This window comes from Drosophila willistoni (genome assembly GCF_018902025.1).
Source record: "Drosophila willistoni isolate 14030-0811.24 chromosome XR unlocalized genomic scaffold, UCI_dwil_1.1 Seg106, whole genome shotgun sequence".
NCBI lineage: Eukaryota > Metazoa > Arthropoda > Insecta > Diptera > Drosophilidae > Drosophila > Drosophila willistoni.
In genome coordinates this window covers 1,293,333-1,417,479 of record NW_025814055.1, presented here as the reverse complement: position 1 = coordinate 1,417,479, position 124,147 = coordinate 1,293,333, and the positions used below count along the sequence as shown (strand labels likewise).

The following is a 124,147-nucleotide window of genomic DNA, read 5'->3' as shown; positions in this document are numbered from 1 at the left end:
AAAAGGTCTAATGCTTGCGAAAGAACGTCTTAGGAGATAACGAAGTTATTGATCAAAATCACTGTTCACCACCGATTGTTCCTATGGGAGCTATATGATATAGTCGCGCGATCTTAATCAAATTCGGCACAGTCATTTACAGATATATAAAATTAACAAATGTTTAATTTGAAAGCAATCGCGTCAAAAGTAACGAAGTTATTGACAAAAGTCACGTTTTCGACCGATCGTTCCTATGGGAGCTATATGATATAGTAACCCGATCTTGATCAAATTTGGCACAGACGTAATAAACTCCAAAATATTAAATTTCACGACAATAGCTCTGAAAATTACGAAGTTATTGAGAAAAGTCACTGTTTGTGACATTGCGGTTTGTATGGGAGCTATATGATATAGTGGTCCGATCCGTCTGAATCCGAGATATACAATGCCTGCAGTATATACAAGCCTACATGCAAAATTTCAACTCTGTAGCTCTTACGGTCTAGGAGGAGTTTGCGTTGATCCAGACGGACGGACGGACGGACGGACATGGCTATATGAACTCGTCTCGTCATGCTGATCAAGAATATATATACTTTATATAGACGGAGATGCTTCCTTCTATGCGTTGCACACTTTTGACCAAAATTAATATACCCTTTTTGCAAGGGTATAAACATTTGAGTTAACATTATGTACAATAAACTATCATAAATATAATGTTAACCTCACATTTGGGGGCTCGCCGGTTTTGTGTGTGTTAGTGGATGTAAAATGTGGAGAAAGTTCTTAGAAAAATGTAAATGTGGTTATGCTGGAATTTAAAAAAACAATAAAGTTGTAAAGTTGCGGTGGATTTTGTAAAATATGTACAGTTGTGAAAATTCCAGTAGTGCGCGGTAGCTTTTTTAAGAAATCGTTCTCGAACAGTCGGTCAGTCGGCGCCACGAAGTCGCGAAAAACCGAAATGTCGCCACTATTGCGCACACCAGCGAAGTCGAAAAACGAAAAGAAGATAGTTGAAAAAATGACCGTGAACGAAACGTTTGGTTTAGTGGAAGAAGAAAAATCGATAAAAAAAAAAGAAGTGAAAGAAGTTTGTGACGTAGAAAAAAGTGATCCCAGAGATCTAGATATAAAGATGCAACAGTTAATCAGAAGTAAAGAACTGTTCTCTAAAATACTTCGGTAAGATTGATTTAAAAGAAAGTTGCTTAAATCTCTGCGGCCTAGGCAGAAGCCAAACAAAAGCAAAAAACTTTTTCGAGATAGGAGTCATCGTAAATAACCTAAAGACGCAGCAAAAATTCTTGGTAGTGGAGAGCAACCCTATGGACTGTTACGTTATTTTGCGATACGACTTCGTGGAGAAGTTTAGAGTATCGATCGATGAGCGTGGATATACATTTGTGAGCCTGGTTGAAGACACCAAATCGAAAGAAGAATATGCTGACAATTGGTACAATGTTTTTGACATCTCATGTAGTTATTTGGCCCCACCGCAATATCAAAAGCAAGTCGAAGCGTTAATACAGGATAGCTATCAGCCGAATGATGCAGAGAAGGTAAATTGCCCTATTGAGTTAAAAATTGTACCAGATGGCGCAATAATCCCATTTAGGCAGTCACCCAGTCGTTTGTCAGCACCAGAAGCTAAAGCGGTTAAAAATCATGTTGATGAGTGGGAAGAAAACGGAATAGTGCGAAAATCCACTTCGAATGTTGCTAGCAAAGTTGTAGTTGTAAAGAAGAAAGACAATACTTTGCGGATTTGTGTAGACTACAGGAAGCTAAATAGCATGGCCTTGGAAGACTGCTTTCCAGTTTCTTTAATGGATGAAGTGCTTGAGAGATTGCAGGCAGCAAGCTTTTATACGATTATGGACTTAGAAAATGGATTCTTCCATGTTCCCATAGAGGAATCTAGCAAATCATATACAGCGCAATTTGGATTTCGTAATTCTTCTGCTTCATTCGTTCGTTAACCACATATTTCAGGATCTGATTAACAAGAATATAATGCAATTATATATGGATGACATTATAGTATATGCTAAGTCAGCAAACGAGTGTCTAAACAAAACCAAATTGGTATTAGAAACTGCAGCAAAGTATGATTTGAAAATAAAATGGCGAAAATGTAGTTTTTTCCAAAAACGCATAAGCTTTCTAGGTCACGAAATTGAAGATGAAAAGATTTGGTCCGGTAAAGATAAGACGATGGCGATCAGACAATACCAACAAATGTCAAATCGATTCAGGCATTTCTTGGTTTAACCTGATTCTTTAGAAAGTTTATTCCTCAGTATGGGCAGATAGCACGACCCCTTACCAAGTTGCTGAAAAAAGATGTCAAGTTTATTATGGGTCCAAGCGAGCTTCAGACGTTGCAGCAATTGAAGACGGCGATAATAAGTGAACCAGTGCTAACCCTCTATTCTCGCGAGGCACCAACCGAGTTGCACACGGATGCTTCAAAAGACGGTTTTGGAGCGGTACTACTTCAGCTATTTGACAACAATTTGCATCCGATGTATTTTTGGAGTAAGAAAGCATCTGAAGCAGATTCGAAAAGGCATAGCTACATTCTTCTTGAACGCAAGGCAGCATATATGGCGTTAAAAAATTTCGACATTATTCGCTAGGGATCCCGGTGAAATTGGTGACAGGCTGCATTGCATTTAAGCAAACTACGACAAAGCTGGACATCCCAAGGGAAGTTGCGCAATGGACATTGTATCTACAAGATTTCAATTTGAACGTGGAGCACCGATCAGCAGTTAAGATGCAGCACGTGGACTGTTTAAGCCGTTACCCGCAGTCGTGCTTAGTAGTAAAAAGTAAAGTAAAAGTAAGTAAAGCAGCAACCATATAATAACTTCAACGTGAAAGGTGGTTTGCTATTCAAAGAAGTTGAAGGTAATGGAACGCAAGATAATACAACGATCGCACGAGTTTGGAGTAAGAAAGCATCTGAAGCAGATTCGAAAAGGCATAGCTACATTCTTCTTGAACGCAAGGCAGCATATATGGCGTTAAAAAATTTCGACATTATTCGCTAGGGATCCCGGTGAAATTGGTGACAGGCTGCATTGCATTTAAGCAAACTACGACAAAGCTGGACATCCCAAGGGAAGTTGCGCAATGGACATTGTATCTACAAGATTTCAATTTGAACGTGGAGCACCGATCAGCAGTTAAGATGCAGCATGTGGACTGTTTAAGCCGTTACCCGCAGTCGTGCTTAGTAGTAAAAAGTAAAGTAAAAGTAAGTAAAGCAGCAACCATATAATAACTTCAACGTAATGGAACGCAAGATAATACAACGATCGCACGAGGTTGGACATTTTTCGACGCGTAAGACAGTGCACGCTATCCAACAACAGTACTGGATACCGCATTTGGAAAGTGAAGTATCAAGATTGATTGCAAACTGCATAAAATGTATAGTTCATAATAAACAGCTGGGTAAAAAAGAAGGAAATTTGCATTGTGTAACCAAAGGAGACACACCGCTGCATAGTTTACATTTGGATCATTTAGGACCTCCAAGCAGTACAAATTCATTTTGGCAATGGTAGATGGTTTTTCGAAATTTGTATGGTCGTTTCCAACGAAGTCCACAGGTCAAGAAGAAGTAATCAAAGAATGGACAGACATTTTTGGATTTCCCGAGAGGATCATAAGTGATAGAGGGGTGGCCTTCACATCAAACGCTTTTAAAGAATACCTTCGATCAAACGATGTAGAGCATGTACTGTCAACCACAGGAGTAGCAAGGGGCAATGGCCAAATCGAACGAGTTAACCGTTGTATCCTGTCTATTATCCGAAAAATATCAGCAGATGAACCCACGAAATGGTATAAAGGGGTTTCGCAAGTCCAGAAGGCTATTAACACAACGATGCATTCATCAACGAAAATGTCACCTTTTGAAGTCCTGTTTGGAACGAGAATGCGTAACCATACAGATGACCGTTTGCTGGATATATTACAGGAGGAACAAGTAGATCAGTTCAACGACGAGCGTCAAAAGCTACGACAAGAGGCTAAGATTAATATAGAGAAGGCGCAGGCGACTTACAAGAGGAATTATGATAAGAACAGGGAAGGCGGAGCTATCTACCAAGTTGGCGATATGGTAGCTATTAAGAGAACGCAGTTTGTAGCGGGCCGTAAATTGGCAAGTCAGTTTTTGGGACCCTATGAAGTAATCAAAGCTAACTGTAATGGCCGGTATGATGTAAAGAAAGCGACCAATGGTGAAGGGCCAATGATGACAACTACGAGCGTGGACTATATGAGACTTTGGCGATATGTGGCTGAGAACGACAAGTTGCTGTCTTCTGAGTCAGAAGACGATTATCAGGAGGGCCGAGTGTAAAGACGAGATGGGCACACTGATCTCAGATTACCCCTATTTTGATGAGGCGTGTAGCAGCTGAGAGTGAGAGGCATCTACGCGAGAGAGTAGAGAGTCGAAGGTAGACGTCGTCGAGAACGGGCAAGAAATAAATAGGTTACGAGAGCATTCGGCAGTTGTGAAATTAATTATTATTCTCAAAGAAATATACCTATGTACTACACCTCAATTTAAAATATTTCAGTTAATATTATGTACAATAAACTATTATAAATATAATGTTAACCTCACATGTATGTAAGAGGCAGAAGGAATCTACTCCGATCCCATAAAGTATATATATTCTTGATCAGGATCGCGCAGAAACTAATTGTTCAAACTTTTTGCCACGCCCCCTTCCGCCCCCGGAATTTACATAAAACTGATTTTCTTAAAAACTATGACAGCTACCGACATTAAATTTGGTATGTAAACTAACTTCATAGACGCGCAAATATTGACTATTTAAACATTTTGACACGCCCACTTCCGCCCCCGAAAATGAAATAAAACTTCTTCTCGAAAACTAACGAAGCTAAGGTCACCAAATTAAAAATGTAGATTTTTTTAGTATACGCGCAGGATTTGTATACTTTAATATTTTGCCACGCCCAATTCCGCCTTCAAAATTTAGAAAAAATCGATTGCCAGCTGCAATTTTTTGACTATCGTAACCAAATTAATCCTATAATCCTATATTTTCTAGAAACATGCAAAATATGCGTATGAACGTATTTTACTACGCGATCCATAAGGCAGAATAGGCTGTTGGCTAGTGGCGGCGCTAGAGTGCTCGTGTGTTTGTAGAGTGACCGAGATAGCATATGGTATGAGGGCATGTTAAAACAATTTAATAAACATACATTTGGTTTTCGAAATTTGAAATATTTGTTTCACCTGGTGTATGGTATACCCAAGTCGGCGAGTCGACTTACTTACTTCATTTTTTCCTGAAAACGATTGATGGGAAACATGGAAATACGAGTGATGAAACCACTTTGAGTAGATTTCCTAAAAAAAAAATTAAGAATGGCATCTTTAATTACAGGTGTTAATTAAAAGATCAATAAAAGGTTGTCTGTTATCGAAATGTTATAACTGGCAAGGAAATGATAAATGGTGAAAAGTTTTCCGAAACATTTGACTAATTGTATCGTTAAAAAAACTTACCCCGACTGTACATACAATTTTGGCTCATGGAAAAGAGTGTTCATAGAGTATCAGTGCTTATTAATTGTAGAGCTGCACAAGGAATACAAAAGGATCAGGTTCATTAATACATTCAAAATTTCTCGCGTTAGACAAAATGAACCCTTTAATATAATTGCAGCCTTTTTGGATGCATTTATGTCATCGGTGAGACTCCTGCGATCACGAAACGATTTGGAAAATAGCAGCTATAGCTCCGAAATGTTAAGTATAAAAGATATACTTTTTGTGATAAAAAGAAAACGGGTTTAAAGGTAAAACAAGCTTGAAAATATTTTTCCTCTTTGTCCTTAAATATTTAAGCACCACGTATACCGAGCACTTTTGGCAAGATTTAGTTTAAATCTCCCTTTAATGCTTTTTACATTTTTAAAATCGCTCCATTGGTTTAGAAGCTACGATTTTTGCAATAAATGTTACAATTGCATCAAAAACCTTACTAATATATAAAATGAAATTCTCTAGACATACTTTAGAAAGTCATTTCATGCATTTCTGCACTATATTATCGTTTAAGCATTTTATTTGAGTCTTGTACAGTAGAATCCGGTTATAACATCTCCGCTTATAACTTCCATCCGGTTATAGCGACTAAAGTTATATATGAAAAAGCCTCCGGCTAGTATGTCTCCGCCTATAACGACGAACAGCTTATAGCGACGATATTTTTCACAGTTCAACCGGTTATAACGACTTTTCGAAAAAAATATCGAATATTCAAAAATTAACGGCCTAGTAAAACTCGTTTTTTTTTGTGCGTGTATTAAGTATTACAGAAGTTTAAGTTCCAAATTTGGTGACTCTAGCTCTTATAGTCTCCGATATGAACGTGTTCACACGGACAGACGGACGGATATGGCTAGATCGACTCGGCTGTTGCTCCTGATCAAGAATATATATCTTTTATGGGTTGGAAATGCTTTGTTCTGCTTGTTACATACATTTTATCGACTTTAATATACCAATTCACCCTATGGGTGCATGGTATAATAGCGTATTTTTTAGTACATGTACGGGAAACTGCATTAAAGTAATCAGTTGATTTCGGTGGTGATTTTCCCAAACTCATAAAAAAAATTTGTGATCAGCATGAGAAACTGAGTCAGAAATGGCATTAAATGATTTCACAAAGCCTAACCTTCAAATCGATAAGGCCTTCCCGAGGTTGTGATGTTATTGTCACATTTCTTAAGCCTATTTTTGGGGCTAAGTGAGTAGCATGTAATAGACTCTTGGAGATTTCGAAACAAGCTGTCCCCAACACCTTTAGAGGGAAAAATATGATCGAATAGAAAGAAAACATCATAATATCGGTTAGAGTTATTCGATAGCAACATGTTGCTTCGATATTTTGAGCGTATTATTCGGGTTGTTCGCTATACGTACATTGAAATATTGAAGTGTTAAAACAAACCACAGTGTAAAAAAGCCGTTCACACCAAATTAAAGTGGATCATGGGATGCGCCGAGAGCACGGAGAGAGAAGGAAGTGCCCAAAACAATAGGCCTAAATACCGCACATGCACAGACACTTTTTGGCTAGCCATTTACATATTATTCTGGTTATTTTTGGTAAATATTTATATATTTTGTTGAAAAAAAACATACATATGTGTAGCCTGCACTAAAAATTAAAAAAAAAAAAAAAATGGAAGCGAGAAATGAAAGTAGAAGTAGGCATTTGGGCTAGCTTAGTCAATCAGAGAAGATATTGGGCGTGAATTTTGATGAAGATGCCGTCATCGCTATCATAGGGGTGGGATTGCTAATTTCACTAATGAATCTAAGAATTGATGTAAGTTTTAAGGGGTGGGGAAGTTGTCCTAAATCCATGATATTATTAACACTATATGCAAACACGTTCATACATAATTTGCATATGAGTGAAGCTTTTAGAGTACAATTATTTAAAATCCTAAATTCTTTTTATGCAGATTGTGATAGCCATATTCTCATTTGTCTATGGAAATCCATTGCGCATTATAAACGGCTATGATTCGTTTGGCAATACTTGCGGTGTGAAACATAATGAGCGTTTTCAGGGATTTCCATTGTCTGGAATGAATACGATTGACAAGCCGGAACTGTTGTACTTCGACGTTAGGGAGTTGAAGAAGTCCTTAAAAGTCTGTGTCAAGTCATGTCCAGACAAAACATTGACTAACGCCAACGAGCTTCTGAGCTACTACATACAGAGTGGAAGTCATCTATGCAAGTATGATTACTCTATGGAGCAGCTTAGAAAGCCTTCCATAGCCAATGATGGGAAGATATTTAATTCTTTGGGACCTTGTCCAAACTTTCCCATCTATGAGAGGTAAGATGATAGCAGAAACTTCTTTTACTTAATCTTTGTGATTTCTGTTTATTCATTTTAGTTCTTCTGTGCTTAATCGATGTGTACCAAAAGGTACAGGATCTCAGGTTAAGGACCTTTATAATATGCTCAATAATTGGGATGTCGCCCAGCAGTTTCTCGGCGATATATACTCTACCTGGCATATAATTGCAATGGTCTGCGGACTTGCTTTGCGTAGGAACTCTGTGCTCAATAACGCTTTCCCGTTTTTAATTAACTCTCTTTGCAGTGATATCTATTGCGCTTGTGACTATGATGCATTGGCTTTCCCGCATTGTCTCTTGGCTGATTTGTGTGTTGGTGATTGTTGTTAGCATTGCATTGACGGCCACGTTGTGGTATGCCTATTACAAGTCTGGAGAGAGTACACAAAATTCGCTCCTAGAAGAAGTTGTCCGTAATAAGCAGGCAGTTTTAACTTTAGCAGTTTTGGCTACCATCACAATGGTTGTAAATCGACAATTTCCGCATCGTGTCAATATTTTTAATTTTTGTATGATTCGCATTACAGATTATCCTTGTCATCATAATTTATTTGATTAAAAGCAAACTATCCGGCATGACGGCTCTGTTTGAGGAAGCTGGCGAGTGCATGATGAATTTGCCAGGCTTGTTGATTGCTCCGCTTCTGGCTTTCATAGTCCTTGTAGTCTTTTTGAGTTTTTGGGTTGTGGTTGTGATATGTCTGGCTACCGCCAGCTTCCCAGGGCAAAGTCCGATTGCTATATTTCACAATACAGCTTCTTTACAGGAACCACCCCAGCTTAAGCAAAATGACACTCATAACGGTGGGTATCCATCCGTACATATATACATTTGCATATTGTAATACTCGACCCTTGAATATCACATTTCCAACGTTTCATTTTAAATTTACTTTTATCTATTTTAGTCAGTGATCGCGTTGAATATGCCGATGTTGGAGCTCTACGTAGCATGTTTTGGATCTACGTAGTTGGGTTAATTTGGACGGTGGAATTTATATTTGCCTGTCAGCAATTTGCTTTGGCTGCTGCAGTGGCCTTTTGGTACTTTGGCAAACCGACTACCACACCCACAGTGTATGCCATTGGCAAGTTGATCAAATATCATCTAGGGACAGTGGCAAAGGGTTCGTTTGTTATAACGCTATTTAAGATTCCTCGATTGATTTTGACTTATTTGTATGCCAAGTAGGTTGACTTTACCCTTGTTATCAAGTTTAGCGCTGAATCTTGTTTAACTTGCAGGTTGAAAAAGGGCGAAGACAAGGGCTCAGAGTGCGCGACTTGTTGTCTTAAGTGCTGTATTTGTGGTTTCTGGTTGCTGGAAAAATTTATTCGCTTTCTCAATCATAATGCATACACCGTGGTTGCTATTGAGTCCATTAACTTCTGTCCAGCCGCTGGAATTGTGAGATAAATTGAAATGTTTTTTAACAGAACTAATTGTAACAAAATGAATTGGCTTCTTAGGCTTGGAACGCTATGGCGACGAATGCACTGCAGGTCGCCGCTATCAATAGCATTGGAGACTTTATTCTCTTTTTAGGTAAAGTTATAGTTGCTTCTCTATGTGGCCTAACAGGAATTATTATGCTCAAGGATAAGCCTGGATTAAATTTTTACATGGCTCCGGTGATACTTATTATCATATTTTCCTTCTTCATTGCCCATATAATACTATCTCTTTTTGAGGTGAGTGTTGTGGTACTTCCCAAAGAAAATAATCATGCCTTACTTTAAGATGGTTGTGGATACCCTCTTTCTGTGCGTTTGCGAGGATAAAACAATAAATGGCCGCACTGGACGTTGGGCGCAGAGCAAATTGGCTCATCTTGTAGGAGAGGAACAGCTTCAGCCAGGTGAAGAGCCACCTATCCAAGTGGTGGAGATGATGCCTATCAACAATCAGCCGTTTAGTATTACACGTCTGCCTCCCACTGATGTAGAGGTAGCTCCCATGTCTGTAGGCTAAGCGATCACTTATCCAAATACGATATTTTGGATTATTCCAGCCAGTAACCAACGCACAAATGCATCTGATTTAGCAATCAGATAAGATTACTCAATTCTGTTTTAAGGGGATATTTGTATGTACATACATATGTATACGAAAATATGACGTTTAAATTTTCGAACTTTTTTTTAGTAATTTGCTGGTTAGATTTACAAAAAGGTTGAAGTATTGCCCCAGACGATGGCCCAATGGAAAATGGGCATACATACTTGTTGTTTAACAAAACAAAAAATAGTTTTTAGTCCACAACATTCGCCTTTTTGTTCAAAATCAATGTTTTCAAAAAGTAATTTTACAAAGAGTAGGTTCTAGTTTGTTCTTTCAAATGATTTGCAGAAGTTTATAAAGTTTGACACATTTTTTTAAGACATGTCCTCTCAATAAACGAATCTCGAATAATAAAACTTAAGTAGAGTTTTCTAAATAAACTTCTTTTAATTTTGTAATGAAATATTTATACAAAAATTGATTTTATTTTTTTATATGTATGTATTTATTGAATGTAATATTTTTTAATATATATTTAAACCTTTTTTAAAATGCGCTTATTTTGCCTATCTTTCTTTTGCTTGATCATCTTTTTAATTACCTTGAACTGTTTTTCCTTAATCTTTTGAGTTATTAACGGCTTTGGGGTTTTCTTATACTCTGTCTTTTTATTAGCCTTTGCTGTCAGCAACCTAGCCGTCTCAATAGAATCTTTATCATCAAACAGTTCTTCATTTTCGGCGCCCTCATAGGCCATTATTGGCCGCGATGCTTCTTGATGAACTTTCTGCTCAACACGATTTACATATTTATCTTTTGCGGCCTTTTTCAGTGTTTGGCGCTGCTTTGATGGGCTCACATAATCTGCATTTTCCCAGATGGCTTGCCCAGTAAATGAGCCTTCAAATACCTTTACGGGATTCATGACAAAACGAGGGCCTACTTCAGACAAACCGCCATCCTCAGATAGAATTTGAAAATTTCGAAACCAAATGCGATTGTCCAAATAGGTAAAAGTATACACATGGTCTACAAACGGCTGACTTTTTGGATGTTGATTTGGTACTGAAAATATCTGTACAAAGAGCTCCTTCAATAATTGGAGATGTGGTAGCTCATCGAACTTAGAGTCAAAAGATAGTAAGGGTCGAGAGCCTCTTAAACAGTTTCCCGTCATTTTAAGCTCTGCCATGGTGTGTATATTCTCAATAAGGAATTTGGCTGATGGACCAGCAGCTCCAGTGGCATTAGATAACCACATGTACAGATCACGCTTACGGCGCCCCTCAAACAAAATTGCCTTGGTGCAGTGTTTCATTTCACACATTTCATTCACCACCGAAAGGGATTTGGTGCGTTCCATTTTTGATTCTCCTCGATGATGCGGCATCAGTGTCTTGATATCTCGCATCAAGTGCCGGTCCCTGTGGCTAATTCCACGAGCGCCGAAAACAAGTACACGCTGTTTGTTAATCCACTTTTCCTGTAGGTATGGTAAAATGTGGCATTAAAAAAATTCTGTTTGAACTTATTGCTGTACCCTCACCTTTTTCGGTAATGGATCCTCAATCCTTATCGATGGGAGTGGAGGATTTTCGTGTAGTGGGGCAATCTCTAGCCTCTGCGCTTGCTTTGTTTTTTTCTGAAGTTTGTAGCCCATTTTAGTAAATTCAGCTATACAAGAGTTAAAACAGAGAATGACCAACAACGTGCTGATGAAATCTTGATGGCACAGATGCAGCCCTACTTCAGGGTGGTTGCTAAAAACCGTTAAGTATTTTGATAATTATCGAAACAGAAGAGGTCTGGCACAGGTTCAAAAAATACAGGGGTGCGTTTATATTTACTTAAGTTACTCGGGCCCAAAACAGCCTTAAACTACATAAGTTTGGTATCAAACGAAAGAGAAAAATTCCACGAGCACGACCTCAGGTGCGCCTTGGCGATTTATTATGAAGTTTTAGTGTAATTAACAAAAGAAAAATTATGTTTTTGCGGGATTATAGCTAAAAGTAGCTATTTACGGCTAAAAGAAGCTGTTAAATTTTGAGATAGTGTTGCCAGATGCCAAATATCGGATACTCGAATTCGCGCGCTTTTTGAAACTTTTGTTCGCACTATTCTCAACAATCGAAAATATTGTTGAGTTTACAATATTTCTTGATTTTAGAGAACAAATTCTATAATAATTCCGCTGAAAACATGATTTTTCTTTTGTTATTTGTTATGGCTGGGGTGTTTTTGTTTATAGTTATCGATAAGTCGGGAAATTCTATGTAGTGTTGGATAATGGGGACAGGAAGGTAGGGAATTTTTCCCCTTAAACGGGTAATGGAGCGGGTAACAAATGAGAATATCGATATCCCGGCTTTTCAAATCTGAGAGAGAGGATTTCGGAGTTGGGACTGTTCCTGGTCGGGATAGTCGGGACAGATGAAGGTCAAAGAAGTTCTCGAGAGTGGTTGGTTAGGGCGAGAGCCTAAAAAGAAAAAGTAAAAAAAAAAGAATTAATAGCAAAGAAAAAAAACGTGATGTGAGAATCCAGAAAAATTTTATACAGTGAATTATTCCAAGAGGGAAGCCAAATCCTGGGTATATGCCCATACGGGATTGGACGAGATAGAGGGGTAAGTGAATCTTTCATATTCAGGGACGGCCCAGGGGAGTTAGTCCTAATCTTATCCTCCCCTTCGGGATTCTCCGTACAGGCCAACCAAATCGGCAGTCATCAGAGGTCAGGCCGCATATTTTCGGGGCCTGGCCAAGCTTTTTATTTCCCCCCATGATTATGAAGATTCTCCATGGCCTCGTGACCACCACATATTCCGCCTTCAGGAGAAAATTATAAATTAAAACAGAAGAGGGAGGTCCGGCCTGAACACGAGTTTAACCTGAAATTTTCAGAAGCCGGCGCGGGATAAATTCCCTAAACTATCCTTTGGAAGTCGTAAGGTGAATCTGTTCCACAAGTGGTCACCAGATACGCTCACAGCAAGACCGATTTATTTTTAAAATAGTAATCCCCTGTCTATTTTTATCGTCCTCGTTTATATATATATATACATACTCATACAGAGTTAATTTATTGCCTAAATCGTACATAACTATTTATTTATTCATATAACCTTATCCTAATTATTTATATATTTATCTATTCAATTATTTATTTACTTAATTATTTATTTATTCAATTATTTATTTATTTAATTAATTTATTTGCTTTTATTTAATCGCTCGAATGTCGTTTTTTTTTTGTTTGCCAATATCGAGTTTTAATATTATTACTATCGTTTGTTCTTTTTTTATTCTAATTAATCATATCCTTGTAAAACGTGCCGCCGCTACATCTCTTGTCGTAACGTATTAGTCCCACGAAAACTCCAATATGTGTAATCTGCACATAGTCCTTATCATAAAAGAAGAGCTCTTTTTTTAGGGTGGTCCCTATGGTCAGGTTGGCGTCTGAAAAAAAGCAAAGGAGAAATTATCAATAATTTATATTTTGTTTTGTTCTTTTTGTTGCTCGAATACAGAGGGTCATTGGAGACAGAGTGATGTCGCGGTGAGCGCGTAAAAATTTGAATTAATTAAATTACCCTATCATTTTATAAAATTATTATAAACGATTGAGAAAAGATGATGTATATTGAGTAGTTTGGTTTGTTGGAAAAGGGGGGTACGGTGAGTAATACCCGGAGAAATGGGATGAGCGATCGGTAATGAACCGATAATACCAGCGAATGTGTTTAAATGGGGCAGTAGGATACCAAAACTGCCAGGAAGGGTGGGTATGCCGGGATCAATTCAAAGCCCAAGGCATGATCCCCATGCCGGTGTGTGTGAAGCGTTTGTGTGTGCGCAGTGACCAAAGTATATGTAGTAATATTTATTCTGGTCCTCAGTAACAGTCTCCAGTGGATGTCGTCCTCAATGATGTGCCCTGGATTGTGTGTTGATACATTTTTTTTATTGTTGTGCGCGAAAGAGGCAGGCATCCCACGACCCGATAATAGCTAGCCGGCGAGCCTCTTCGAGTTATCGACGCGCATAGGACCAGGTAAGGTCATAACATATTTGCACAAAAACTACATAATAAATCGCCAAGGCGCACCTGAGGTCGTGCTCGTGGAATTTTTCTCTTTCGTTTGATACCAAATTTATGTAGTTTAAGCGCGTTTTGGACCCGAGTAACGTAAGTAAATATTTACCATAATTAAAGTTAATTTCAACAGTACTTTATTCCTTTCATATTTTGATATTATCCAATTGTTGGAGGAAAAGCAGCGAGATTTCAAAACTGTCAAACGGTATTACTGTTACACCCTACATTTGCTTTTAGGTTGATTTCAGGTTGTTATCGATTTTTGAATATGGGGATATCGTTCCTGGAACCCGTAGGATTTTTTTTCCATTCGGTTACGTCTGAACTAGTTCATATTTTTTTCTGTATACGACAGCAAAGCGGCAAGCATAGGAAACAAAGTAAAACCATCGCAAAGATTTATTACAATAAAAACTGCTAGACATGTCAGATTATCGGTCTCAATCACGGGGCGGTGGACGTGGAGGTCAAGATTATTCCAACGACGACGATCCACCTATGTCGCGACTTTTTATAATTTGCAACAAGGCGCACACAGAAGATGATTTTCGTGAGGCTTTTTCGCCGTATGGAGAAATAGAAGACATCTGGGTTGTTAAAGACAAGCACACACAGGAGAACAAAGGCATTGCGTATGTAAAGTTCTCCAAGACGTCTGATGCGGCTAAGGCTCAGGAAGAGATGAATGGTACGACTATAGGTAAAACAGATAGAACTCTAAAGGTTTTAGTTGCTGCCAAGTAAGTTAAACTCATCTTAAGTCTGTCATAATGGTTAACACTCCGGTCTGTGTTTGCATTCTTCAATTATAGCCGCAATCAAGGATCAAATAAATCGGAAAACGAACAGGAAAAATACGTGAGACTTTTCATAGTAATCCCAAAGACTGCCACAGAAGATGATATTCGCGATGAATTTGCTCAATGGGGGGAGGTTGAATCGGTGACAATTGTGCGGGAAAAAAACAACGGCAATCCTAAGGGCTTTGGCTACGTTCGCTTCACAAAGTTTGTACACAGCTACTATTACTAATTTAACTACACCATTTGAATAATTTCATAAGTTGAAGCCGAATTTTTCCTGTCAAGTTGCTTTGCGGCACTAACAATGGGACCCACTTATAATTTTCAAACTTTTCTCATATGTTCATATTGGAGCCAAAAGCTTCAATTGAAGAAAGAAATCATATTTGACCATACAAAAGTATATTTCTAAAATGGTCTTTATAAAGTTTCAGAGAACCAATCTGCAGAAATGCATTTTGGATGTTTTATTCTTTTAACTAACCATTGCCCATCAGTATTTCTGTTGCGCCTGTAGAATAATTATATTTCATTGTATATAAACAATAATTACCCCTTTTGGTGGCTCATCTCTTCATTACATGACATATGTACATACTTATTTATTGGTATATTTTTTTTTATAAATAATTTTTAAAATATAATTGTAGGTTTTATTACGCAGCAGTAGCTTTTGAAAATTGTTCTGCCAAATACAAAGCTGTGTTCGCCGAGCCGAAGGGATCGACTCGAACGCAACGAGATCAGTACGGTCGCCCATCCGAAGATAATCCAATTTATGGTGGCCATGGTCGCAATAGCTCCAGTTATAACAACGGGGGTGGTGGAGTAGCCGGGGGCGGCGGTGGATATAACAACGATTGGAATGTTTCGGTCAACAATGATATGTCTGCATTTCTACGGATGCAAAATGTTCCAGTGCCGCAGCCGTCGTGCCTGGAGGTTACAGTCAGTAATTGTGTAAATCAGGATCAACTTTGGCGGCTATTTGATATCATTCCTGGATTGGATTATTGTCAAATAATGAGAGAACGTAAGGTTTAAAACAAGATCTGGACGTATGAATTTTTATTTTATTGTGAACATTTATAGATGGTCCTCGTACAAATGAAGCTCTTGTAGTCTACGATAATCCTGAAGCAGCTATTTATGCCAAGTAGGTTGAAAAGGCGTCTGGAGTATTTAATACATCTTTCTATTTTTCAGGGACAAACTTCATGGTCTCGAATATCCAATGGGCGAGCGTATTATTGTGAAAGTCAACGGAATGAGTTCGGCGCGCATGGATACCTCTTTTATTGACAGTAATACCTTTAACTCTTTGAACCTTTAATATTATTTTGAATTACCAAAAGTCGTCCAAAGCAAATGAACATTTACCATCGCCGTTTGTTGGTTTTCATTTTTGTTATTTTTAATACAATCTTTTTTTCCTGTTTTATAGAACGGACTAAAAAGGATGCCATTTGTAATGTGCCCTTACCACCTGCGCAACCCCTAGCATCACCAGATGCCCAAGTTGCCCAGAGGCTTTTTATTGTGCTCTCAGCGGTAGGTGTAGAGGACTTAAAATAGAATTTTAATTTAATTTTATTGAATATTTCGGATGAATTGCGTTCTCCATGCAGAATTTACCGCACTCTATCTTAAAAAATATATTTTCCTGCTGGAAGGGGTTAATTGATGTCTACTTGCTGCCCAACAAAAATTGCGGCTATGTCAAGTATTCGGAGGCAGAGAGTGCTCAGAGAGCCATTCATGTTTTAAACGGCGCTGAGATATGTGGCACCAAAATAAAGGTATATCGAATAATTTGATTTTGTAATACCCTATCCTAATAATTTGTTCTCGTTCTTTCCTGTCAGGTCATGGAGGCTGAAGAACGTAGCGGCTCGGATGGCGATGATGGTGGACGGAAGCGTCTAAGACGTAACTAATTGTAAGTATGCTATTAAAATTCAGATATCTTGAATCTATGCATTAATTTAGCAATAGTTGGATTGAGTTTGTTCCATGGTCCGAGGTAAGTCAGTACTCTATATCTAAAATAAAACGTATCACATAATCCCAGACAGTTTGAACTCAGAATCAACCGCATTCAGCGACCCTACGCACATTGAGTCGATCACTGATCGCTAGCATAATAAGCCAACCCCAATTTTTATCTTTCTATTTTCACAGACTCACTGACTTAAACGTAAAATGTACGAGTACTTTACTTACTTGAGAAAAAAAACACAGTTCAATTAAACAGTTCAACTGACCCAACAAGAACGGAATGCAACCAGAATTAAGAACCACTGAAACTACAACATAGCATAGAGGTGAAAAAACCCGACTCGGAGAACGCTGAACGGAGAACAAATAACCAATTCCACTCGTACAATTGACTTGTTCAAGAGAATGACCAGACCATAAACGGAGTCAACGACACCGCAAACCGCATTGCTACTAACAGGGACTATCAAATATCAGTATCCGTCATACCGTTACAACAAGCAGCACAACGCAGAAATATTTACATAAACGAACTCTGTGTACAATTTACTAACGTATTCCGACAAAGAAAAAGAAGAATTGAAATAAAATGAAAATTATGCTTACGGCTTACAATTAGAATTATACCAACACACATATACTACTTACATATACTAACATACATGGATACGTATAACAAAATTTAATGGAATATTTAATCGTGTAAATCCATTTAAATACCTTAATACATCAAAATATACAAGAATAAAAAAAAAATGCATCTTATGGTTGCAGTTTGAGGTGATATTCTTACCTGGGAGCGTGCTTTTTTTACCCTATTAAAAAAAAAAAAATCATTTGACAACAGTTATTAGAATGAAGTAAGTAAGTCGTCTCGCCGACTTAGGTATACCATACACCAGTAAAGCAAATATTTCAACTTTATTAAACAAATGCATTTTCACATTCTTTTTACAAGCATATCTTAGTATCTCGCTCACTCAATCATACGAGCACCCTAGCGCCCCCACCAGCCAACGGCCAACTCCGGCCTTATGGAAAAACGTTTATATGCATAACTCGACTGTTTTTTGTCCGATTTTCAAATCAAATTTGGTGTTTTGCTAGATATTAGTATTAAATTTAAGTCTGCCAAATTTGGTTGCATAAGGTAAAAAAATACGGGAGATAATCAAGTTTTTGAAATTACGGGGGCGGAAAAGGGCGTGGCGAAATTTTCATACATACAAAATGTGTGCATTTACTAAGCGAATATACATACCAAATATGGTGTCTCTAGCTGGAATAGTTTTTGAGATAAACGCTTTTTTTAAATTGCGGGGGCGGAAAGGGGCGTGGCAAAAATTTGAAATAAACTTGATCACTCTACATACTACACGAGTCTACATACCAAATTTGGTGGCTCTAGCTCTTACAGTCTCCGAGATCTAGGTGTTCATACGGACAGACGGACAGACGGACGGACGGACAGACGGACATGGCTAGATCGACTCGGTTGTTGATCCTGATCAAGAATATATATACTTTGTAGGGTCGGAGATGCTTCCTTCTGCCTGTTACATACATTTTGGCGACTTTAATATACCATTTCACCCTATGGGTGTATGGTATAAAAATTATTTTTTTTGATTCGGGGGGTGTTTAGAAAGTTTTCGGCCTCCAAGGCTAACAAAAAAAATCGGCTATTCCGAAGTTGATATACCCTTGCAGCCCTTGGCAATAATATTTTAAAATGTTCAAAAATTCTTTTTCTGCAACTCAATTTATCAATACACAAACAATACATTCAATACATACTTTTTACTAAAAATTTTTCTTCTTCCCTCATTCCTTAAGAAATCGCTACACATGTCGGAAGCGCATTTTTATACCATACACACATAGGGTGAAATGGTATATTAAAGTCGCATAAAATGTATGTAACAGGCAGAAGGAAGCATCTCCGACCCCATTCTTGATCAGGATCAACAACCGAGTCAATCTAGCCATGTCCATCCGTCCGTCCGTCCGTATGAACACGCAGATCTCGGAGACTATAAGAGCTAGAGCCACCAAATTTGGTATGTAGACTCGTGTGGTATGTAAATATATAGAGTTAATTGGAATGTTGGCCACGCCCCCTTACGCCCCCAGAATTTACATAAGACTGTTTTTGTTAAAAAGTATAGCAGATAGAGACATCAAATTTGGTTTATATACTCGTTTAGTTAGCGCGCAGAAAATAATTGTTTCAACTTTTTGCCACGCCCCCTTCCGCCCTCGGAATTTACAAAAAACAGATTTTCTTAAAAACTATAACAGCTACCGACATTAAATTTGGTATGTAAGCTAGCTTAATAGACGCGCAGATATTGACTGTTTAAAAATTTTGCCACGCCCATTTCCGCCCCCGAAAATTAAACAAAACTGATTTTCTCGAAAACTAACAAAGCTAACGTCACCAAATTTAGTATGTATATTGGCTTAGTATGCGCGCAGAATTTATATATTTTATTATGTTGCCACGCCCACTTCCGCCTCCATAATTTAGAAAAAACCGATTGGCTCTTGCAATTTTTTGACCATAGCGTTCAAATCTAATAAATCTTATCTATTTTTATCAAACTACCAAATTTGATTGAAATCGGACTAGAAACATGCAAAATATGCACATGAACGTATTTTGCTACGCGATCCATAAGGGCAGAATTGGCCGTTGGCTAGTGGCGGCGCTAGAGTGCTCGTGTGTGTGTAGAGTGAGCGAGATAGCATATAGTATGAGGCATGTTAAAACAATTTAATAGACATACATTTGGTTTTCGAAATTTTAAATATTTGTTTCACCTGGTGTATGGTATACCCAAGTCGGCGAGACGACTTACATACTTCATTTTTTATATCCAATACTATAACGATACTCACTCCAACTGCTTCACCTAATTTTCATATATAACTAAGTATATGATATGTTCCGATCCTAAAGATTTTCATACTTGATCTGACCCAGGTAATAAAAAGCACAGAAAAAAACTCAACACGATAGCTTTTAAGAAGGCTAAGTAAAACGCATACGCACCGACGTACAGACGATTGGACAGACAGATATGTCTGTATCGACTCAGCAATTTTATAATACCCTCTGCAAGGGTATGAAAACGCGTATGAAGTTTGTCTGACATGAGGTGACATTGCCCCACAAAAAACGCCATATCAAAAGAAAATTTTAAAGAAATAATTCAAGTGAAAAAAAATCAAAAAATGATTTCTAACCAAGAATAACCTCTTAATTGACTTCTTGATATTTTGTAATCACAAACGAAACAAATTTCCATACATTAAATGTTGCGATTCTTGTAAAAGTCGTTAACATAAAAGTAGAATAAGGTAGTCAAAAGGCGTATTAGATAAATGTTAGATTAAGGTTAATTTATTTTTGGTTTCTAATATTTTTATTTAATCTGTGAAAAGGTAAAAAGTAACTTAATTGGAAGTGATATTCAACATTAAGTTTTCGGACTGTTGAGTACTCTACCTCCTTAAGGCTGTTTCCGGATCTATTTCGCCAAAGAGACAATATTTTTTGTTAACTTTACCGCAATCATTGAGTTTATAGAAGACTTTTCCACAACTTCGCCTAATTGCTTCTGCTGATTCTTTCCATCTCAGAAATATTGAAATCATAGGTGTATCGCCAGTCAAATTTAAGAAAACTTGATTGAACAGAACCAACTATGAAAGCTACCGACCTTAAATTTGGTATGTAAACTAGCCTAATAGACGCACAGATATTGACTATTTAAAAATTTTGCCACGCCCATTTCCGCCCCCGAAAATTAAAGAAAACTGATTTTCTTGAAAACTAACAAAGCTAAAGTAACCAAATATAGTACGTATACTGGCTTAGTATGCGCGCAGAATATTTATATTGTAATATGTTGCCACGCCCACTTCCGCCTCCATAATTTAGAAAAAACCGATTGGCTCTTGCAATTTTATGACCATCGCGATCAAATTTGGCAGACTAATAAAACTTATCCATTTCTATCAAACTACCAAATTTAATTGAAATCGGACTAGAAACATGCAAAATATACGTATGAACGTATTTTGCTACGCGATCCATTAGGGCAGAGTTGGCCATTGGCTAGTGGCGGCGCTAGGGTGCTCGTGTGCTTGTAGAGTGAGCGAGATAGCATATGGTATGAGGGCATGTTAAAACAAATTAATAGAGATCCATTTGGTTTTCGAAATTCTAAATATTCAAGTCGGCGAGTCGACTTACTTACTTCATATTTTATTGTGAACATTTACAGATGGTCTTCGTACAAAGGAAGCTCTTGTAGGCAGACTAATAAAACTTATCCATTTCTATCAAACTACCAAATTTAATTGAAATCGGACTAGAAACATGCAAAATATACGTATGAACGTATTTTGCTACGCGATCCATTAGGGCAGAGTTGGCCATTGGCTAGTGGCGGCGCTAGAGTGCTCGTGTGCTTGTAGAGTGAGCGAGATAGCATATGGTATGAGGGCATGTTAAAACAAATTAATAGAGATCCATTTGGTTTTCGAAATTCTAAATATTCAAGTCGGCGAGTCGACTTACTTACTTCATATTTTATTGTGAACATTTACAGATGGTCTTCGTACAAAGGAAGCTCTTGTAGTCTACGAAAATCCAGAAGCAGTTCTAGTATTCTTTGGCAAGCGTATTATTGCAAAGGTCAACGAAATGAGTTCAGCACGCATGGATACCCCTTTTATTGACAGTAATAGAGTTAACAACGGAAACAATTTTTAAATATTATTATTTTCTAAAGCAATGTGGTAGCTATAGAAAGGATTTGCAAAAGAGAACATTTAATTTTATTAAATAATGGTTTTCTATTTTTACAATATATTGTTTGAATTGCATTAAAAGCAGAAATCACCGCTATTTTTCCTACTGGAAGACGTTAACTGATGTCTACTTGCTGCCCAACAAAAATTGCGGCTATGTCAAGTATTCGGAGGCAGAGAGTGCTCAGAGAGCCATTCATGTTTTAAACGGCGCTGAGATATGTGGCACCAAAATAAAGGTATATCGAATAATTTGATTTTGTAATACCCTATCCTAATAATTTGTTCTCGTTCTTTCCTGTCAGGTCATGGAGGCTGAAGACCGTAGCGGCTCGGATGGCTATGATGGTGGACGGAAGCGTCTAAGACGTAACTAATTGTAAGTATGCTTTTAAAATTCAGATAAATTGAATCTATGCATTAATTTAGCAATAGTTGGATTGAGTTTGTTGCATGGTCCGAGGTTAGTCCGTACTCTATATCTAAAATAAAACGTATCACATAGTCCCAGACAGTTTGAACTCAGAATCAACCGCATTCAGCGACCCTACGCACATTGAGTCGATCACTGATCGCTAGCATAATAAGCCAAACCCAATTTTTATCTTTCTATTTTCACAGACTCACTGACTTAAACGTAAAATGTACGAGTACTTTACCTACTTGAGAAAAAAAAACAGTTCAATTAAACTGTTCAACTGACCCAACAATAACGGAATGCAACCAGAATTAAGGACCACTGAAACTACAACATAGCATAGAGGTGAAAAAACCCGACTCGGGGAACGCTGAACGGAGAACAAATAACCAATTCCACCCGTACAATTGACTTGTTCAAGAGAATGACCAGACCATAAACGGAGTCAACGACACCGCAAACCGCATTGCTACTAACAGGGACTTTCAAATCATACAATAAGCAGCACAACGCAGAAATATTTACATGAACTCTGTGTACAATTTACAAACGTATTCCGACAAAGAAAAAGAAAGAACCAAGAAAAATGGTGTGTAGTATGTACAGTTATCGAGTTTGTTCTTCCGCCCCCGGAATTTACAAAAAACAGATTTTCTTAAAAACTTAGTAAGCTACCGACATTAAGTATGGTATGTAAGCTAGCTTAATAGACGCGTAGATATTGACTATTTAAAAATTTTGCCACGCCCATTTCCGCCCCCGAAAATTAAACAAAACTGATTTTCTCGAAAACTAAAAAAGCTAAAGTCACCAAATTTAGTATGTATATTTGCTTAGTATGCGCGCATTATATATTTTAATATGTTGCCACGCCCACTTCCGCCTCCATGATTTAGAAAAAACCGATTGGCTCTTGCAATTTTTTGACCATAGCGATCAAATTTGGCAGACTAATAAATCTTATCTATTTTTATCAAACTACCAAATTTGATTGAAATCGGACTAGAAACATGCAAAATATGCACATGAACGTATTTTGCTACGCGATCCATAAGGGCAGAATTGGCCGTTGGCTAGTGGCGGCGCTAGAGTGCTCGTGTGTGTGTAGAGTGAGCGAGATAGCAAATGGTACGAGGCATGTTAAAACAATTTAATAGACATACATTTGGTTTTCGAAATTTTAAATATTTGTTTCACCTGGTGTATGGTATACCCAAGTCGGCGAGACGACTTACTTCATTTTTTTAATATAAATGACTTGTCGACTACTACTCTTAAAGCGTAATTAACTTTCATTAATTTTCACAAATAAACTTTTTCGCAATTGTTAAGTTATAAATAAAATGTTAATGTTAAAAGACCTCCACCGGGGCGATTGTTAACTGTTTTTAGCTTCAACTTATTTTTCTGTCAACTGCTCTGTAAGTTGACTTAAATAAATAAAATATAGCTCCCAATAAAACGATCGGTCGAAAAATAATTTTTGTCAGAGAAACTTTTAATTATGAGATTATCACCAAACAGCATAATCTATATTATTATATTGCTAGGCATGTAAAAAGAATTTAATAGACACACATTTGGTCTTCGAAATTTAAAATATTCTGAAGTCGGTGAGACGATTTATTTACTTCATTTAATTTGAAAAGACTAAAGATTGGAATACGCCTGGAGATCAGTAAAATGGGAGCTCCCGACGGATACCATTACAGGAACCTTATGCTATGGACCATTTGCACAGCTGTGCTGGAGGCTTGATGGTTTCAGTACATACCGCTCCGAAGGTAAAATCATTTATTTGTGACGAAAAACTTGGGATTATTAAATTGGCCACCACATTTACCAAATTTACACATTATTGAAATTGTTTGGAAATGGCTGGTGGAAATAATATCCAGTACTGGTGATCAGTGTTCAACTATAAATGAAGCAATCAAAACAGTGAGGGTTGCCGTTTCGCTAAATTATTTGGCGACTTGTACGAATTGTCGGTAGATTGAAATTTTGGAGCGGAGTGGTGGATCCAAACATTATCCCTACATATATTCACACGTTTTTTGAAATGATCAGATTTCTCTAAAATGATGTTATCTTTAGGTACTATTCAAGTGGCGAAATTTCCAGGCAGAACTCAATAGCTACAGTCGTGCTAAAAATGTAAATATTCGTTTGTTAATTACACAAAAACTTAAACAAAAAATCACGAAGGCCCACCTGCACAGTGGTTCCGCCAGAGGCCAAAAATCAAAAAGTCACAACAATGGTAACCCGGATTTTTCTGAAAATATAACAGGAATTTCTAAAAATAGAACGAAACGCATGAACACGTGTTCATTTTTAGAGTAAAGCTAAGCAAACGCAAAAACATTCAATGCGAAAGTTAATTTGATGTGGTTCGCATATTCCTGTTGTGGTCAATATTTAAAAATTTATCCATGTACATATGTATTTCGAAGTTAAAGGTGTTTATTTTATTTTTGTCAATAACTAAAAACTCTTTTGTGTTTTTGTCCTTTTAAAATTCATGTTTTATGAAACCTTAGTTTTTGTTCCTTTTTTGTGCATGACTTTTATGTGTACTTAAAGTTTTAGTTGTGTTCCCCGCGATTCCCCGGTTGAGTCTATATTCATTGTATAAATCCAAGTTTTTACTTAAGAATAGTGTTTAAGTCAGCTTCAGAAACTTGCAGATGTGTGTGAATCTAACACATCTTATTTTTTCAAGGTCCAACTTGCCCAGCGGAGCCTCTGTATTTCTTTCGTGTGTTTGTTTTTGTCATTTCTTGTGGTGCCAAATGTTGATTTATGTTGCTCCAAAAAAGGCACAAACGCTGAAAAATTACGAGAAGTAATTGCTGACGTAGAACGAAATTTTGAAAACAACGGCTTGCTAGAAGAATTCAATGCGCTTATTCAACCTATTGAGTACCTACATTTGTAAAAAAATTGTTGTTTTATGGATGCGTTATAAACGTAAGAAATCTTCCTTTTAACAATATGAGTCTGATTGGCTGAGTACAAAAAAATCAATTTGGCCGTAAAAAACTAAATTTTATGGAATCTTCCACGAGAACAACGCGTCAGCGTTTAGCTCAGCTGGTAGAAGTTGATGAGACCGCTGTTTCTGCATTACTCAATGAAAATCAAAGCCGGAATGTATTGCCAGCGGATCCGACAGAAGTAATTTCTCTTTTAATAAAGACCGGAATGACAAAGCATCAATATCTGCTGATACGGAATTTCGTGAACAGCAAAGTGTTATTGGATTTTTTTCCGAGCTTTCAATACATTTTAAGCTCCAAAAAAGCTAGATATCCTGACAACATATATGTGGACGAATCCTCCGCAGAAGTCGATCTTCAAAGTTTATTGGATAACACAGTCTCGAGCATATTAAAGCTTCAAGCTGATGTTGTTGCAACGAAATTGAAGACTCCATTAAAAATTTACTTTTAATCGGCAAATGGGGATTTGATGGAAGTACTGGGCACAGCGAATACAAGCAAAAGTTTTCAAACGCTGAGTTGAACGACAGGACCTTGTTTGTAACATCGTACGTTCCTCTGCAGCTTGTTACACAAATAGATGTTAAAATTATTTGGAAAAACCCTAGATCATCTTCAACTCGATACTGTCATCCGATCCGGTTCCAGTTCAAAAAAGAGACGACCGAACTGTCGGTTAAAGAAGAAGAATATTTTAGGGAAAAAATAACCCAATTAAGACCAACCGAAGTATCAATTTGCAATTTAATGAAGTAAGTAAGTCGTCTCGCCGACTTGGGTATACCATACACCAGGTGAAACAAATATTTAAAATTTCGAAAACCAAATGTATGTCTATTAAATTGTTTTAACATGCCTCGTACCATTTGCTATCTCGCTCACTCTACACACACACGAGCACTCTAGCGCCGCCACTAGCCAACGGCCAATTCTGCCCTTATGGATCGCGTAGCAAAATACGTTCATACGTATATTTTGTATGTTTCCGATTTCAATCAAATTTGGTAGTTTCATAGAAATAGATAAGGTTTATTAGTCTGCCAAATTTGATCGCGATGGTCAAAAAATTGCAAGAGCCAATCGGTTTTTTCTAAATTATGGAGGCGGAAGTGGGCGTGGCAACATATTAAAATATATATATTCTGCGCGCATACTAAGCCAGTATACATACTAAATTTGGTGACTTTAGCTTTGTTAGTTTTCAAGAAAATCAGTTTTGTTTAATTTGCGGGGGCGGAAATGGGCGTGGCAAAATTATTAAATAGTCAATGTCTGCGCGTTTGTTAGGCTAGCTTACATACCAAATTTAATGTCTGTAGCTGTCATAGTTTTTAAGAAAATCTGTTTTTTGTAAATTCCGAGGGCGGAAGGGGGCGTGGCAAAAAGTTGGAACAATTATTTTTTGCGCGCTAACTAAACGAGTATACAAACCAAATTTGATGTTTCTATCTGTTATACTTTTTAAGAAAATCTGTTTTTTGTAGATTCCGGGGGCGGAAGGGGGCGTGGCAAAAATTTGAAACAAACTCGATAAGCGTACATACTACACGAGACTGCATACCAAATTTGGTGGCTCTAGCTCTTATAGTCTCCGAGATCTAGGTGTTCATACGGACGGACGGACGGACGGACGGACGGACGGACAGACGGACATGGCTAGATCGACTCGGTTGTTGATCCTGATCAGGAATATATATACTTTGTGGGGTCGGAGATGCTTCCTTCTGCCTGTTACATACATTTTGGCGACTTTAATATACCATTTCACCCTATGGGTGTATGGTATAAAAATTCTGATTACACATAGCTTGCATCTTACTATGGTAGATGGGAAAGTTTGCAACGCCCTATCTGAATCATCGTCGGCAAAGTGCTATATTTGCGGAGCAAAGCCAAAGGAAATGAAGGACGTCGGAAAATGCTTAAGTAAAGAAGTTAAACCAAATTTTTATGAGTTTGGCCTGTCTCCACTACACTCTTACATACGCTTCTTCGAATACTTCTCGCATATTTCATATAAATTAGAGGTTAAAAAGTGGCAAGTGACAGAAATGAAGATCTCTGTATTAGCAAGAAAAAAATATTCAAAAGGAGTTTAGGGACAAGATGGGAATAATTGTGGACAAACCCAGAGATGGAGGCAGGGGATCATCCAACGATGGAAATATCGCTAGGAAATTCTTTGCAAATGCAGCATTGAGCTCCGAAAACACTGGTATTGATGACAAATTAATTTATAAATGTGCGACTATATTACAAGCCATCGGATCCGAATGTAAAATCAATGCAGAAAAATTTCAAAATTACGCACTGGATACTGCGAATGATTTAATAACTGCGTATCCATGGTATTATTTACCGGCGATCGTGCATAAGGTGTTAGTACATGGTTCTGCTGTAATACAGTACACATTAGTGTCGATTGGAGAGCTATCAGAGGAAGCTGCCGAGTCCAATAACAAAGAAATAAAAAAAAAATGTAGACTTCAACATAGTAGGAAACTTTCACGTACTCTATCAAATACAGATGTTATTAATAATTTAATTTTAAGATCAGATCCATTTATTACAACTACCTAAAAAACCAAATTCAACCATGTTAAAATCTGTTTTTGATTTATTAGAAGATTCTTTTTAGTTTTTTTTTTGTTATATATTGTTCTTTAATTCATGAAAATACATATTTTGTCCCAATATTTCTAAAGAGACGATCCCGTACACTTTCTAGCGCCATGTTGACTTTTTATCCGATTCCAGCTCGAAGGTCGTACTTACACCAAATGCGCGAGTTTGTTTGCCATATTTCTAAAAACTCGGACAATTTCCATACAAATCACTGTTTTCAACTGATTGGTCATATCGGAGCTATATGATCTAGTAGTCCGATCTGCCCAAATATATTTGGCCGCTTCTCCATACAAGTGGATCCACTGTGACCTGTGCTCTTGGAATTTTTCCTATTTGTTTAATACCACAAATATGTGCATACTGCTCTGGGCCTGAGTAGCTTAAGTATGTATCCTAAAATAGCTTTTTTTGGGGTCGAGAAACCATCGTAACATTTATATGTACATCTAGATAGGTAGGTCTAGCTTCAAAAGAGCTGAAATGGCAGCGCTGCTCTTCATGTGCATTGAAAATAATTGTTTACCTGTTATTGATGCGTTGGCAGTTAATCGGTTATTGATACAAACAGTCGATAAATTTTATTTGTCGACATTATTAGTGTTAATATAGCGTTGCCAGATGCCAGCTTTCATGTAAATGAAGATATTAATTTTCAACACTTCTTAATTTTGTAAACAAAATTAAGTCTACCAAAATAAATCTCAAAGGCGCATCCGAAGTTGTGCCCATGTAGTAAATAATTTCCATTTAATGTTTTTCCAGCTGTTCTTTTAGCTATCCCTTATTTCGCAGTGTTTCCGTTTGGATATAGTCAGAAACATTTATTACACAGAAAAGAACCAACGGGCAGCGCAATGTTTTGGCAATTAGTCGTTTAGCAGCACTGATTTCCAAATCTAGATTTCAACACTGCAAACTAAAGTAGTCAAAGTATACATCTACAGAATTTTCAATTTGTTTAGGGTCCAATCAAATCCTGCAAAAGTTTAATAAAAGTAAAAAGATGGATCCTGCACTGCTTCGTGAACGCGAAGCGTTCAAAAAACGGGCCATGGCCACGCCAACGTAGGTTATTTTGTCATTTCAATTTATAAATTAAGATCTTAACTAGATTTGTTTTACCAAACTGACAGCGTTGAAAAGAAAGCTAAGATTGAACGGGCTCCCCCGTCATTATCTAGCGATGATACAAAGAGGAAGATGCGACCTCCTACGGCTCCAAAGCTGGATGCATCCTCGTAAGTCTTTTTTAAATATGCCAACCTCATATATGCGAATGCGTTGACAATTTTGCTATATTCCTTCCATAGATACAAAACTATGTCTGGCAGTTCACAATATCGGTTTGGTGTCCTAGCGAAGATTGTTAAGTTTATGCGTACACGTCATCAGGATGGAGATGACCATCCGTTGAGCATTGAAGATATATTGGATGAGACAAATCAGTTAGACATTGGTCAGTCTGTTAAAAATGTAAGTGTTTTGTTGCAATTAAAAAAAAAACACGAATTAAATTTTTCTATTCGCACAGTGGCTAGCTGGCGAAGCTTTAAGTAATAATCCCAAGATCGAGGTCAGTTCCTGTGGTCAGAAATTTAGTTTTAAGCCTGTCTACAAGATAAAAGACGGAAAGACTTTAATGCGGCTGCTAAAGCAGCATGATTTAAAAGGACTGGGTGGCATACTTCTTGAAGATGTACAGGAGTCGCTGCCACATTGTGATAAAGTATTAAAAAATCGGGCAGCAGAAATTCTATTTATCATTCGACCGATAGATAAAAAGAAGATTTTGTTCTATAATGATAGAACGGCCAACTTTTTAGTGAGTGTTCCTTCAGGATCGCATTGTCTGTATGTTTATATATTTTGAACAAAATACTTTGCAGGTGGATGACGAATTCCAAAAGCTTTGGCGGTCGGCCACAGTCGATGCCATGGATGATGCTAAAATTGATGAATATCTTGAAAAACAAGGTGCTATAGAAATTTGTACGAAAAAACCTCTTACTAAATCCTTTTTTTTTTTACAGGAATTCGCTCTATGCAAGATCATGGTCTCAAAAAACCAGTGCCAAAGCGTAAAAAAGCTGCCGGCAAAAAAAGGCAGTTCAAAAAACCCCGCGACAATGAGCATTTGGCAGATGTTTTGGAGACTTACGAGGATAACACCTTAACACAAAAGGGTGTTATTCCCACATAATTAATTAAATTAATTATCTACAAATAATTATAATGATTATTAAATATATAACCCCACGCTTAGCAATGCCTCTTGGAAACACTTTGGCTCTAATTTACAACACTCCATTTGTTTTGCACTTAAAAATATAAAATCAATAACAATACAGATACGTAAAAAGCAAAGGTATGTAATCTTTGCCGTATGTTTTCCCCTCGACCTGTCTGCCTACCAATAACCATCACTATATTTGGGTTGTACGTAAGTTGGTGTGTATTGGTAAAACACTCAAAACGTGTCGATAAATTGGCAACCGAGCCAAATAACTTGTCAGTCGATACGGAAAGGTCTTCGGGTTTACTTGAAAAAAATAATTCGATTTATTGAACTGCGAACCATCCATCACCAAATTTTTATTCAAGTATGAAGTTCTTTATATGCACTTTTTGAAGCCGCAAAAATTTTTTTTGATTACGCAAAAAAAAATTTCGTATAATTCGTTTGTGCATTTAATACATTTAGCTAGACGGGTGCATAAACAGCGTCGCGCTTAAACTATATTATTCTGCCGTTCCCAAAAGAGTATATGTATTAAACGATCGAAAAATAATGTTGGTCAGAAAAACTTTATTTCTTATGCCATTATCATCAAAGTAGATTATTAACTGATCCAAATCTTAACGCTTACACAAAGGTTACGGAGGAGTAATTAAAAAACTTGCAAGGGTACACAAAGTTCGGCATGGCCAAAGTTAGCTTTGGCCATCTGGTTTATGTCTTAGTCTTGTTCAAAAGTTGGCTAAACAGTGGGGAAACATGTGTACGTGGTTTTCAATATATGTTTATATGTACACTGGTCGGCATATATATTTTGACATAGCGGTGCCTTAGTTAATTTTTTTTTTCAGCAGAAAGAACTGACAAAACATAATAGACAAAATATTTCGCCAATTTACAGTTATTAGTGTGCACTTTACTTTGGCATTCATTTTCGCTTCGTTAAATGAAAATTTTACATTTAACGACCAGTGTACATACATATGTCTACTTCTTTATTTATATCATAACGATACATAAATGTAGGTTTTTTATGGTTCTACAATTCCAGAATAAATAAACGGAAAAACTTAACATGTTATCAGGCTTCAGGTCATGACCTGACCTGACCTGAGACTTGATAACATCTTAAGATAACAACACAAAGGTCGCAAAAAATACCACAATAAACAGAAAAACAATTTTTCCTATTTTATGTTTATACCCTTGCAAAAACGGTATATTCATTTTGGTCAGAAGTGTGCAACGCATTGAAGGAAGGATATTCGACCATATAAAGTATATATATTCTTGATCGGCACGACGAGACGAGTTCAAATAGCCATGTCCGTTCGTCTGTCCGTCCGTCCGTCTGGATCAACGCAAACTCCTCCTAGACCGAAAGAGCTACAGAGCTGAATTTTGCATGTAGGCTTGTATATACTGCAGGGGTTGTATATCTCGGATTCAGCCGGATCGGATCACTATATCATATAGCTCCCATACAAACGCCAAAGTCACGAACAGTGACTTTTCTCAATAACTTCGTTATTTTCTGAGCTATTGTCGTGAAATTAATATTGGTCAGTTTATTACACATATAAACATATAACATATAAAACTGTGCCAAATTTGATCAAGATCGGGTAACTATATCATATAGCTCCCATAGGAGCTTTTTAGATAAAACGTTTTTTTTACTTTGATGGCTATAGGTAAGGAAAAAGTTACCGAAAAAGTTGCAAGGGTATACAAACTTTGACGTGGTCGACGTTAGCCCCGACCCTCTGTTTTTTTATTCTCTTTGAAAAAGATAAATACAATATAACCTATATTCAGCATTTCTTAAAATAAGATTATTGACAAATCGGTACAAGGGTATACAAAGTTCGGCATGGCCGCTGTTAGTCCAACCCTGTGGCTACGCACACTTTCTTACAGCTGTGCAGGGGCTCCCATTAAAACTTGTTTTCCGAATACATTTATTTAAGCTCTTCTTGTAGGTTATTGCGGACAAACCAGTAAACTTTATAATCATTTACTTTCAGCGTCGTCAGAATGAAGCGGAATTTGTTTGCCTTTGTCCTACCACTGTTATCGTTGTTTTGTTTGGGATTAGCTCACAAGGGAGAGTAAGTTTTATTTTACCAATGAAGAGACTAATCTATCTATTCTATTTCACTCGATTGCTTATTCTATTTCAGTGACCTTGTCTACGGCTACGAATGCCATAATGCAAAATGCCGCAAAGTGGAGTTAAGTGAGGATAATTTTGCCAAGGCAATTAGTATGCCAGTTTGCAGACTGTTTTGCGGCAGTGCCATTGGCACCTTGTGGCCCAAGCCCACGGGAGAAGTGCATGTTGAAATGATTATGCGTCAGGTAGATGTATCAGCAATTAAATTCAATGTCACAGGTAAAGGACATAAGGATAAACTATGGGGACAAGTAGAAAGTAGATGGCTAAAACTGATTGACGCCCAAATACCTAGCAGGAAAACTCTGAGAAGAGGTGGTTACAGCTTATCCATCAACATTAACATAGAGAAAACTGAAGTCAGCCCAAGACTCACCTTGGAGACTGATGAAAGCTATCAACTAAATATATTTTCGGACTCCACCGGCCTGGTTAATACCAACATAACAGCTATCAGTTTCTTTGGTGCTCGCCATGGCTTGGAAACATTGGCTCAACTGATTGTGTATGATGATATTCGCCGGGAAGTCCAGATTGTGGCCAATGCGACTATTAGCGATGCACCGGTATACAATTGGCGTGGGCTATTGTTGGACACCTCCCGTAACTACTACTCTGTGCAGGCTCTTAAGCGAACGTTAGGTACGAAAACCTAATCCAAATACCACAGCTTCATCATTAAAAATTTGCATTACAGATGGAATGGCTTTGGTGAAACTGAATACTTTTCATTTCCACATTACTGACTCTCACAGCTTCCCGCTGCAGGTGAGCAATCAACCAGAGCTTCACAAGCTTGGTGCCTACACCCCGCGAAAGGTATACACGCATGAGGATATAATTGATTTGGTAGACTATGGTCGGATGCGGGGCATTCGTGTAATGCCAGAATTTGACGCTCCTGCACATGTTGGAGAAGGATGGCAGCATAAGAATATGACGGCCTGCTTCAATGCTCAACCGTGGAAAGATTTTTGCGTAGAACCGCCATGCGGCCAACTAAATCCTACTGTTAATGGCCTTTATGATGTTCTTGAGGATATTTACAGCGACATGTTTAAACTTTTTAAGCCAGATGTCTTTCACATGGGCGGCGATGAGGTTTCCGTCAATTGTTGGAACAGCAGCGAGCAAATCCGACAATGGATGCTGGATCAGGGTTGGGGCTTAAATACATCCGACTTTATGCGATTGTGGGGACACTTTCAGACGAGGGCACTGCAAAGGGTGGATCGCGTTTCTAATGCGTCCACAACACCTATAATTTTGTGGACGAGTCACCTAACAGAGGAACCCTTCATCGATGAATATCTAGACCCCGAGCGTTACTTTATTCAGATTTGGACAACAGGCGTCGACCCACAGATTAAACAAATTTTAAAACGTGGATTCAAGATAATTGTATCTAACTACGATGCTTTGTACTTTGACTGTGGTGGAGCTGGCTGGGTGACAAATGGGAATAACTGGTGCTCACCTTACATAGGCTGGCAAAAAGTCTATGAAAACAACCTGGATACAATGGCCGGAGACTATAAGGATCATGTTCTTGGTGCTGAAGCTGCCATTTGGTCTGAGCAAATTGATGAGCACACGCTGGATAATCGGTTTTGGCCAAGAGCAAGTGCTCTGGCTGAGCGGTTGTGGTCAAATCCTTCGCAGACCTGGAAGGAAGCCGAGTCCCGTCTCCTACTCCATCGTGAGCGGCTTGTAGAGAATGGACTGGGGGCGGAGGCTATGCAACCGCAATGGTGCCTTCAGAATGAGAATGAGTGTCCTGTTGATGCGTATGATGAACAAGTGTGATTGGCAATTTGGTATCCCTTGCTTGCAGCCCTCGCCATTATAAATTTTATAAGGGCAGCAGTTAAATAACCACTTTAAACGCGTCAGTTTGGTTGTCGCGACCAATTTCAGTTTAATTAGGGTTCTTTGTTTTTTTTTTTTATAATATGTGTAAATGAGATTAAAATACATTAAAACGTGATTTTGGAAAGAGCAATGTGGCATATGCCAGCTTTTCTTTACGATGACATTCTCTTAGTTAGTTGGTGCACTTTTATGTTTGCGGGTATGTCTAAATGGTTATTGCGTTCTAGATGTACATATGTATGCATATTACTTGATGCGAATCTCTACTCATTCCATGCTTCCTCGTTACGGCCGAATTTGTATACAAGATTGCTGAGGAGTATAAAGGCGTTTTGCACCAACAAGGCGACTCCCAGACTGGAATCTTTGTTTCCTGAAAGCATTACGACATTAAAAAGTGTTTTTTTTTTTAAAACAGTTCTTACTGTCGTTAATAAAGTCGTCAATCATCACCCAAATGGCAGCAATTATGGACGCAAAGCCTATCACAAAACCAATAAGCAACCATAGCTTGGCAATCCGTGCTCCTACCTCTGATGAGTTATTTTCTGAAATCTATTAATAGAAAAATGAATCATTTGTATCCACAGAACCGCTAATGCTCCTCACTTACATGTTCTCCTTTAACGGAATTCACCATGCAAAAGCTAATAGTGCCAAAAACTCCTATGAATACGTGCCCTGTGGTTATTAGATGTTGGCTATCTCCGGACATAGCATCAATCAGTGTCCACCAGCCAGCGAAGAACTATGTATTAAAACACAAAGCAAGATATGGGTTAATTTTTGTTTTTGCTGTTAACACATATGTACTTTTATACCAGTAAACCAGCCACTAGGGAGGAGTTCTTATTTCTGGACGTCTCTGATGTAAACCAATTTCTGACATTTTCCAGCACATCCATTTTCTGTTTGGTTTTTTTCTTGTAATGTCTTCTTTTGTTTTTTTTTATAATAAAAATTGTTTTTATTTAGAGGCAACTAGAGATGAACAATATGCGTATGGCAGTCAAGTTATCGTCACTGCTAAAGTCGACCTATCGTCTTTCCTCTGTTAAGCCACTGTTAAGGTGAATATTTACTTACGTTACTCGGGCCCAAAACAGCCTTAAACTACATAAATTTGGTATCAAACAAACGAGAAAAATTTCACGAGCACGACTTCACGTGCACCTTGTCGATTTATTATGTAGTTTTTGTGTAACTAACAAAAGAAAAATTATGTTTTTAGCGGGACTATAGCTAAAAGTAGCGATTTCCGGCTAAAAGAAGCTGACAAATTTTGAGATAGTGTTGCTAGATGCCAAATTTCGGATACTCGAATACGCGGGCTTTTTGAAACTTTTGTTCGCATTATTCTCAACAAACGAAAATATTGTTGGGTTTACATTTACTTAAGCTACTTGAGATTTCAGTGTTGAAAAGTGAAAAAATCGCCTAAAGCTAGATTTCAGTATTGGCAAACGCTATTTTTTATTTGGCGCGTTGTTTGACCGCCCTGGCAGCCAAATATTTTACTCTGAATTATAAAATATATATGTATATTGATACAAAATATCAATATTTTTATTTGTTCTCTAAAATCAAGAAATATTGTAAACTCAATAATATGAAAAGTTGAAAATAATGCGAACAAAAGTTTCAAAAAACCCGAGTATTCGAGTATCCGAAATTTGGCATCTAGCAACAATATGTCAAAATTTGTCAGCTTCTTTTAGACGGAAATAGCTACTTTTAGCTATAGTCCCGCTAAAAACATAATTTTTCTTTTGTTAATTGCACAAAAACTACATAATAAATCGCCAAGGCGCATCTGAAGTCGTGCTCGTGGAATTTTTCTCGTTTGTTTGATACCAAATTTATGTAGTTTAAGGCTGTTTTGGGCCCGTGTACCGTAAGTAAATATTTACCCCCAAAATTTTATTAAAATCGGACTATAAACATGGTATAAACGAGTTTTACTAGGCGGTCCATAAGGGCGAAGTAGGCTGTGGGCTAGTGGCGGAGCTATAGTGCTCGTTTGTTTTTGTGAAAGTGAAAAAGAGTGAATGAGACATGTAAAACAAATTTAATAGAGATACGTTTGGTGTTCGAAATTTAAAATATTATTTCGCCTGGTGGATGGTATAGCGAAGTCGGCGAGACGTCTTACTTCATTTTATTCTAGTCCGGTTAAGCTAATATTGGCTATACCAATGCAAAATGGCAGGTGCTTACTTGTGCTGAAGCACTTTTGCAGACGACACTGCCTTTGTTGGTTCCGCTCCAAACCCTTCGGCGGCATCGGATAGCATCCAGGATCAACTTAACCTTCTGGAGCCACGGCGGCGCAGATCGATAAGTCGCAGCAAATGACTTTCGCCACTCGCAGGCGCAACTGCCCCCCAGTCAGCCTTAATGGGACGCTTCGCCCGAGTGTGGATAAGGTAAAGTACTTGGGCCTTACCCATGATACGCGTTTAACCTGGAAAGCTCACATCAAGGTCAAGAGAATTCAGCTAAACTTAAAACTCTCTAAAATGCAGAGTGCGTAACTAAGTCATCCCGTCAATTAAGAACGAGATCTAGAGGTATAGCATTCGGTACCTCTCTCTTTAGTATAATGCGGGAAATCTTTTTGCTTTACGGCTAGTACATGATTCACTGCTGTAGCCACTGTAAAGATTTGAACTGGACGTAGACGAGCAAATTGAATCACGTGGAGAATCTGCTGCATTGGAGGTGTATGATGAACTTTTGGAAGATCTGTTGCGTTTGTTGCTATGACCTATCGATTTCGGTGGCGGCAATAGATTTTCGGTTCGCTGCGCTATATTGTCTGCCGAGCCCCATGACTTGTGTACAAAATCATAAATATTTATATTGTTTGGAACACTCGCCCTTGATCCAAGCAGGCTGCTTTTAGATCCGTAGAGTGTGTTTGGCGCTACAGTCTGAGTCGGATGCCGATTTCGTGTCGCACCAGTGTGATGAGCATGATGAAGCTGATGAAAGTGTCGGTGAGACTGGACCACTGCCACTGCCCACCCTTAGAAAATTGCTTAAGGCTTCTGTTGTTTGCTTTACTCGAACATTCAGCAAACCAATCCGCAGGAATCCTAAATTTTTTTCGACTACAAAATACCGATTGGCTCAAATTATTACTGGTATGCTTTTTTCGTGCTTTGATTTCTAAAAAATGTAAAAAATATATTATTTTCAATTACAATGATTTGAATATAAATGACGCCAAAAACTACAGGGACAGGTGTACACAAATTTTTAAACTTAATTTATAATTTTTTATATACTTGATGAGTTCACAAAAGTTATATATAATATTATAAAGTTATATTATATAATATTCCATGCAGCAGCCAAAGAAATGAGTTTTATTTAATCGTGCCATGTTGTATTATTTTGATAATTAAAAAAAATGTATTTAAAAAATTAACAGTAAACCGCTTTAATAGAATGTTGTTTAACGAGTTTGTCCATTAACTGACCAATTTGAGTCAAAGCCATATGCTGAATCTGAATCAGAGTCAGCGGCGAATGATGCTACTATGTCCTTTGGAACTCGAATCTGATTTGGTGTGGTTGGCATACTGCTGTAGCCACTGTAAAGATTTGAACTGGACGTAGACGAGCAAATTGAATCACGTGGAGAATCTGCTGCATTGGAGGTGTATGATGAACTTTTGGAAGATCTGTTGCGTTTGTTGCTATGATCTATCGATTTCGGTGGCGGCATTAGATCTTCTGTTCGCTGCGTTATATTGTCTGCCGAGCCCCATGATTTGTGTACAAAATCATATATATGTCTATTGTTTGGAACACTCGCCCTTGAACCAAGCAGGTTGCTTTTAGCTCCGTACAGTGTGTTTGTCGCTACAGTCTGAGTCGGATGCCGATTTCGTGTCGCACCAGTGTGATGAGCATGATGAAGCTGATGAAAGTGTCGGTGAGATTTCTGGTAAGACCGACCAATTGCAGAATCTACTCCCCCAGTGCTATATGCTAACTGTACTGGACCACTGCCATTGCCCACTCCCAGAAAATTGCTGAATGCTTCTGTTGTCTTCTTTACTCGAACATTTAGCGAACCAATCCGCAGGAATCCCAAATCTTTTTCGACTAGAAAATACCGATAACAAGTGTTTGTTTTATAGTACATAAGTATTTGTGTTGGCTCAAAATTATAGACTTACTGGTATGCTTTTTTCGTGCCTTGATTTCTAAAAAATATAAAAAAATATATTATCTTCAATTACAATGCTTTAAATATAAATGACGCTAAAAACTATAGTATAAAATAGATAAAACGAACAATACACCGGAAAGCAATGCTATTCAACAGAATGATAAAAGACTTACCAATACAAATTTTGGGATAGGTTCTAAAATAAAATAGTAGTTGCTATCAAAACAGTTTTAATTAGTATTGCAATTACTAAATGTGCATACATACACATGTATATGCATAAATTGTATAAACATTAATACATATGTACATTCATTCACAGATCTTGTAAAAAATTATATACATGTATTGCAACTAAGAAAAAGGATATAATATATATTTTAAATACATTAAATAAAATTCAAATAAACAAGCTATATGAATTCAATGTATGAATTGAACAAAAACATCAATCAACGCAAATGCTTTGAAAACATTCAACATCATGGATTGCTTTCACCTGCCTCCATGTGCCGCTAAGTCCGCCGCTGAGTCGCATCGCTTGTATCTCTACATATAGTAAATACAAAAATAATAAATACATAGAAGATACAATATAGAATGTATTTTTAAGTGATCGCATGTTACTGGAAATTTTATATTTAAAACCTATATAAATGCGCAGTAAGCCATATATGTATGAATAATATATTAAAAATTAAATTTCCCATTCATGAATAGGGTCCAACGAATGTTGGGTACATTTCAGTAATATTTGCAATTATTTTTGCATGAGTGTTCGTTTCCTCAATAAATTTCAGTTGTAATGTACATATTTTCTAATTTCCCATAATTTAATATTCTGTGATATTCATTTATTTTAGTATTACATTTCAAAAAACATGCTGGTATCAGTTTTACAAATATAGTAAACGTATTCATATACGGTAAGATTAGTGCCTTTCCACAATCTACTTTTTTGTTATAGACTTTTCGCAAAGAATAATTGTTAAGTCTAAACGATTAATTACATAATGTACCCGTGCTACAAAGTGACGTATAAATAAGATGTGCAAAAATTAGCTACATTGATATTTTTGTTGCTGAAATTTGTTTATTTTTATATTGACAATGAATAAAAAGAAACAAACAAATGTCTGAATGAGCCTTTAGCTTTTGTTATGAGAAGTCAATTGTTTATAAGCCACATTGTAAATGGGAACAATTTATATTTACATGGATTACAGGATTAAATGGTATGTAGCGATTTCCCTACAGAGTGATCATGTTATTTCAGTTATAACTTTAGTGAAGGGTTAGTAACTACATCCTTTGAGGGTCGGGATGCACCGGCAGCGGACCGAAAAGTTTTGCGAAGAAAGCTCTCTTTGCGCTTTGTGGAAACACGTCGTAGATCTCCAGAATCTTCTTCGGAGCTTAAATCCGACGGATGGTTAGTAGCTTTTGACTGGGATACAATGTCACCAGGTACTAGGTTATCATCCTTTATTTGGTGCTTAAACAGTGATTGTGCCGATTGCTTTCTAAAGCGCACATTCGACTGATGAGTCATTACAGACTGTGAACGAGCCAATATACCTCCACTGTTGGCACCACTTATTGTTGCATAGCGCATTTGAGAGCGTTTCTTGCCACGTGTCAGTGCGCTGCCCAGTGTACCGCCGCTGTATTCACTAGCACCAGTTGAAAAAGGGCTTGCAGAGTTTAGGCCACCCAGGCGATAGTTATTGTTAATCTCCGTGCTTAAGAAAAACTTTTGATACTCACTACTGCAAGTAGAAGCCGATATACTCGGTCGCTGTTGGCTGTAATCCAGTGGCTTATTGCCATTCCAATCCATGATGTCCCGATTGGCTTCTACAAAATGAATAGATTTGTCAAATGGATTAATGATATGAGTTAAAAGAGGGGAAAAGCAGAGTTTAAGAAGGCTGCTCCGTAGGAACAAAAATAATGAAATGCTCTCATTTTATGTATTCATGTTATCAAAATATGTATTAATTTATGAATTCGTTCGGTGGGTTTTGATCAAACAGTTCTGCAGAGACCATTTAAGAACACACGGTGACCAGGAAGACATAAAGTTCTATATCTATCTATTCGGGAGCTTTTGGCTAAAATGTAAAAAATCTAATATTGACCCATTTTTGAACCCTTGCAAAAAGGATATATTAATTTTGGCCAGACGTGTGCAACGCATAAAAGGCAGCATATACGAAACGAAATGACCGAACGACAGTTTGTCGATTTTTTTCAAGCCTAAAAGCACTCTAGCGCCCCCACCAGCCAACGGCAAACTTCGGCCTTATGGAAAAACGTTTATATAAACGTATGCATATGCATAACTGGGCTATTTTCAGTCCGATTTTAATCAATTTGGTATTTTGGATATTAGTCTCAAATTTAAGTATGCCAAATTTGATTGCACAAGGTAAAAAAGTACGGGAGATAATCGAGTTTTTTTAAATTATGGGGGCGGAAAGGGGCGTGTCAAAATGTTTACACATACAAATGTGCGCATTTACTAAGCAAATATACATACCAAATTTGGTGTCTCTAGTTAGTATAGCGTTTGAGAAAATCGGTTTTATTTAATTTGCGGATGCGGTAGGGGGCGTGGCAAAAATTTGAAAGAAACTCGATAACTGTACATACTACACGAGACTCCATACTAAATTTGGTGGCTCTCGCTCTTATAGTCTCCGAGATCTACTGGCTTATACGAATGGAAGGACGGACGGACAGACGGACATGGCTAGATCGACTCGGTTGTTGATTCTGATCAAGAATATATATACTTTTTGGGATCGGAAAAACTTTCTTCTGCCTGTTACATACCATGCAAGTGAAAAAATATTTTAAATTTCGAAAACCAAATGTATGTCTATTAAATTGTTTTTACTTGCCTCACAGCATATGCCATCTAGCTTACTCTGCGAACACACGAGGACACTAGCCTACGGCCTAAAACACTTTTATACGTATATTTGACATGTTTCTAGTCCGATAAATTTGGTAGTTTGAAAGAAATAAATAAGATTAATTAGTCTGCCGAATTTGATTATGATAGTCAAATGAGGTAAGTCGTTTCGCCGACTTCGGTATATCATGCACCGGGTGAAAAAATTTCGAACAACAAATGTATGTCTATTAAATTCGCCTCATAGCATCTCGCTCACCCTTACAAAAACACACGAGAACTCTAACGCCGCCACTAGCCTACGGCCAGCTCCGCCGTTATGTACCGCCTAGTATAACTAGTCTCTGTCAGATTTCAATAATTAAGTTTGGTAAACAAATCTACATACCAAATTTGGTAGATATAGCTCTGTTCGTTTTTGAGAAAATGAATTTTATTTAATGTGCTGGGGCGTCAGGGGTGTGCCAAAAATTTGAAATAACATGAACAATGTAGGTATTACATGAGTCTAAGTACCAAATTTGGTGGCTCTAGCTCTTATAGTCCCTGAAATCTACGTGTTCGTACGGACAGATAGACGGACATGGACATCCGCTAGCTGTTGATGCTGATCAAGAATATATATACTTTGTGGGGCCGGAGAAGCTTCCTTCTGCCTATTATATACATTTTGGTTTTTCTCGCGAATTTGTGTTTTTCCAAATCTATATACGCGACATTTCGATATTTCCGAGGTGTTTAAATTTTGGGTTTTCTCGCGAATTTGTGTTTTTCCAAATCTATATTGCTTACGATGGAATGCACTTTGTAAATAAGTCTTCCAACTTCACGAGCTTTGCGATTTTTAAATGTAATTTTACAATACCTTAGCGCAAATCTACTGATTAATCTTTCCTTGTCCTCGTTGTACCATGAGGAACTAAAATTAAAACTAAGAAAAAACATAACCAATTCACGAAAAGAAACACTGCTGTGAAATTGCATTTTCTAAGAACAAGGAATAACACAGGCCGACATTTTTGAGGTCGTGAGAAAGTGTTTTAAGTTTATTATGTGTTCTATGGTAATTCGGTGTCCTGCTGATCCTGTACATTGTTTTTGTCCATCCCGTCAGGTTTTTGAAAAAATATACTTATGTTGAAATTATTCAAAGTCATTGCATTTGCAGTATTTCATTGAATAATATAAACATAATATTGTACAAAAAACATTACAACGTTCAGTACGAACAATTGGCCCATCTGACACCAGGCCCGGGCTTGTTACGAATGACCCTAAGTGAAGTTAGTGTTATTTATTTAAACCTATTATTAGAAGCAATATATAAAATAACAAAGAGGTACTTTTTAATGCATACACTTTTGTTCTAAAACGAGTGAAATTTGAACCCAAAAGTATGCTATATATTTAAAGCTGTTAAAAATGTGCTAAAACATTTTTTTTTTTGAATCTTTATAGCATTCTTTTGAGTGCCAAAAGGGTTTACAAAATTTGGACATCACGCCCAGGGCTAAAACTGAGTTCATATTCAGAATCAGGGTACCCGAAATAGTTAGGAGCACCTCTCAAATTAAAGTCGCCCAAAATCATGTCGACCTGTGTAAAAAATAAGTTGAAAAATTGTGACCTTTTTTAATTTTTAAAGGTTTCTTGATAAGTCTACGAAATTTTTTTGCAGTGTTGGATATTACTATGAAATTTTCGTAGTTTACCTTTGACTCTGCTCCTGCTCTCGTCAAAAACGGGAGCGGTACCAGGAGCATAGCAAAATTGTCAATGCTCTTGCTACTAAAGAGCAGTTTTTGCAAACCCTGCTTTTTGGTTTCTATACTTTAAATTAGTACCAGTCGTTACTGAGCGTTAATGATACATATCAAAGTCAACATTTTTTTTGGTAAAGTCTACTTTATTTCTATTTTTCTATCATTGCAACAATGGTATATTAATTTTGGTCAGAAGTGTGCAACTCATAGAAGGAAGCAAATCCGAGTATATATATTCTTGTTCAGTACGACTAGACGAGTTCATATAGCCATGTCCGTCACGTCCGTCTGGATCAACGCAAACTCCTCCTAGACCGTAAGAGCTACACAGCCTGATCGGACCACTATACAAACGGCAAAGTCACGAACAGTGACTTTTTTAATAACTTTGTTATTTTCTGAGGTATTGTTGAAATTTAATATATGTGAGTTTATTATGCACATATGTATAAACGACTGTGCCAAATTTAATTAAGATCGGGTGACTGTATCATAAAGCTCCCATAGGACCAAAATGAATATACTGTTTTTGCCACCTCCGTTGGGGTTTGAGGTTACAGAACAACAGTATTATAGTCAAAGTTGGTTTTACTGAGCCATCAACTAGGCCGTGTAATTCTTTTAGGTATTTAAACGTACAGATGAAAATGGTCAAGATTTTTGAAGCCGTCCTTACTGTGTTAATGGTTTGAAATATAAATTTTTTACTTACTGTATACATTCCAAAGCAGCTCAAAAATATTATCCCTTCCGAACTGGGTGGCCAGGTGAAGTGGTGTATATCCCTGGAAATAAGTCACCATAAATAAAATGATTAAAATAACTCACGTATGTACATACAACTACTGTTGCCTTAGGCTAATGGTTTGTACAGCGAAATAATATAAAAGTAATTTTTTAAAAATGATTTAAATTTTTTTGACCAAAAGAAGCTTTTTGTGAATGATTTTTATTTGAATTTTGAAAGAAAAAAAAAAATAATTAATAATGATTAGGGTTGTATATACAGCATTAAAAATTAAATTCTTATATATATCTTAGATGGTATGCATAAAATGATTAAACAACTAAATAAAATAAAATGATCAAACAATTAAACAAATGCATTAAATGAAAACCTAAGGTCCTAGTTAGTTCCGATAAATTTTATAGGGAACCTTGTTTTTATGACGGTTCTCAAGGCATTTCAGCGAATTGGTCGAAATTCTTTTGTGTTCGTAACTTGTGACACCGATAATATTCAAATTTCGAGTTGTTTAGGTGTGCCAATGTTTACCTTATACTGCACGTGAAGTGCGTATCAAATCACTTGGAATGTGATTGACAATTCACTTTGTTTCAGTTGTGAAATTGACATTTGAGGGAATTTAATTTTGTTGGAACAAAACACCACTCAATTTAAAATTTTGTAAACTCGCCTTTGGGTTGTGCCAAAGGGTTTGAGAGTTTGGGGTTGGAGTTGTTAAAACACAATTGGATATGGTCGTCACGATTTGTCACAGCCTGCTGTGCATCACGGGAGAGGTTGTGAGACAAAATCCTGACATGTGACGCACATATACACGCGACTGGGACAAGCCAATAAGCTATTTCGTAGATTATTAAAAAAAACTCTCGATATATTTTTATATTACTTACCCCATTCTTGAATAAATACAAAATGTTGGTAAATTCCGACATACAAGAAAAAAAATACATAGTTAGTTTCGATTTATAAAAACTACAAATAACTTAATCTTACCGTCTTTGAATTTACATCAGCTTTAAAGGTGCCGGCAATCAGTTTAACAACATCTTCATTACCGTGTTTGGCAGCCCAGTGTAGTGCGGTCTAAGAAAAAAGGCAGTTCTTGTTTTATTGATTCATCGAATCGTAAACTACAGGTTATCATATGTCTGCATTACATACACACACGGCTAAATTTTTAAATGGCTAAATGTAGGAACTTATTTGCGTGAGGTCGAATCGTGATAGGAATCTGCATACATTCATAAAAGTGTATGTGTTTGTTTCAAACAATTCAATTGAAACCAAGCCAATTTCAGTCATTTCTCACAAAAATATTTATTTTAATTTTGTAGGCTTGTCAAATTTCACAACTATTTATTTCGCTTCTAATTGAGGCAGTGGCGTATATGGGCAGCCAAAGACAATTTCAAAACTGATCGAGATGGACAAGATTCTGATATATAAAAAAATGGACAGCCACTGTTGAATGCCTTTTACCTCAATTATTTTCATGTTAACATAATAATTTAGTACGGCAAAACGATTCGCTCAGCTGCGATAAGCTGGGTTAAGCGAAACTGGAAGATCGCCACCATATCCAGTACATACATTTAAACAAGCAGTGCATATTGACTGCCCTGTCTAAAGAATTGTTTACCGTGGCATTGCAGCCACTACCATGTGTTGACAATGAAGACGGTCACTTTGTGAACAGCAACGATAAAATAAGAAGGGCAGACCGATTGGACCGAACAAATAGAGTCAAAACCAATTCCCATAGTCTGAGTCTTCGCTGCGATCGGTATGTAATTCTTTTCAAGGGAAATTTGTTTCATGTCTTAACCAAAGATGTGCTTGGGCTGTACAGAAAAGCAGCCGACCAGCGGTGACGCAGTTATTGCCGTCGATGCATCTTAATCTGTACCGGCTGCCATTTAATCTCTTCCATTGTATTTAGTGATCGCGAAGCAGTTAACCCTTGTAAGTTCCCTAGTAAGCCATCGATAGTATTTGGAATGTAATCTTGGTGCTACGAAGCATACAAGACACAGTTTTGTATCTTATTATTTTTCTTTAATTGCAAGCAATCTAAGTTTTTCAATTTCGGAGCAGTTACATTGACCCAATTTTAGTGGCTAATAAGCATGATTAAATAGGTATGCAATATTTGTTTTACCTCTATATACAACTTGAATTAGTATAGATGTCTGTTATTATTATTTTTCCAAGTATTGCTAACTTATTCTACTTTACTACATGAAGCGGAATACTTGTACCCATTCAAATGGTCTTCTGGTCGTGATGCACCAAATGTCTGCAAACACGGACGGATCTCGCAAAACTTGAGGTGCTCCTGGAATTCCTTGTCCATCTTATCTTGTGTATCCGTTTCCCAGGCCCATGCCCAGACCTAGCCGCCTGTAAGTACGGACTTTACGACAACCTGGAAGGTTGCTCCCAGTGCAAATCGTTAAGTTTTTTTTTTTGTGGCGTGCCAATACAATGCCACAACCAAACAACACAAGAATTTATAGCATTTTATTTTCAAAGACACAGAAATTCTGTCCCTTGCCACCAATAATGGAATGAACAATAAATTTAAACGCGCAGATGTACAACGCTCCATATGTAAAGGTACTGCGGAGACTTTTCGAAATGGGTAAAGTTGCTACATTAATTCGACGCGTGAGACGATTTGTTTATACAAACCGGTCGATCATATAGTACGGTTGTCGGTCGACAGATTCTGATAATTGATTTTAGAATTCAAAATGTCATTCCATCTAAAAAGTAGAGCTGTTTTCCGAAAGCGAATAATCTGCATGATATTTTCTTAATCAAATGTACTTTACTTTTTGTAAACTAATTGTAAGTTGATGTTATTGGTATTTTGAAAAGAAAAAGCTCTTGGAAAAAATTTTATAAATGGAAGATTGGCTACCTGGTTTCATTAGATATCAGCTATATGAAACTAAGAGATCAACAACAATATTTCAAGGCTATCCGTCAAGATATTGGGAAAAACAGGGTCAGTTAGCACATAGATTTACACCTGGCACAAAAACTGTGGTTGACTAAATAAGGAAACAAGTAAACAACTTTACGATAAAAATCGTAAAGAATTTGGAAAGAAGACATACTGTAAAGCAGCCCTTCTAGACGTGAAACAGTAGTTCGATAAATTTTGGACCATTGCACTATGGTCCAGATGTCGAAAATTTTGGCATAAAGTCGATTTTTTGATCAATTTTTTTAAAAATCGTTGTTTTTTTTTTTTTTTTATCATAAAGTAAACTCATCATACATTATAAAAATTGTAATACAAATTTTTATAAGCGCCACTTAAACCTTTTGAGAGACTAGTGAATTAGTGATCTGATGATTTCGCAATAGAAATTGGGGCCAAAATATTTAGTCGCTTTATGTTATGCCACACTCTTCAATTTGGTTCAGAAAAGTTCAATAAATTATGGAAAGCAATATTCAAGGTATGCACTATGTAATGTTATTTTATATGTAGTTCCAGTGATTTAGTGTTGAGTAATGTCCAATTTATGTATATTTTTTTTTGAAAAATTGCACACTGAACATGCGTTCTCCGTGTTTCGTGGAAACTAACTAATGTGAGTATTGTCTTTAGCCACAAACCAAAACTGTATCCCCGTTCGTCCCCCTTTTCCCACATTTTGGTAATATATAGGAACGTTCGATTAGAATTGTGCTAAAGTGCTAGAGTTTTGTCTTTTTGCCCAAATTTTAGACTTTTTTGACTATACTAAAGAATTTTAGGTACTTTGTCCTTTATCCATTTAATGCATCGTAATAATAATGCAAAATTAAAATGACTCATCGAAAAATATATATACATATATATTTATTTTGGTGTTACAAACCTGCCTGCGAAATTTCAATACATTAAAATTGTAGTTTATGCCAAAATTTTTGGCATCTGGACCATAGTGCATTGGCTGCCTTATAAGCTTAAAGCAGTAGCCTATCTATGAACTGCTTAAGTCATATTTCAAATTTATATATAGACGTAGTCGTACAACGCTCAGTACGAACAAGTGGCCCATATGACACCAGGCCCGGGCCTGTTACGAATGACCCTAAGTAAAGTTAATGTTACAACCTCTACATATAAAGCCTCTAAATTATAAAGCCACTTCAGAGCAAAACATTGGAAATCTTGTTTGAAGCAAGCCTCCTTACTTAGAATGCTAGGATGCGCGCGATAAGAAAGGAAAGGGTCGCCCACGAAGTCACCGGGCTAACGAAGATCCATATCGAACATCATGACAGGCTTACCAACTCATTGGCGATTAATCTATTGGAAAAAAGCTCATTAACCTGGCGCCTGAAAAGGCACCACAATCTTGGCATTCCTCATGGACTCAGCTTTACACACAGCCCTCAATTTAGTTCAAATAATTAAAATTTACAATTTTGCCAAAAATTAATGGTTCACTTGGCCATTAGAAACGATAAATTACAAGCTATTAAAAATTGAATGTTCAATACACCCAAAATATAAATACGCGGTTTCGGAGCGGACATTTTCAAATCGGAAAAATCAAGAAATGACTAGTTTTATTCGTTTTTGTTTTGTTTGAACAATACACTTCTCGAACTCCATTTTTAAAATTTTTTTTTAAACAGTAATTTGTAAGTGATTTGTATTGATTCACTAATCAATGTCGAGCTTGAGAATGGAGCGATATAAGGAAAAGATGCTAAATTCTCGTCCGTGTATGTATGTATAGAGATATAGAGATAGATATATTTAATATACTTACATACTGATTTTCCAGATATCCAGAGTTTCGCAGGCAATGAAAGAATGAAAAAAAGGGTTTTAAGAAATGTATATACATACATGATAATATGAACTAATTAAAACAAACACTAAACTACCCTAAAAATAATAAATTCAGACACGTTTTTGCCGTAATTAACTGCTAAATATAGAGCACATAAACCTGCTGTTTACCCATAACACGTTAATAATATATTGGTTATCCTCAACGGCAATTATGTTGTCCTCTCTTGCAAGATGAATATCAGTTGACTCTGTTGCAGCAGTTGAGTAGCCAAACAAATGTCCTTGCCGCACAGTACATATAAGTTCATGATGCGCAAAATATTTCCCTAATGGTGCCAACCATAAATACAAGTTCGAGTACGTAGCGTAGATAGGATAATGAGGGTCATGCAAGCTGGAATGTAGAGTGTCGCTGGTCATTTGGGACTATTGCGGATGCGCGCAATGTTGGTTTAGCGCCAAAAGTGAAGCGCCGGTGTTGCTTCTTCTCAGCGTGTTGATCGAAATTCGATATTGTGTTGATAAGGGAGGAACCTCTGGACAAGACCCTGCAATCGACTTTAGTTTTGGCATATACAGCGGTGCTATTCAAAAGCTGTCATTTTGATGGATAGTAGGGATACGAAAACTGTCATGTTTAACAAGTCTTTTTCGTTATAATTAAGACTGCCTGTCCAGTTTAGCTACTATAATTGCATTTGATAGGTGTCCATGTGACCTTTTGCTAACTAACATTACAGTTACGATTACTTCGAAAACTCATTTATTATTGACCGCAAACAACTTGAAAACGCAACTTTACAATGTCGCAGTAAACAACATATTTACACTTGGTACTCATAAAAATACATATGTCTACTCTGTTCGGCTTCAGGATTTTCCATTAATGAGAATTTAATTTATGTTTGTTTTTTCAACTACAGTAATTAAGACTGCGGTGAATACTTACGCCCTTTTTCAGAGAGATGCACAGATAACGCCACAAGACCGAAAATAGACAGAAAATATTTGAATTAATTGTACCATAGGTGCATTATATGTACCTTAACTTATCGTATACACGTGTACGAAATAATCACATTTACTGTAATTTTCACTTTTTAACAAAAATAAACTCAGACAAACAGCAATATTCCAAGGCTAAAATTATAAGCAAATATTTTGAATTCAATTAAGAAAACAAAGCAAACGCTAAATTTTAACGCCACCAGAAAGCCGGGGCTAACTTCAAACGCGGCAAAGTTTGTATACCCTTGCAAGTTTATTGTGCCCCGGCCCTTTGGTTATGTTTGTAGATGCTTTCCTCTATTTATACCAAAATAAGAAACCTATTTTGAAAAGTTTTAAAAATCAAGATCCATTTTATATAAACTTACTTTTTTAGAAACCTATGCTACAATCAGAAACGAATTAAATGGGAAATCATCTGATCAAATGTTAAGATAAGCAGTTCTATCAGTGACAATCTAGGATAATATAACCAAAATGTGCTTGGGTTCCCAGATCGTTGGAAACGCACATATTTTTTGTGACACGAATTAACATCAATTATTTTGTATACATGCCATGTTAAGGCATTATATATCTTAACTTATTAGAAGTCCTGCACAATGGTGAAGGCAGCCCAATTTGAAAAAAAGCTTGTCATTTGTGTTGCCACCAAGTTGGCCGACAAATGCCTCACAATGGGTTTGCTCACGTTGACAACATATAGAGGGAATAATAATAGTACTTGCTGAGTCCGATAAAATAAAACAACAATAATGACAGGCACAGTCTTCGTAGCATTGTTATCTCCGCGAACCATCTAAATGAATTATTAAGCGCAATGAAAATAACGCTCTTTTTGTCGTCACCATGTCCTTTCTCTTTCGCTCATAAGTTAAGTTCTCCAATTATGCGGATTATTAATTCAACTGGGTCGCTAGTTAGGAACGGCCCGTGTGCTGTTGTTCAAGTGCTGGTATGAGTTTACTTAAGGTTTTTGTTTTTGGCTGTCCACCAAAGTATTCTTGTGGAACCGCGGAAGGGACAGGGACGGAGTCAAACAGCCGCTGACCACTTGTCGTTTCACAAGTTGTCAAAACTTGTCATTTAACCTACAATAAGCCTTGTTTGCTTTAATCGTAGTTATTATGCGTTCAGGAGGTTTGGAATGATCACCGCTTCTGGTAACAGCTACTACTCAGAATTATTAATGATGCCAGAATAGCCGCGGAGTGACTGTAGTGTGTCGACTGGCAGGTGCTCCATGCCGGGAATGTCTCTAATTAATCGCAGTATAAATACAAACGCATACCCTAAATTTGTTTAGCTGCCGCCAAGTGGATTGGATTTGGAGTTTGATAATATTTCGACAGCGGATTGCTGTCTAAATTCAGTATCCAATATATTCTCATTAGACAATAGTCAAGATACATATATATATTCATACTGATTGCTTAATACTCTTTTAAAAGGTGGGTGTTTTATTTAGTCAGAATCGATAGATGCCTCAATCATTATTAACAGTGACAATATGTCCATAGTCGGTTTGCCCGTTGCCGTTTATATAATCGATCGCTTTATATAGGGTCAAAGTTACAGTTAGTGGGGCCAATGGTCGGTGATACTTGTGGAGACTCGCAGCTAAGATCTTTTTTGGAAAAGTTAGTCGAAAAGTTACTAAAATATAAATCTATAATATACACGCACATTGATCACCTATAACACTTCGATCTCGGAGAATTTAAAAGTAGGAATGCACGCAGATCAAGTTCATTTAGAATTCCACTTCTCTCCCCACTGGAATAAGAACAACTATTTTGGCGGCGCCAGAGGACCAATGTGATTATAAAACTGAGTTTGCTTTGCAGCATGTAAAATTAAATACTTACATATTTGGTTATTTCACTTGGTATACCTAAGTCGGCGCAGCGACTTACTTAGTATACCTTGAAACTGTTATACTATTACGTCTATTCATTTTGATCGTTTAGCCATACAACGGCAAACGCTGACAAGGCATGCAACCGGCCCACTGGTTTTTAATTGGTTTCAAAACAGCAGGGTGGCTCATTTGTCAATGTAGCAATCAATAAATTGGCGAACAGGTGAAAACTTATAACTGCGGCTGGCTTTATATCGTACGCTTCAACTGATGAGGGTTCTCCCCTATATCTCCTGACGATCGTCACCGCTATGTAGTTATTTGGTAACAGGTGATTGGAGGTGTTTTACTATTAAGTTGTTAAACTAAGAAGTATAAGCACGAATACCTTTTACACACATACATACATACATATAAATAATAACCAGAGGGCCGGGGCTAACTTCGACCGCGTCAAAGTTTGTATACCCTTGCAACTTTTTTGGTAACTTTTTCCTTACCTATAGCCATCAAAGTGGAAAACGTTTAAGCCAAAAGGGCTAATGTGTCCAAAGAACGGCCTACAATCTTAGCATAGGAAATAACGAAGATATTGATCAAAGTCACTGTTTTTCACCGATCGTTCCTATGGGAGCTATCTGATATAGGTACCCGATCTTTATCAAATTTGGCACAGTCATTAACAGATATATTAAACTAACAAATGTTTAATTTGAAAGCAATCGCGTCAAAAGTAACGAAGTTATTGACAAAAGTCACTGTTTTCGAAAGATCGTTCCTATGGGAGCTATATGATATAGTCACCCGATCTTGATCAAATTTTGCATAGTCGTTTATATGTGTAATAAACTCACCAATATTAAATTTACAATAGCTCAGAAAATAACGAAGTTATTGAGAAAAGTCACTGTTCGTGACTTTGCCATTTGTATGGGAGCTATATGATATAGTGATCCGATCCGGCTGAATCCGAGATATACAACGCCTGCAGTATATACAAGCCTACATGCAAAATTTCAGCTCTGTAGCTGTTTCGGTCTAGGAGGAGTTTGCGTTGATCCAGACGGACGGACGGACGGACATGGCGATTTGAACTCGTCTCGTCGTGCTGATCAAGAATATATATACTTTATATGGTCGGAGATGCTTCCTTCTATGCGTTGCACACTTTTGACCAAAATTAATATACCCTTTTTGCAAGGGTATAAAAAGGTATTTCAAATATATTTCAGGCCTTCGGCTACGCTAATATCATGTAGCTATCTGATTCCCCTGTAAAAAGGAATATTCTAAAAGCGAACCTATAACTGGTAACCGGTGTCTGAAAAGGGGAAGTTCAGGTATGGGAGTCACCGATTTTAAAAAAATTTAGATATGTTGTACATTACTCCTTAATTTGAGTCTGTGTGTCATATTCCGTTGTTGAAAATTATCCTAATAATAACATTCGAAACTGCATCTTTAATAATTCAAGTAGTTCGTCGGAAGGGTTGGTAACTTTGGTTTAATCGCATATGTATGTATGTATGTATGTGCATACATATGTTAATTATACCATACACCCATAGGGTGAAATGGTATATTAAAGTCGCCAAAATGTATGTAACAGGCAGAAGGAAGCTTTTCCGGCCCCATAAAGTATATATTCTTGAACAGCATCAATAGCCGAGCCGATCTAGCCATGTCCGTCTGTCCGTATGAACACCTAGATCTTGGAGTCTGTAAAAGCTAGAGCCACCAAATTTGGTATTTAGACTCGTGTAGTATGTAGAGTGATCAAGTTTATTTCAAATTTTTGAATTTTAGCTAGAGACACCATATTTGGTATGTATATTTGCTTAGTAAATTCATACATTTTGTATGTATAAAGATTTTGCCACGCCCTTTTCCGCCCCCGTAAATTAAAAAACTTGTTTATCTTCCGTCGGACAAAAAATAACCGTGTTATGCATATAAACGTTTTTCCAAAAGGCCGGAGTTGGCCGTTGGCTGGTGGGGGCACAAGTGTGGTAGCATGCTTGAGTGAGCGAGATAGTAAGATATGCTGGTAAAAAGCATGTGAAAATGCATTTGTTTAATAAATTTGAAATATTTGCTTTACTGATGTATGTATAACCTAAGTCGGCGAGACGACTTACTTACTTCATTTTAAATATTATTATACCACTACAAAAAGGGTATATTAATTTTGGTCAGAAGTGTGCAACGTATAGAAGGAAGTATCTCAGACCATATAAAGTATATATATTCTTGATCCCCACGAAGAGTTCACAAAGCCATGTCCGTCCGTCCGTCTGGATCAGCGTAAACTTCTCCTAGACCGTAAGAGCTACAGAGCTGAAATTTTGAAGTAGGCTTGTATATAGTACACAGGTTGTATATCTCGGATTTATACGGATCGAACCACTATATCATATAGCTCCCATACAAACGGCAAAGTCTCGAACAGTAACTTTCTTCAATAACTTCCTTTTTTTGTTAGACCATTGTCATAAATTAATATTTAACAGTTTAATATAGTTATTAATGACTGTATTAAATTTGATGAAGATCGATCATATAGCTCCCATCGGAACGATAGGCCAAAAACTGTGAGTTTATCAATAACTTTTGACGCTATTGACACAATTAATATATGTCAGCTTAAAATATACCTACATACCTATTAATGGCTATGTCCAATTTTATAAAGATCGAATGACTATATCATATTGCTCACATATACACATTCGATAAAAAAACATGCACAGCATGTAGGTCGTTGTTTCGCGAAAATTAGGCCTTTAGGACACAACATAAGGAAAGTAAGTAAGTAAGTCGTCTCGCTGACTTAGGTATACCATACACCAGTAAAGCAAATATTTCAAATTTATTAAACAAATGCACTTTCACATGCTTTTGACAAGCGTATCTTAGTATCTCGCTCACTTAACCATACTAGGGTGCTCGCCCCCACCAGACAACGGCCAACTTCGGCCTTACGTAAAAATGTTTATATGCATAACTTGCCTTTTTTTGTTCGATTTGAATCAAATTTGGTATTTTGCTGGATATTAGTATTAAATTTAAGTGCGTCAAATTTGATTGCATAAGGTAAAAAAATACGGGAGATAATCAAGTTTTTCAAATTACGGGGGCGGAAAAGGGCGTGGCAAAAGTTTTACACATACAAAATGTGTGCATTTACTAAGCGAATATACATACCAAATATGGTGTCTCTAGCTGGAACAGTTTTTGAGATAAACGCTTTTTTTAAATTGCGGGGGCGGAAAGGGGCGTGGCAAAAATTTGAAATAAACTTGATCACTCTACATACTACACGAGTCTACATACCAAATTTGGTGGCTCTAGCTCTTACAGTCTCCGAGATCTAGGTGTTCATACGGACAGACGGACGGACGGACGGACATGGCTAGATCGACTCGGTTGTTGATCCTGATCAAGAATATATATACTTTGTGGGGTCGGAGATGCTTCCTTCTGCCTGTTACATACATTTTGGCGACTTTAATATACCATTTCACCCTATGGGTGTATGGTATAAAAATTATAAAGCTCAGCAACTCGGAAAGCTGACACAGCTGACAACACGAAGAAACGACTCACTTTGTGAATGAATACAAGTACAAATATAAATCGTTGACCACTTTAGACCAAAATGACCACTCAATTTTTCAAACGATTACAACCTTACCTCAAGAAGTTATAAAAATGGGCATATAGACATTTGACTTGGTTGAAGCTTACCGTTGCAGGATCCTGCAAGAAAAGAAAAAAGATTTTAACTATGAAATTTAATGAATCATTATACCATACACCCATAGGGTGAAATGGTATATTAAAGTCGCCAAAATGTATGTAACAGGCAGAAGGAAGCATCTCCGACCCCACAAAGTATATATATTCTTGATCAGGATCAACAACCGAGTCGATCTAGCCATGTCCGTCTGTCCGTCCGTCTGTCCGTATGAACACCTAGATCTCGGAGACTATAAGAGCTAGAGCCACCAAATTTTTTATGTAGACTCGTGTAGTATGTAGAGCAGAGGTAGGCGCCCATAGCCCGTGCGGGCACTTTTGCTCGGCAATTGCTCGTGTGGCCGTCTGTGTGCATGCCGATGTGAGCACGAAGTACAAGTTCAAAGCGTAAAAAAACAGCTAGTGTCGCACAGACTTTTGACGAAAGCAGTACTATGTCGCTTTGTTACGCAGCTACACGCAGAAAAATTAATGCTTCACTTTCGTACATGGCAACTTTAAAAATATTTTGCCATTATTTATATTTTGTCCCTATAGGGTAAAAAGTATATTATAATATAAGCGAACATGCATAATGTAATATAAATGTAAGATATACATGTATGCACATATATGTATAGTATGAAAAATATATACATATAATAGCCGATACAAAATATGCATTCATTTTTATGACATTAAGGTAAAAGGAATCCAAGACTCATGACTGTACACCCATACCTCGCTTTGCGTCGTTTCGGTTTGCGTTTTTTCGAAGTTGCGTCGCTGATCAATTAGCACTAATTTTCATTGTGCGTCGTTAGATTTTCGATGTTGCGTTGCTCAGGAAACGTTCGTTTCTTTTTTAATACCTTTTTTTCCAAAAGGTGGCAACACTTTTGTTGCTAACTGCGCGCGCTGTGTATCAAAACAGGGGAATTCCCCTTTGATTTGCTTCGACTCACTTTGCCATTTGCTTGCCCACCTTTTATGTAGAATATCGCGTTTCAATTAGTGAGTTGTGCTCTTTAAAATAGATCAATAAGTTTTTTCGTGTTATTTCTGATCACATATAAAAAAAGGTAAATAATTTTTTAATTTATTTATTGGCAGAGTTATATTATTTTGTTACACAAAATTATTTTTTAGTTAAATGAGTGGAAAGGATAATGCTGGTGGAATTACCAAAAATAAAAAGAAAACTATCAGTTTGGAGACAAAACTAGATATTCTGCGGCGATTTAATAAGGGCGAGAAGGCTGTGGAGATAGCAAAGGCTCTTGGCCTGGCTGCAACAACAGTCAGAACTATTAAAGATCGAGATGGAGATAAAATAAGAGAGGCTGCAAAATCTGTAACATCATTAGATGCTAAAACGATGATCCGTACAAGGAGTTCTTTGATGATTAAAATGGAATCCTTGCTTTCAATTTGGATTGAGAATCAAGTTGCGCAAAGAATACCATTAAGTAAAATGGTAATTCAGACGAAAGCAAAAAGCTTATTTGATGATATTAAAAGTCAAACCGTATCCAACGATGATGCTAGTGATAGTACCGCCCACGATAATGAAACTTTTGAAGCAAGTCAAGGCTGGTTTGAAAGATTCAAGGTTCGAGCAAATCTGCACAACATTGCTTTTAAAGGCGAAGCAGCTAGCGCTGATGTAACTGCTGCAGAACTCTACCCAGCAGAGCTAAAAGCTTTAATCCGTGAGGGCGGCTATGAACCGAAACAAGTTTTTAATGTTGACGAGACAGGATTATTTTGGAAACGTCTACCTCAGAGAACCTACATATCTAAAACAGAAAAATCTGCGCCCGGATTTAAAGCTAGCAAGGATAGACTGACTCTTCTTCTTGGTGGAAATGCAAATGGTGATTTCAAATTTAAACCATTTCTTATTTACCAATCAGAAAATCCAAGAGCTATGAAAGGTTATTCAAAAGATCTCCTTCCTAATGAAGAAGATGACTATGACCGTGACCATTTAGAGATATCCAAGCAACAGAACTTAACTTCCAAACAAATTTCCAAAGCGATATCTTTGATTGACGAAGGCATGGAGATTTTCTTAAAAAATGATCCTGACAGCGAAAGGAGCCTTAAAGTGTCCCAGGCGGTAGCTGCGAATATTAATTGCTATAAGGAATTGTATTTTATGCAAAAAAAAAAAGCTGGTCAGACAACACTGGACCAATTTTTTTTTAAAGAAAGCCGACGTACGACAACAGACACTGAAGACTTATCAGATAGTGATTAATTGTAATTTTATTTAAATTATTGAATAATTGAATTATTTATTTTGTTTTAATTGAATTAATTTCTTCTTGTTTTTTATATGCATAATATGAAATAAAATGATATGAGATTTTGTTTGTTTTTTAAATGTTAATTTGTTAAATTTTAGTTTTAAAATGTATGTATTTTCGTAACCCTGGAACCTATCTTCGATTTTTACATGGCTTGCTATAGAAAATCATAATTCACTTTGCGTTGTTTCGACTTGCGTCGCATTTTTTTGGAACGTATCCCCGACGCAAAGCGAGGTATGGGTGTACTTTGTTTTTAAGGCGATTCGGTAAAAAAGGGTTGTGGGAAAATTCCGCAGTTTCACTTGCAGTTTAATTTTTTTATTCGTTTCTTCACATACGATTCGCGCAGTGTAAAGCAGCTTACGCACACAAGCAAGCGCACGCATACATTGACAGTTTGATCTGGCTCTCTTTGTGCCTACCCCTGATGTAGAGTGATCAAGTTTATTTCAAATTTTTGCCACGCCCCTTTCCGCCCCCGCAATTTAAAAAAAGCGTTTATCTCAAAAACTATTCTAGCTAGAGACACCATATTTGGTATGTATATACGCTTAGTAAATGCACACATTTTGTATGTATAAAAATTTTGCCACGCCCTTTTGCGCCCCCGTAATTTGAAAAACTTGATTATCTTCCGTATTTTTTTACCTCATGCAATCAAATTTGGCACACTTAAATTTAATACTAATATCTATCAAAATACCAAATTTGATCAAAATCGGATAAAAAACAGTCGAGTTATGCATATAAACGTTTTTCTATAAGGCCGGAGTTGGCCGTTGGCTGGTGGGGGCGCTAGGGTGCTCGTATGATTGAGTGAGCGAGATACTCAGATATGCTTGTAAGAAGCATGTGAAAATGCTTGAAATATTTGCTTTACTGGTGTATGGTATACCAAAGTCGGCGAGACGACTTACTTACTTCATTTTTGTTAAGAGTGGGCACGCAGTGGCTCGATGGGCTCAATCCTGACAGAGTCTGGGCAGAGAAAAGTTTAAATTTTGCGAATCGACTCACACGAAAATATCTGTGCAGAGGAGTTTTAGGTCACAAATTACCTTTTTTTGGGACGGGCGAGTGCTCGTCGTCTCGATAAAATCGGATGTTGTCATTTTCGATATTAAAAGGGAGGTGCAAAAATGTTACGTCCTCAAGCATTCAACCATTACGTTCGCGATTTACAAGGAAATGTACTATATGTACATCAATGACGCTCAACTAAAGAGAGAGAAATTGTTTTTATACCCTTGCAAAAAGATTATATTAATTTTGGTGCAACGCCGACCATATAAAGTATATTATTCTTGACTAGCACGACGAGACGAGTTCAAATAGCCATGTCCGTCTGTCCGTCCGTCCGTCTGGGTCAACGCAAACTTCTCCTTGACCGTTTGAGCTACAGAAAAAATGCAACAATTTTGCATGTAGGCTTCTATTATATCATATAGCCCTCATAGGAACGATCGGTCTTAAACAGTGACTTTTATGAATAACATTGTTACGTTTGACGCGATTGCTTTAAATTAAACATTTGTCAGTTTTATATTTGTTAATTACTGTGCCGAATTAGATTAAGATCGGGTGACTATATCATTCATACAAACTAAAATATTAAAGGGATATTCATGAGGTGTTAACGACTACCAAACACTCTTTCTATTTGATGTAACAGAAAAAGATTTCAAATTGTATTTGCTCAACATATGTATAAATGTTAATTGATTGAGCTGAAATTTTGCATGTAGGCTTGTATATACTGTACTTGTATATACACAGTTTGTATATCTCGGATTCAGCCGGAGCTGACCATCATATAATTGTCTGGACGTTGACGCGTATAATGCGAAGTACTTTCAAGTGGCCCTTACGACACCAGGACAAAGCCTGTTTCGCGCGAGCCCAAGCAGAGCGCTGTCCACCTCCCGCCCGACCGACCGTGGGGGGCAGCCGCATATCGGACGGCACGATCGCGTGGACAAATACAAATAAAACGGACAAACAATTAAAATATGATTAACTACAGCTAATTACGAGCTAAATGTGCTAAAATAGAAGTTTTCACAAGGGAAAGAGTGGCTGATCTGATTACGGGATACAGAAGATTGTAATCAGAACATGGGACTCGAAAAGGTTCATGCAAAGAATAGTTAGAACTACAGTGTTTTAAGGATAGAGGAATGAAATTTCTAGTAGGTCTACGGGGTACAGATAGGTTTAACTGGTTCAATAGCTCAGGAGAGTCTATTTCACCTATTAAAAGTTTATGAATAAAGATAGCACCAAGCATTGCTCTACGATTAATTGAAGAAGGAAGATTGATTAAAAGAAGCCTACTGGAGTATGATGGCAAATTGACATTGCGATCCCAATTTAGACCGCGAAGAGCAAAAAGCAGAAATTGCTTTTGAACAGATTCAATTTTACTTTGGTGCGTCTCATATTGAGGTGACCATATGCAAGATCCGTACTCTAAGATAGGACGGATTAAAGAAGTATACAGACCTTTGGTTGTGTACGGATCGTCAAACTCTTTTGACCATCGTTTCACAAACCCAAGAACATTCATAGCTTTACTAACTGTAGCAGAAATATGAGGATTAAAAGTTAATTTATGGTCCATAAGAACAGCTAAGTCATTGATAATATCTAACCGCTCTAAGGCAGTGTCGTTAAGATAATAAGTTGCTAAGTATGGAGTGCATCTATAAAAAGAAATAACTTTAGATTAGGAGCCGTGAAGGTATAATAGGTTTGTTTCACACCAACTCTAAAGATCATTAAGATCCGATTGAAGTAGGCAATAAGACGATATGTCTTTAAAGCTGAGGTAAAGCTTGACATCATCCGCGTACATAAGTACCCGAGAATGTGACACTACCAATGGAAGATCATTTATAAAAAGAGTGAATAGCAATGGACCCAAATGACTACCCTGAGGTACTCCAGAGGTCACTTGGATGGTCTTAGAAAATGAAGACTTAAAGAGGACCTTTTGTGTACGCTAAGAAAGATATTGAAGAATCCAATCTAGCAAAAGGCTGGGGATGCCAAGTGCGTTTAATTTATATAAAAGCAGAGTATGATTAACAGAGTCAAAGGCCTTGCTGAAGTCAGTATAAATGACGTCAGTTTGCACGGCAGTCTTGAACCCTTTGATTGAGTGAGATGTAAATTCTAATAGGTTAATAGTTGTCGATCTACGTTTTTTAAACCCATGTTGGGATGACGAAATGATTGAGCTACAAAAATGCTGCAATTGAGATGTTATTATTTTCTCAAATGCTTTGGGTATGGCAGACAATTTAGAAATACCCCTATAATTGGAGGCTTCGGACTTCTTCCCCGTTTTATGAAGAGGAATAATATATGATTCCTTCCAGATAGGCGGGAAGGCGGAAGATGTGACGGACAGTATAAACAACTTAAGTATTGGCTTACATAGGGCCTCCGCGCAAAACCTTAATACGCAGCCTGGTATTCCATCAGGGCCAGGTGGCAGGTTTGACGGAACTGAGCACGCTAAGAACCGAACTTTCATCAAACACAGGGTCTAAAATGCAATTAGACGATTGCAAGTGATGAGGATAAGGACGATTTGCTTGATAAATCGAAGAGGAATAAGTTGTTTTGAAAAAATCATCAAACATGTCGGCAATTGCCTGATCATTGTCAGCTTTATTGTTTTCGAAAGACAAGTAAGACGGGTGCACCGATGTCTTACGTTTAACATTGACAAATTTATAAAACTGCTTAGGATCGCGAGAAAACCTAAGTTTACATCGCTGAAGATAATCCGTATAGCAATGTTAATTCAGCACCATAAAATTTGATCGAGCAACTACATATAGGAAAAAATCCGATGCTTTACCGGATTTTTTAAATCTTTTATAACATCTCGATTTTACGTTCTTCAAGTTACATAACTCACGTGAGAACCAAGGAGGTCTATCAGACCATCCTATCCACAAACATCAAAGAACGACTCAAGAGTTTTATAGAAGACAGAAATGGCAGAGTCCATATCCGTGCAAGTAGACCGTCTATGAAACAATGTGACAAGGAGGGCAACAGTAATAAAGAATCAAATGAGAGGGTCCAAGCAATCTAAGGTAAATTAAAATCTCCCAGAACAACGAGCAAGTCTTTGTCAGAGAGATATGAGGAAATAAGTTGGCAAAGGCAAGAATATGAAAGTCAAAAGCTAGACTATCTACATAGAGTCTAGAGAGTCTTTAGTCCCCCGTACGTTCTGATAGGCCAGAGTTAGGGACGAAATTAGTTTTTTGACTCGCCAACAGGTGCAGACGAGCCGGAAGGAACGTTATTCACAGAGGCAGGTAGCAAGCTAATCGGAGGCCAATTCTTCTTTTTTATTGTATACTCTTTTACAACAAGGTGTTCCGGCCAAAAATCTTTATGACATATTTGGCCAAAAAGATCTGGGGAGGTGTCTATTTTAAAGGACGAAATGTCCCGAGTATATGAAAAACGGAACTTTTCCACAGCAATGTTTGGTGCTTGAACTTTGCCCAGGATGTAGGCTATGACTTCTTCAGAAGAAGTATTGGGATCAAGCCTCGTAATTAAAATTTGCTTTTTGGGTGGAACTACAACAAGGGAACTAGGAATACTAGGCACAGCATTACCGGCTACAGCAGACGCAGCAGCAGCTGAAGCAGCCAGAACTTTACTAGCTCCTCTTGTAACTACTTTATTGGCAATATTCCTGAAAACGGATGTTTGCTCGGACGCTTCGGAAACTACAACCGATATCGTGTTAGAAGGTGGGATACTGTCTCCAGAGAAAATGGGAAGAGACTCCACACCTGCCAAAGCCGGACTCCTAAACGATATTGCTGCTGATCATTTGTTGACATAGGGTCAATGTCGAAAGCCGGAACTGGTAGAGACGAATGTGCCGACGGACTGAAGGACGCGCCTTGAAACCTGGCCCTCTTCGCGTCGGAGATTCAATCAAATGTTTAGAACTTCTGAATTGAACTTCCATCGCCAAAAGCTCCTCTTGGAGTTTATGAACGCCAGCTGACAGGGTTTTAAATGCATCCCCAGTCCGTTTCATAAAACTTCGTATCTCGAGCTCCAAGCCACAACACGAATCACAGCCCCATTTAAGGCCGCCACCCTGTGCAATACTATCCCGCACCTTGACTGTGTAACCAGCACATTTAAAGTGCATTACATTGACACACTGCTAACAGTAAAGAAAGTCTTCACTGGTCTTGCTGGGATTATTGCAATTATATTTGCAACAGACAGACATTATTAAATAATTGATTTATACAAAAACAAATTATAAATCAATATGTAAATAAAAAGGGAAAAATGTATATACATACATATATGAATGTTAGAGAGCTGCATGAATGGAAGCAAAGTCAAAGTCAAATGAATCCATTCGAATTGAATTCAAATAAATGAGTGACAACTACACAATGAAATGATGAGTGTGAGTTTGTACTTGTCATATCTCGCAAAATACGTAACTCTGTTTAATGAAAGGCAATGAATTGAGTGTCAAAACATCGAATTGTACTAAGGCACTCGAATCATTAGAATTATTCGAATTGCCTCATTTTTATTGGGATGTTTAAAAGCAACAAAAACTAATTATTTTATCAAAAATGTATGGAAAATAATGGCGAAATGGGGGCTATTAAAATTAAAATATGCTATACACCAAAAACTTAAGGACACAGTTTTGGATTTGACAATTTGGGACAAATTTTGTAATATCTATTTTTTCTAAATTAGATTCCTAGTTGCCACGAACCGTGAAAACATAAAAAGGGCTTTCTAATATATTATAAAAACCAGAGGGCCGGGGCTAACTTCGACCGCGTCAAAGTTTGTATACCCTTGCAACATTTTTGGTAACTCTTTCCTTACCTATAGCCATCAAAAGTGGAAAAACGTTTAAGCTAAAAAGGCTAATGTTTGCGAAAGAACGGCCTACATAGGAAATAACGGAGCTATTGATCAAAGTCACTGTTTTCCACCGATCGTTCCTATGGGAGCTATATGATATAGTTACCCGATCCTTTTTAAATTTGGCACAATCATTAATAGATATATTAAACTAACAAATGTTTAATTTGAAAGCAATCGCGGCAAAAGTAACGAAGTTATTGACAAAAGTCACTGTTTTCGAAAGATCGTTACTATGGGAGCTATATGATATAGTCACCCGATCTTGATCAAATTTGGCACAGTCAGTTATATGTGTAATTAACTCAACAATATTAAATGTCATGATCATAGCTCAGAAAATAACGAAGTTATTAAGAAAAGTCACTGTTCGTGACTTTGCCATTTGTATGGGAGCTATATGATATAGTGATCCGATCCGGCTGAATCCGAGATATACAACGCCTGCAGTATATACAAGCCTACATGCAAAATTTCAGCTCTGTAGCTCTTACGGTCTAGGAGGAGTTTGCGTTGATCCAGACGGACATGGCTATTTGAACTCGTCTCGTCGTGCTGATCAAGAATATATATACTTTATATGGTCGGAGATGCTTCCTTCAATGCGTTGCACACTTTTGACCAAAATTAATATACCCTTTTTGCAAGGGTATAAAAAAATTATATTCTTAAATCCATCATATACACAGTGGATCTACTTTTTAATATACTTCACTATTTCGAAAAAAAATTCTTCTCTATCTCTGTAGGGGGTTTGAACCCGATAACAACAGTATTGTAGTCTGAGTAGGTCCCCACTGAGCCACTAACCACTCTAGTTTCGTAGTACAGTAATCACATATACATAGTTAAAAAATATACAATACAAATAAATACTAAATACTAAAATCAGAATTGGAATTCGAATGCATTCGAATCATAGCAACTCATTGACTTACTTTCTAACTCATTCAATTCGTTTTGTTTCGTTTGAATGTTGTGCGACTGATTTTTACGTCGCACACTCATTTAGTTGAAGTCGATTTTCAAAGTCATTCAATTCATTTATTTGGTTTTGAATGTTGTTAACTCGAATTGATTTTTCGATCATTCATGCAGCTCTCTAGTATTAAGGTAGCTTTCATACCAAATTTAATGTCGGTAGCTTTCATAGTTTTTAAGAAAATCTGTTTTTTGTAAATTCCGGGGGCGTGGCAAAAAGTTGGAACAATTTTTTTCTGCGCTCTAACTAAACGAGTATATAAACCAAATTTGATGTCTCTATCTGCTATACTTTTTAAGAAAAACAGTTTTATGTAAATTCTGGGGGCGTAAGGGGGCGTGGCCAAAATTACAATTAACTATATATTTACATACCACACGAGTCCACATACCCAATTTGGTGGCTCTAGCTCTTAAAGTCTCCGAGATTTAGGTGTTCATGCGGACGGACGGAGGGACGGACAGACGGACATGGCTAGATCGACTCGGTTGTTGATCCTGATCAAGAATATATATACTTTGTGGGGTCGGAGATGCTTCCTTCTGCCTGTTACATACATTTTGGCGACTTTAATATACCATTTCACCCTATGGGTGTATGGTATAAACATTCCAAATATAATTTTCATTTATTTTTCATATTCTTCTTCTCCTTGCATGCATGTAGCATGCAATGATCGGCACGCATACACATACAGTTTATGTAGCGTTGCGTCTGTGTGTGTATGCGTGTGCTTTACTGAGTTGAGCAATGACGTAGTAGGCTGTTGGCAGCGCTGCCAGCGTTTGAGCAGAACTGATTAATATTGACTATAACTTGTGTTTTATTTATCCAATCGACTTGAAATTTATTTCCTAAACTATCACATTAGTTTATTTTATAGGGATACTCCAACTCCTTTAACTGTTTTTCTTATATAACTATATGATATAGCGGTGCGATCTTGACGATTTTCATTCTTTATCTTACCCGGGTTATAAGTAGCTCAAATATCAAATTTCATTCCAATAGCTTTTAAGAAGGCGACGTGAAGTTGATGTGCACCGACGGACGGACAGACGGACTATATCGGCTATATCGACTTAGCTTCTCATGCTGATCAAAAATATATAAACTTGATGGGGTTGGGAACGTCTCCTTCTGTGCGTTACATACATCTAACCAATTTTTTAATTTCGTCTGCAAGGGTATACAAATACATTTAGTAAAAAACCGCAAGATTTTGGTTCATTTTGCTAAATCCTGCGGTCGACCTTCTTTCGAAAGGGCACATACAACGTAACGCTCATACTAGCAGGCATACATCACTATAACGCCTATCAACGTTCTTCAGTCTGATTTTAATAAACTGATAGATATGACAAAACAAAATTAATAAGCCAAGTTTGATTCCGATGTTTTAAAAACTAAACATAAGCGGTCGTGACAAAAAGTTGAAATAAACTTAATCTCCGCTCTAGCTTTTATAGTCTTAGAGATCTAGGTGTTCCTACGGACGACCATCGGACATGGGTTTAAAAGTAAATTTAAAATAGAATAATGATTATTATTCAATTTGAAAAAAAAAAGTATAACAATTGCGATCGCTAATAAAAAACCAGAGGGCCGGGGCTAACTTCGACCGCGTCAAAGTTTGTATACCCTTGCAACTTTTTTGGCATCTTTTTCCTTACCTATAGCCATCAAAGTGGAAAAACGTTTTATCTAAAAGGGCTAATGCTTGCGAAAGAACGGCCAACAATCTTAGCATAGGAAATAACGAAAATATTGATTAAAGTCACTGTTTTCCACCGATCGTTCCTATGGGAGCTATATGATATAGTAACCCGATATTTATCAAATTCGGCACAGTCGTTAACAGATAAAACAAATATTTAATTTAAAAGCAATCGCGTCAAAAGTGACGAAGTTATTGACAAAAGTCACTGTTTTCGAAAGATCGTTCCTATGGGAGCTATATGATATAGTCTTTTGATCTTGATCAAATTTGGCATAGTCGTTTATATGTATTATAAACTGACCAATATTTAATTTCACGACAATAGCTCAGAAAATAACGAAGTTATTGAGAAAAGTCACTGTTCGTGACTTTGCGGTTTGTATGGGAGCTATATGATATAGTGGTCCGATCCGGCTGAGTCCGAGATATACAACCCCTGCAGTATATACAAGCCTACATGCAAAATTTCAACTCTAGCTCTAACGGTCTAAGAGGAGTTTGCGTTGATCCAGACGGACGGACAGACGGACGGATCGACGGACGGACGGACATGGCTATATGAACTCGTTTCGTCATGCTGATCAAGAATATATATACTTTATATGGTCAGAGACGCTTCCTTATATGAGTTGCACAATTCTGACCAAAATTAATATACCCTTTTTGCAAGGGTATAATGAAGTAAGTAAGTCATCTCGCCGACTTGAGTATACCATACACCAGGTGAAACAAATATTTAAAATTACGAAAACCAAATGTATGTCTATTAAATTGTTTTAACATGCCTCATACCATATGCTATCTTTTACTCTACAAACACACGAGCACTCTAGCGCCGCCACTAGCCAATGGCCAATTCTGCCCTTATGGATCGCGTAGCAAAATACGTTCATACGTATATTTTGCATGTTTCTAGTCCGATTCAATCAAATCAATCAAATCAATCAATGGTAGTTTGATAGAAATAGATAAGATTTATTAGTCTGCCAAATTTGATCGCGATGGTCAAAAAATTGCAAGAGCCAATCGGTTTTTTCTAAATTATGGAAGCGGAAGTGGGCGTGGCAACATATTAAAATATATATATTCTGCGCGCATACTAAGCCAGTATATGTACATACTAAATTTGGTGACTTTAGCTTTGTTAGTGTTCGAGAAAATCAGTTTTGTTTAATTTGCGGGGGCGGAAATGGGTGTGGCAAAATTTTTAAATAGTCAATATCTACGCGTCTATTCAGCTAGCTTACACACCAAATTTAATGTCGGTAGCTGTCATAATTTTTAAGAAAATCTGTTTTTTGTAAATTCCGGGGGCGTGGCAAAAAGTTGGAACAATTATTTTCTGCGCGCTAACTAAACGAGTATATAAACCAAATTTGACGTCTCTATCTGTTATACTTTTTAACAAAAACAGTTTTATGTAAACTGATGGCGTTAGGGGGCGTGGCCGAAATTCCAATTAATTCTATACATTTACATACCACACGAGTCTACATACCAAATTTGGTGGCTCTAGCTCTTATAGTCTCCGAGATCTACGTGTTCATACAGACGGACGGACGGACGGACAGACGGACATGGCTATATCGACTCGGTTGTTGATCCTGATCAAGAATATATATACTTTGTGGGGTCGGAATGCTTCCTTCTGCCTGTTACATACATTTTGGCGACATTAATATACCTATGGGTTTTTTTTCTGATAAACAAGACAATAAAATTATGTCCTTACTAACAATAAAACTATTTGTTATTATACCAATACCAAAAACCAGTACCTTACCAAGGTGTTGATTTAAAATACCATCGCATGTTCATTACTGTAGAGTTTGCATGGTGTCACATATGTTTATATGGGAGCATCACGCCTGGCGATTGGCGGATTTCGAAAACAAGAACACCCATAATGTACATATGTATGTATCTATGTATGTTTATAAACGTAATTAATTTTATTTCGGTTGCTGCTTTAATTAATTGACTAATTGAGAGATTTTTTTCTTGTGAAGTCCGGGAACTCCCAGGACGCATATATGTACGAACTAGTTGGCCGCGTTATTTGCTCTGTTTGGCACTCGGCTTAATGACTTGATTTTGGAGCTCTAGATTTCAGTCGACTGATTAGCTTTCATCAACGGCCTATAGGCAATCGTACGTGGAGTAACGCGCTCCCCGACAATATTGCAACATTGCATTAAGTTGTGGACTAGCAGAACGGCGACATTGACTTCCATATATGCAGTGGATGCTTCGGGTGCTTGGTCGCAAAAAACCTTAAATTTCATGCAGAATTAATTAACTACTGTGGTATCGACTGCAGGCGCTTAGTTCGTGTCGTCGCCGCAGTTGCAGCCGCCCAAGTTGCGAGAGCCGACATTGTTTTTGCTTGCTTCGATATTCGATAGCTGTTCCGACAACGCGGGAACACACAGAAACCGTCGAAAAGAGCGGTTTGGAATTTCATTGAGAAACGTGCTTTGTACGCTTAGATTGGCTGAGACAGTGGCAAGGTCGTGTTCCTATCGTTTTGTCATGAAACTCCAGTGTCGTTCTAAGCAATTATATATACATAAGTTTGTATACATAAGTTTGATTGCTATATTGTGGCGCCACCAGCTACCAATTAAATTACAAAAATTTGTATGGATCACGGAATTGGCATTTCTATACATTAGAATAAATATACCTTGCCAATAAAAATATTTATATTTTGTTTTGAAAGTTTTGTAAAGTTAAAAAAGGGAAGATACATTTGAATATACACTTGAATATACATAAATATGTACATGTACATATGTAAATATGTCAAAAACAAGTGCGACCCATCTACGAAATTTCCGTCTTCTTTTTTAAAATTTTGGTGCCTTTGCAGTATTGTTTGGCACTCCCTTGAAATTCGGCAGCGCAGACTATTCAAAGATTATATTATGCAAGTAAATCACTTGTTGCCCCGAACTGGTTCAGCTTCTTTAAAATCGAATCACGTCTGCCCAATTTCAGAGTGCAAGACCAATGGCCACCAAAATGATACTGAAGTGGAGCGATCTGAAGCGTCTTCGACAATTTTAACTCCCTTGTAGGCGATTAAGTTAAATGCCACTAAACTAATTTAATAGTGATTGTGAATGATTTTTTTTAAGTCCATCCCTTTGGTTGGTTATGGCTGTGCTTAGGCTTCCGCACAGCGATAGAATTTCAAAGCCATCGCGTCACATTTACGCTGACAAACGCCTTGGCTCAACTTTCCAGGGATTGGCCGGTACAAGTCCTTGGTCTCTCGGTCGCTGGGTTGCCAGTTGGTCGATGTTTTATAATTTGTCACGTACTCTAGAATATGACCATCACCGCAGATCTTTATAAAATAAATACATGTGGAGCTGGACACGATTGCTTTTCTATATGGAATTTAATTTGCGCTGCCAGAAACATGTAATAACCATGCAATTTCGTTTGCAATTTTCCGTTTCTTAGGGTTATCCAAGTCACATTGGGAAAGACATTAAGCTACGCGAGAAAATAAGTTTTTAAAATATTTTATTCAAAATATATTAAAAACTTATGTTTTGCTGATTTTGCAGAGCCTCTGAAATATTCGCAATTGTTTAATGCCATCTTTTATCGGGCTATTAAATGAGAAACAGTCGCATCGCACTAAATAAAAAATCAAATAAAAACCAAATTAAAGCCGCAATCTTACGCTGTCGCAAATATAGAATTTAAGTTTCAGTGGCCGGGGGCAATATGGTTATGTAATGCAACGAATAAATAAAATTTTTGTAAAGGAATTGTCATGAATCAATTAATGTGTCATCCAACGGTCGGTGCGCGCCACATCCTGCCCAATATAAACCTCGAATTGCAACATTAATGTTTACATTTAATTGAGTGCAATTGCAAAAAAAAGTATTTAATTTTGGCTACACTATTTTAAAATAAATTGCAAAGAGGAGACGACAAAAACCAACAAAATTAAGTAAGTCGTCTCGCCGACTTTCTTTATACCATGCACCACGTGAAAATGTTTCCATGTTTCGAGTCCGATATCAATCAAATTTGGTAGGTTGGTAGATATATACATATATACATATATATAGGGCCCATTAGTGTGCTGAATTTGGTTGCGATAATCAAAAAGTTACAGGACGCAATCGGAGGCGAAAGCGGGCGTGGCAAAAAGGGATGATTGAATCACTATAACGTAAAGCTTCCATTCAAATGGCAGTGTCACGAACAGTGAATTTCGTCAATAAATTCGTTATTTTCTGAGCTATTGTTTAAAAAATTAATATTTGTTAGTTTCGCTACAAAAAAATAAGTCAAATTCTATTAAGATTGGGTGACTATATCATATAGGTTCTATAGGAACGAACGGTCGGAAACAGCAACTTTTGTCAATACCTTCGTTACTTTTAACGCGATCGTTACAAAACTTATTATTTAACAGCCAGTTATGTCTACTTATGACTGCCAAATTTGATCAAAATCGGTTAACTTTAAAGCTGTCCAATACAGATACGATAAAAAAGCACACACATTATGCGTCGCATTGCTCCAGCCTAAAATTGTAGGCGAACATTATAAACTTGCAAGGGTATATGAACTTCGGCTTAGCTCGTTTTTTTATTTTTTAGCGAGTTGAAATTTTCCATTTTGAGGTTATTTTTTAGTTTGTCATATGAGCTAAATATGACTCAGATATCGATTCCTTTTCATGCATTCGACCTAAATCATCTTCATTCTTTATAAATCAATTTTATGAATGTTATATAACCCAAAATGCCTTTTTCAGCTACAGTTTTTGAAAAAATGACAGTTAAGCCTTTTTTATACCATTACCATTACCATACCACAAAAGTGGTATTTGAATTTTGCTCAGAAGTGTACAATGCATTGAAGGAAGCATCTCCGACTATATAAAGTGTATATATTCTTGATCAGCACGACGAGATCAAGTCTGGATCAACGCAAACTCCTCCTAGACCGTAAGAGCTACAGAGCTGAAATTTTGCAAGTATGTGTAAGTAAGTGTATAAGTTAACAATTAACACTTAACATAGGATATTTTATAAGTTCATAATCTACCCTCGCTATCGCGTGCTCCATAAGTTAAGTAGCAGCCCTCGCAATTGCGACATTGCATATCAGCGCGCTATAGCTGCAATGGTCAGCGACGGTAACCGGACACTTTTGTTTTGCTGCAAGAGTTTCCGTTATCGCCGAAGATTTGCTGAGTCGGCTTGCCGACCATGACATTGTGGCGTGATGCGAATTTTGGCATAGCTTAAGTGAAATATTCTATGTATTAAAAAATTAGTTTGAATACAGCGCTCTTCCAGTAAGTCGCTTAAATAAATATTCACTCCGGCACTTAGCCGTAAAATAATTTGTTTTATTGTCTGAACCCAAGTTCAGCAATAAGAGGCTCAGTTTGCCTCTCAACCTAATCTTCACCCTTAACAGGACTGGAGTATTGTAATCAATAAGAGGCTCAGTTTGCCTCTCAACCTAATCTTCACCCTTAACAGGACTGGAGCATAGTAATTGGCGCCCAACGTGGGGCAGAGGCTCAGTTTGCCTCTCAACCTAATCTTCACCCTTAACAGGACTGGAGTATGGTAACTGGCGCCCAACTAGTGGTCGGACTCCACATCCACTAATAACCAAACAGCAGCACAGGAGCTGCAACAAGCAACAACAAATAAGACAGCAGCGAGGGAGCTGCCAGTGACCAACAAAAAATTAGGACAGCAGCGAGGGAGCTGCGAAAGACCAACATAATAAAGAAATATTTTTTTTGTGTTAGTGGAATCATGTAAGTGGATACTCTAGCCAAAATTTTTTCTTATACAAAAGTCTTAATTTTTTGTAAAAATTAGTTTAGTACTTGTGAGTGTTTAATATTGCAACAAATCATAATTAATAACAGTAATCTGAACTAGGTTTCTAAAACTTGTGAGAGTGACTGCCTTGAGAATTCTAGGTAAAACAATTTGTCATCCAGTTCGTTAATAAAATTAATTTGTGTTACTTTCTGTGTCTAAAATTGTGCTATATCAATACATACAGTTCTCGTGGTTCAGAGCTACAACGTAATTCGACCCGTTTTGCTTTTCGCGGCCACTGGCCTGCGCATGTTCAGCCAATACAGAACACCTCGCAAGCACTTTAGCGACTCAGATTCCGACTGTGACATTCGCATCGAAGCCTCGGCTACAAATCCTCTCCCTGCATTTTCTCCCCATTAGGTAAAATGGATCCAGATCAGCTTAGGGAAATAATAAGGTCAGCTGTCAGCGATGCTTTAGCTGAACAGGCCGCTGCAAACGAGCAGAGGGATCGAGCATTGACTCAAAGAATTAATGAGTTGGCTCAACAAATAGCAGCAGCAAACGCTGCCGCCCCACAAATAGCAGCAGCTAACGTTGCCGCCCCACAAGTAGTAGCATATGCTACTATAGAATTTAGAAACGACATTCGCTGTGACGAGCCACTAGATGCCGTCAAATGTTTACCTGAGTTTCCACAGGAAAATATTAAGCAGGTACTCTCGGGGTACTACTTTCCAAAGATGGCAAGAATGGCCAATGAAATAGTACAAAATTGCAAAACATGTGCTAGGGCTAAATATGATAGACACCCCAAAAAACAAGAAAAGATCAGAAACGCTCAGACCATGCTCAGAGCTAGGGAGAACGCAAAGCGCCAGAATAGGGTCTTCGACGTTGGTGACCGAGTTTTGGTCAAGTCCAACCGACGGCTCGGAAACAAGCTCACCCCCTTATGTGATGAGAAGGCAGTGGAAGCAGACCTGGGGACCGAGGTCCTCATTAGAGGGAGGGTGGTCCACAAGGACACACTAAGGTGACTTGTTTTTCTTTTACACCTTTTTTTAAGCCACTAGGCAAACTCGTATAAGTTAGATATAGTTATTCAACTTACCTCTAGCCACTTGGCATAGTTTATAGCACGCTAGGTTTACTGAAATGCAATTGATAAACGCCAATAATAGACAGATAGAAATAAACACTAGAGTTCAGGACCAGCTTAATCAGTTAACAATTACTGTCAACAAAATTCTCAAGATAGCCAAAGACTCACAGGTTGACACTGGCCATTTATATGAAACACTTCTGTCTTGAAACAGAATGCTAATGATGGAGTTGCAAAATTTAATGCTTGCTATTACTCTGGCAAAGGCCAACATTGTTAGCCCAAACATTTTGGACCATTCAGATTTGAAATCAATTTGGCTAGAGGAACCCACCAACACTCCCATAGGAGATCTTATGTCCGTTGCGTCCGTAAAAGTTCTTCAATCCATTAACACGATACACTTTATAATTAAATTCCCCAAGATTAAAAGAGCTTGCAGAAAGATCACAATTTATCCTGTTATCCACAAGAACTTCATAGTGCGATTGTTTGACAACGTCATAGCCGAATGCGATGGAGAAACCCACACACTGCAGAGTTGCGCCGCTTCACCTGGAGCCACATTTTGTCGTCTGGCTTTGGAAAGTTCATGTGCCAAAGAGCTCCATGCAGGTGTCACGGCACACTGCGAGATCCAGCCGAGCAACCTGGAAATAATCACCCATGTAGATGACGGAATCACAATCCTCAACGACGGGTCCGCAAGGATTCAGGTGGACAACGGCACTGAGATCCAGGTACAAGGCATGCATCTCATCACGTTCGGAGACCGAGTCGCAATTATCGGGACTCTGTTTTATAATCACAACAACGTGCGCAATAGAGTCCCGGGTATTGCCAATTCTCCCTTGCTGAACATCACTGCCACCCAAGATGTCCTCAGCCTCCCTTACCTTCATCGTTTGAATGAACGTAATCTGGAGGTTATACAGCAATTCCAAAAAAAAACGCCGGAACTGATCAGGCCTATCGTGTGGCATTCATCATCGGAGCCATATGCTGTGCTTTGATCTGCATTGGCCTCACTCTTTGTCGACTCATCGGTGCAAAGAAGTCTGCAATGCAGTTACGAGAAGTCGTCGCCGGCATTGGGTCGGCCGAGGACGGCCTTACACTTGAAGGGGGAGTAGTTAACAATTAACACTTAACATAGGATATTTTATAAGTTCATAATCTACCCTCGCTATCGCGTGCTCCATAAGTTAAGTAGCAGCCCTCGCAATTGCGACATTGCATATCAGCGCGCTATAGCTGCAATGGTCAGCGACGGTAACCGGACACTTTTGTTTTGCTGCAAGAGTTTCCGTTATCGCCGAAGATTTGCTGAGTCGGCTTGCCGACCATGACATTGTGGCGTGATGCGAATTTTGGCATAGCTTAAGTGAAATATTCTATGTATTAAAAAATTAGTTTGAATACAGCGCTCTTCCAGTAAGTCGCTTAAATAAATATTCACTCCGGCACTTAGCCGTAAAATAATTTGTTTTATTGTCTGAACCCAAGTTCAGCAATAAGAGGCTCAGTTTGCCTCTCAACCTAATCTTCACCCTTAACAGGACTGGAGTATTGTAATCAATAAGAGGCTCAGTTTGCCTCTCAACCTAATCTTCACCCTTAACAGGACTGGAGCATAGTAATTTATATCAGTGGTATGAGTGTTCCAGTACCTCACCAATCGAGGCAATCATTGTGAAAGTGAATGAGATGACGAAAAAAAATATACATTTTAGATGATTAACTTAACGACTTTTATGACGTCTCTTCTGGCGGTTCTGATTTATTACAGTAATGTCTGAGTCTGAGGTCTGAACTTAGCGGGTCGCGGCATCTATTTAATGGCAATTGCTTCAAGATTAAGATGCCAAGCATATAACGAAAGAAGTTCAGATATGTTGTGCATCTATGGGTGGGTATACATATACAATGTAGGTGTTGTCATAAGCATTGGTCGAGTTATCATATTTAATGACATGACTATGTAACACTAACATTATCGCATGTCCATGGTCAATGGGCTTCGGTATGACCCACGTCTTCCAGTTGGCGCATGTTGCAATCAAATGCATTTACTATTATGCATAAATCATAACGTAATCTGCATCTGGAAATGAAAATAAACCAAAGCGAAAATGTCCGAGTGGTTATAATTAACTGCGCATGAAGACTCTCAAGATATTTGCAGGCGACATGCCGGGGCTAGTTGCAGGATGTCTCTTTTGCTACAACCAGCATAACCATAAGTAAAAGCAAAAGCAACAGCATTAGCATGCATGCCAGCAGTGACTGAGTGGCTAACTTCGTCAATGAAGCATGGAGTTCGAGCATCAGGAACTACAACAGCATTAACAAGAAGTTCAATATTTTTTTTGTGAGTGTGTATGCTCAAGCTGTGGCACTGGCGGCCAGATATTTTCTTACGAGTCGAAGACAACTACACTGGCAAATGGTTAAACCCTCACTTCGTGCACAATCGCAAAATCTACGCTACGCGCGGTCACCGGGCGCCTTCCAAAACTACGAAAAATAATTTATGCTTCAGTCAGCGAAGCGGAGAAACACATTGGCGCAACATGCTTCGTGAAGCCCCAAGCAGCGGGTTGGAGTTTGACGCAGTAAAACTTAACCAAAATTATAAATTAATGAAATTTATGTACAATAAAATTGAAAGAGATATTATTGAAGCAGTCGTTCACGCTTTAAATGCTCTCTAAATCAAAAATACATTTGCAAAGTTATTAATATGACCAACAGTCATGCAGCTTGGCGATCAGATGGCGCTAGATGGCGAAGAACAAGCCCATCCCATGTCGTCCACTGGTTTAAATCGGTTGCTATCTAAATACGTACATATACATATGTAGGTACCTTAAAAGGAATACAGAAGAATACAAAGCTCAGGCTTTGTACATATATAGGCAAGTTTATCCTTTACTTTTTCTGTAGCTATCAAAGTAAATCAAGTATTGTAATCAAAATTTCAGAATGTAAGCTAATTATGTATATTTGGTCATTACCAAGATGGCAATTTGTTTTCTATATTCGAGTAAACCACAACTAGCATAATTATGGATATTAAAAAAAAGTAACTCGTCTCGCCGATTTCGCTGCACCACGCACCAGGTGCATCAACTGTTTTGAAATTATAATAAGAAATATATATGTACCATCTTTACTCTTAGAAACACACGGCCATTTTTGCCCTTATGACTTGCATTCGGAAAAATGTTTCACCCACAACTTCGCCATTTCTAGATATCCGATTTTGATCAACTTTGTTATTAATTATACCATACACCCATAGGGTGAAATGGTATATTAAAGTCGCCAAAATGTATGTAACAGGCAGAAGGAAGCATCTCCGACCCCACAAAGTATATATATTCTTGATCAGGATCAACAACCGAGTCGATCTAGCCATGTCCGTCTGTCCGTCCGTCCGTCCGTATGAACACCTAGATCTCGGAGACTATAAGAGCTAGAGCCACCAAATTTGGTATGCAGTCTCGTGTAGTATGTACGCTTATCGAGTTTGTTTCAAATTTTTGGCACGCCCCCTTCCGCCACCGGAATTTACAAAAAACCGATTTTCTTAAAAAGTATAACAGATAGAAACATCCAATTTGGTTTGTATACTCGTTTAGTTAGCGCGCAAAAAATAATTGTTCCATCTTTTTGCCACGCCCCCTTCCGCCCCCGCAATTTACAAAAAACAGATTTTCTTAAAAACTATGACAGCTACCGACATTAAATTTGGTATGTAAGCTAGCCTAACAGACGCGCAGACATTGACTATTTAATCATTTTGCCACGCCCATTTCCGCCCCCGCAAATTAAACAAAACTGATTTTCTTAAAAACTAACAAAGCTAAAGTCACCAAATTTAGTATGTATACTGGCTTAGTATGCGCAGAATATATATATTTTAATATGTTGCCACGCCCACTTCCGCCTCCATAATTTAGAAAAAACCGATTGGCTCTTGCAATTTTTTGACCATCGCGATCAAATTCGGCAGACTTATTAATCTTATCTATTTCTACCAAACTACCAAATTTTATTGAAATCGGACTAGAAACATGCAAAATATACGTATGAACGTATTTTGCTACGCGATGCATAAGGGCAGAATTGGCCGTTGGCTAGTGGCGGCGCTAGAGTGCTCATATGTTTGTAGAGTGAGCGAGATAGCATATTGTATGAGGCATTTTAAAACAATTTAATAGACATACATTTGGTTTTTGAAATTTTAAATATTTGTTTCACCTGGTGTATGGTATACCCAAGTCGGCGAGACGACTTACTTACTTCATTTTAAATATTAGTGTGCCAAATTTATTTGCAATAGTCACTTAGTTTTAGAATACAGTCGGTTTTTTGGTAAAACTACTTACATTCCCATGCAAAATCGACTTTGACGCAAGTAAAAAAGGATTAACAGGAAAAGTTGCAAGGGTATACAAAGTTCGCACGGCCGAAGTTAGCCCGGCGCTCTGTTTTTTATGCCCCTGCAAAAAAAAATATATTAATTTTGGTCAGAAGTGTGCAACGCATAGAAGGAAGCATCTCCGACCATATAAAGTATATATATTCTTGATCAGTACGACGAGACGAGTTCAAATAGCCATATCAGTCTGTTCATCCGTCCGTCGTTTGGATCATCGCAAACTTCTCCTAGACCGTAAGAGCTACACAGTTGAAGTTTTGCATGTAGGTTTGTATATTCGTGAAATTCAATATTGTTAAACCTGCCAAATTTGATCAAGATCGGGCGACTATATCATATAGCTCCCATCGGAACAATCGATGGTAAACCGTGACTTTGAGCAATAACATCGTTTTTTCACTTTGACGGCTATATGTAAGAAAAGAGTAATAAGAAGTTAGCCCCGGCCTTTTGGTTTTTATTTGCTCTAGTAAATCCAGCCTAACCTTATCTAATGGTTAATTTAAGTTTGAGTTTCCACAGGGAATAACAAACTTTTATTTTCCATGAAATATATATACATGTATTTATTTATTTTTCACGTAGACGGCTTGTACACTTATTCTCAACTCTAGACGTTTCAAGGTATCGCTCCAAGATCCGTAACTTACGCAGAAATTGTAGCATTCGTGTTCAAGACAAGTAGCGCTCTGGGCTTATATCAGCAAGCTAAAAAATTAGTTCCTCAACGATGACAAATTAGACGTCATTAAGACAAAGCCTTTTCCCCGTTCACTTGAGAGAAGATAATAGCCAGTACTCCGCAACTGTGACCTCATCCTTTCTCAGAAATCAAAAACGGCCCTGAACGTGCAATGAATGGGTATCCTAGGTCGCCCCTACGCGTGGAACTGTTACTCCACATTATTTATGATAATCTCGATTTTGTGTGGTAGCAACACAACCAACAGTCGGCTCGTCTGGTCTCATCCCCATTCCCGTCCATGGGCCACTTCCATGCCAAGGCGCATGCGCGCACAGCCGCTGTGTGTGGCCGTGGCTATGGATGAGATCGGGGAGGGGACAGCGACTAAATTCATCTCGTTTACCTGTTGCCAGTTTACCTCGTATGTCGCGGAGTCCAGATTAATGTGAAGTGACATGTTTATGTAAAAGATGCAAAAGCTTATCCGATAATGGACACCATATTTATTTAATACTATACTTAATTTAGCGTAGCTAGCTGCTGCCTGGGAAATGTTTAGGCCAAACAAATCTACCTAATTTAAAATTAGTAACCCTAAAAGAGTGTCGACTAATTTTATGCCTGGGCATCAAGTTTAACTTGTTTACATTTGATTAAGAATGTTGAATAATAACAGTCCAGAGATTAACAAGAGTGGTGCTAGAGTTAGACCCACTCAGATTCGAACCTCAAAGCACAGTACTCATATCCCGACGAAAACCTAAAGCTCTTGTCCAGACGAGCACGATTACTGAGAGAATTGAAGAGGCTCCACAATAATCATTTGTAAGTCGGGTGATCTTAACAATGCAATGCCAATAGACAGAGGTATAGGGTGGGTAATACAACTGTAGTCACTCATGCCCTGGTTTTGGCCACCACAGTCGCAGTTGCGCGCGCTCTTTGCAATACTCTTTTGCCGTTCCCGCTGCGGTTGCAGATTTTTAAGCGACAACACGAAGATTAGCATGCGTGACTAACAGAATTTTGTTATTCTTAGCTGCGCTCTGGCCAAATCGTGCAGTGAACACACGGTTAAGTAATCGTTTTGTAATTTAGCTAATTAATTTTTTAGTTCTCGATAAGCGAGTTTTCTTAGTATGATGTGAATGAAATTTATTTATAATACTGATGGTCGGAAACAAAAGATGCTTACGCAGCTAAGGATGTACATCAGTTGTAAGAACCAAATGTCGCGATTAGACCGTTCTTACAGGTACAAAACGGTTTACTGAGGATACTATGTCAGTGTTAAATAAGTAATGGTTAATATATCCCACATTTGATAAACGACTCTCCGTCGATCCTTGACGTTTAGGTTTGAACATCGCAAAAAAATTTAACTTGTTACTCGGTTTTTTTTTATGCATAAAACCTTTTTATTGACAAGCAAATGCACTCAAGCTGAAAATATACATTGTGCCACGGTACTACAGCCCAGCTTTCCGCAGATGCAAATATTTTAGACTGCGTGATCGCTACCCGCTGCATGCCCTACTTCTATCCCATCTCCACCGCCATCACCAACTTCATCGCCATCGCCGTATTCGCCCCTTATGCAAAGTTTATTTTCGTAATTTATGATGTCGCAAATTTCAGCCCAAGGATTTTTTGGCAACGTGCGAACCGAACAACGAATGGAGACAAGCAGACCAGACAAACAAAGATTGAGAACGAGGTAAGTGAGATTGCAAAACGCTCTGCCGCTAATATACATATATACAAATCGGATACCAAACTATTATCAGAAGTTTTATGTAAATTTTGAATTACGTTTGGGAACTCAGCAACCATCATGGTTGGGTTGTTAGAACCTCTCAACATGCGAAATGTAATCTTCTATTTTCTTGTTTCAAATTAAGGCTTGTATTTTTACGCACCTGTGCAAATTCCCTTATAAATTATAAAGAAACTTGGCCTTACTCTAGTATAAGAAACTTATACGTAACTGCATACGAGATACACTACATCAGCAAAGTTTATATTGTTCAGAATGAATGACGTAGTTTGATGGTTGGAAATATTACATTTTATTTAGCTCACTGGAAAAATTAATATTTACTAATTTTGAACTTTTTTTGGGCTTTTACGATCGAGCTCCATAAATTTAAAATATTTTGTACCCTCACTCTGACAACAGCAATGCACCCACCTTAGCTTGGGCCCAATAAATTTTTTTTTTTTATTTCCCAGAACAAACCAAGAGCAAACCAAACCAATATAGGCGGTTCCATGGGCGTTAAGCAAATGCTGTACTGGGCTTACACTAAACAGTACGAACCGAGTATTTGGGAAATGTATACTGGATTGTAATCTGGTTGATACTGCCTCTCAAATAAAAAAAGTAAATCCGTCGAGGAACTGATTTCCATAGTACACTTTGGAACATACAAATGTAAGGATCGATTGGTCCTGCACTGTAGACAATTATTACTTATATATTTAAACTAGTGGGCTCTGGCCTCAAATACCAAATTACACAGTGTCAACCAGTGTGTGAATAGCTGATTAAAAGTGACAGTATCCTTTTTCTCTTTCCGTTATTATATTACGGGCATACGAAAAGAAAGTGCGGTGACGGTGAGGAATACCTCATGTACAATCATAGTCAATGCCATCGTTTGACTCTTTTAGTATACTCTCTCAGCCTCTGAGTAAAGGGTATAAAAATCGATTAAACTCGAATAAATGCTGGTAAATGGGATTTGCCAGATTTAAAAACTCATAACAAAGTGGCAACACCTCTTTTTAGGTGAGGTGTGGAGAACAACGCGTGAGGTACATACCTGGACAGAAAGAACTCCAGCCGCTGGCGATTAAAAGAAAAAGAGCAGTCTGATCTGCTCTCTGTCTGAACCGTATAAATCGGGCAGGATTGGAGTGAAGCAGATTATTGTTATATTTATTTTCCACAATTTATGGCCTACCGATGGACGAGTTCAACCACGCAGAAAGATGTATTGACAAATTTGCAGAACGCTTCGAGTCAATTCTGTTGCTGAATGGTGAAGTCCGGGATCGGTACCCGGCGCTAGTACGAGTACACAGAACGGTGGCAGTATGCTAGTCGTCAGGAACACGCATTTACCCAAGTCGATGGCTAATCAATATATACGTGTGTCGTGTTAAGGCCATCGGCATGAGGAGTATTTACAGTCATTGGTATATACATACATAAAAAGGAAATTAGAAACCAATTTAAAATGGGTAGCCCAATTGCCCAATCGCACGCAGGGGTACATTTCATTATATGTGACAAGTTGGTTGTCCTTATAAAGTAAGTAAAAACGATAACATCCATTTAGTCCAAATATAAGATTCTGTTTCATCCACAACGGTAGCTGGCAACCTGTAGTTGGCATCGTAACAGTCGAAGGAATAGTGTCCCATAAAATGCAAAAATGTATTTCATTAAATGATTGCATTGGCGAGAGGCAACCAAGTAACAATAGCTGGTCTGTCAGTCAATCATTAATCAATCTTCGTCAATAACGAGCACGCTGCCATGCAGTAAGGTAGTCAGTGACTCCTTGGTGGTTAACATGGCGCCTCAGTTTGTCGTTTTGGTCACCGGATCATCGGCAGGATGATCATCAACGACACTGACGCTAGCGATGTCTTGTTGCTATTGCTTTTGTTTTTGCTGGCGACGCGGCGGTGGTGCCGGCGGTAAATGGATGTCCATTCCAGGCTCATGAAATGTCAATCAAGTCATAGAAATCAATGGTGGACTGTTGATCAATTTTGAAGAGCTACGTCTTCAGGGGAAGACTTTACTTAAAAACAATTCAATTGGAGAAACGAATAAATCACGCAGAACGAGATGCTTTAGTTGTGGCTGCTCTTTTGTTAATGGTTTTTTTTTTGTGTTTGTTTTCTGGCAGATCTTTGTTGTTTTTTTTCGGAGGCGCAAAAAGGAAGTTTGTCGAATGATTTCGAAGTACCCTGTATGAAAATTCAATATTATTTTGACTCTTTTTAATTAAAAAAAATTCTATGTACTTATTATTATATATATTTTATAGTATGATCGGATAGATAGACATTGGTACGGACATGTTACATGTAACGCGATACAGGTTACAGAAATCAATCAGCATTATAAATCAATCAGCATTATAAATCAATCAGCATTATAAATCAATATTATTATAATGGAGCTGTGTAAATTTGGAATCAGTATACTCTTAAGTTCACTTGTTCAAGCTAGTGCATAGACGTTCCAAATCCTCGTTTTTTGACAAACAGGGTATAAAAGGGTTGTAACCAATTTAACTTTTTAGCTTGCGATTTTCGTAGTTATCTTGCAAGTTTTTCGAATGTCGCTAATTTGAAGACTGCACGATTGTATCAAGTCGCCAAAGAAGTCTGGCCAAAATCCAACCGATGAATTTGCAGATAAGCTCAATTTCGTTTTTGCTGACACTTTACCGCAGACAGGAGTTAAGAGGAGGAGGAAAATTGGAATTGTTCACGTTTTTCAGACAAGTCGCTTTGTTGAGAAGGCACCAAATAAAAATTCCAGCAGCAAGTCACGGAGTTAACTGCATTGCAAAAGGAAACAATATAAAATTTTGGCTTAAATGAAGCATGCACATGTACAAATGCATATATATTTTTGATAGTTGGTGGTGCAATAGATCCCCTCTACATCTGTTGTTCTAGAGTTCGAACCCCGACGGAGTTGGCGTTTTGCTCCCCGATGAAGTATACTTGTCTTAGGTTTATCAAGGATAATGCAAAAGAGGATGGTGGATTATCGAAGTAGTTTTATATATATACATATTAGCCTTCTTAGTATAATTTATGCCTCATAACATAGATAAGACAGTAAGTAAAATAGATATCAGCAGCACAAACGACACCGTGTGAAAATAACCATTTATTATCACTAGTTTATATAGTTATTATGCCGCTGACCGCAATAAAACCTTTTTCCGTTTACATAGCCCATTTCTCCTTATAGAAACGGCAGATGGTGACATATAGATAATATTGGCTCATATTTTTAATCCAATAGAATACGTACAAATCATTATACAGCCATATTTTTAAAACTTTACTTCGAAGAAAATAAATCAGTTCGAAAACAGCACTATGTATCTCACTTTCCACTATTTTCTCAACTCCTCTAAATTGTGCATTTTTTAGTCAGTACAGAATCCAGGTTATTGATAGATATAACGATATAAAGACCATATGCCGAGTTGCGATATTTCAAATAGTACATAATACACGAGTCCAAAAAAATAAATTTGGTGGATCTAGCTCTCATAGTTTCTTAGGGCATAGCGACATATCTCCGCCCACGACATATGTATCTTCGCGCGGAGATATCTCGTTTTTCTAACGGCGGAGATGTGTCGTTACCCCGTTTCTTAGACCATTTGTATTATAAGTATGAAGTAGATGGTTTGAAGAAGTTAAGAAGGATATTGAATGTAAAGTTAACAAAACTTCATAGGAACAATTCTTATATACATATTCTTGATTAGCATGAGAAGCTGAGTCGATATAGCCATGTCCCTCTGTCAGCTCGTCGGTCCGTATGCGTTTTACTCAGCCATCTTAAAAGCTGGTATTTAAGCAATTTATAACTTGGATGAGATGAAGTATGAAAATCATCCGGATTGGACCACTATATCACATAGTGATATACGAAAAATAGGTAAAGGAGTTGGAGTATCCCTATCAAATTTTCTAATGATAATGACAAATGATAAAACATAAGATCTGATAAATAGAACACAAGTTACTGTCAATATAAATCGGGTCTGTAAAAACGATGCCGGCAGCGCTGCCGCCAACCCACTACGTCATTGCTCGAAATCAGCAGAGCACACGCATACACATGCATACATATGTACGTAAACTGGGTGTGCATGCCCTCCAGTACCAAATGTTCCCGGTCGACAATGTCGCTGCATCGTCGACTATACCGACGTTGGCAGAATTAAATTCTGCCGGCGTCGACAAGCAAAGACCAGCCGACGGTGCCCGAACTATCCAATGTCGTCGTCGAAACACTTTGGCTACCGAAAAGAATTGAGCAAACACAATTTCTTGAAAAAAATTGACACCAAAAAAAAGGCAAGAATAGGAAAAATGCAGCATCAAATAATATTTATTTTGATGACGGCTTTTCCATACCCTTGTTACTTATGGGTGAGGAAAAAATTTGAACATTATTACCATATATGTACATATTATTTTTATATATGCATAATTTGTCAATAACTTGTTACTTATAAATTGATCATTAAATAAGCATGTTCTTTTGATGTGAAACATATGTAAATTTCACATAATTTTACATGCATCGTCGGTTATGGCCAAGCATACCCTGTGTTTTCGGCACGCGTCGCTTTGTTATTTTCGTTTCTCTTTCCATTTGATTTAGAATTGCGTATAAGGTAGTTGTCACAAAAGTGAGGAGTTAGAAACTTGTGAAAAATTACAGTGAAAATATTCAAATTATTCAAAATATATAAAGGTAAGTTTGCGTGCATTTGAAAATAAATCAAATAAAGTTTCATTAAAAAAAATTTTGAAAATAGAAGTGAAAATTAGTTAAAAATTAATAATAAATGAATATAATATAATATATTACATTTTTCAAATATTGCTGTGATATAAAAATTTAATAAATGAATAAATTAATTAAAAGAAAATTTTGTATTTTGTATTTTATTTTTGTATGGACAACACTATCGACATTCAACGCAATTGTCGATGTAACGTCCTCTGACGCGCATGCAAAGAAGATCCGTCGATCAACGGTCGACATTCAAAGCAAATGTGGCTGGAACATCCTCTGACACGAACGCAAAGAAGACCTGCCGACGTACCGTCGACGTTCAGAGCAAATTTCTTTGCAAATGTCCCTCAAAACATTTTCGAAAAACCATCCGCGGACATACCGTCGACTTTGTCGCTCAGTTGTCCCGATTGTCCTTATTGCTAGGCCATCTAATGTTAAATGTCGCCGCAACTCAAATGAGCGTGTCGCCGCTATGTCCCCCAAGACAGCGGACATGTCCCCGCAAACTCGACGGAGAGTCTCCGCAGACACGTACTGCAGGGTGTACACAAGGGCCCGGCACAAAGAGAGCGCTAAAAAAGTTTAGTTGTATGTGTGGACTTGCTTGTGTGCGTATGTTGCTTTACACTGCGCAAAGTGAAACTTCATCAAATTCTGCCTCAAATCAAGAAAACGAGTGCAGCAAATAATCTTATACAAGAAAAAGATAAAGAAAACAAAGCAGCGATCAATTTTTATACCCTTGCAAAAAGGGTATATTAATTTTGGTCAGAAGTGTGCAACGCATAGAAGGAAGCATTTCCGACCATATAAAGTATATATATTCTTGATCAGCATGACGAGATGAGTTCATCTAGCCATGTCCGTCCGTCTGGATCAACGCAAACTCCTCCTAGACCGTAATGGCTACAGAGCTGGAATTTTGCATGTAGGCTTGTATATACTGCAGGGGTTGTATATCTCGGATTCATCTGGATCGGACCAGATATCATATAGCTCCCATACAAACGCCAAAGTCACGAACAGTGACTTTTCTCAATAACTTCGTTATTTTCTGAGCTATTGTCGGGAAATTTAATATTAGTGAGTTTATTACACATATGTATAAACGACTTTGATCAATATCTTTGTTATTTCCTATGCTAAGATTGTAGGCCGTTCTTTCGCAAATATTAGCCCTTTTAGATAAAACGTTTTTCTACTTTGATGGCTGTAGGTAACGAAAGAGTTACCAAAAAAGTTGCAAGGGTATAAAAACTTTGACGCGGTCGAAGTTAGCCCCGGCCCTCTGGTTTCATGTGTGTTCTCTCAACAAATAGATCTGCTTGCGTCGAAATGCTGAGGGAAACTAAATCCACCCTCATATTCTTGATTTTTTTTATGTGAAGACTTTGGCAGCCGTTCGGCTTACAGGTATAAGAGGTGCCGAACGAGTTCGTCCCCGGGGGATATGTGTGCCGGGCTCTGATGTACACATATAATTGGTATTTAAAGGGTATGGTGGAAGAAGAAGAAAAAGAAATTGCGAGTCTAGTGAAATAAAAAGGGACTTCAAAGGTTTTGTCTGTGTATGTGAATAATATTCATATTTATGACAGAAATTGAAGGAATAACAAAGTTATAGAGAAATACTCTGCTAGTGAGTTTGCCCTTTTCATGAGAGCTACATATATGTTATACTGGTCGGATCCAGCTGAATCTAATATATAACTTCTGCAGTACATAGAAGCCCATATGCAAAACAGCCTTGTTTAACGTTTTAGGAGGAGTTTTCGTTATTCCAGAGGGATGGAAAGATAGATACCATTAGGTTAACAAAAAAGCAATCATGTTCATGTTTTAATGATTGTAGATGCTTTTGTTAGTTTGTCTTGTGATACTCTACCCCGAGCATGGCGATCTATCCGCCGAAAATGTTTTATACCCTTGCAAAAAGGGTATATTCATTTTGGTCAGAAGAGTGCAACTCATAGAAAGAAGCATCTACGACCATATAAAGTATATATATTTTTGACCAGCACGACGAGACGGGTTTGAAGAGCCATCTCCGTCTATCCGTCCGTCTGGATCGACACGAACTCCCCCTAGACCAAAAGACGTAAAGACTTTAAATTTTGCATGTAGGCTTATGGGTGCAAAGGTATGTAATTCCAAGGTGGATATGAATATCATATACGATTATACATACATACTAATAAAATAATATTTGACTTTAGTATGGGTACCAGATGAAAGGTGCTTGGCAAGGCATTGCAACTGATCTCCCCAAGGAAAATCATAATGTTAACTAACAAATACAACAATTGGTGACGGCGGCGCTGAGTGAGTTCTTTACTCATAATTATGTGTATATTCATGTACGTGTATATTCGGGTATGTCGATATTAGGAATACCCTTTTCCGGAAATATTTTTGTGACATTTATGTAATTGCCAGTGCAGACAATGGTGACAATGACAAAACACAAATCTAATTAAATTGAATAGCCAAAATCACAGCTTCATGTGTAAAACCACCAAAGATTCATTGACCCACATCGAGGACTGATGGTTGGAAGTCGTAAACACATGTAATTCCTTTGAAGGCCGATGTCAAATCATAGCTGCTTTCGGCAGATTGCTTTCTTTTCGACTATTCACACGTTTTCTTATGTCACTTGGCTCAGGCGCCACCACCGCATATAATATGAATTTACCATAATATGTCTACAGTCGCTGACAAAGGTGTCAGACTTTTTATTGCTGCTTTATTGTTGCTAATGACAACCCGTTGAAAAGTCTCTGATCTTTGAAAAAAAAACCCCTTCTTGTTTATGCTTCTATAAGAAAAAATGCAGGAATACGAATAAAGAAGTCCACGGATTTAATAATTAAGAATGGAAAAACGCTTCCAACTTAGTTTAATTGTATGTAACTACAATGACGACCATGTATTTAACACGTCGCGTGTATTTTGAGTCTGTTTTTCTCAATCTCAGCTCTTGTTATACCCTTGCAAAAAGGGTGTACTAGTTTTGGTCGGAAGTGTGCAACACATAGACCGACCGTATAAAGTATATATGTATATTCTTAAATGACCATGTCCGTCCGTCTGGATCAGCGCAAACTTCTGCTAGACTGTAAGTGCTACAGAGCTGAAATTTTTCATGTGAGTTTCTATATACCGCATAGGTATACTTTTGATTCAGCCGGAACGGATGACTATATTATACATATAGCTGTCATAAACATACGATGAAACGGCGTGTCCTATCCTAAGATTGTAGGACATGTTCTCAAGGGAAATTTGTATAACGTATACGATAATAAAAGTGTGTTTTCCCACATGGCACAAGCTACCTTTTTATATACCTGCGCCCAAGCTCTGTCACCAAAGGGACAGGGTAGTCAAATGAGCTACAAAGGGCGCACCCTGTATTCAATGACACCAGTAATTTTAAAACATTGTGGTGCACCTTGTTATAGACACTAGTGCAGGTAAGCAAGGTGCAAACTGTAAAGTGAATGTGACTGTTAATTTAGTATAGCTGTATTCCAAGATGATGGAATTTCAGTATAATGTATGCAGTACACGTGAAAGTCAATATATATAGTACATGTACAGGCTCAAAATGCTTGTACGTTACTAATGGTAACAGCTTATAAAATGTTACAAGTTTTGTATTAATTAAAAACTTTAGGTGTATGTATTTTTACCAATTTATATTCTTCGTTGTTTTCATTCAGGTGGTACATCCATGTATATGTGTACATACATATATACACACACGTGTGTTTTTGTGTGTGAACGTTATTAACGGGGTGAGAGCTTGTGCGTTGTTTCACTGCTCGCTGGTTGTCCGGTCAGCTGGGTCAGGCGGAGGGACCGCCCCAATAGACGAGACGAGACGATGCATGGCTCTTTTTGCAATTTTAGCTTGTAGATGCTGATGTTGGTAAAATACACACATATGTACATATATATACATACATACGTACTAGAGATACTAGAGATGCGCATGGGCCGCTCTTTTGACACACGGTATCACCCATGCACAGACGAAAAGTATTGAGGCCCAGCAGGATTTTTTTGGGAGGCACAGCATGGATGTATTTAATTTATAAGTTTTTAGTTCGTTATATTATTTAAACAGAGGGTCGGTGCTAACATCGACCGCGCCAAAGATTGTATACCCTTGGATGTTGTTTGTTACGTGGAAAAACGTTTTATCTAAAAACTATAATATTTGCGAAGGAACGGCCTACAATCTTAGCATAGGAAATAACGAAATTATTGATCAAAGTCACTGTTTACCACCGATTGTTTCTATGGGAGCTATATGATACAGTCGCCCGATATGGATCAAATTTGGCAAAATAATTTATAGGTGTAATAAAGTTCCTTAAATAAAACGATCTTTCTGCTTTCAAGCTAAAAATTCATAAATAAAAAAACGAATAAAGAATGTCTACCTTACATATTAAAGTAAAAATTAGAGCTAATCCAAATTAGTGCTTGAGAGTCTATTCTTTTATAACTCTAGCAGAGGTTACTACAAAGTCAATCTAACATTTTTAGGCCGAAAAGAACGTGTTTTCGACTGCATAAAGGATAAATATTCTTGATCAGCATGAGAAACGGAGTCGATATAAACATGTCCAACTGTCCCTCTTATTAGTCTCGATTTTTAAACACCACAGCTCATACCGGCGAAGACACGGCATGGCCCATGCCCATCTCTAGTACATACATACGTATACATGTATTTGTGCTTCCCTTTCATTCGGCCCGTCGTGCATCCATCCATCAACATGTTTGACCTAGCCAGCAATTCGGTTTGACATGCGGCTAAATTGAATTTTCCTTGTTCGCATTTGTTTCAACTTGTTATTTTTTTTTTTGATTTTGACTGTTTGAATTACTTATTCAAATTAAAAAAATATTTCGCTGTAAGGGCAATGACTTTGCGAAAAAGTAGCCTGGGTATTTCCTTCAACACTGCTATAATTAAAGCAATGGGTCAATCAAGCGACATACCAAATTATATGTATGTACATACATTCATATATGTACATATGTATAGCTAAGAATATACACACATTTTCAAATCTCGAATGGTATATAATAAAACTCGAATTTTATTAATCGTCAATTTTATATTAGCAATAATAAACTTATAATATTATTATATATGGGGTGATGTGGTATATTAGAGTCGCCAAATCATTTTGTTACAAATAGAAGGAAGCCCTTCCACCTCAAAAGTATACATTGTCAGTATCAACATCCGAGTGTTCCTTCATCTCAGAGAATACAAACTCTATAGACGCCAAATATGGTATGTAGACTCGTGTAGCATTCAAAAATATCGAGTTTATATAAAACCAGAGGGCCTGGGGTAACTTCGACCGCGTTAAAGATTTTATACTCTTGCAAGTTTTTCGTTACTCTTTCCCTACCTCCTTAAAGTAGAAAAACTTTTTAAAAGTCCAATGTTTATGAAAGAACGGGCTGCAAATTTAGCATGGGAAATAACGAAGTTTTTCAACAAATTTTACCGCCGATGGTTCCAATGTAAGCTATATGATATAATCATCCGATATTGATCAAATTTGTCACAGTCATTGATAGCTATGTTAAACTGAGATATGTAAATTTGTATTACAATTTCTTTAAAAATAACGAATTTATTGACAAAAGTCACTGTTTTCGACCGATCTCAATTACGCGCACAGTCGTTTATAGGTGTATTAAACTTACTAATATTAAAAGCTCAGAAAATAACGAAGTTATTCAGAAAAGTCACTGTTCATAACTTTGCCGTTTGTATGGAAGCTATATTATATACCTGAATCCGAGATAAACAAACTGTGTGTATATACAAGCCTATATGCAAAATTGAAACCCCGTAGCTTTAAGGGTCTAGGAGGAGTTCCGTTGATCCAAACGGACGGACAGGCAGACTTGGCTATTTAAACTCGCCTCGTCGTGCTGATCAAGAATACATATTCTTTATATGGTCGGAAATGCTTCCTTGCACACTTCTGAGCAAAATTATAATACCCTTTTTGCAAGGATGTAATGAAGTAAGTCGTCTCGCCAACTTGGGTATACCAATCGAAACAAATATTTAAAATTTCTAAAACCAAATGTATTTTTATTAAATTGTTTTTACATGTCTCATAGCATATGCTATATCGCTTACTCTACAAACACACGAGCACTCTAGCGCCGAACTAGCCTACGGCCAACACCGCCCTTATGAACCGCCAAGTAAAAAACGTTCATACATACCTATATTTTGTATGTATCTGGTCCGATTTCAGTAAAATTTGGTAGGTATAAATCAATAAGATTTATTAGTCATAGATAGATCGACTCGGCTGTTGATGCTGACCAAGAATATATATACTTGAGGGGGTCGGGAAAGCTTCCTTCTGCCTGTTACATACATTTCGGCGACTTTAATATACCATTTCACCCTATGGGTGAATGGTATTAATAACCAAGTTAAGCATATAAACGTTTTTCCATAAGGCCGGAGTTAACCGTTGGCTGGTAGGGACCCTAGGGTGCTCGAGTGAGCGAAATACTAAGATATGCTTGTAAAAAGCATGTAAACAGAATTTTTTTATTTGTTTTACTGGTGTATGGTATACCTATGTCGGCGAAACTGCTTACTTACCTCATTATACCCTTGCAAAAAGGGTATATTAATTTTGGTCAGAAGTGTGCAACGCATAGAAGGAAGCATCTCCGACCATAGAAAGTGTATATATTCTTGATCAGCATGACGAGATGAGTTCATCTAGCCATGTCCGTCCGTCCGGATCAACGCAAACTCCTCCTAGACCGTAAGAGCTACAGAGCTGGAATTTTGCATGTAGGCTACTGTATATACTGCAGGGGTTGTATATCTCGGATTCAGCCGGATCGGACCACTATATCATATAGCTTTCAGACAAACGGCAAAGTCACGAACAGTGACTTTTCTCAATAACTTCTAAGCTATTGTCGTGAAATGTAATATTGGTAAGTTTATTATACCTATAAACGACTGTGCCAAATTTGATCAAGATCGAGTGACTGAAGTGACAGTAACTTTTTTCAATAACTTTGTTACTTTTGACGCGTTTGCTTCCAAATTAAACATTTCTTAGTTTAATATATCTGTTGACTGTGTCGAATTTGATCAAGATCGGGTGAATATATCATATAGCTTCCATAGGAACGATCGGTGGAAAACAGTGACTTTGATTATTAATTTCGTTATTTCTAATGCTAAGATTGTAGGCCGTTTTTTCGGAAACATTAGGCATTTTAGATAAAACGTTTTTCCACTTTGATGGCTATGGGTAAGGAAAGAGTTGACAAAAAAGTTGCCCCGGCCCTCTGGTTTTGTTTCAAAAAGGGCAGACATTAAGGGGTGGGAAGGGTTTAGCAATTTTTTTTCCCCCATTTAAAAAATTTTTTCTAATTTTTAGAGTTTTAAGAATGTTGGGTGAAAATTTAAAGTAAATCGAACTAAAACAGGCAAAGATATAGGGCTTCAACTGATTGGCTTTCAGTGAAGCTGTTTAAGTATAAAATATCAAAGAAGATAATCTTATATATAGAAACAAGTGTTAATGTCTTAAACTTGTAGAGAGAAAGAAAACTGAGTATACTTTGATACTTTTTCTGTAACTCAATCCATATAAATACAAATATATGTATGAATGTACATATATGTATAAGACCTTCAAACTCTCACAGCTGCTCTCTTTCTACATATTTAACTAGGCACACAAACTCTTTTTGCTCGGCTATGGTCCTGCCTCTTTGTATACCGTTGTACAATTTACAAAACCTATGCTGCACTTATGAAATTTCACACACATGAATTTGATCTAATAAATATTAAATGCATGGTATATGCTTTTTTATGATATCGCCCGATTTTAATCAAATTTGCAGTCATTAATTGGTATATTAAACTGAAAAATGTTAATGGTTTGTATTTAATAATAATTTTTGATAATAAGTCGCTGTCCGGCCAAGGGAGCTTTCACTGTAATAGGATTCACGACCTTACCTTCACGGGAGTACAATGTCTGCAGTATATATTAATCGGTCCTGGACAGACGGAAATGGCTACATAAACACGTCTCGTTGTGCCATTACTTAGGCCCAATCGGGTTGTGGGGCGACCTGGCTTAATCAAATTATCATGAGAATATTGATTAATAAAGTAAACGGTTAAATGTTCCGAATATTGCACAATTTTTTAAATTCTATTGCTCACGAGTAAGCATGATATTCTTTAGAGAAGCTGTCGGCTTTTAAAATGTCTTAAGTTAAGTGGCAATTGCTGTCTGATTTATTACAATTTCCGTCTCATTGCGAATCCAGTGATTCAGAGGAATTGGAAGCGCTGCTAATGAACTGCCAACCATTTCGTTGCAATTTCTGCTGCGACTTCTTGGTTCTCTACGCGCTTTCATTAATTTGTTGAACGTATATACGTATATAAATGCATGCACTTATACATTGTACATACATACATATGTGCCTCAAATTTTGCATACATAAAAAGTAGGAGTGCAACGGAATTCATTATTTCCGGGAACAGTGCATTTGTACGGCAATTAGTTCGCTTTAAGATATAATATACCACGCCCTTACCGCAGACAGTCCGATGTTGCTGCTTGGTACTCACATAAATCATCTTAAGACAAACCCGGCACATCAGTATTTAGAGTAGGAGTGGAACATAAGTATGTACATACTTGCTATGACTGGGAGTTTCGTCTAATTGAGAGCCTCTGAAGGGGCAGGGGCCCATACTATGGCGCAAGTTTCAAATTAATGAACACACTTATGCTTATACAAATTGGAAAATGTCGATAGAGGAGTTATTTTCTTGTCTTTCACTTATCCCTTTTATTAATAGTTCCTGCTAAGGAGTTTCAGAGTGACTCGAATATTGCAGAAAGTGTGATAAAACAGACAAAGATGTTCGCATCATGCATTTAAATATATTTTTCAACCCATTTGTTTACAAAATACATACATTTGTTTACCATACATCTATAGGGTGAAATGGTATATTAAAGTCGCCAAAATGTATGTAACAGGCAGAAGGAAGCTCTTCCGACCCCATAAAGTATATATATTCTTGATCAGCATCAACAACCGAGTCGATCTAGCCATGTTCGTCTGTCCGTCCATCCATCTGTCCGGACAGTCTGTCCGTCCGTATGAACGCCTAGATCTCGGAGACTATAAGAGATAGAGCCAAATTTGGTATGTTCGCTCGTGTAATATGTAAAGTGATCAAGTTCATTTAAAATTTTTGCCATGCCCCTTTCGCGCACCGCGGTTCAAAAAAGTGTTTTTCTTAAAGACTATTTTAGCTAGAGGCACCATATTTGGTATGTATATTTGCTTAGTAAATGCGCACATTTTTTATGTGCAAAGATTTTGCCACGCCCCTTTCCGCCCCAGTAATTTGAAAAAACTCAATTATCTGCAGTAGTTTTTTACCTTGTGCAATCAAATTTGGCACACTTAAATTTACTAATATGTAGCAAAATACCAAATTTGATCAAAATCGGACCTAAAATAGCCAAGTTATGCATATAAACGTTTTTCCATAAGGCCGGAGTTGGCCGTTGGCTGTTGGTTTTGAGTGAGCGAGATACTAAGATATGCTTGTAAAAAGCATGTGAACAGAATTTTAAAAATACGTAAATAAATTTGTTATTATAAATCTGAAATATTTGTTTTTCTGGTATATGGTATACCTACATAAGTCGGCGAGACGACTTACTACATTTTATTTAAGCTATGCAGTCTATTAAATATATTTCAACAAATACACCACTTTATAAGGATATAACGATTACCATGTTCGCTACCCTAGGTTCGCTGGACTCCACTATCTTTTTGCCAGTCGTCTGTCCAATGGCTACTAGCGATTGGTCTGCGGTTTTATTAGTTGGTGGCAACCCCGCCCTAACGCCTATTGCTTAACGTACAATACATGTGCTAAAAATGCTGAAAACACATTTTACAATTAATTGTCGCAGTGGCTGTCCCGTTATGCTTCTCTTGGTTCTGAGCCGCCCCCTTTGTTCTCGTTCATGCCCTGTCTCCGTGATCGTCGTTTTATTTTCTTCACATTTTTAAGTGTTGTTCGACATGGTAAAAACAACACGTTGCTACTTAATTTGTAATAATTAATGTTTATGAATAGTTTGTACTTGTCGTATATGTTGAAAGCACTCAAGAAAACGAAATTAATAAATTTGTTGTAAGGACTAGCGAATTGAGTGGATTGGATTGCTGAGCTGTCTGAGCGTAACTCATGTCAAAACACATCAGCTAAGAAAATGACATAATCTTAAAACTGACAAGAGAGAATGGAAGTCATAATGTATGTACATACGTAAGTTCATATCTTACCTGCAATTTTACCAGCTCCGGGAATTCGCCAGCTAATTTAGCTAACTCTTGGTAATTAGCCTTCGCCATCGAGACAATCCATTCCTTTGCTTTGGGATGTGCCATTGTAACTTCGGTCGAATCCTTCTCCTCAATTAATTGCTGAAACACAAACAAAAAAAAGGAAAACAAAAAAGCATAAATTAATTATACATGTTTCTGCTTCTTTGTCTACGAGGGTAAAAACACAAAAAATAGAATAGAAAAGTAAAAAGAAGAGATGAACGAAACAACATCGACATGAGACGGGAATAGAACATAGAAAGCCCATTGAGAGCATTAACGCCAACACAGCCCTGTCTTAGAATACACGCTTCTAACATACACGCATGTGTTATGTGCACATGGAGTTTTCCCCAATCAGTATGGATGTGTTGAAAATGCGGATATGTGGATGTTCTAGTGTGCTTTTGTGGGGTGCAGACATGGGTGTAAAAGCTGGCATAATTATACGCACGCATTCGACGGCGCCATTGCCATGTTTTTCCATAATTATGAAGGTAATAATTTTTATTTATTAGGCGCGTGCTTTAGGCAGTGTGTAAGTATGTACACACAGACACATATGCGATGCGATGGGTTTCTTTTATGTCGCGCTAACTGAAAAAGAGCTCAAGGACCCGAGCGAAAATGATTTTTTGTTTCTTGCTTTCGGTGATTTACATACGGATGACTGTGGCGGCGGCGACAGTTTAGCCACTATACACACTTCTACTGATAATGAGCTCTCTAATGAGCGAGTGGCCATAGACGGGGCGGGTCGGGAACACATGTGCCAGCGACATCAACAGTAGCAGCAGCAACATGTGTGGCTCAAATTTATGAGCGCGGAACACATTTTCGGCAACTAATTATCCATTCACGTCATGTTAAAGTTAACAAGAGGCTTCGACTCGGCTTACCTGAACATCGAAACATCAGTAAACCCACTCCATTAGCGTCATTAAGCATCCAAATATTACATAGCCCAAGCTAATACATACGACAGAACACAAATAAGAAAACGAACGGCGTTAGGCCGCAGGATGCGGCAACGCGTGTGCCACACCACTGTCCGCCTTTTTTATATTTATACGCCACTTGACTCCAGCAGTGCTCACGTTTTTCCAATTACACGTTGTGCGCCAAAGCACGCAGGATAATTTACGTAAGTTGGAGGCCAGCACCCACCGCTGCTTGGGTGGGTGACCCTCCATTCACAGGTGAGGGTTAAAGAAACCGCCATTTGCAATTCCGAAAGCGACAGGCGTAGCAACAACAGTAACAGCAGCAAAACATAACCGAACAGTACAAACATTGAAAAGCAAGGCCGCTGGCAAAGTGGCCATGTCAACGCTAAACAAAAGATTCGACCACGCATTTCTCCAGCCCTTAACATCACCTCGCCACGCCCTCAGTGCCAATATATCCCCCACTACCCAAACAATAGTATGTTGCTTTTTACGGCTTTAGCACTTATAGTAGAGGCAAGTTGGTAAAAACCCCATAAAAAAAACAAAAAAAAAATTTTTTTTTAAATGGAGAGCGAATGCGAAGCAATGAATTGAAGGGATAGATGGTGGAGCGTCGGTTGTTCGATGGGTACTTTTGTCTATTTGCTTACTTTTCCCCAATCGCTTGTTTGCTGGCTGGCTTCCTTATGTATTGTGTCGCTTTATGCAAGATATTATATCACATGACTAGTCCATGTCTTTTGTCTTTCCCTAACCAGGGAACTGCGAACTGTGAGTTGAAAACAGGGAAAGGATATGTCCTTTGTTGTATCCCTTCCCTGTTTCGCCTCCTGAAAGTTACCTTTGGTTCACTTAAAGCGGACTGAAGCCACAAAATGGTCGTGTCTGCCATTGCTATGTACTAGTACTCGCACCAACATTGGTTCCCTTTACCGTTACCATAGCTATTTTCATTTTCATTCCCTTTACTGTCTCCGGCCATCAGTTTTCATCACTGTTTGAAGCGACAGAAGGAGGCGGAGACTGAGCAGCACCGGTTAGAGTTTTCTGTCCAAAGGGTCGCCGGTGTTACTGTTGTAAATTTAACCGCTTCGGGACACACTCCGTTGTTGTTTAACAGCAATAACATCTTTTGGTTTGTTTCCTTACATTTTTAATTGGGTCCTTTGTGGTTGTTTGGCCGTGATGAGAATAGCTTTGGCTAACTAATTTCTATTGCTGCTTATTGGCTATGTTAACATGTTTTACCAAGTTGTTTTTATACAAAGGGTTCGCTACGGTTCGCACTGCCCAACGCAAACCTCATCTCCAAACCATATGTGGCTTGGGATCTACTTTTTATATGCATATTGGGACACGGTGACAGCTACCAAGCCAAAAGTCTTAATAAAAATATATGTGGTCTGTTTGATGCTGTTGCCATTTTGGACAGAACTTTAATTTATGAAAAGAGAACATTGCTTAAGGGACAAAACACATTCAAAATATTAAAGTCTCCCTACTGTCAAAAAAAAACCGACTAACCCTTTACCTTTGAAGGTTATTATTGCAGAGGGTGTTATAAAATTGGTCAAATGTTTGTAACCCACAGAAGGAGACATTTCCGACCCCATAGAAGCGGATTCGATATAGCCATGTCCGTCGTATGCGTTTTATGGGATGAAACTTGATATTTCAGCTACTTATAACCCGGGTAAGTTAAAGTATGAAAATCGTCAGGATCGGACCACTATATAATATAGTTATATCGGCAAAATAGGTGAAAAAGTTGGAGTATCCGTATGAAATTTAATAATGATAGTTTCTATACCCTTGCAGAGAGTATTATAAAATAGGTCAGATGTTCGTAAGGAACAAAAGGGACGTTCGCGACACCATAAAGTTTATATATTCTTGATCAACATAAGAAGCTGAGTCGATATAGCCATATTCGTCTGTCCGTCCGTCCGTCGGTGCGTATGCGTTTTATTCGGCCTTTGTAAGAGCTATTGGGATGAAACTTGATATTTGAGCTACTTATGGCCAGGGTAAGATAAAGTATGCAAAAAATTTAATTTTCAGGATCGGACCACTATATCATATAGTTGTAGAAGAAAATAGAAAAATAGTTGAAGAAATTGTAGTATCCCTATTTACTAATATGATTTATATAAAACATCAGATACCGCAATTTTATTCAAATCGGATAAATAGAAAAGAAGTTACAGTCAATATAAATCGGCTTTGTTCAAACGCTGCCGGTGCTGCCAGCAACCTATTACCCAGCATGCATTAAAAAGGGGATGGGGAAGAAGAAAACGAAATGGAAATGATATTTGGAATGTTTTTGTCTGTGCATTGATGAATTGAGTTACAGAAAAAATGTTCTGTCCATGTAAAAATATTACAGCCAAGGACTGCATTTGATATTTTTTTTTTAATTCTGTTACTTGTGTGTTATTCTTTCTTTGTTTAAAAATAAAAAAAACCCTTTAATACAAAATCGAATTTTTCCAATTAATTAGCTATCTGATTTTGATAAAATACGATAAATATTAAGTTATCCTGCAGTATAAGCATATGCTAGTAGCTTGTACAGACTATTCAGTGTAAATGTCTGCAACAAAAGCATAAATAAGCTAACAATCAGGCTCATGTACATATAAAGAGCCTAATCATTATACCCTTGCAGAGGGTGTTTTAAAATAGGTAAGATGTTTTGTAACCCAGATAAGACGATTTCGGACTAGTCATAACGCTTTTCAATACTTCGACTCTACAGTGTAGAGACACAGAGTCCGGATCAGAATGAAATATTATAACATAGAACGCAATAGGAACGATTTGTCGAAAAGCTGCAGTTTTTAATGTTATACATATATCAAATCAGATCGGAGAAAAAGATCATATATAATAGGCAATATAAATCGACAGATATAGCTCTGCTGGTGCGTGTAATTAAGTTACTAAGAACCTTTTGTAAGGGTATAAAAATTACATATAACTTAGTCATCAAACGCGAAATTCTGCAATTCCATTTTTATACCCTTGCAGAGGGTATTATAAAATTGGTCAGATGTTCGGCATAGACGAAGTTAGCTTCTTTGATATTTTTTTGTAATTATACCATACACCCATAGGGTGAAATGGTATATTAAAGTCGCCAAAATGTATGTAACAGGCAGAAGGAAGCATCTCCGACCCCACAAAGTATATATATTCTTGATCAGGATCAACAACCGAGTCGATCTAGCCATGTCCGTCTGTCCGTCCGTCTGTCCGTCTGTCCGTATGAACACCTAGATCTCGGAGACGGTAAGAGCTAGAGCCACCAAATTTGGTATGTAGACTCCTGTAGTATGTAGAGTGATCAAGTTTATTTCAAATTTTTGCCACGCCCCTTTCCGCCCCCGAAATTTAAAAAAAGCGTTTATCTCAAAAACTATTCCAGATAGAGACACCATATTTGGTATGTATATTCGCTTAGTAAATGCACACATTTTGTATGTATAAAAATTTTGCCACGCCCTTTTCCGCCCCCGTAATTTGAAAAACTTGATTATCTCCCGTAGTTTTTTACCTTATGCAATCAAATTTGGCACATTTAAATATTACTAATATCTACCAAAATACGTTTATATAATTTAGTAATGCGATTTTGATCAAATTTGGCAGTCATACCTACATATTAAGGTATATTGAATTAACAAATGTCAATTTTTTTGAAAATCACTTAAAAAGTAATGAAGTTATTGATAAAAGTTCTCGACCGGGGAGCTATACGATAAAGTTACCCGATCGTGATCAAATTTGATCAGTCGTTTATTGGTCGTATATAGCTCACAAAATATTGAAATAACGTGCTGATTAAGAATATATAAAACGTGCTAATCAAGAATATATATACTTTATATGGTCGGAGATGCTTCCTTATATGCGTTGCACACTTCTGACCAAAATTAATATACCCTTTTTGCAAGGGTATGTAAACGATTATACACTATTTGTTGAAAACGAATAAGAATTTACACTTTTGATAATAAGCATTTTTGTAAAGATACTACTTTTGTTAAAAAAAAGACCCCTTTTGGGCCACCTGGAACATTGCATTAAAAAGACAGCGAAAACCACAAAAACTTTTATTTTATAAGGGTTCTTTTCTTTGATAAGCCGTCTGTGAAAAATGTATACAATAATTAGCCACCAGCTTTTTTCTTTATCAATTAAATTTTCAGTGGTCTCCGTCGCTATTTTGTGGACGTTTGATAAAAATTTACGTGTTAAATCCAAAACGCAGGTGATATAAGCTACTAAATATATTTTATTTAACGTTTTTACATTTGGCGAATTTAATTTTGTATCACAAAATATAAAAATTAACTTCATTTAAAATCATTGATCTTTCTTTTTATGTATATACAATATCCATAAGTATATGTGTGATTTTTTGACACTCTGTTCACGCGGCGACTTTAATTTTTTAAAAAACTTACCTTGTTTGAAACTAAATTAATTACTTCTGCTGAATATTTTTTGGTGCTGAGTGACCGGAAAAAATGCAAAATCATCAAGATAATTAAAAACGATCGAAACGAATTTAATTGATTAGCTAGCTGGGGTCTAACATTGGGATGCCTATTATTTTTCGATTCATTTTGATGGATCTCCTTCATCGTGCTGATCAGTGCTCGGTATCTTGGAATCACGGGAAACTCTAAGCCATTATTTCAAATTTCTTTTCCAATGATTGGACATTTTTTGATTTCGGGTTGCGATGATTAATAATATTTTTCGTAAAACAAAGAATTAAACCTATCCCAAGGTTATCTAATGACTTTGTGTGACTTGTAAAAGCTGAACGAAGATTGCTGGCGCCGTTAAGAAAAGTTGCTTCCATAAAAATATCGTTCCTTGTTAACGAACGAATTTGTATGTATACATAAATCCACTCGCTTGTGAATGTGTTCATTTGTACATATATTTAGAATACACACACACTATTTATTCAGATCTATGTATGCAGACACTTATATACATATGTGTAACTTGTTGTAACTGAAGCTTGAACGAATTTAACTTTTAAAATGTTTTTTTAATATTTATTTCTCAATCGTGTTCCATTACGCTCAACGCGAAATCAGTGTGATCCGATTTGATTGTGAAATACTGCTGAAGTTTGAATTCAAAGCGGGATTTTTGTATTGAGAGAACCATTCGATTTTAATTTAGTCAATTTATATTAAACTTCATATATGTATGTCTACTGTACTTTTTGAAGCTTGGGTGGCTAATCTTATCAAGTTATCTTGTTCGAAACATAAAAATTATTATTTTAACTAAATTATCTTTGCGATAGTGCTATTATGAACGTTATGCACGGTATTTTTAAATCATTCCATCAATTTGCGTATAGGATTTTTGTTGCTTAATTTATGTGCATGTAATTGAGCAATATTAATCCGGAAACATGAAATACGTGATAAGTTGCTGCATTGACGATGGTTTGACTCGAAAAACGTTTCTTTTAAAGTACGCACACTATATGCATGTAGGCACTTAAGCCCATTTCTTTGAGTTTTAGTGAGTTTTTATAGCGTTTGACGTACCGTTGACAATTTTAGTTTGATGTACAACCACTGCTGCGTACGTCAGCAGGCAGAATCATGTATGCATGTTCGAAGGCCACTCAGCTTGGCGTTGTTGTTGGATGATTTATGCATTCGGCCTATACCTTTTCAACTCCAATTTTTTGATTGACAGCCTTAAGTGGTTGACAGTTGCATGACAATTCAACCCAACTGTAATTGTCATCTTCTTTACACTGAGACATTTCAGACGAAACGATTCTATCGTTACGCTTGACAAATTGTCTATGTCGACATGCGCTCATTCTTCAAATTAAGATTAATATAATTCTTTATACCAATGGTAAGAAAGGTTTGAGTAGAGTATCCGATGTTATCGTTTTGATGATACCCACAAGAACATTGATGTATCTACATGCATATGTGTGTATGTATGTATGCTTTTATGCGATTAATTCTTTTTGTAGAAACTGCAAATAATTTCTAAAGAAAATTTCAAATATATATAATTAATCAGCATCAACAGTCGCGTCGATCTAGCCAATCCTCGCGGAATAAGTATGTTTCAATTTGTGACCAGGTCCCCTTTGACCAACTTAATTTGAAAAACATCAAAAATGTCCACTTCGCATATGTGAAGGGGTTTCAATTTTTATACCCTATGGAAGGAAGCATCTCCGACCATCAGTGATGCCAAGTCAAAATTTGAGAAATACGTAGCCAGGCTCCAAAAGCTACGTATTTTTACGTAGCACAATTTTGCTGAAATACGTAGATCTACGTACTTTTTTTTAAAGCTTAAAAACAATAAAAAAATTAATAAACAATTAAATTTTTAAATTAACTGTATTGTACTTCGTTGTTATTAATTTCATTTGTCGTTTTAGAAAGCAAGTTACATTGTTTAAATTATACAAATTAATTTATGTACATGTTTTACAAAAATTTTTTGGAGTTACGTTTGCTTCTTCGTCGGTGTCAATTGTTAAAATTTCCATTTTTCACATTAAGGGGGGTTTCTACCTTGTTGGGCCGAAAAGGCGGTTTTAAGTAAGAATTTTTTTTTTTTTTTAAATTATAATAGATCAAGGAATGAAATTTTCAACAGTTGTTGAGAAAACGTTATTCTATGTATTAAATTTTTTTTCAGCGATCCGTGAAAAGGGGGAGGTAAGGGGACATTTTCCAAAGGCATCCCCATTTCGTCCTTATGGAACTCGTACCGTTCGCAAATGAAGTCTGAACCCGAAAATGAAAATTTTTTCTTAATCTAGACATTTTTCCGCAGCTGGTAGTAGAATTGGGAAAAAAGGATAAAAAATGAAAAAGTTATGAGCTTTTTTAGAAAAAAATTTATTTTTTGACTATTTTTCGGTACTAATTAATTTTTTAAATTAACAATTTCTAATATTTTTGGCCAATTCTACTACCAGCGCTGAACAATATCCTAAAGAATATGTGTAAAAAATTTCATAGCGATTGGTTAATTTTTGCGCCCTGTAGGACTTCCATGAGATTCAAAAATGTAGTTCTGAGAAAAATACGTTTGAAAATTTGCGCTCCGGCACAGAGCGCTTGACACCACTCAACTTGACGGCCGACAACTTTCGTAATTTTACAGATTTCATCTTGAAATTTTTACACAGTATTCTTGAAATATTTACCTATCCAAAAAGGCAATAAAAAAAAATCGAAATTTTTTATAACACAAGGTAGAAACCCCCCTTAATTTTTCACCTCCAATTTCAAGCACTAATTCTGAAGTAAGCGCTGCCAATATTTTTGCAATTTAGCGCTGCTAACCCAATATAAATCATATCATCTTTTTTATTTAATTCATAATATATTGATATTACCCAAAAATTTTGGGTTTTAACATTTTTTTTCAATATTTTTTAAAAGTACGTAGTTTTACTCTCTTCGTACGTAGATACGTAGATCTCCTTCGAAATACGTAGATCTACGTACAAATACGTAGACTTGGCATCGCTGCCGACCATATAAAGTATATATATTCTTGATTAGCATGACGAGACGAGTTCAAATAGCCATGTCCGTCCGTCTGTCCGTCCGTCGGGATCGGCGTAAACTCCTCCTAGACCGTAAGAGCTACAGAGCTGAAATTTTGCACGTAGGCTTGTATATACTGCACAGTTTGTATATCTCGGATCGGACCACTATATCATATAGCTCCCATACAAGCGACAAAGTCACGAACAGTGACTTTTCTTAATAACTTCGTTAATTTTTTAGCTATTGTCGTGAAATTTAATATGGGTGAGTTTATTACACCTATGAAAGTGCCAAATTTGATTAAGATCGGGTGATTATTTGATAGGAACGATCGGTTGAAAACAGTAACTTTTGTCAATAACTTTGTTACTTTTGACGCGATTCCTTTCAAATTAAACATTTGTCAGTTTTATACATCTGTTAATGACTGTGCAGAATTTGATCAAGATCGGGTGACTATATCTTATAGCTCCCATAGGAGTGATGGGTGGTAAACAGTGACTTTGATCAATATCTTAGTTTTTTCCTATGCTAAGATTGTTGGCCATAAAAGTTGCAAGGGTATACAAATTTTGACGCGGTCGAAGTTAGCCCCGGCCCTCTGGTTAAAACTGCGCAATCAAACTTAGTGTTTTAATATTATGTTTTACATGGTAAATCGAATTCACGACACGAATTTAAGGCCTTTTTTTGATTTTGACTTTAGTTCTGATTTTCTCGGCTTCTAAATAACTCAATGAAATATTTTTTTCTGTAGTTCCTTGGTTATTGTATTCAGATGATAAACTGTAAAAATGGGTAAACAAAGAAAAGTCCGTTTTTTGGGGGGCCTATATTTAAGACGTTTTTTCCAAAATTTTAAATTTTACTGATAGAAATATGAACTTTATGAAAAAGTTGTAGATCTAGCAAAAATAAGATAAACTGCATACCACAAATGTTTAATTTAGCCCCAACTTTCGATGTGGAGCCAATTGAAAAGTGGATCTCGGAGACTATAAGAGCTAGAGTCACCAAAATTTGGTACTTAGACTCCTATAATATGTACGGTGTTCAAGTTTTTTTCAAATTTTAACCACGCCACCCCCGCAAATTAAATAAAACTAGTTTTATCGAAAGCTATACTAGCTATAGACACCAAATTTGGAATGGGTACTAGCTTTGTCCACGCGCAGATTTTGAAAATTTTATAAAATTGATTTTCTTAAAAATTAACATTGTTATGTAGATTTGTTTAGTATGTTTGCAGATTAATATTTAACATTTTTGCCACGCCTACTTTTGCTTCCAGAGTCTAGAAAAAACGATTGCCTCCTGCAATTTTCTGACTATCGAAACCATATTCAGCACAGGATTGAGACCTTTTAATAATAATATTAAAATCGAACTAGAAACGTGAAAAATATACGTATAAACGACTAGGCGGTCCACAAAGGCGGAGTTGGCCGTAAGCTAGTGGCGGCGCTGGAGTGCTCGTGTGTTTTTGTGAGAGTGAGCGAGATAGCATATGCTATGGGGCGAATTGAAAAATCATAGATACATACATACATGTATACATTTGGTGGTTAAAATTTAAAATATGTTTTCACCTCGTGCATATATCGTGTATACCGAAGTCGGGGAGACGACTTACGTAATCATTTTAAAATGTTATCAAAAAAAAAAACAGAGAGCCGGGGCTAACTTCGACCGCGTCAAAGTTTGTATACCCTTGCAAGTTTTTTGTTACTTTTTCCTCACCTGTAGCCGTAAAAGTGGAAAAACGTTTTAACGCAAGAACGGCCTACCTACCGTCTTAGCTTAGCAAATAACGAAGTTATTGATCAAAGTCACTGTTTACCACCCTTCACTCCTATGGGAGCTATAAGATATAGTCACCCGATCTTGATCAAATTCGGCACAGTCATTAACAGATGTATAAAACTGACAAATGTTTAATTTGAAAGGAATCGCGTCAAAAGTAACAAAGTTATTGACAAAAGTTACTGTTTTCAACCGATCGTTCCTATCAAATAATCACCCGATCTTAATCAAATTTGGCACGTTCATAGGTGTAATAAACTCACCCATATTAAATTTCACGACAATAGCTAAAAAATTAACGAAGTTATTGAGAAAAGTCACTGTTCGTGACTTTGTCGCTTGTATGGGAGCTATATGATATAGTGGTCCGATCCGAGATATACAAACTGTGCAGTATATACAAGCCTACGTGCAAAATTTCAGCTCTGTAGCTCTTACGGTCTAGGAGGAGTTTGCGCCGATCCCGACGGACGGACAGACGGACGGACATGGCTATTTCAACTCGTCTCGTCGTGCTGATCAAGAATATATATACTTTATATGGTCGGAAATGCTTCTTTCTATGCGTTGCACACTTTTGACCAAAATTAATATACCCTTTTTGCAAGGGTATAAAAATGACCATTGAAATGTATTTTATCTTATTCCGGGGGCAGAAATATTCAAAAAACTTGATCAGCGTGCATACTAGATGTTCTACGGTATATACATATGTATATATGTGAATAAGAATATATGTATGTACTAGCAAACCCGGCGAACTTTGTACCGCCTAACAGTCAAAGAATGTCGTCTTACCTTTTACCTTTTTATTCAAGCACCTTGTGGTAAACGACATTCTTCTTACCCTTCCGTCTTCACCCCCCGTAGATCCGCTACTGATCTTCGATCAAGAGCAAGGCCTGGTTATGCATCTCCTGATACGCCTCAAGATCGGGATTTCTTAAGCTGACACGAATTCGATATAAAATGTCTACTGAACGATGCAAGGCGTAGTCGATGGTGCAATCATATCGAAACGCTGCTCGATTCAAATCAATACTTGAACAATTTCTTCTTGCACTTTCAAGATTATTCCTATGTTCATCTGTACGATAGGCTCGATTTCTCGTTTCTAACCTAACCGTCATAGGCTGTCCTCTGTGCTCTTGTGTTTGAGAAGCACGAATTAATGCCCTTACTCGTTGAATACTAAAGCGCCGCTCTTCTCGTGTAATTTCTCCTTGTTCATCGGATAATTGACTCGCGATGTTCCGTAGCCTAATTGCATTACGGCTCCGCTGGGAGAGATTAGATCTTCCAGGACGTGGTATAATGATAAGATTGCTAAATGGTTTGGTTTAATAATATGGGTTACTAAACACTGCACAAAACACTATATTCGAATTTCGGTATATATTAACTTAAGTTACTCGGGCCCAAAACGCGCTTAAACTACGGCTGCCAGATCAGCCGAATATTCCCTAATTCTATAATTCAGAGTATAATATTTGTCTGGCAGGGCGGTCAAACAACGCGCCAAATAAAAAATACCATTTGCCAACACTGAAATCTAGCTTTAGCCAATTTTTTCACTTTTCAATACTGAAATCTCGAGTAGCTTAAGTAAATATTTACCCGAATTTCCATTATGTTACTAAACAAAACACAATATACGAATTTTTCCGTTAGTTTTCCCATGGTATATCACAGAGCACTACAATGACATTAAAACTACAGTTGACTTTATTTAAATTGACTGTTAGAAAACGTTTGTATGGGGAAAAGAAATTGGCTGTTTTAAGGGGTTTTCCGGCAATTATTTATTGTTTTTAAGATGTATTCTGCTATTCGGTGGGAAACAAATCCAAAGGATCAATAACCATGAAGATTGGTTCAGCAGATCTCGAGTTATAATATATATAACTATATAGCGAAACCCAAATTAAGAAGTCATTTGCAGTAAAATTGCTAAAGTAAATGTTTGTTAATAAAATATATTACAGTAGAAAAATGACCTAAAGCAAGTGGAGATATAGGTACATATGTATGTATACATATTAAAGAAAAAATAAATTTACATTTCTTGCATGGGTATGATAAGAACCAGCAGTAAAAACAGTCGTTTTGGTTACTTAGTCATTTACAGAAGCAAAGCAACTAAGTAAGTAAATACTTACAGAAATGAACACATGTTAAGCATTGGCTCAAGAAACCAGCCCGATGAGAATGCAGGCGCTTGTTATTATATGAGGCTTACATTTTTATTGTCCAGTAATAAAATTAATGGATTTATTCAATTCAAATGTGCTGGTTGCTATCCGAGATGTGGCATGAAGTAACTGTTGGTCAGTCAGACACCACCCAAGTTGGTTAGACCCAAAAAATCGGCTTTCTATAAACGATTTTTGAACAAAAACATCTTGGTTTGTCCGATTTAATATTTAAATTGAAGGTTCATATCTCACAGTATTATTTTGGAATCCATTAAAGTTTTGTACAATAATTTAACAACATACATGTTCACCAACATTAGTCCGCTATGGGAAAATCAACTAATTAATCTTGGCTAGACAACTAAGACGATGTGACTTATAAGACAGTGCTTCTCACGGAGAGCACAGAGCACGGAGAGACGATGCAAGTAGCACCCAAAGCTGGCATTGACCAGGCAACGATGCGAGACTTTTGGTCAACGGAAAATACTAATTCAGTGCACATTGCCGACACACACCCGCATGTCATGATGGTTCGACGCTAGTGCACATACGAGGCGTTCACACAGAATTTGCCATCGGAATTTCCGGCAGTATTCGAATTTGACAAATAGACATGTCCAAATAAGATTTAATATAATGCCACGTAGTAGTTTTAATTTTGATGAAGTAAGTAAGTCGGTTACCACGAACGAAATAAAGAAATATTCTAAATTTCTAAGTGCACATGTATAAATGAAGTAAGTAAGTCGTCTCGCCGACTTGGGTATACCATACACCAGGTGAAACAAATATTTAAAATTTCGAAAACCAAATGTATGTCTATTAAATTGTTTTAAAATGCCTCATACAATATGCTATCTCGCTCACTCTACAAACACACGAGCACTCTAGCGCCGCCACTAGCCAATGGCCAATTCTGCCCTTATGGATCGCGTAGCAAAATACGTTCATAGTTATATTTTGTATGTTTCTAGTCTGATTTCAATCAAATTTGGTAGTTTGATAGAAAGAGATAAGAGATATTAGTCTGCCAAATTTGATCGCGATGGTCAAAAAATTGCAAGAGCCAATCGGTTTTTTCTAAATCATGGAGGCGGAAGTGGGCGTGGCAACTTATTAAAATATATATATTCTGCGCGCATACTAAACCAGTATTCATACTAAATTTGGTGACTTCAGCTTTGTTAGTTTTCGAGAAAATCAGTTTTGTTTAATTTGCGGGGGCGGAAATGGGCGTGGCAAAATTTTTAAATAGTCAATATCTGCGCGTCTATTAAGCTATCTTACATACCAAATTCAATGTCGGTAGCTTACATAGTTTTTAAGAAAATCTGTTTTTTGTAAATTCCGGGGGCGGAAGGGGGCGTGGCAAAAATTTGAAACAAACTCGATAACTGTACATACTACACGAGACTGCATACCAAATTTGGTGGCTCTAGCTCTTATAGTCTCCGAGATCTAGGTGTTCTTACGGACAGACGGACGGACGGACAGACGGACATGGCTAGATCGACTCGGTTGTTGATCCTGATCAAGAATATATATACTTTGTGGGGTCGGAGATGCTTCCTTCTGCCTGTTACATACATTTTGGCGACTTTAATATACCATTTCACCCTATGGGTGTATGGTATAAAAATTCTTTTCAAATGTTTAGTGGGACTGTCTCGCTCACTATTACAACCAGACAAGCACTCTAGCGCCACCACCAGCCAACGGCCAACTTACAGTACATTTAGTGAAAAACGCTTAGACGGTTCAATAGATTTTCGGTTAAAGGCATTTTGTTGGTATGAGGACTTATTAAAATTGGATTCGTCCATTTTTGGACGTATAGCTTGGAATAGTTTATAAAACATATATGGACGATATAACAACAAATATTAATATGCCAAACTTGATTGTAATAGAGTTGAGAGAGAAACCCGATTTAAATTTAATTACGTATCAAACATTACTTCAGCACTGATCTGCGTATATACTAAGCGAGTCTTCATGAAAAATTTAGAAATTAGTCGTCTCATCTCTAATTATATACGAAAAATAGGTGAAGGAGTTGAAGTATCCCTATGAAATCTGACTTCTATTACTAATGTGATAGTTTTTGTTATAAAACATCAGATCCCATAATTTCAATCAGTGCGGATAAATAGAAGATAGTATAGCGAAAAAAAGTTACTTTTAAGGTTATGTTTGTGTATTGATGAATTGGGTAACACAAAAGGAAGTTTAAACATGTAAAAATATGATTGCCAAGAACTTGCAGGGTATATAAACTTCGAGATAGCCGAAGTTAGCCTCCTTGATATTTTAATAAAGTTTGGTAGGTTGGCAGAAATTAGTAGAACTAATTAAAAAATCATAATCAGCGTGCATACTGCCAAGTCTACATCCCAAATTTGGTGGTTTTATTGTTGTTGGTCTTCGAGAAAATCAGCTTTATTTAATTTGCCGGGGCGGAAATGTAAACAAACTCGACCACTGTATATACCACACGAGTCTACATATCACATTTTGTGTCTCTAGCTCTTAAAGTCTCCAAGATCTAGGTGTTCATAAGCACGGGAAAAGCTAAATTTATCTTAGTTTTTTTAGAGTTACAAGTTCTTTAAAGAGCCCACAGGTGTTTCTATAGCAAAAATATGCTAAACGTTTGCCAAGCCAAATTTAGGGATTTTCAAATTTCATCATTAACTTTCTTAAGGGTATAAAAATTCAATTTGATTAAATGGTTATATTATAAATCGTAAATTAGATAGGTCTGGTGTTTCTTTTGCTGCCAATGAGCATAGTAAATTCTCATATTATGATCCAGATTCGAATGGAAAATTTTCAATTTTAGCAAAATGCGAGAAAGAAAACATAAAAACCAGAGGGCCGGGGCTAACTTCGACCGCGTCAAAGTTTGTATACCCTTGCAACGTTTTTGGAAACTCTTTCCTTACCTATAGCCATCAAAGTGGAAAAACGTTTTATCGAAAAATGCGAAAGAACGGCCGATAATCTTAGCATAGGAAATAAATAAGATATTGATCAAAGTCACTGTTTTCCACCGATCGTTCCTATGAGAGCGATATGATATAGTTACCCGATCTTTATCAAATTCGGCACAGTCATTAACATATATATTAAACTAACAAATGCTTAATGTGAAAGCAATCGCATCAAAAGTTACGAAGTTATTGAGAAAAGTCACTGTTCGTGATTTTGCCGTTTGTATGGGAGCTATATGATATAGTGGTCCGATCTGGCTGAGTCCGATATATACAACCCCTGCAGTATATACAAGCCTACATGCATAGCTCTAACGGTCTAGGAGCAGTTTGCCTTGATCCAGACGGACGGACGGACATGGCTATTTGAACTCGTCTCGTCGTGCTGATCAAGAATATATATACTTTATATGGTCGAAGATGCTTCCTTCTATGCGTTGCACACTTCTGACCAAAATTAATATACCCATTTTGCAAGGGTATAAAAATTCCCAACATTTGTAGCTCTTTCAGCTCTAAGAAACGTTGCTTAAGAAAGTTTGTAAAGAAAATGAATATTTTAGAAGTTAGAAGCAAATGAAAAAAACACCCTTTTCGAGAAAATGGCAGCTTTGATGAAAAACTTCCGGAAAAAATGTTGTATGAAACCATCGTGATAACTTAAAAAACTAATGATGCAGTTCGATTCGCAGGACCCGAAATAGGGTGAAACCATCGAATTTTGCCATGTATTTTTTTTTTTTTAACTATACAGTGTTATTAGTATGTTTAATTAATTGACCACTTTTTTTATGACTATTGGCTGGAAAAGTTATTTATAAAAGACACTGTTTTCCATCAATCGTTATGTATCTATAGTCACCCGATTTTAATGAAATTAATAATAAGCATTTTGAACGGGCAAATATTAATTTTTTATAATAATTGCTTGGAAAACAACAAATCTATTTATAAAAGTCAATGTTTGCGACCGATCGATTCCATGATATAGTGCTCTAAGTCGCCAATATTCGAAATGTATAACACTTGCAGTATTGAGAAGCTGAAAAATGTATCTAAAGCTTTGTAGCTTAAACGGTCAAGAAGAAGATTGCGTTGTTTCAGATGGACGGACGCCCATGGGGTTCGAATCTAAGTTTTTTTTTAATTTTTCTGATAAAGGAGCCATATATGGCTTTTCATTATACCCTTGCAAAAAGGGTGTATTAAATTGGGGCAAAAAAATTGTTGGTCAAACATATAAAAAAGATTTTTTCTAAGGCATATTTAAATGCAAAACCCGCAATTTGGATCCGGCACTATTGGACAAATAATCTGAAAATTTTAAAATTGACAATACACTTTTGAACTTAGGAAAACGTTGTAATAACTCAAACTGTGACTGTGCCAAATGTCATTAAGATCGGGAAGCGTTCAAAATCGGTGTACTATGTATATTATTTACAAATTAATGATATAATACTTTAGCTTGATATTTATTATACAAGCTAAGTTGCAGCCATTTAATTTTTCAAACAGTTTATCCGCCAAGGGTAATATGAAAGTTACAAACCTTTTCTTGTTTTTTTTTTGCTGACGGCGAAATGATCCTTGCCTCCTCCTCTGACGCCATCCGGTTAAATTTACGCGTTGCCTCTTTTACGCTGATGGGATTTTCAGATTCGTCCGCCCCCAACTCGGCGCCGGATACTTTATCCGTGGCGGAGCTGTCAGAAGATGCTTCCGATGAAAAGGAGAATCGCGATATGTTTTCCGCAGTAATTGCTTCATCCAAAGGGTTTCTACTGAAAACCGAATTGTTTTTGCTTGAGTCAACATAATCAATGCAAGGCTGAAACCCATTGCGTTGCATGGATTCAGAAAACTTGTTCACACAATCCCGATAGTTCTCGTTTTGGTCTTGGTGCACTGTTTCCTTAGCAGACGTTTGCTCAGGTGGTGGTCTGCATGGCGAAAATTCGGAAATAAGTGAACTATCGCCAGGACTACATGGTTCTACGGTAGAGATCGCGGCTTCGATAGCTTCTACTGAGGGGCATTCATTGATGTATTTTTTGCGCAATATTAAGAATTTTTGGTTATTTTCATTTTTGATGGTTGAAAGCAACGTCACATAAGTTTTGAAGCGTTTGCGCGCTTCATCTGAAATTGATATAGAATTGCGAATTCCACTCTTTAATTGTATGTCACATTCAACAGGTATCACAAAGCAATGGATGTAGATATTTCTGTAAGTGTGTGTGAACATATGCATGTATGTATGTGTCTCCATACATACATACATACATATGTATGTACGTTTATACATGACTCACTTTGGGTATGCGAGTTGGTAAGAAATTTCTTAAAGTGTTTCACCAGTGCATGGTTCGTCACCTTGCCATCATTTCGCAACATGTAGTTGCGGATTTCGACAACAGAAAGGTCAATCGGCTGATCCATTGCAAGTACACAAAATTTAATTTCAATTTATTTTAAAATGCACCAAAACAAACAACCAGGGTAGCAGAATATTTTTATACACACAAATACATATATGCGCTACTGCTCTATCCATCCCCGCTGATGCACAGAAAAAAGCTCGTTGATACGTTCACATGACAGAGATCTGATTGATACAGAACGAAGATTTTTCGTAAGTGAAAACTTCTTTAGGATGGTTGTGATTTAAAACTCTATATATGTAAGAACATCGACAGGAGAAAGACATTTAAAATTATACGCTTTAACTTACAAGAAAAGAGACAGGAAGTAATATACATATGTACATGACGGCCGGGACAAAAAGAGCCGAAAAAATTGCCGATGTACGTGTGCACATGTACATACATACATACATCAGTGATCGGCACGCAACACATACAGTTCATATGGCATTGCCCTCCAGTACCAAATGTCCCCGGTCGACAATGTCGCCGCATCGTCGACTATACCGACGTCGGCAGAATTAAATTCTGCCGGCGTCGACAAGCAAAGACCAGCCGACGGTGCCCGAACTATCCAATGTCGTCGTCGAAACACTTCGGCTACCGAAAAGAATTGAACAAACACAATTTCTTGAAAAAAATTGACACGAAAAAAAAAGGCATGAATAGGAAAAATGCAGCATCAAATAATATTTATTTTCATGACGGCCTTTCCATACCCTTGTTACTTATGGATGAGGAAAAAATTTGAACATTATTACCATATAAATATTATTTTTATATATACATAATTTGTCAATAACTTGTTACTTATAAATTGATCATTAAATAAGCATGTTCTTTTGATGTGAAACATATGTAAATTTCACATAATTTTACATGCATCGTCGGTTATGGCCAAGCATACCCTGTGTTTTCGGCACGCGTCGCTTTGTTATTTTCGTTTCTCTTTCCATTTGATTTAGAATTGCGTATAAGGTAGTTGTCACAAAAGTGAGGAGTTAGAAACTTGTGAAAAATTACAGTGAAAATATTCAAATTATTCAAAATATATAAAGGTAAGTTTGCGTGCATTTCAAAATAAATCAAATAAAGTTTCATTAAAAAAAATTTTGAAAATAGAAGTGAAAATTAGTTAAAAATTAATAATAAATGAATATAATATAATATATTACATTTTTCAAATATTGCTGTGATATAAAAATTTAATAAATGAATAAATTAATTAAAAGAAAATTTTGTATTTTGTATTTTATTTTTGTATGGACAACACTATCGACATTCAACGCAATTGTCGATGTAACGTCCTCTGACGCGCATGCAAAGAAGATCCGTCGATCAACGGTCGACATTCAAAGCAAATGTGGCTGGAACGTCCTCTGACACGAACGCAAAGAAGACCTGCCGACGTACCGTCGACGTTCAGAGCAAATTTCTTTGCAAATGTCCCTCAAAACATTTTCGAAAAACCATCCGCGGACATACCGTCGACTTTGTCGCTCAGTTGTCCCCTTTGCTAAGCCATCTAATGTTAAATGTCGCCGCAACTCAAATGAACGTGTCGCCGCTATGTCCCTCAAGACAGCGGACATGTCCCCGTAAACTCGACGGAGAGTCTCCGCAAACGCGTACTGCAGGGTGCGGATGACATATGTATGTATGTACATATGTGTGTATATGTATGTAGGAGATTGCTGGGCAGCGCTGTCGGCATCGTTAAATCAGAGTCGAATTATATTGACCATATTATCGACTATATTATATTGTATTGTATTGTATTGTATGGATCCGATCTGATCATGAACATGATGTTTTATTTCAAAAACTTTGGTTATAAATAGCTTACATACATGTATATGTATAAATTTACATCGCACACCTTTTTTTGGCATAATTCGGCTTTTTGCAATAAAAATGAAAAATGTAAGTACATATGTCATAATTTAGAAGACATAAAGTTATAAAGTTAAATTTCACAGTCCAGTCGACTAAAGGGACAATTGTCGCCCAATCGTCCCGTGCACAAGACCATTGAGCGACATTTGTTCCTCTCGTCGCCGGAACTGTAAAAGCCTACAAAATTTAAACTTTGTAGCTCTACTGTGTAGGAGTTTGCGTTAATCCAGACAGAAGGTCGGACGGATATGGCTATATGAAATCGCCTTGTCGTGCTGATCAAGAATATATACTTTATATGGTCGGAGATGCTTCCATCTATGCGTTGCACAATTCTGACCAAAATTAATATACTCTTTTTGCAAGGGTATAAAACTATCAAATAAACTAACTTTGGCTATGCGGATATTTATGTAGCCTAGCAGTCTTTGGCAATAATATTTTCCCATTGATACATATGTATGTATTCCAACCTATATTTCTGTAACTCAATTCATCAGCAGATAAAACCTTCTACGTATCAATCTGTCCCTTATCAATTCGCTATACCGGCAATTTCTTTTTATTGTTCTTCATCCCGTTTGTATGTATACATGCATGTATGTATGTATCACTATAGTGATACATTTACGTACCACACGAGTCTACATACCAAATTTGGTGGCTCTAGCTCTTATAGTCTCCGATATCTGCGTGTTTATACAGACGGACAGACGGACATGGCTAGATCGACTCGGTTGTTGATCCTGATCAAGAATATATATACTTTGTGGGGTCGGAGATGCTTCCTTCTGCCTGTTACATGCATTTTGGCGACTTTAATATACCATTTCACCCTATGGGTGTATGGTATAAAAAAATTAAATATAACTTAGTCAATTGAAGTGTACCTATGATTTTCATCAAGCATGAAATTCTGCAATTTCATGTTTTTTGTTGTAACTTTTAGATAATTTAATTTTTCTTTACCAAATTAATGTATTTTTAATAAAAATTTTTTATAAACAAATGTTTAATAAAGAATGGTGCATTTAAATTTTGGTGATCAATGCAATAGAAAAAAAAGTTGTGTTAAAGTAAAGTCCAAAAAGTTAAATTTTAAGGGGTGTACCTATTATTTTCATCATGAGTGTATATGTATTTATGTACACTCACTTTATTCCGCTTTGCATTAGTATCCACTCTACTCAATTTGAACGAAATGTGCTTCTTTTCCACTCCGTACTTTATGTACGGTATCAACTTGGTCTTATGGATTTCAAATAGTTGTTTGAGTTAGTGTTGTTCTGTTTGGTTCAAATCGTATATGGCGATTGAGCTAGGTGTTTCCCCTCAAGCTGCTTAAGCTAGAACTTGAGATTAGGTATTTGCAATTATGTGCTACGCATAAAAGGACATAAGAACTTGTCCCTAAAGGATATTTTCCTGACCTGGACTTTAGTTTGTGGCGAAAGTCAAATGTATTATGTCTAATGTTTAAAGTGTTGGGACAATTTCTCGATTGAAACAGATGAACTTGCACGAATCTCGGTAAATACCGTTTGCCACCATATCGCAAAAACAGATGCTGCGATTTCTGGAGTGCTGTGTCCTTAACAGCCTTTTAAGTAGTCTGAGCGTCATTATTGAACCATTACCAAATGAGCAGTGCGCATTATAAATGAGCCCATAAAACATAAACGGTGTCGTTCTGTATGCTGAGCCCAGAAGCCGATTAATGGAAGTTAACACTCCCTAACTCTCAGTTCTCAACCGTCGATTTGGCTCTGTTATAGCAAAACGGACCTGCAGTCGGCATCATCCTTGTCCCTTTGGACTTGAAAGCACACGTCAATGTCGTCGGCGACATCGTCATATGTTCCTATTTCCGCCATTAGCACGGGAAATCATTCACATGCCATGAGCAACTTGCAGGCTGCGGTCAAACGCTTTAACTCACACCCGAATTTCGGTTCGTTTCGCTCGGCTTAGCTCAGCTCAACTCCCAAGAGGGATTATGTCACTCTTCTGTGACATTTGCATTTTGATTGACAAACACAAATACATTTGGCAACTTTGTAAGTATTCGTTGTACGCTCGCATTGTGACGAAATTTTTACGATTATACCTAAATCAGTAACAATGCATCCAGGCCTTAACCATTGTTTTCATCAAACTTGAGGGTGTGCCCAGAACAATTTAGTTTTTCAGTGTTTTAGTTTTTCCGATTCTGTAACGTATTAAGAATATTAATTGAATATTTGAAGTAATTCTAAGCCTTAACTAACTTACTAAGATATAAAGTTCCAAGCGAAAGTCGGAAAGCCGCTTGATCAAACGATTTTTTTTATAAAAAAAAGCATTCAATTTAAAACCATATAAAATTGTATTTTGTTTAAACGCTTTGCCACTGCCACGGGACAATTTTTAGTTTCGAGAATTTTTGACGTGCTTTTGAGTTTAATTTAGACCGTGTTTGTCTTTGTTCTGCCAAGGTATGTATGTGTTCCTAATGACCTAACGCAGAAAGTTAAACTTTCTGCGTGTACTTAGGTATGTATTGAATTCCAATATTCAATTTAAAATTTTAATACATACATACATATATACATGTACATATGTATGTGTATACATATGTATGTATACAACGGCGTGGTTCCTGTGGTGTTCATGAGTGCCCGTGCACACAAGTTCATGCGTGAATTTTTATACCCATTGCAAAACGGGTATATTAATGTTATTACACCAAATGTAACCCAGTGTCGGCCTGGCTACCTGAGACATCCCTCGTATTTTGGTGGTGTCAGTATTAAAGAGTATTTCGAAGTTGCCACTCAAAACTACTTTGCAAAATTTTTATGTTACCTGACAGCCATTAAATTTGAGCGCACTGAAAATGGCAACAATAATAACAGAAACATCAATTGCAACAATGCCAAAAATAAAAATTAAAATACAAATAAATAAATAAAACAAAGGTCGTATAGTGCGTGTTTTGGTACTTTATTCCCATTCCCCGGACAGACCCTTTTTCATTACGATCCCGGGCAGCCCAGCCCTTGTCTTTATCATAGACGAGCTGAGTTCTGCCGTTCTCGACAGCCGTCAGTAGCGAGTGTTGTGACAGTTCTGTCGCACGAGTTTGCAAACGAATAATAAAAATAATTCATTTTTCATGGCGTGCCTGTCGTTCCGTTGCGATTGTGAGTTTGGGTTTGATTTTTAACCAAGACAACGGTTTCGGGCTGCGACTTCAATTCAAATGCCCCTATCCAATTTCCGGCTATTTTGAAACCGATATATGCATAAACCACAGTGACAGATGTTGCAATTAAAATAGCATAAAATGTGCGTTCCCTTTCACCGTGCTAATGGCTGGGAGGGGTGCGGTGTGATTGGTCCGGGATGGTACTAAGGGAAATTGGCGGCAAATGTTTTACATATAGTCCCCGTTTGCTGAATTACCGCGGAACCCAACAAAGATTCCAATGACTATATCTGGACCAACCACGATGCCATACCAAAAGACTGTTACTATGAAAGGGAATGGCGTGAAAAGTGCGCGATGTCAGTGTGACATGTGGACAACTCAATTGTCAAAATAGATTTTAAGTGCCGCCAAGCGATTTGTAAGTGCAGCGCAGGTTTCTTTGCCAAAAGGATGCCAAATGAACTTGAAGTCGGCACCAACTTCATATTGCTTCTTCAAGTTGAATTCGAATGCGTTGGTCAGTCGATGTTGAGGCCGCAAATGGATACGCCCCATGTGGTTGGAACTCGTCTGCTCTGCGTGCGTATGTGTGCGGTGTGTGTATTACCATCATGCTGACCCATTGATTGATGGCCTCCCGATACCACCGACGATTGCAAAAAAGCGCAAATCGTTAAATGAGCAACATAGCCAATATTGTACTTAACACCCATAGGGCCACTTTGACTGCTTTCCCTGTTTGTTCACCCTCAATACCACCCAATTAACCGTCTCTCCTCGCCTACCATTCACTTATCCAACTGTGCTGTCTGGATTCCCTTTAAATTAATTTATGTTTTATGCTGAGCTATCGGAAACTGTTTTGGTCATTTGTTGCTTAAAGCTAACACTTTGCTATTATTTCTTCCCGCCATTGACTCTCCACACCAGTATTTGAGTAGTATTTTAAATACATACATACATACGTATGTACATACATATGTACATACATACAGACAAACGCACACAGAGGAGTGTATATGCACGAACATACAGGGCAAGGTTACGCCCAGTCCTTATGGTACAATTCCGTCAAGTAAGTCGTCGTTTTTGGCTTTATAGGTTAATTTTGTTTTATTACATTATCATAAAAAGGAAACAAAAACCGAAAACCAAAACACACACATACATTGGTTAGTATATTTACGTACATGTGAGTGCACTCGTGTCACAAAAGAACATTTGAGGTTTACCTCAAAACAACAAAAAGTCAACTCACAGCTGACAGGACCTATATTCCCGCACTGCTTGTCATGGGCCGGCTGCGTATTAGTTTTCCGAATGATGCTAAGTAGAATTGCCACTGACTCATCATAAAAAATAGCTCATAAAAGGGGCACTCTAAAAATCTATGCACATGAACGTACATATTACATATGTATGTATGTACATACATACATATGTACATATGTGGTTAATATGGTCTACAATTTTTTGTATATTATAAACCACTCAAGTCCATGCAATGTTTAGAAGAATTTTCCAGCATATGTATATGTAAAATGTACATATTTTGCAGTTGGCTACGCCCACGATATGTTGCCCACTTTTAGAAAGAACAGCGGTGCCTTAAGTATTAAGGCACTTTCTCACCTTGTAGGCCTGAAAAAGTGCACTTTTGTTAGAAATTTTTTGTGAGGAAACCGTTTAGGATAAAAAGTTGCAAATTTTTCCTGGATTTGAAAACTTATTTATTCAACAAATACAATTTTTGAAAATGACGGAATCCAAAAAAGGGGGGGAGGGGCGACCATCAATAGCGGCATTACTCGCTACCGGACATGATTCCGTACAAACCAGTCATCTGAAACACAAAAACCAAAAAGATTCTTAATCTGTACCGTATTGTTTATAAGATGAACTACAATCATACAAAAACCAGAAGGCCAGGGCTAACTTCGACCGCGTCAAAGTTTGTATACCCTTGCAACTTTTTTGGAAACTCTTTTCATACTCATAGCCATCAAACTGAAACAAGTTTTATCTAAAAACGTTAATGTCTGCGAAAGAACGGCCTACAATATTAGCATAGCAAATAACGAAGTTATTGATCACTATTACAGTTACTGTTTTCCACCGATCGTTCCTATAGAAGCTATATGATATGATAGTCACCCGATCTTTATCAAATTCGGCACATTCATTAACAGATATATAAAACTAACAATTGTTTAATTTGGAAGCAATCGCGTTAAAAGTAAGTTATTGACAAAAGTAACAGTTTTCGACTGTTCTTGACTTTGCCGTTTGTATGGGAGCTATATGATATAGTTTTCCGATCCGGCTGAATCCAAGATATACAACCCCTGCAGTATATACAAGCCTACATGCAAAATTTCAGCTCTGTAGCTATTACGGTCTAGGAGGAGTTTGCGCTGATCCCGACGGACGGACATGGCTATATGAACTCGTCTCGTCGTGCTGATCAAGAATATATATACTTTATATGGTCGGAGATGCTCACTTCTATGCGTTGCACACTTCTGACCAAAATTAATATACAAAGGGTATAATTACGATTTTCGCACTTCGTCACTTATTATTTATTTAAATGAACAATTTTCAATATTTTTGCCTAATTGTAGTTTATTTGTCAATGACAACGGTAGGGAACACTGTGAAAAATTTTGGTAACGATTGGTTCAGTACAGCGCATTAATCATGTCCCTAAGGTCCGAAAATGTGGTTTCGAGAAAAACGCGCTCAAAGTTTCAAAGAGCGCTCGGCCGGTGCTCGACACTGCCCTACGTAACGGCATGTAACTTTTATAATATTGAAAATTTCAATTTGAAATTTCTGGAGTACATTCTTGAAACATTTATCTAAACGATATAGCAAAGCAAAACAAACAAATCAATATGTTTTTCCGTACAAGGTGAGAAAGCGCCTTAACTCAAACAAAAACTATTCGTAATATTAATTATTAAGTAATTCGTAATTTTAATTATTATTATTATATTTAAAATATCGGTGTTTTCTAACCTAGAAAATCAATTAAACATTCCTTTTAACCCACGAAATCCTTCGCTAATTTTTTTAATTTTAGAGTTTCAAGAATGTTGTGTGATAATTTGAAGTAAATCAAAGTAAAAGAGACAAAGATATAGCGCTTCAACTGATTGGCCTTCAGTGAAGCTGTTTGAGTATAAATGAAGTAAGTAAGTCGACTCGCCGACTTGGGTATACCATACACCAGGTGAGAGGCCCGGACTGCGACCCTAAGGGCCCACCGGGCATACAAGTTAAAGGGTATAGGGGCCCTGCTTGAAAAATTATTTCCGAGGAAAATGAAAGGTACACATTTTTGGGTTTTACATCAAGTATGATCGTTTATATGAATAAAACAAAAACGACTTACAAACAAACAAACATTTTTAGTTGCCTATCTTTTTTCAACAATGCGCCTCTACGTAAGGAGTAATTTTTGGATTTTAACACTCATCAAACAGTCAAAAGCTTTTCAAGTAAAGTAAAGGATAGGGCGTTAATAATTCGTTCATCTTCAATTTGATTCAAATTTTTTTTTTCAACTGCCATAAGCAAGAAAGTTTCTAAATGCTTTTGCGTCAAACAGCTTCTCAATCTGTTTTTGACATATTTTAGCTTGGAAAATTATCTTTTGCAAGCTACTTGCGTACAAGAAAGTGTCAAAAGAAATTTATATGCAAGAAACAGCTACGATATGAGGAAAATTTTTCGGGTCGAGTCATGAGAAATCTGCTGCTAGTTTTCCATGTTCCGTAAACCGTGATTTGATTGCACAAATGGTTTTATCAATAATGACATTGTGAACTTCTACCATAAATTTTTGTTGAGGTTCATCGATTGGTTCATCACAGCTTTTCTCACCCGGTAACCTTTTCTTTTTGTGCGGCGTACTTTACTAGGAACCTTGTGTATTAGAACCTAGTAAAAATAAATTAAGTCCTCTGCTACATAATACTTTTGCGCTTTAGAAAGCAATGCCTGAAATTCGAGTGTCTTACAGAGCCTGTGAACGACAGGGGCCCCAGCGCACATCGATTTATTGTGGTACAAAAATGATTCTTAGTGAGAACCTCGTTCGAAAGGCCCTAGTGACTAAAAACTGCTACTCTACTACATGAAATTTCATCAAAAGGCGCCCATACTTAGAGGGCCCACCGGGCATTTGCCCGGTTGCCCGGTGGGCCAGTCCGGGCCTGCCAGGTGAAAAAAATATTTAAAATTTTGAAAACCAAATGTATGTCTATTAAATTGTTTCTACAAACACACGAGCACTCTAGCGCCGCCACTAGCCAACGGTTAGTGGGCGTGGCAGCATATTAAAATATATATATTCTGCGCGCATACTAAGCCAGTATATGTACATACTAAATTTGGTGACTTTAGCTTTGTTAGTTTTCGAGAAAATCAGTTTTGTTTAATTTACGGCGGCGGAAATGGGCGTGGCAAAATTTTTACATAATCAATATCTGCGCGTCTATTAAGCTAGTTTACATAGCAAATTTAATGTCGGTAGCTTTCATAGTTTTTAAGAAAATCTGTTTTATGTAAATTCCGGGGGCGGAAGGGTGCGTGGCAAAAAGATGAAACAATTATTTTGTGCGCGCTAACTAAACGGGTATATAAACCAAATTTAATGTCTCTATCTGTTATACTATTTAAGAAAAACAGTTTTATGTAAATTCTGGGGGCGTAAGGGGGCGTGACCAAAATTCCAATTAACTCTATACATTTACATACCACACGAGTCTACATACCAAATTTGGTGGCTCTAGCTCTGGCTAAATCGACTCGGTTGTTGATCCTGATCAGGAATATATATACTTTATGGGGTCGGAGAAGCTTCCTTCTGCCTGTTTCATATATTTTGGCGACTTTAATATTCACCCTCTGAGTGTATGGTATAAAAAGACGCTTAAGTCTAAAACCTTTAGCTCCCAATATCGACTCTACGAACTTATAATAGGCATTAATTTTAAAAGATATATACACACATATATGCCTATAAATATTATGGTTTATGTACAAAAGTCAGAACATAGCAACTATTAAAGAAATTGTGCCGGCCAACCCCGCCCTGTCCCAATAAATTTTTAGCATTACAGCAAATTGTACTAGCGCCAGATCTTTTGGGAAAACAACAAATATTTAGTTGAATTTTTCATGATGTTTTGGTTAAGTTATGTCCTTTAATATGAGTTAAGTTTAAAGTCTAAAGCAAGTTCCATGCTATAAGGTTAATTCGGCTCTGTTGTTTTTGAAGTAAAAACTTCCTTAGGATATTTGTGATTTGAACCTCGATGTCACAAAAAAAAAAAACGACAGTAGCGAAAGACATTTGTACATATGTGTAATTTTATACGTTTTAACTTGGAAGAAAGAAGACTGAAAGCATTATACAGAGTGAATTAGTGATGTTGCTTCAAACGAAAAAATTAATGCAGTGGATAATTGAAGGCAAGAGAAAATATAGAAAATGAAGTATGTAAGTAAGTCGTCTCGCTGAGTTAGGTATACCACCAGTAAAACAAATATTTCAAATTTATAATAAAATATCAAAGAAGCTAACTTTGGCTATACCGAATCATTTCCTAAAGCAAATTTGAACGTGGATAGAGTTGTTTGCAGTAATTTTCGTGTTCATCACCCTATGGGTGTATGGTATAAAAAGCTAGGACCAGTTTTTATTTTTTGATATTTCAACTTTTTGATCATGCAAATTCGCCAAACAAAAACTGTCAAATAAAAATTACTTTCGCATAATTTTTGCATCAGCTGGTATGTATCGATCTCCCATGCCCCAAGTGAAACAATTTATAAGTAAATAATTTAAAGTGTTTATAAATATTAATGTATAGAATCAAAATGAAAAGTTCCATGAGGAGAGTTAGTTATCGCACTTTTCTTCCAAATTCGAGGGCGTGACAAAAATTTGAATTTTTGTAAGTTACATAAACTTTGGTATGTTTAATATGTCATTTTACATTAGGAAC

General features: G+C 37.2%; 7 protein-coding genes and 1 long non-coding RNA gene across 17 annotated transcripts; 5 read left to right on the top strand and 3 right to left on the bottom strand.

Annotated features, from left to right (window-relative positions):
• Nucleotides 1-6,948: 6,948 nt before the first annotated feature.
• On the top strand, nucleotides 6,949-10,357 carry LOC6651921 (choline transporter-like 1). 2 transcript variants are annotated; one of them, XR_006954510.1, is made up of 10 exons: nucleotides 6,949-7,168; nucleotides 7,531-7,913; nucleotides 7,975-8,129; nucleotides 8,185-8,402; nucleotides 8,467-8,743; nucleotides 8,848-9,127; nucleotides 9,185-9,347; nucleotides 9,410-9,631; nucleotides 9,681-10,026; nucleotides 10,086-10,357. XR_006954510.1 is itself a non-coding variant. In XM_047011808.1 (9 exons), exons 1-9 carry the CDS (start codon nucleotides 7,052-7,054, stop codon nucleotides 9,909-9,911), a joined length of 2,046 nt encoding a protein of 681 aa, XP_046867764.1. In that variant the 5' UTR covers nucleotides 6,949-7,051; the 3' UTR covers nucleotides 9,912-10,357. The 2 variants fall into 2 exon arrangements, 1 of the variants encoding a protein (XP_046867764.1); XM_047011808.1 differs by having other exon boundaries at nucleotides 9,681-10,357.
• Nucleotides 10,358-10,363: 6 nt separating this feature from the next.
• On the bottom strand, nucleotides 10,364-11,699 carry LOC6651920 (ribosome biogenesis protein BRX1 homolog). The gene is made up of 2 exons (XM_002074334.4): nucleotides 11,488-11,699; nucleotides 10,364-11,424 (listed from the first exon to the last, which is right to left on the bottom strand). The coding sequence occupies exons 1-2, from the start codon at nucleotides 11,599-11,601 to the stop codon at nucleotides 10,477-10,479; spliced, it is 1,062 nt and encodes a 353-aa protein (XP_002074370.1). The 5' UTR covers nucleotides 11,602-11,699; the 3' UTR covers nucleotides 10,364-10,476.
• A 2,679-nt stretch (nucleotides 11,700-14,378) lies between these two features.
• On the top strand, nucleotides 14,379-22,332 carry LOC6651919 (RNA-binding protein 45). Of its 4 annotated transcripts, XR_006954496.1 has the most exons (12): nucleotides 14,379-14,783; nucleotides 14,856-15,050; nucleotides 15,497-15,879; nucleotides 15,939-16,002; nucleotides 16,053-16,150; nucleotides 16,291-16,397; nucleotides 16,475-16,645; nucleotides 16,712-16,785; nucleotides 21,464-21,653; nucleotides 21,751-21,904; nucleotides 21,971-22,044; nucleotides 22,287-22,332. XR_006954496.1 is itself a non-coding variant. In XM_023180983.2 (9 exons), the coding sequence occupies exons 1-8, from the start codon at nucleotides 14,467-14,469 to the stop codon at nucleotides 16,781-16,783; spliced, it is 1,407 nt and encodes a 468-aa protein (XP_023036751.1). In that variant the 5' UTR covers nucleotides 14,379-14,466; the 3' UTR covers nucleotides 16,784-16,785; nucleotides 21,137-21,170. The 4 variants fall into 4 exon arrangements, 2 of the variants coding, with proteins under 2 accessions (XP_023036751.1, XP_002074369.2); XR_002724402.2 differs by having other exon boundaries at nucleotides 21,464-21,904; XM_023180983.2 differs by lacking the exons at nucleotides 21,464-21,653; nucleotides 21,751-21,904; nucleotides 21,971-22,044; nucleotides 22,287-22,332 and adding an exon at nucleotides 21,137-21,170.
• A 6,164-nt stretch (nucleotides 22,333-28,496) lies between these two features.
• On the top strand, nucleotides 28,497-29,995 carry LOC6651918 (general transcription factor IIE subunit 2). The gene is made up of 6 exons (XM_002074332.4): nucleotides 28,497-28,781; nucleotides 28,850-28,954; nucleotides 29,027-29,189; nucleotides 29,248-29,538; nucleotides 29,603-29,690; nucleotides 29,747-29,995. The coding sequence occupies exons 1-6, from the start codon at nucleotides 28,720-28,722 to the stop codon at nucleotides 29,914-29,916; spliced, it is 879 nt and encodes a 292-aa protein (XP_002074368.1). The 5' UTR covers nucleotides 28,497-28,719; the 3' UTR covers nucleotides 29,917-29,995.
• Nucleotides 29,996-30,240: 245 nt separating this feature from the next.
• LOC6651917 (chitooligosaccharidolytic beta-N-acetylglucosaminidase) lies at nucleotides 30,241-34,130 on the top strand. The gene is made up of 4 exons (XM_002074331.4): nucleotides 30,241-30,316; nucleotides 31,980-32,063; nucleotides 32,136-32,770; nucleotides 32,826-34,130. The coding sequence occupies exons 2-4, from the start codon at nucleotides 31,990-31,992 to the stop codon at nucleotides 33,932-33,934; spliced, it is 1,818 nt and encodes a 605-aa protein (XP_002074367.3). The 5' UTR covers nucleotides 30,241-30,316; nucleotides 31,980-31,989; the 3' UTR covers nucleotides 33,935-34,130.
• LOC6651902 (transmembrane protein 50B) lies at nucleotides 34,022-35,005 on the bottom strand. Its single transcript, XM_002074330.4, has 4 exons — nucleotides 34,822-35,005; nucleotides 34,614-34,748; nucleotides 34,426-34,555; nucleotides 34,022-34,373 (listed from the first exon to the last, which is right to left on the bottom strand). Exons 1-4 carry the CDS (start codon nucleotides 34,903-34,905, stop codon nucleotides 34,264-34,266), a joined length of 459 nt encoding a protein of 152 aa, XP_002074366.1. The 5' UTR covers nucleotides 34,906-35,005; the 3' UTR covers nucleotides 34,022-34,263.
• A 2,338-nt stretch (nucleotides 35,006-37,343) lies between these two features.
• LOC6651901 (ankyrin repeat domain-containing protein SOWAHC) lies at nucleotides 37,344-113,148 on the bottom strand. 4 transcript variants are annotated; one of them, XM_023180955.2, is made up of 11 exons: nucleotides 112,934-113,147; nucleotides 112,171-112,760; nucleotides 95,056-95,196; nucleotides 93,374-93,376; nucleotides 44,608-44,697; nucleotides 44,505-44,510; nucleotides 43,579-43,651; nucleotides 39,951-40,040; nucleotides 38,683-38,732; nucleotides 38,191-38,217; nucleotides 38,005-38,116 (listed from the first exon to the last, which is right to left on the bottom strand). In XM_023180955.2, exons 1-11 carry the CDS (start codon nucleotides 113,058-113,060, stop codon nucleotides 38,078-38,080), a joined length of 1,236 nt encoding a protein of 411 aa, XP_023036723.2. In that variant the 5' UTR covers nucleotides 113,061-113,147; the 3' UTR covers nucleotides 38,005-38,077. The 4 variants fall into 4 exon arrangements, with proteins under 4 accessions (XP_046867749.1, XP_023036724.2, XP_023036723.2 ...); XM_047011793.1 differs by lacking the exon at nucleotides 38,683-38,732 and having other exon boundaries at nucleotides 37,344-38,116; nucleotides 112,934-113,146; XM_023180956.2 differs by lacking the exons at nucleotides 38,683-38,732; nucleotides 93,374-93,376; nucleotides 95,056-95,196; nucleotides 112,171-112,760; nucleotides 112,934-113,147 and adding an exon at nucleotides 48,393-48,485 and having other exon boundaries at nucleotides 37,344-38,116.
• On the top strand, nucleotides 45,188-46,233 carry LOC111519570. Of its 3 annotated transcripts, XR_006954507.1 has the most exons (5): nucleotides 45,189-45,397; nucleotides 45,464-45,576; nucleotides 45,681-45,752; nucleotides 45,859-46,016; nucleotides 46,147-46,233. It is a non-coding gene; the product is annotated as an uncharacterized LOC111519570 (long non-coding RNA). The 3 variants fall into 3 exon arrangements; XR_006954508.1 differs by having other exon boundaries at nucleotides 45,188-45,397; nucleotides 45,826-46,233; XR_002724400.2 differs by having other exon boundaries at nucleotides 45,859-46,233.
• Nucleotides 113,149-124,147: the final 10,999 nt, after the last annotated feature.

Excerpts from the sequence above, each read along its gene's own strand:
- LOC6651921 (XM_047011808.1), top strand. The coding sequence starts at position 7,052 with ATGGGATGCGCCGAGAGCACGGAGAGAGAAGGAAGTGCCCAAAACAAT. Across the intron at positions 7,914-7,974 it reads AACTTTCCCATCTATGAGAG|TTCTTCTGTGCTTAATCGAT; the intron begins GTAAGATGATAG and ends TATTCATTTTAG. Across the intron at positions 8,130-8,184 it reads GGTCTGCGGACTTGCTTTGC|TGATATCTATTGCGCTTGTG; the intron begins GTAGGAACTCTG and ends CTCTCTTTGCAG.
- LOC6651920 (XM_002074334.4), bottom strand. The coding sequence starts at position 11,601 with ATGGGCTACAAACTTCAGAAAAAAACAAAGCAAGCGCAGAGGCTAGAG. Across the intron at positions 11,425-11,487 it reads AGGATCCATTACCGAAAAAG|GAAAAGTGGATTAACAAACA; the intron begins GTGAGGGTACAG and ends CCATACCTACAG.
- LOC6651919 (XM_023180983.2), top strand. The coding sequence starts at position 14,467 with ATGTCAGATTATCGGTCTCAATCACGGGGCGGTGGACGTGGAGGTCAA. Across the intron at positions 15,880-15,938 it reads TTGTCAAATAATGAGAGAAC|ATGGTCCTCGTACAAATGAA; the intron begins GTAAGGTTTAAA and ends GAACATTTATAG. Across the intron at positions 16,646-16,711 it reads TATGTGGCACCAAAATAAAG|GTCATGGAGGCTGAAGAACG; the intron begins GTATATCGAATA and ends CTTTCCTGTCAG.
- LOC6651918 (XM_002074332.4), top strand. The coding sequence starts at position 28,720 with ATGGATCCTGCACTGCTTCGTGAACGCGAAGCGTTCAAAAAACGGGCC. Across the intron at positions 29,539-29,602 it reads ATAGAACGGCCAACTTTTTA|GTGGATGACGAATTCCAAAA; the intron begins GTGAGTGTTCCT and ends AATACTTTGCAG. Across the intron at positions 29,691-29,746 it reads TGAATATCTTGAAAAACAAG|GAATTCGCTCTATGCAAGAT; the intron begins GTGCTATAGAAA and ends TTTTTTTTACAG.
- LOC6651917 (XM_002074331.4), top strand. The coding sequence starts at position 31,990 with ATGAAGCGGAATTTGTTTGCCTTTGTCCTACCACTGTTATCGTTGTTT. Across the intron at positions 32,064-32,135 it reads GGATTAGCTCACAAGGGAGA|TGACCTTGTCTACGGCTACG; the intron begins GTAAGTTTTATT and ends ATTCTATTTCAG. Across the intron at positions 32,771-32,825 it reads GGCTCTTAAGCGAACGTTAG|ATGGAATGGCTTTGGTGAAA; the intron begins GTACGAAAACCT and ends TTTGCATTACAG.
- LOC6651902 (XM_002074330.4), bottom strand. The coding sequence starts at position 34,905 with ATGGATGTGCTGGAAAATGTCAGAAATTGGTTTACATCAGAGACGTCC. Across the intron at positions 34,749-34,821 it reads CCCTAGTGGCTGGTTTACTG|TTCTTCGCTGGCTGGTGGAC; the intron begins GTATAAAAGTAC and ends TTTAATACATAG. Across the intron at positions 34,374-34,425 it reads TGACGACTTTATTAACGACA|GAAACAAAGATTCCAGTCTG; the intron begins GTAAGAACTGTT and ends TAATGCTTTCAG.
- LOC6651901 (XM_047011793.1), bottom strand. The coding sequence starts at position 113,060 with ATGGATCAGCCGATTGACCTTTCTGTTGTCGAAATCCGCAACTACATG. Across the intron at positions 40,041-43,578 it reads GCTGCTTTGGAATGTATACA|AAGCCAATCGGGACATCATG; the intron begins GTAAGTAAAAAA and ends TTCATTTTGTAG. Across the intron at positions 38,218-39,950 it reads ATCGGCTTCTACTTGCAGTA|AAATCAAGGCACGAAAAAAG; the intron begins GTGAGTATCAAA and ends TATATTTTTTAG.